Source organism: Pongo pygmaeus, chromosome 15 (genome assembly GCF_028885625.2).
Source record: "Pongo pygmaeus isolate AG05252 chromosome 15, NHGRI_mPonPyg2-v2.0_pri, whole genome shotgun sequence".
In the NCBI taxonomy this organism is placed as follows: Eukaryota; Metazoa; Chordata; class Mammalia; order Primates; family Hominidae; genus Pongo; species Pongo pygmaeus.
Genome location: NC_072388.2, coordinates 21,651,003 through 21,792,123, shown reverse-complemented (window position 1 = coordinate 21,792,123; position 141,121 = coordinate 21,651,003). Strand labels below are relative to the sequence as shown.

The window sequence follows — 141,121 nt, the reverse complement described above, 5'->3', positions numbered from 1 at the left end:
ATGAATCCGATTTGAATATTTTTTAAAAACCATAAAACTACAATAATTCCTTTTCTTCCATGTGAGAAAAAAACTACATAAAGTCAAAAGAAAAGGACAATTTACATAAAGTTCTAGGATAGACAAAACTCAGCTATAGTGATAGAAATCACATCAGTGATGTGATTTGGGGCACAAGGAAGTTTTCTAGGGTGATGCGAATGTTCTATATCTTGATTGGGCAGTACACCTCAATAGAGTTGATTTTTATAAGAAAGAAAACTGAGTGCAAACACCAGCAGGTCTGACGTTTTAAAAAAGCAAAATCTCTCCATAAGAATTGAGAGCCCTGGATCCTGACCTACCCCCAACCGCTTACTTCTCCAGTGGTGACCTTTCTCAGCCTCCCCTAAGCCTAGATATTCAAGGCTGACTTCCTACAGCATGAGGGACTATCTTCACAGAGTTGAGGTCTGTACATGATACAGTATTACTTTGCTTTGGTCTTTGTACCAGATTCAAGCATTCTCCAATCTTTGTCTCCGGGAGGAGTTAGTTGACTGGTTGAGTAGTTGGTTGGTTGGCTGGTTGGTAGATTGGTTGGTTGGTTCACAAATTGGAGAGATTAAAAAGCAAGAGATTTCTCTATGGCAAAATCTGAAAGAGAGAAAAGAGGTAAAAAACTGAGAAAAGAAGAAAAAACCCTAAGGAAAAAAACTAAGGGTTTATACACTTGCGGAAGTATTGACTAGGGTGAAATTTCATAAGACAAAAACGTGTGGAAAAACAAGAAATGGAGGAAGTGGTATATGTACATCCCCCTGAGGGGAAGAAAATAAGGTGGAAAAGAAAGTTCTTGCAATAACCTTTTACTATCTCAAGGAAATCCCCCTTAGTAGCCGTGGCCTTTGATAGCCATGGGGTAATGTAGAAAGATAGGGGCCTTATTAGAGCCCAGAAACACAGGAAATATTACCAACCTTATGGTGGCTACAGGAGAGTTATGCAAGCGCAACTCCAAGGGCTACATTTTGTGCAAGACTTGTTCATTTTTAAACACGAAGCCCAAATGCCAGTTGCAACATTTTACAACCTCCCTCCAACTCAATCCCCACTCCCATTATCATAGTATCTCACTAACTTGACCAGCCATAGAGGCATTTATCAGGAGAAAAGTTGGCTTGCCTGCATGACTTTGTCCCCAGTATCCTCCTGTCAGAGCTTCCTTATCCTCTTTATCCTCCTTCCTTATTCTTCCTTATCCTCCTGTCAGAGCTTCCTTATCCTCTAGTGAGCTCTGACTGTCAAAGGTGGCATACAATACACTTCGGTTAACATCAGTAAGTTGCCAGTGGATCTGGGTTCTACTCCACATCTTGGCACTAAAGGGCCACCCCCCCATGTCCCCTTTATAAGGTTGCCAGACTTGCGAATCAAAATACAGGATGCCAGGTTAAATTTGAATTTCATGTACACAACAAATAACCTTTTTGTATAAGTATGTCCCAAATATTGCATAGGACATACTTACATTTTAAAAAAAACTGATTTGTGTTTTATTTGCAATTCCAACTTAACTAGGTATTCTGTATTTTATCTAGCAATCATACTCCTTTGCCCTAGTAATGATTCTCCAGAGAACAGTAACAATTAATTGATCTGAAAAAAATATCAAAATTGTATAAATTTTGTACATCATCCAGAAGAAAAGTGAAGACAAAATATCCTTTATAAAACAGATTTAAATGACACCAGTAATAATGAGTACATTCTCCTTGTAACCACTTAAAAAATATAGATAAAGCAAAAGTTCTCCAACATTAAGCCACCAGATCCCTGTACTCTTCCGAAAAGTAAGCACAGTTAATAGTGTGTTCTTCTAGAGCTTTCCTATGCATTTGAATATATATATGTAAGCATAGAATATGTAGGCTTGTTCTCTGTGTGCGTGTGTATCATATTGTAAACACTGTTGCATTGTTGTACAACTTTTTGCATGGCAAGATATATCTATCTCGTTGCTTTGTAAAGCTGCCTAACATTCCACAGAATAAATATTACCCTTGTTTAACAGTTATCAATGTGTGGTTAGGGAACCCCTTGGGGAACCCTTTGTAGGGTTCCAAAAGGTCAAAATTACTTTCATAATAGAAGTAGGACATTATTTGCCTTTTACACCCTTAACTCTCTCACAAACATACAGTGGAGTTTTCCAGAGGCTACTTGGCAAGTGATGACACCACTGCTCTGACAGCTAATGAAATGTGTATGTATACATTGTTTTCCAAATTCTTCTAAAGAAGTAGATTTAGGGTATAAAAATATGCTTGTTTGGAGATAACTCAGTTTCTTCTTGTGTGCTTACTGTTCTTCCTAGCTGTCTTCAGTTATACCTGCTATAATTGCAATACTATTATCTAATAAATTTTTATTTTGAAATTCTGAAGTTTTTCTTACATCTATCTGAAAACACAAGAAACAATACACTTTGTCTTGTTTTGTAATAACATTTTTAAATGTTTTTAAAACCCTAATGAATTGTGTAATTTTAACCAAAATTGTTATTAGACCATTTCTTTACAATATATTTATTCTTATAGTCAAGGATTTATCATTGGCATAAGATGGATTGATTAGATTTGCTTTCTCAACCCACAGGTGCACTGTCTCAGAATAAAAATACTGAAAAAAAAAATGAAATTAGGCCAGGTGGAGTTGCTTACACCTGTAATCCCAGCACTTTGGGAGGCCAAGGTGGGAGGACTGCTTGAGGCCAGGTGTTCAAGACTGGCCTGGGCAACACAGCAAGACCCCACCTCTATTTATTTTTATATCAATTTAATTTAAAAATAAAATAAATAAATAAATAATAAAGTTTTTAAAGATGAAATTGGCATATCAGGGAGTTGTCTGACTAGCTGAAGGAAGGGATATACTCTGAAGAAATTGTGAAAAACTAAATAAAAACCAAAAACATAATGAAATCTATATTTCCCTCATCTATATGTATAGTAATAATTCAACTTATTATGTCTTATTCAACAGAATATTTTGAAGAGTATTTTAGCAATACTATTACTAAACTTAATTGTTTACTATTAATAGTTAGTTGCAGCATCACTTTGAGACCAATCACTCAGAGTTTAGAGAAAAATGAATTAAGCATTTTAAATGTAGATATGGTGAGCTCTTTAAAATCCAAAAATTGTTAGCTTTTCAAACTGGCCATGAAAAAGTTACTGAAGCTTCTCATAGGGTAAGTTATTGTATTGTATTAGCTGGAGAAGCCCACACAAAGGCTGAGAGATAATAAAGCCTTATACATTGACATCACTGAAAGCCTGCTGGATAAAAATCAGTGAAAGAAATCCTAGGGGCTGCCACTTTTCAACGACACAATCACTTGTCAAATTAAAGATGTAGCTGCAAACATGAAGACTGAGTTAACCTCTTGTCTAAATAATTGCACTTTTGCCTCACACATGGAGACTTGCTGTTTTCTTGTATTCATCCAGTGTCAGCACCAACTAATCATTTTCTTTTATGGGAATACTTGGCAAAAACAAAAAAACAAAAAAAAAAACACAAAGGGTGGTAAAATTTTCAGTGCTGACTTTTTTTAATTTCATGGTTTTTTCTAGAACAACAGTTTTGATATTTTCTTCGATGACACAAAAGCAATGGTGGGTAAAACTGCTGGCATTTAGCACAAATCAAAGCAGTGGCACCAAACTGTCCCAGTCGTCATTCTATTCCCTAATGCCACACACTTGCAATGAGGGGGAAAAGCCAGTTTCACTTCCAGTTATTTTCTTAAATCTTGATTCAAGAGAACATGTCTTTTCAACAATCTGTGTGAAGAAATGGGAAGTATACATTAAACGTTTCTGCTGCATACTAAAGAACAATGGTATCTCAAGAAACAGTACTCATGCAACCATGAGAGATAGCCGAACTGTGTACATTTTTTATGAAACATGATTTTTAGTGGAAAGAATGACAAACTATGATTATTCAGGTCTGAGTATTTTGCAGGCACTTTCTTAGAAATGCAAAGAGAATCTCACTTCAAGAAAATTAGTTGACAATATTTGCTGCCAGTAATAAAATTTGAACTTTCCAGCAAAAATTAGAATTGTGAAAAATTTGTATCTGCCCTCATGAACTTGACAACTGTCTGATTCTTCCAATGAGATCTTCCAATGAGTTGCAGTGGTTTGTACCTGTGAAGCACCTAGCAGCATACCTGGAACATAGCAAGCAGTGACAGGATGATAACTCTCTCTCTCCTCTTTTTTTTGAGATGGAGTTTTTCTCTGTCGCCCAGGCTGGAGTGCAGTGGCACAATCTTGGCTCACTGCAACCTCTGCTTCCCAGGTTTAAGCGATTTTCCTATCTCAGCCTCCTGAGTAGCTGGGATTACAGGTGTCTGCCACCACACCAGGCTAATTTTTTATTTTTAGTGGAGATGGGGTTTCACCATGTTGGCCAGGCTGGTCTCGAACTCCTAACCTCATGTGATCCACCCACCTCAGCCTCTCAAAGTGCAGGGATTGCAGGCATGAGCCACCGCAGCCAGCCCTTTCTCCTTTCCTTTCCCATATGTTACATGTCTGGCCCCAAATACGTCTGGCCACCCCATGCCAGAGCTGGGAGAAGGCTAGGGTAAGTTATTATATTGCGTTAGCTGGAGAAGCCCACACAAAGGCTGAGAGATAATAAAACCTTATACATTGACATCGCTGAAGGCCTGCTGGATAGAAAGTCAGTGAAAGAAATTCTGGGGACTGCCACTTTTCAACAACACGATCACTCATCAAATTATTTGTATCACCTGTATGTCCCACCCTGGCTCTCATACCCCCTGGGTGGTATAGGATGGCAAGATGAGGCAGTCTGTTGCCCTACAAAAGATGAGAGAAGGGAATCTGGCGCCATCACTCCCAAACTCCCAGGGACTCATTTTGAGGGCCTCCCATTTTCACTAAGCCTTTAATCTATTTCCTAACCTGTACCTGCCCACCTTCCTGAACCCAAATGACCCTCTCCCCTATAATGCCTTCCCACCCTTAACCTCCCAGGTCTGAGTTGCCCACTTGGCAACAGAGGGGCAGAGCAGTAGGTTCAAGATTGTCCTAGGGGCATCCAGGACTGGCTGGGCATTCCCATGCAGAGCAGAACAAATAGCCAGGCCCCCGGACAGAGCTTCCCCCAGATCCCCAACACCCTGCCCTCAGGAAAATGACCCAGAGAGCACTCCCACACAGCCACCCACTTCCCACCATCCCCTGTCAGCAGGCAAAGAGCTCCAGCTTCTTCCTCTGGGACACTATACCTAACCAAGGGTCTGTCAATTCTATCCACCCCCAAGCCCTCACCAGGTGAGTACAGCTCAGGCTCCTGGAAACTAGAGGTTAATACATGGAAAGATTGATGGTATGTCCTCCAAGGCTACATGCCAAGGACCTTCAGGAGCATTTTCCCCCATCCCCTCCTTTCCTGAGGATATATTCTGTCTGTAAATCCTAGCTATTGATTCAACAAACTGGTGCCAAGTCATAAGTTATTTTATTTTTCTAGGAATTGGTAAGGTGTTCATTTCACAATATAAAACAAACATCCCCAGGACTCTCCTCCACCCCCGGTACTCCCTCCTGCCCTCCCTGTCCCTATACTCCCTCCTGAGTTCCAGTACCAGGGGTGTTGATTAAGTCAGCCTCCCCATAAACCTCACACGTTACACAGAAACCAACTCAAAACGGAACACAGACTTAAAGGTGAAACATAAAACTATAAAACATTTAGAAGAAAAAATAGCCTGTTAGTATGGTAAATTGCATGGACTGATTTTTGAATATTGAATGAGACTTGCATAATTGGTCATATATATACTGCTTTTTATAAACTGCTGAATTCTATTTACTAATATTTTGTTAAGGGTTTTTGCATCTACATTTATGAGGGATATAGGACTGTAGCTTTCCTTTTTCTTTTTTTGTGCTGTCTTTCTTTGGTTTTAATATCAGCATAAAACAAGTTTTATAAAATGAATTGAGAAATATTCCCTCCTCTTCCATTTTCTGGAAGAGATTATGTGGAATTGGGCAGATCTCTCTAGTATATTCCAGAGGGGACAAGTGTTTCTTTCTTTCTTTGTTTAACAATGGTTAATAATTATCTTTAACCATTATCTTAAACTTATATTAGATAAGTGGAGGTGAGCCACTTATCTAATATAAGGTTCAATTCTACCCTATTTGTTTTTGTTTACATTTTGAGATGAGGTCTCACTCTGTCACCCAGGCTAGAGTGCAATGGCATGATCATAGCTCAGTGCAACCTTGAACTCCTGGGTTCAAGCAATTCTGCCTCAGCCTCCCAAGTATCTAGGACTATGGGCATGCACCACCACAACTGGCTAATTTTTTAAGTTTTTGTAGAGACAGGGTCTTGCTATGTTGCCCAAGCTAATCTCGAATTCCTGGCCTCATGCAATCTCCCACCTCAGCCTCTGAAGGTGCTGGGATTACAGGCATGAGCCACCACACCTGGCCTACCCTATTTGTTTTTATATATCTATGATTCTAGTATAGCTTTACCATGTGCCAGAAACTATTTTAGGCACTTTGTAAATTTTAAATCTTTTACTCTTCATACAACCATTTGAGATAGGTACTAGGATTGTTCTGATCTTACAGATGAGGAAACTGAGACACAGAGAGATAAAGTAACTGGCACATGGTCACATAGCTAGTAAATGCAGAGTTGAGATTTAAGCCCAGGCTTCTCTTCCCTTAACCACAGTGCTCTTCTGTGTATGGGGACATTATTATTATTTTCTTACTCTAGATAAGGAAACTGAAGCCTAGAGAGCTGAAGTGATTTGCCCAACTGAATGTAACCAAAGTAGAATTCTTGATTCCCACCCACCTGTCTCTCCACATCTCCCCATCTCCAAAAGGTGTTCTAGCCAAAAATTTGAGAGTGTCCCTTGAGTTTTCTCTTCACCTTACCTTCTGCTTCTAATCCATCAGCCAATCTTGTTGATTTTGCCTCCAAAATATGCATCAAGTTGTCTGTTTCTCTCCATCTCCACCGCGCTCTCTCATCTGACCCCTTCATTCCATTCGTACACTCTCACAAGCTCTTCTCCTTCCACCTGCAGACAGCATTAGCATTTTAAACATCAGTCTCCGCTGCTTAAAACTCTGCAATGGCTTGCCATTGTACTAAGAATCAAATCCAAATTATTTCCCCAACTTACAGAGCCCACACGGTGTCTGGCCTCAAGCTCTTCCCAGACCATCTACTGCACTTTCCCCTCCACCTGTGTGCTCCAGCCTCCAGCCGGCCAGGTCAGGCCTGCCTTCACAGCCCCTGTATCTGCTGGCCCTTGAAAGCTCTTCCCACAAACACTTCATTGCTGTTAAATGTCAACCCTCATAGAGACATCCCCTGGCCACCTGGTATGAGACAGATCCTCAGCAGCGCTCTCTTCCACCTTTCTCTTTTATTTTCTTCATGGCACTTATCACCTGCCTAATATTTTTTGTTTGTTTGTTTGGGTTATTTCCTCACCTACTAGAATGTAAACTCTGCAAGCTTATACTAATAACTAACACTTACATAGTCCTTATTTTGTGCCAGGCACTGTTCTAAGTACTTTATATGTGTAAACTCACTTAGTCTCCACCACTATCCTGAAAAGTTGCACTCTGAACATCTCTGTGTTTCAGAAGATAAAACTGAGCAACAGAGAGGCAAGGTAACTTATCTATGGTCACACAGCTTGTAAGTCGTGAAGCTGGGATGCAAGCCCAGGCAGTCTGGCTATGGAGTCTGTGCTTTTTTTTTGAGACGGATTCTCACTCTTATCACCCAAGCTGGAGTGCAGTGGCATGATCTCGGCTCACCGCAACCTCCGCCTGCCGGGTTCAAGCAATTCTCCTGCCTCAGCCTACTGAGTAGCTGGGATTACAGGCATGCACTACCAAGCCCAGCTAATTTTTGTACTTTTAGTAGAGACAGGGTTTCACCACATTGGCCAGGCTGGTCTTGAATTCCTGATCTCAGGTGATCTGCCCACCTTGGCATCCCAAAGTGCTGGGATTACAGGCGTGAGCCACCGTGCCTGGCCGAATCTGTGCTCTTAGCCCTCATCCTTTATGACCTTCATGGGAGTGGGGTGCTTATTTGTATTGTTCTCCACCAAGTTTCCAGCACCTGTAATAGTGCCCGACAGAGGGAAAGCACCAATAAATATTTGTAGAATAAGCAAATGAATGTTGTATAACTGGTTTAAAGATAAAGCTTGCCTTGGAACCAGATTGGTCGGGCTCCAAAACCACACTCTCCAGAGTATGGGATGGTAGTATTTCAATTTTCAACTCAGAAATTCACTGAAGCTTGCCCTCTACTCTAAAGATGTCTACAGTCCTGTGGGGAAGGCATATTTAAGTAACTACAAGCCAGGTAGAAAAACTGCAGTGCCACAAGGAAAGGACACACAAAGTGCCATGAGGGAGTGATAACTTTTAACTAGTAGCTCAAGGAAGGATTTGAGGTGAAAGTGGCATTTGCACTGGGTTTGGAAGACTCTGGACAGGCAGAGATGAGAAGGATCATGTAACTGAAACTACGACTTGTCTCCTAATGTCCATTTCCTCTTCTTCCACAGTAATCATATTCCAAAATGTTAGCTGTGCAGTTGACCACTGAGAATAAAGGCTATATTTCCCAGCCACCCTTGCAGCCAGGCACGGCTACGTGACCATGTTCTGCATAAAAGGTTATAGAGAAGTCAGGGATGAAACTTCCATGAGGTGTTCTCAAGTGGAAGGAGCATGCCCACCTCCTTTCTTTGTCTCCCTCCTGCTGTCTAGAACATGACTCTGATGACTGGAGACAAAGCAGCTATCTTTGGCCTCAGAAGGCACATGTTGAGGATGTGGACTACAATGTTGAGGCAGTCTGATCATGAAGGCACAGTATGAGGCCCACTACAATCTTGTTTAAGCCACTGCTACAAGTATCCTAGGTTGGGTTACCACAGCAGATCCTAAGACAAGGCTTTATGTGCAAGTAGTTTATTAAACAGATGCTTCCAGCAGGGAGCAATGGCTCCTATCTATAATCCCAGAACTTTGGGAGACCAAGACAGGAGGATTGCTCAAGGCCAGAAGTTTCAGACTAGCCTGAGTAACATAATGAGACCCCTGTCTCTACAAAAAATTTAAAAGTTAGCTGATCAGGTCATGTGTGCCTATAGTCCCAGCTACTCAGGAGGCTGAGGCAGGAAGATCCTTTGAGCATAGTAGTTTGAGGTTACAGTGAGCTATGATTATGCCACTGCACTCCAGCCTTAGTGGCAAAGTGAGACCTTGTCTCAAAAATAAAAATTAAAAAAATGCTCCCAGGAGAAACCAGTAAGAGAGTGTGGAAAGTAAGACAGGGAAGGGAGGAGGACAAGCAAGGGAATGTTTCAGCAAAGCCCCAGCCTTAGCCTGGTCCCAAAGGTCAGTTCTGGAGTGTGAACTACACCTCACAGTTTGCCCAGATTTCAGACAACGGAACTAGGCTTTTACCTAGTTCAGCTAAAGGCTTCCCCTGCTTCCCTTGATGTGCAGAAGCTGTCGGAGATGATTAAATGGGTCACAGGGGCTCTGGTGCAACCTCAGTGGGCCCCTTACACTGGGTTTTCTGTCACTCATAACTGAACCTAATCCTAAAAAGTACCAAAAACATTTCTGGCAGAGGGGAGAGTATAAATAAAGTGCACAGAACCTGAAGGAACAAGAGGCTATATGAAAGTATTGGAAAGGAAGAGGATAGGAAAGAAAGAAATAGGAAACAAATTTGGAAAACCAAACTGTAGTCACTGGAACTTGATATGGTTTGGCTGTGTCCCCACCCAAAACTCATCTTGAATTGTACCTCCCCACATCTCCCTTCTGCACTGCCCTAGCAGAGGCTCTCCATGAGAGCCCTGCCCCTGCAGCAAACTTCTGCCTGGACATCCAGGTATTTCCATACACAGCAGTGGGGGCCCGGAAATGTAGGGTTGAAGCCCCCACACAGAGTCCCCACTGGGGCACTGCCTAGTAGAGCACCATCCTCCAGACCCTAGAATGGTAGATCCACCAACAGCTTGCACCATGCACCTGCAAAAGCCACAGACACTCAACACCAGCCCATAAAAGCAGCCGGGAGGGAGGTTGTACCTTGCAAAACCACAGGAGTAGAATGAGATGGTTTGGCTATGTCCCCATACTATTCTCATGATAGTGAATAAGTCTCACGAGATCTGATGTTTTTATAAGGGGCTTCCCCTTTTGCATGGCTCTCTCTCTTGCCTGCCACCATGTAAGAAGTCCCTTTGCTCTTCCTTGGTCTTCTGCCATGATTGTGAGGCCTCCCCAGCCATATGGAACTGTGAGTCCATTAAACCTCTTTTTCTTTATAAATTACCCAGTCTTGGGTATGTTTTATCAGCAGCGTGAAAATGAACTAATACAGAACTATATAAAATTTTGAATTTCTGGCTAATGCATAGACAAAGGGAAACCAAAAGGACTTTGAATCTGATGAGTCAGAAGATTAATCTGGCAACTATGTGTGAGAGGAATTGGAATGAAACTTGTGTGGGCTAATACCCATTACGAGGTCATATCTATAATCTAGGCAAGAGGTAATGGTGGCACAACCCCAGGTGATGGTGCTGGGAAGGGAAAGTAGAGAATAGTTGCAGTCTTACAGAGAAAGATCTGGTCTTTCTAAGTGCTTTGACATGAGAGAAAAGAGACAGAGAGGATCCAAACATGAAGCCAGGGACAATGGTGGCATTGCCAACAGAAATAGGTAACAGAGGAGAAGAAACAAGCTTGATAGAAAATATGAATTCTACCTATTGACATGGTGACTTTGAGATGAAGGGAAGCCTTCTAAATGGAGTTGTCAAGAAGGCAGTTAGAAATGCAAGACTGATAACAGAAGTCAAGCATGGAGCCATGGATGTGTGAATTGTCTACAGAGATGTGATAGAAGCCATGGCTGTGGATAGGATTACTAAGGGAGGGAGGGCAGAGACAGAAGAGGAAAAGGCCAGTATAAGATACTTGCAAGTTATGCTGTTTGCCCGTTGTCTCTTGGGCCCATGCCACCCTCCCCTATGGTGTGAGGGCCGAGGGACTGCCAACAGCCTTTCCCAGACTCTCTCTTGCCAGCTGGCTTCCTATTCAATTCTGCTAAGAGGCACTGAGACGTGGCTGGAAGGACATAGGGTGAGAGAAGGGTCTTCCTCCTGTTTCCAGCTCCTGTCAATGTCCCTCCAGGAGGACTCTAGCCTAGGGCTTGGCAAACTTTTTCTGTAAAGAGCTGGATATTAAGTAGTTTAAGCTTTGCAGGCCATATGGTCTCTGTTATAACTCCTCAACTCTGCCATTGTTCGGCAAGAGCAGATATAAACAATATATAAATGAATAAGGATGACCGCATTGCAATAAAACTTTATTCATGGACACTGGAGTTTCAGTGTTTTATAATTTTCATGTGCCATGAGATATATCTTCCTTTTCGGTTTTATTTTCAGCCATTTTTAAAATATGAAGAATATTCTTTTTTTTGTTTGCTTGTTTTTTGAGATGAACTCTTGCTCTGTCACCCAGTCTGGAGTGCAGTGGCGCAATCTCGTCTCACTGCAACCTCTGCCTCCCGGGTTCAAGCAACTCTCATGCCTCAGCTTCCCAAGTAGCTGGGACTACAAGTGTGCACCACCATGCCTGGCTAATTTTTTTTTTTTTTTGTATTTTTAGTAGAAACAGGATTTTGCCACATTGGCCAGACCAGTCTCGAATTCCTGACCTCAGACCATCCACCCGCCTTGGCCTCCCAAAGTGCTGGGATTACAGGCACGAGCCACCGTGCCTGGCCAAAATGTGAAGAACATTCTTAGCTCATGGGCCATGGAGAAACAGGTGGCAGCTGTATTTGGCCTATGGGCAATAGGTTGCCCGTGCTAGCTCCTAATTCTTCAGACACTCCTGGCAGCAGGTGAATAGCACCTCCTGGAGATACCAGCACCCCAGAGGCTCAACCCCATCACAATGCATCCTCATTCTGTGGTTTGAGCATGGGCCAGGCAAGGCTGAGCCTGGAGGCTCTGGTGGCCCCACTTCTTCTCTTCTGTCCCTCCAGCCCTGAGAAGGAACTCCTGTAGTTACCATATCTGGTCACTGCAGCATCTCCATTTGCCTTTCCAACCCTCCAACACTGGAGTAGTCAATTCCCTGAATACATCCCTTCTGTGAGAAACGCCTTGCATGGAATCGTTTTCCTGCTTGGACTCTGACTGACACAGAAATCCTTCCATTTTAGGGAGGGGGAGAAGAAAAGGAAGCCAAAAGGGAGAAGTCAAAGACTGAAGAGGCAAATTAGGAGTGTCCCCACACTGAAGGGAAAAGAAGCTCAGGAAGAAGGGCCTGGGGAGCAGCAGTTGCCACTGCTGAGAGGTGAAGAGGATGCCTGCGAAGAGGGTGATGAGCTGAGGAACTTCCAGAAGTCATCCTCAGGGGATGGCAGGGGCCCAGGAGCTAGAGGCAGACACAGCCTCCTCTTGTGAGAGTTTGTGAGAGGCAGGGTCTGAGGTGGTCCCTTGTGATGCAGGAGAGAAGCATGGAGATGGCTCTGCCCATGTCAGGACTGTCAGTCCTCCCTGTTGGCAAACACATGGAACCCGGGGGTAGCTGCCTTCCCTCCTGACTCTCTCCCTCCCTACACTGCACTCTCCCGGCCCTGCCTCTGATTACAGAACACACCTGGGCACTGGCTGAAAGTCCTTGCTCCTGCAGATATTCTTGTGGGTAAGCAAGCACAGGTGAATTACCAGGGATGCCCCTCCAAGAGCTGTCTTGTGAGCACAGAGGATTGTGGGTGTTTTAAACGTCTTCATGACATTAATTAATCCAGCAAATATTTATTCACCACCACCTGTGTGCTAGGCACTACTCTAGGTAGTATTGATACAGCAGTGAGTTAAAAAAAAATGCCTTCAAGGTGCTTATATTCTTGTGGGAGAGACAGGTAATAAACAAGTAGACATAAAAATGGCAGGTGCTGAGAAGTGCTCTGAAGAAAAATACAACAAGGTGAGGGGGACAGGGAGTGCAGGATGTGAGTGATTTTTTTCTCTGGCCCATATCAGGATGGCCTCTCTGAAGAGTTGACAAATGAGCAGAGGCTTAAATAAGTGAGAGTGAAGAATGTTCCAGGCAGTGGGAAAAAAAAAGGCAGAAGCAGGAGGTAGGAGAGTGTTTGGCATAGTTCGAGGGACAGCAAGGAGGCTTAGTGTACCTGGAGTAAATAGCCTGAAAGAGGGATAGGAACTAACTCAGAGAGGGTTAGGCTTTGAGTCATGATGAGGACTTAGCTGTTACTCTGAGCAGTGCGTTTGAACACAGAAGTGACACATCTGATTTTCATGTAAAAGATTGACCCATGACAACTATGGGGAGAAGAAACTGCAAGATGACCCCTCCATTCTTAGAATGATGTTGCTCTTCTAAAAATAGAGCTAGAAAGTCATATCCCACAAGTGTAGGTTGGTGCTCAAGTGGCTGAGTACAAGAATAATAGAAGAAAAGCTGTGAGTCAGAGTTGGCCACAACCTAAACATGAATTAGGAGTGTCATGCCACGGGGAAAACTCAAAAGCCAGACAGTCCTGGGATGTGTTGGTATAGCCATGGGACATGCAAAGACTGGGACGCTGACTTTGTGCGTGTTCGGCATAAATGGGCTTCCTGCCATGCCTTCTGTTTGCAATGCTTCCCACCTGTCCCGCAGTCTAGGCTGTACACAGGCCTGTCTCCCTCCACAAGCGCTTCCTCCCAGTGTTTTTCCTTCCTTCTGTCTGTGTCTTTCGTGCTGTCATTCGGTCAGCAACTACCATGTATAAAACTTAATGAACAGTGCCACGGGAGAGTCTCTGATAAGTGCTTGGAGCTCAAATCCTTTGTTAATTGTATGTAGAGAGCTATGTCTGCTGTTGGCACAAATCTCTCTTGTTGGCCCCTTCAAGTTTATCCTCTAACTGTGAGCTTTTCTCACCTCTTACAATTGTACTCTTGGTGGATTTTCCTATTTATGAAGTTCTATTGGAATATATGCCCTGCCAGAGAAAAGTCTTCTCTACTGTCAAGAATTACTGGTTTCAGTTGGGTCAGGACTGACAACCTAGCCTCTGTGTGTAGACAAGTGAAGACAATCACGGCTAGGGTTGGCAGAATTGTGCAGGGAGTCAATGTGTCATCTTTAACACCTGTACATTCACCTCTAAGCAGGGCCCTTTTTTTTCTGGCAAGCTAAGACCCTATGTGAATCAGTGCAAGGCTTAAGCTTGAAGTACCTATAGCCAATCCCTGTCCCCTTTCCTAACAGGTAATGGCATCCAGAAAGAATGAAACCCTGAAGCAGGAGACATTGGGTGGCTGAGTCAGGGTGTGGGACTTGAGCCAGTTTCCACTCTGCAAAGATCGGGGAACAAGCACCCTCTCCATCTTCCCCAGCCTGGAGATGCCAGCCATGATGACTCAGAGGGGTCTCTGGCCTGGCATTCAGCCTCCTACTCCAGAGCCCCAGGGAGAGCACTGGGGACTGGAAGCACCAAGCCAAAGGCTCTGAGAGGCCACAGTGCTTGGGGATTGAGGCTCTGAGCCCAGAAACTTTGCCAGAGAGCCACATAGTAGCTCCATAACCACCAACTCCCTGGAGCTAGAGGAAAGGAATGAAGGGAGGCCAGGTCCAAGAACTCCTAGACCAGTCCTGGTGGTGCACATCCTCAGGTACTTTCCCACATAATTATCTTAACAACCTGTGAGGTATTATCAGAGGTGTTCGAAACAGAGCAATTCCATCTTGAATAGGGGCTGGGTAAAATAAGGCTGGGCCCTACTGGGGTGCATTCCCAGGAGGTTAAGGCATTCTTAGTGACAGAATGACATAGAAGTTCAGCACAAGATACAGGTCACAAAGACCTTGCTGATAAAATGGGATGCACTAAAGAAGCCAGCCAGGCTGGGCGCAGTGGCTCACACCTCTAATCCCAGTACTTTGGGAGGCCGAGGTGGGTGGATCACCTGAGGTCAGGAGTTTGAGATCAGCCTGGCCAACATGGTGAAACCGCATCTCTACTAAAAATACAAAAATTAGCCAGGCATGGTGGTGCACACCTGTAATCCCAGGTACTCGGGTGGCTGAGGCGGAAGAATCGCTTGAACCCAGAAGGCAGAGGTTGCAGTGGGCCAAGATTGTGCCATTGCACTCCAGCCTGGGTGACAAGAGCGAAACTCCGTCTCAAAAAAAAAAAAAAAAAGAAGCCGGCCAAAACCAACCAAAACCAAGATAGCAATGACAGTGACCTCTGGTCGTCCTCACTGCCTATACGCTAATTATAATGCATTAGCTGCCAAAAGACATCCCCACCAGCCCCATGACAGTTTACAAATGCCATGGCCACGTAGGAAGTTACCCTGTATGGTCTAAAATGGGGAGGAACCCTCAATTTTGGGAATCCCCCACCCCTTTCCCAGAAAACTCATGAATAAATGAATAATCCACCCTTAGTTTAGCATACAATCAAGAAATAACCATAAAAATGGTCAACCAGCAGCCCAAGCCACTGATCTGCCTAGGGAGTAGCCATTCTTTATTCCTTTACTTTCTTAATAAACTGTTTTGTTTTGTTTTGTTTTGTTTGAGACAGAGTTTCACTCTTGTCACCCAAGCTGGAGTGCAATGGCGTGATCTCAGCTCACTGCAACCTCCGCCCCCCATGTTCAAGCGATTCTCCTGCCTCAGCCTACTGAGTAGCTGGGGTTACAGGTGTGCACCACCACACCCGGCTAATTTTTTTTGTATTTTTAGTAGAGACGGGGTTTCACCATGTTGATCAGGTTGGTCTCTTAACTCCTGACCTCGTGATCCACCTGCCTCGGCCTCCCAAAATGCTAGGATTACAGGCGTGAGCCACCACACCCGGCGCATGACACCCTTTTTAACGGTAAGAAAAACTGAGTTTCAGCGAGGTTGCACAACATTCCCAAAGACACACAAGCTACAACCTGGCAGGGTCCTCCTGACTCCAGAGCCTGCTCAGATGTGCTGGAAAGAGCCCCCCAGGAGCCTCATTAGGGGCCTGTGAAGAACTGGTGGATAAACTCAGACCTAACACCACAGCTGTGTCTAGAGAGGCAACTGCAGTCTAGAGAAGATAGGTTACTGGCCTAAGAAACCACAAATTTCACCTTTGCTTCCTCTCCATCAGGTACCCCAGGCCTTCTAACTTTCCCACCCTAAAGCCGATCAGATCCCAAACCTATTTGACATGGTATCTTTTTTTTTCTTTTCTTTTAATAAAAACATTATGAACCTCTAAATCTACTTTAAGACATGGTATCTAATTAGCATAAATGCATTCCAAAGGGTGGGTGGGTCCAGCCCAGATGGGCTTCCAGAAGCCTCTTTCCTCTAACTGCTGGTCCTTTGGGCACCCCTCCCACCAACACCTCCCTTCCCTTCTGACCAAATTCCCCTTTCCAGAGGCTGGCTCAAGTCAGGAACAGTCCTCTGGTCCCAGCACAGTTCTGCAGAGCTCCTGCACCCCATCTACCCTCCCCTGCCAGCCTCCTCCCTGCCCACTGTGGCCATTTGGCTACAGTAGCTTGAGCTTTGAATTTCAGGACAAATCTAGAAAACCAGGGATCGAACACCTAGGCTCTGGCAACCCAGTGGGGTCTGAGGTGGGGCTAGCAGTCCCCAATGTTATGTGACAGCCCGTAGCTTTTTAGTCATCACTGTCAGGCTTTGCATAGCACTGGGAATGGGTCCCTGCCCTCTAGGGCCTAGGGATCGGGTGCGGGCAGAACAACCACAGATAAGACAATGTAAGAAACTCCTGAGATGCAGAGGAACCAAGTCCTGTGGGATTCCAAAGGGGAGAGCCACTAGTTCTGCTGGGAGAGTCACTAGTTCTGCTGGGAGAGTGATCCAGAAACTGGTGAGAATGTGGTGGGAAAGAGGGGTACTCACAGGTAAGCTCACAGAGACGAGAGCACAGAAGTCAGATCTGAACGAGGGCAAGGACCAGAGGGCCCTGGTGCGTCATCATTCAAGGCAAAAATGGTCAGAAGTCTTTCCAAAGTTGTTCAGGGTCTCCTGCAGAGGGTTTGGGGCCCATCCTACCACTGCCAACCCCTCAACCATCCTTCCTGTCCACAGCCTGAGGTCACCACTGTCACTGATGTCTGAAGGCCAGAAATAGAAATCAGTCACTTGGCCTTCTAATGTGCTTTATCTAATGCTTGCTTTATTAAAGATGAAACAGTGGCCTTTTGCAGTGGGAGACTCACTAGGCACCTGAGCTGCTGCATGTGGTGTCTGGGTCTCAGCATTCATGTAATGCCTGCATGTTCTTTCTGCTATAAAACAGGGTCACACTACCTCTTCAGTTCAGCCCCAAGACTTTGCTCTGTCAGGGGAGGGGTGCCGGGATCACCGCTAAACATTAGTGCAGTTAAAGTTACCCTACTCTTCTTTTCCTGTAGCTTATCATCAAGGAGACACAGTAGTGGTTGAAGGTGAAGGGAAGCCCACCTCCAAGAATGCGAGTATGACCTTAGACCTGCACCCCAGGGGAAAGAATGCCCACAGTCACTCTGAACATATTCAGGACAGCTCCTGTGCCAGCATAAGCAGAGTGCTGGTCAAGCAGGAGGAGACCTGTCAACACCAGTGAGCAAGAGGTCAGTACAAAAGAGGTTTGGCTGTTGATGTCAGGGACCCACAAGCAGGATCCTCAGTCATTATGTGATCTGGAGCGTGAAGCCACAAGGTCAGATTCAGTGGCACAAAAGAGCCCCAGGATCATCTCAAGACCAGGAGCCACATGGCCTTGAAGCCAAACTATCGAATTACTCCTCTAGGCTCCTTCCATCCACTGGGTAGGAGCAGGATGCCCCAAGAATCAAGGACAGAGAAGATGGTAGAATGGTGTCATTAGGAAGACATTACTGACGGGGTAACAGAGTGTCTTAGTCTGTCCAGTCTGCTATAACCAAGTATCACAGATTGGGTGGCTTACAAACAACAGAAATTTGTTTCTTACAGTTCTGGAGGCTGGAAGTCCAAGATCAAGTTGCCAGTAGACTCTGTGTCTGGTGAGAGCACACTTCCTGGTTCACAGATGGCACCTTCTCCTTATGTCCTCCCATGGTAGAAGAGGCAAGGCAGCTCTCTGGGATGCTGGGATGGCTACACTCTTATCCCTAATCACCTCCCAAGCCCCACCTCCTAATACCACCAGGAGATTGGAGATGAGGTTTTAACATATGAATCTGAGGTGGACACATTCAGACCATAGCACACAGCCATACAGAAAAAGAGCTGGGTGGCTGGGGCAAGTCTTCCCAGGAGGAGAGAAAGTTACAGGTATGATTAGAGTGAAGAGAGGGAGGCTGGCTGCATGCTTCACCCAGTTCATCTCCCACCAAGGACAAGGTTTGGGGGAATCTACATAGAAAAGTTTGTAATGAGGCAACATGTTCAGTGGTTTAAAATACATAGATTTTAGGGGGAAAAGGAACATGACTCTACACTTCGCAGCTGTATGGCCAAGGGTAGTATTCCTCAAAATGTGGCCTTCGGTCCAATAGCATCAGTCTAACCTGGGAACATGCTGGAAAGGAAAATTCTTGATCCCCACCCCAGACTATGGAATCACACTCTGGGGGTGAGGTCCCACACACTGTTTTAACAAGCTCTGCCACTAATTTCATTGTACACTAAAGTTTGAGAGCCATTTACCTAAGACATAGTTACCAACCTCTGTAACCCACAGTGTTCTCAACTGTAAAATGGGTTTACATGTAAAATAGGCTCAAATATAAATAGTGCTTACCTCATAGGTTATTTTGAGAATTAAATGAGATACTGCAAGTACAGAACTTAGCACAAGGCTTGGTTCATAGTAAGCCTTCAGTGAATGCCAGTTATTATCACCATTATCTCCCACCTAATCTGCAAACCAAAAAGAATCCACAGCCTAGTGGTGCCCTCTTCCTGAGTTATCTGGTCAGTGTCATCTGTCAAGCACCCATAGCATTGACAAAAAGACATGAGGCATATCTCCCTCCCGTGCAGTGAGAGAGGGAGAGCTGAGAACTTCTGGGAGGTCCCCTGGTTCAGGCCCCCACTCCAGAGCTACCAGGTGTGTGAAGCATGACCTGCCAGGTGTGATGCCTCCTTTATATCTCCCACACAAGGGAACAGGGCACATACCGGCTGCTCAGTCCTCACTGAAGAGTGAAATCAACCTCAACTTCTCCATGTTCCATGTAATGATGAGCCTTTACCACCACCTATTCCGGGGTTGTTGGAAAGCTATGTAGTCAAAGAACCAATTGGAAAGGTTGATGTGCTTATGCAAAGATTTCATTAGGGAAGTGTAAGGCTAAGGGTTAACCTCATGGTGTGAACACCCTTACATTTATACAACAGCAAATCCTGGTCAAGGGCTGTTCGAGTATAAACAGCAGGAACTGAGTTCATGGTAGCCTTGTCTAGAAGATGGCATCACACAAAGGCAAAGGGGAGGAAAGGGGTGGGGCCTCTGCTGGCCCCATGGGGCAAAAGATGAAGCTTCTTTACCTGAAAATGGATTTCATAGATCCTGAAATCTCCTGCATTTATTTTTGGCACACATCATTCTGAACAGTTTTTCCCATTTTTCTTCAAATATGTTGCTTTAAAAATATGTTTTTCAATTTTTCTATTTTCTATTTTCTATTTTCATCAGAGAGAGTCAACTAGATGTTAATATGTCTTTAACATCTGCTATTTAATAACGACATTCCTTATTTCCTATTTAATAAGGAAGCTCTGTGCAAAGTAAACAGCTCAGCTGTAAGAAGTAAAATTCCTGCTGGGTGCGGTGGCTAATGCCTGTAATCTCAGCACTTTGGGAGGCCAAGGCGAGCAGATCACCTGAGGTCAGGAGTTCAAGATCAGCCTGGCCAACATGGTGAAATCTCGTCTCTACTAAAAAAATACAAAAATTAGCCGGGCGTGGTGGCGGGTGCCTGTAATCCCAGCTACTTGGGAGGCTGAGGCAGGAGAATCGCTTGAACCGGGAGGCAGAGGTTTCAGTGAACTGAGATTGTGCCACTGCAATCCAGGCTGGGCAACATCAAAAAAAAAAAAAAAAAAAAAGCCGGGCGCAGTGGCTCATGCCTGTAGTCCCAGCACTTTGGGAGGCTGAGGCGAGCAGATCACCTGAGGTCAGCAGTTCGAGACCAGCCTGACCAACATGGAGAAACCCCGTCTCTACTAAAAATACAAAAATTAGCCAGGCATGGAGGCACATGCCTGTAATCCCAGCTACTCGGGAGGCTGAGGCAGGAGAATCACTTGAACCTGGGAGGCAGAGGTTGTGGTGAGCCGAGAGTGCATCATTGCATTCCAGCCTGGGCAACAAGAGCAAAACTCCATCTAGACAAAAAAAAAAAAAAAAAAAGCTGGGCATGGTGGCTCACACCTGTAATCCCAGCACTTTGGGAGGCTGAGGCAGGTGGATCACCTGAGGTCAGCAGTTCGAGACCAGCCTGACCAACATGGAGAAACCCCGTCTCTACTAAAAATACAAAATTAGTCAGGTGTGGTGGTGCATGCCTGTAATCCCAGCTACTCGGGAGGCTGAGGCAGGAGAATCACTTGAACCTGGGAGACAGAGGTTGCAGTAAGCCTAGGTTGCCATTGCACTCCAGCCTGGGCAACAAGAGTGAAGCTCCAGCTCAAAAACAAACAAACAAACAAAAAAAAGTAAAATTCCACCCTGGAGAACAAGATGGTTGAACCACCAAGTTCAGAGTAAGCATCAGAAACTAAGAATTCTAGACTTCTGATTCCAAAATGGCAATAGGGCTCATGCCTGTAATCCCAGCACTTTGGGAGGCCAAGGCAGGTGGATCACCTGAGGTTGGGAGTTTGAGGCCAGCCTGGCCAACATGGTGAAACCCCGTCTCTACTAAAAATACAAAAAATTAGCCAGGCGTAGTGGCATGAGCCTGTAATGCCAGCTACTCGGAAGGCTGAGGCATGAGAATTGCTTGAACCCAGGAGAAGGAGATTGCAGTGAGCTGAGATTACGCTACTGCACTCCAGCCTGGGCAATAGAGTGATAGTCTCAAAAAACAAACAAATGAAGCAAGCTGGCTTCACTCCCTCTCCATAGAAAACTAGTAACCAACATACGACACCAAGATTATCACTAGCAATATCCCAGAAGTCCAGAACTCAAATATAAAGATGAGACAGTTTCTGGAGCCACAAGAAAAGGGAAAAAGCTCCAAGCAGATGGTAAGAGAATCAGACTTCCAAATCCACAATGTCCCTGCCCCCAATCTGTCCAGCACCAAGCATATAGAAAATTTCCCCTGACTCACAGTTTCTACACTGAAAAAAAAAAAAAGTGAGATTGAGGTGGACAACCAGCTTTCCCACTATCTTGGGTTCCCGGGCAGGAGATCTGTTCCTGCCTCAACCCAGGGGAAGCACTGGAAGTCCCTAAAGGGAGAAATATCTCAGAGACAAAGTGGACAGGTGGTACTAGCATCCCCAGACACAGAAACTCTGCTCTGTAACTCAGCCAAAGGAGATGTCAAATAAGAGCAGCTGTTCAGCAGCACCACACTATAAGGAAGTTCATTCCACAAGTCCCTGGGCATGAACCTTTAGGCAGCCTTTCTACACTATACCACCTTTGGGACCTCCCCATTCTTGACAGGCACACTCTGATTGTTTACTAAAACTGAGGCAAACCTGGGCTTAAGGCACCATCTAGTGCCAAAAAGGAGGCAGCGACTTAGCAGGGAAAAAAGAAGTAAGAAAATCAACAGGTAAATTACAAAGAATTCCTAAGCAAACATATTGAATAAAAAACAAAACAATGAAGGATAAAATACCTTCAAGAGGGAAAAAAAAGGCAGACAGAGAAAACTGGAATAAGTAACAAATCCTTAAATGCCAAAACATAGACATACATCCATAAGAAACAACAGCAAACTGAGAATCATGACCTCAAATGGACAAAGCAAGGAACCAGCAACTGACCCTAATCAGACAGCAATGTTTGAACTCTATGGCCAAGAATTCAAAATATCAGTTTTAAGGAAACTCAATAATCACCAGGATAACACAGAAAAATTCAGAACTTTTTTCTTTTCTTCTCTAATCCATTATGACTGGTAACCATTCAGAAATGTATCACAGAAATTTTACAAGAGTTTGAAATAATAAAAATCCAATAAATCTTGAAACTGAGAAATACATTTGCTAAACTGAAAAATTCAATAGAAGCTCTCAAAAGCTGAATGAATCAAGGAGACGAAAGAATCTGTGAGCTTGAAGACAGATTATTTGAAATTACAGTCAGAGGACAAAAAGAAAAAAGAGTGAAAAGGAACAAAGATCAACTATAAGATACAGAAAATTGTCCAGGCACAGTGGCTCATGCCTGTAATCCCAGCACTTTGGGAGGCCCAGGGGGGTACATTGCTTGAGCTCAGGAGTTCAAGGCCAGCTTAGGCAACATGATGAAATCCCCATCTCTACAAAAAATTTTAAAAATTAGGTGGGCATGATGCCTGTACAGTAGTCCCACCTACTTGGGAGGCTGAGGTGGGAGGCTCACTTGAGCCCAGGAGGTCAAGGCTGCAGTGAGCCAAGTGCCACTGCACTCCAGCCTGTGTGACAAAGTGAGAGCCTGTTCCAAAAAAAAAAAAAAGATATAGAAAATTACCTCAAAAGACCAACCAAATCTAAAAATTATTGGTGTTCAAGAGGGAGTTGAGTAAGAACAAAGGGTAGAAATCTTATTCAAAAAAATAATGACAGAAAACTTTCCAAAACTTGGGAAAGAGATAAATACTGAGGTACAAAAAAGTCAGAGAACACTAAAGAGATTCAACTCAAACAGGACTACTCCAAGGCATATAAGAATCAAACTCTGAAAGAACAAGGGCAAAGAGAGGATCCTAAAAGCAGCAAGAGAAAAGAAGTAAATAACATATAAAGGAACTCCAATTCATCTGGCAACAGACTTCCAAAACAAAAACCATACAGGCCAGAAGGGAGTGGAACAACATTTTTAAAGTGCCAAAAGAAAAAAACCTCCCATCCAAGAGTACTGTATCCAGCAAAGCTACCCTTCAAATATGAAAGAGAGATAGTCTTTCCCAAAAAAAAAAGGTGAGAGAATTCACCTCTTAACTTTTTCTTATTTCTTTTAAGGGACCAGACCTGCCTTACAAGAAATGCTAAAGGGAGTTCTTCATTTGAAAGAAGAAACACTAATGTGAAGAAGAAAATTTTTTAAGGTATAAAACCCATTGGGAAAATTAAGTACACACACAAACCCAAAACACTAATACTGTAAATGTGGTGTGCTATCCACTCATAACTCTAATATGAAGCCCGAAAGACAAATCTATCAAAAACAACAATACCTACAGCAACCTGTTAAGAGACAGGCATTATAGGCCAGGAGTGGTGGCTCACGCCTGTAATCCCAACACTGTGGGAGGCAGAGGCGGGTGGATCACCTGAGGTCGGGAGTTCGAGACCATCCTGACCAACATGGAGAAACCCCGTCTCTACTAAAAGTACAAAAATTAGCTGGGCATGGTGGCGCATGCCTGTAATCCCAGCTACTCAGGAGGCTGAGGTAGGAGAATCACTTGAACCCGGGAGATGGAGGTTGCAGTGAGCCAAGATCACACGACTGCACTCCAGCCTGGGTGACAGAGCGACAATCTGTCTCAAAAAAAAAAAAAAATACTACAAGAGAAAATCACTTAACCACAAAGGAAGACAGTAAGAAAGCAAGAAGAGAGGAGTTATAAAACAAACAGAAAACAAGCAACAAAATGGTAGTAGTAAGTCCTTAATAATAAAGCTGAATGTAAATGGACTCAATTCTCCCATTAAAAGGCGTACAGTGGCTGAACGGATAAAGAAAAGGACCCAGCTATATGCTTCCACAAGAAACCCACTTCACCAATAAAGCCATAGACCGAAAGTGAAAGTGTGGAAAAGATAGTCCATGCAACTGGAAACCAAAAAAGGGCAGGAGTAGCTACAATCATATCAGATAAAAGAGACTACAAATCAAAGACTGCTTAAAAAGATAAAGAGGGTCACTATATAGTGATAAAGGGGTCAATTCAGCAAGAGAATATAACAATTATAAATATCAGGTCGAGTGCAGTAGCTCATGCCTGTAATCTCAGCACTTTGGGAGGCCGAGGTGGGCAGATCACTTGAGGTCACGAGTTTGAGACCAGCCTGGCCAACATGGTGAAACTCCATCTCTACTAAAAATACAAAATTAGTTGGATGTGGTGGCATATGCCTGTAATCCCAGCTACTCATGGGGCTGAGGCAGGAGAATCACTTGAATCTGGGAGGCGGAGGTTGCAGTGAGCCAAGGTCACACCATTGCACTCCAGCCTGGGCAACAAGAGTGAAACTCCACCTCAAAAAAAAAAAAAAAAGATAAATATCTATGCACCCACCAATGGAGCTCCCCCAGGTATATAAAGCAAACACTAATAGATCTGAAGGGACAGATAGACTTCGATACAAAAATAGCAGGGGACTTCAACATCCCATTTTCAGTAAGGGACAGATCATCCAGACAGGAAATTAACTAAGAAATATCAGAATTAAACTATACACTAGATCAAATAGGCCTAACTGACATTTAAAGAACATTTTGGCCAGGTGCAGTGGCTCACATCTGTAATACCAACACTTTGGGAAGCTGAAGCAGGAGGTTCACTTGAGCCCAGGAGTTCAAGACTAGCGTGAGCAACACAGCAAGACCCTATCTCTACAAAATATTTTTTAAAGAACATTTTACCCAACTGCTGCAGAATACACATTCTTTTGACCAGTACATGAAACATTCTCCAAGATAGACCATACCTTATGCTACAAAACAAGCCTTAACAAACTCAAAATAGTAGAAATCGTATCAAATCCTTTCTGACCACAATGGAATAAAACTAGAAATCAATAACAAGAGGAATCTCAGAAAATACACAAACACAAAGAAATTAAACATGCTCCTAAACAGTCAATCGTCAGTGAAGAAATTAAGAAAGACATTTAAAAATTCTTGAAACAAATGCAAATGGAAATACAACATACCAAAATCTATGGGACACAGCAAAAGCAGTGCTAAGAGGGAATTTTATAGCAAAAAACATCAATATCAAAAAGTAGAAAGACTTGGCCAGGGATGATGACTCCTACTTCTAATCTCAGCACTTCGAGAGGCTGAGGCAGGAGGATCACTTGAGGCCAAGAGTTTGAGACCAGCCTGGGCAACATAGCAAGACCACATCTCTACAAAAACTAAAAAAATTAGTTGGGTGTGGTGGTGCGCACCTATAGTTATTAGGAGGCTGAGACAGGAGAATTTCTTGAGTCCAGAAATCTGAGGCTGCAGTGAGCTATGGCCATGCCACTTCACTCCAGCCTGGGTGACAGAGCAAGACCCTGTCTCAAAAAAAAAAATACATACATGTATATATATATATATAAAGACTTGAAATAAATAACATAATGATACACTTCAAGGAACTAGAAAAGCAGGAACAAATCAAACCCAAAATTAATAGAAGGAAAGAAATAATAAAGATCAGAGTGAGCCGGGCGTGGTGGCTCATGCCTGTAATCCCAGCGCTTTGGGAGGCCAAGGTGGGTGGATCACGAGGTCAGGAGTTCAAGACAAGCCTGGCCAATATGGTAAAACCCCATCTCTACTAAAAATACAAAAATTAGCCAGGCGTGGTGGCATGTTTCTGTAGTTCCAGCTGCTAGGGAGGCTGAGGCAGGAGAATTGCTTGAACCCAGGAGGCGGAGGTTGCAGTGAGCTGAGATCACGCCACCACTGCACTCCAGCCTGAGTGACAGAGCAAGACTCTGTCTCAAAAAAAAAAAAAAAAAAAAGAAAAAAAGAAAGAAAATCAGAGTGGAAATAAATGAATTGAGACTAAAAAACAATATAGAAGATTGACAAAGTTAAAAGTTGATTTTTTGAAAAAATAAATAAAATCAACAAACCTTTAGCTAGACTAAGAAAAAAAGAAGTAAGAGCCAAACAAATAAAATCAGAAATAAAAAAGGATACATAACAACTGAGACCCTAGAACTACAAAGAATCAGCCAGGTGCAGTGGCTCATGCCTGTGATCACAGTACTTTGGGAGGCTGAGGTGGGAGGATTGCTACAGCTCAGGCGTTTGAGACCAGCCTGGGCAACATGGCAAGACTCTATAACTACAAAAAATGTAAAAATTAGCCATGTGTGGTGGCATGCACCTATAGTCCCAGCTACTCAGGAGGCTCAGGCAAGAGGATGGCTTGAGCCAGGGAGGTTGAGGCTGCCGTGAGCCATAATTGCACCGCTGCACTCTAGCGTGGGCTACAGAGGGAGACCCTGTCTCAAAACAAAACAACAAGAAAAAGACTTACAAAGAATCATTAGAGACTATTATGAACAACTATTAATATACACCAACAAATTGACAAATCTAGAGGAAATGGATAAATTCTGACACATAGAATCTAGAATCTACCAAGATTGAACCATGAAGTAGAAAATATTGACAAACCAATAACAAGTTGGAGATCAAAGCAATAATAAAAAGTTTCCTGTCAAAGAGAAGCCCAAGATCCAATGGCTTCACTGCTGAATTCTACTAAACGTTTAAAGAATTATTACCAATTCTACTAAAACTCTTCAGAACAATTGACAAGAAGGCAATACTTCCAAACTCATTCTATGAGATTAGTATTACCCTGATATCAAAATCAAACACGGACATAACAAAAAAGGAAAACTACAGGCCAATACCACTGGTGAACATAGATGCAAAAGTCCTCAGTGAAATACTAGCAAACTGAATTCAACAACACATTAAAAAAATCATTTCCCATGATCAAGCAGGGTTCATCTCAAGGATACAAGGATGGCTCGATGTACCCAAATTGATAAATGCGATACATCAATTAACAGAACCAAGAACAAAAACCATACGATCACTTCAATAGATGCTGAAAAAGTATTTGATAAAACTCAACATCCCTTTATGACTAAAAAAAAAAAAAAAAAAACCCTTAACAGGCCAGGCAAGATGGCTCACCCCTGTAATCCTAGCACTTTGGGAGGCCCATGCCGGCAGATCGCTTGAGCTCACGAGTTCGAGACCAGCTTGGGCAACACAGAGAAACCCCATCTAAAAAAATACAAAAAAAGTTAGCCAGGCACGGTGGTGAACACGCACCTGTAATCCCAGCTACTCAGGAGACTGAGATGGGAGGATGACTTGAACCTGGGAGGCGGAGGTTGCAGTGAGCCCACTACACTCCAGCCTGGGCAATAGAAACAGAACTTGTCTCAAAAAATAAACAAACAAACAACATACTAGATATAGAGAAAACACACTTCAAAATAATAAAGATCATATATGACAAACCCACAGTTAACATGCTACTGAGTAGGGGGAAATTGAAAACTTTTTTTTTTTTTTTTGAGACAGAGTCGCCCAGGCTGGAGTGTGCAGTGGTGCTGTGTCTGGAATTGGTGGGTTCTTGGTCTCACTGACTTCAAGAATGAAGCCGCGGACCCTCGCGGTGAGTGTTACAGCTCTTAAGGTGACGCGTCTGGAGTTTGTTCCTTCTGATGTTCGGATGTGTTCGGAGTTTCTTCCTTCTGGTGGGTTCGTGATCTCGCTGGCTCAGGAGCGAAGCTGCAGACCTTCGCGGTGAGTGTTACAGCTCTTAAGGCAGCACGTCTGGAGTTGTTCATTCTTCCTGGTGGACTCGTGGGCTCGCTGGCTTCAGGAGTGAAGCTGCAGACCTTCGTGGTTAGTGTTACAGCTCATAAAAGCAGTGTGGACCCAAAGAGTGAGCAGTAGCAAGATTTATTGCAAAGAGTGAAAGAAGAAAGCCTCCACAGTGTGGAAGGGAACCCCAGCGGGTTGCCACTGCTGGCTTGGGCACCCTGCTTTTATTCTCTTATCTGGCCCCACCCACATCCTGCTGATTGGTAGAGCCGAGTGGCCTGTTTTGACAGGGCCCTGATTGGTGCGTTTACAATCCCTGAGCTAGATACAAAGGTTCTCCACATCCCCATCAGATTAGTTAGATACGGAGTATGGACACACAGGTTCTCCAAGGCCCCACCAGAGCAGCTAGATACAGAGTGTCGATTAGTGCACTCACAAACCCTGAACTAGACACAGGGTGCTGGTTGGTGTGTTTACAAACCTTGAGCTGGATACAGAGTGCTGATTGGTGTGTTTACAATCCCTGAGCTAGACATAAAAGTTCTCCAAGGCCCCACCAGAGCAGCTACAGAGTGTCAATTGGTGTACTCACAAACCCTGAACTAGACACAGGGTGCTGATTGGTGTGTTTACAATCCCTGAGCTAGACATAAAGACTCTCCACGTCCCCACCAGACTCAGGAGCCCAGCTGACTTCACCCAGTGGATCCCACACCGGGGCCACAGGTGGAGCTGCCTGCCAGTCCTGCGCCATGCGCTGGCACTCCTCAGCCCTTGGGCGGTCGATGGGACTGGGCGCAGTAGAACGGGGTGGCGCTTCTTGGGGAGGCTCCGGTGGCACAGGAGCCCATGGAGGGGGTGGGAGGCTCAGGCATGGCAGGCTGCAGGTCCCCAGCCCTGCCCCGCAGGAAGGCAGCTAAGGCCCAATGAGAGATGGAGCACAGCGCCAGTGGGCTGGCACTGCTGGGGGACCCAGTACACCCTCCGCAGCCACTGGCCCAGGTGCTAAGCCCCTCACTGCCCGGGGCCGGCAGGGCGGGCCAGCTGCTCCCAGTGCGGGGCCCGTCAAGCCCACGCCCACCCGGAACTCCAGCTGGCCCGCAAGCTCTGTGCGGAGCCCCGGTTCCCACTCGCGCCTCTCCCTCCAAGCCTCCCTGCAAGCTGAGGGAGCCGGCTCTGGCCTTGGCCAGCCCAGAAAGGGGCTCCCACAGTGCAGCGGTGGGCTGAAGGGCTCAAGTGCCGCCAAAGTGGGAGCCCAGGCAGAGGAGGTACCCAGAGCGAGCGAGGGCTCTGAGGACTGCCAGCACGCTGTCACCTCTCAGTGCGATCTCGGCTCATTGCAACCGCTGCCTCCCAGTTCAAGCAATCCTCCCACCTCAGCCTCCCGCGTAGCTAGGATTACAGGCATGCACCACCACACCTGGCTAATTCTTTTTCTTTTATTTTTAGTAGAGACAGGGTTTCACCATGTTGGCCAGGCTGGTGTCAAAGTCCTGACCTCAAGTGATCTGCCTGCCTTGGCCTCCCAAAGTGCTGGGATTACAGGTGTGAGCTACCACACCCAGCCTCCTCTAAGATCTGTAATAAGACAAGAACGCCCACTTTCACCACTTTTATTCAACATAACACTGGAAGTACTGGCCAGAGCAATTAGGCAAGAGAAATAATTAAAGGGCATCCAAGTTGGAAAGGAAGGTATCAAATTAGCCTCGTTCACAGACAATATGATCTTACACTTAGAAAAATCTAAAGATTCCAGTAAAAAACTGTTAGAACTGCCAAATTCAGTAAAGTTGCAGGATACAATTAACATTAAAAAAATCAGTAGCATTTATATACTCCAACAGCCAACAATCTGAAGAAGAAATCTGAAAGCAATCCCATTTACAATAGCTACAAAGAATATAAAATACCTAGGAATCGGCTGGGCATGGTGGCTCATGACTGTAATCCCAGCACTTTGGGAGGCTGAAGAGGGTGGATCACAAGGTCAGGAGTTCAAGACCAGCCTGGCCAACATGGTGAAACCCCGTCTCTACTAAAAACACAAAAATTAGCCAGGTGTGGTGGCACGCACTTGTAATCCCAGCTACTCAGGAGGCTGAGGCAGGCGAATCTCTTGAACCTGGGAGGAGGAGGTTGCAGTGAGTGGAGATCATGCCACTGCACTCCAGCCTGGGCAACAGAGTGGACTCCATCGCAAGAAAAAAAAAATACCTAAGAATCAATCTAACCAAAGAAGTGAAAGATCTACACAAGCAAAACCATAAAACACTGATGAAAAGAATGGAAGAGGATGCAAAAATATGGAAAGATGTTTCATACTCATAGATTGGAAGAATTAATATTGTTAAAATGACAATTCTACCCAAAGCAATGTACAGATTAAGTGCAATCCTCATCAAAATACCAATGATATGCTTCACAGAGATAGAAAAAAAAATCCTAAAATTTATTTGGAACTACACAAGACTCTGAATGGCCAAAGCTATCCTGAACAAAAACAACAAAGCTAGAGCTATCATACTACCAGACGTCTAAATACACTACAAAGCTATAGTAATCAAATCAGCATAGTACTGGTACAAAAACACACAGAACAATGGAACAGGATAGAGAACTCAGATATAAATCCACACATTTACAGACAACTCATTTTCAACAAAATCATCAAGAACATACAATGGGAAAAGGACAAACTTCTATAAATGGTGCTGGGGACAATTGATAACTATACGCAGAAATATGAAATTAGACCCCTATCTCTCACCACATACAAAAATTGATCAAAATGGATTAAATACTTAAATCTAAGATCTGAAACGATGAAACTACTAGAAGAAAGCATTGGGGAAATGCTCCAGGACATTGGCATGGGCAAAGGTTTCTTGAGTAGGACTTCAAAAGCATAGACAACCAAAGCAAAAATAGATAGGATTACAACAAGCTAAGAAGCTTTACGTAGCAAAGGAAACAGTCAACAAAGTGAAGAGATAACCCATGGAATGGAAGAAAATATTTGCAAACTATCCACCTGACAAGAGATTAATAATGAGAATACATAAGGAGCTCAAACAACTCAATAGGAAAACAAACAAAACTAATAATCCAATTTAAAAATAAGCAAAAGATCTGAATAGATATTTCTCAAAAAGATGACATGCAAGTGGCTAATGGGTACATGAAAAAATGCTTAACATCACTAATCACCAGGGAAATGCAATTCAAAATCACAATGAGATATCATCTAACCCCAATTAAAATGGCTTTTACCAAAACAATAGAGAATAACAAATGCAGCCAGGCGCAGTGGCTCATGCCTATAATCCCAGTATTTGGGAGGCCTAGGCAGGTGGATCACATGAGGCCAGGAGTTTGAGACCAGCCATGACCAAATGGCAAAACCCCGCCTCTACCAAAAATACAAAAAGTAGCTGGGCATGGTGGTGCATGTCTGTAATCCCAGCTACTCAGGAGGCTGAGGCACAAGAATTGCTTGAACCCAGGAGGCGTAGGTTGCAGTGAGCCAAGATCCTGCCACTGCACTCTGGTCTGGGTGACAGAACAAGACTTTCTCAACAACAACAAGAAAGAATAACAAATGCTAGAGAAGATGTAGAGAGAGGAGAATCTTTGTGCACTGTTGGTAGGAATGTAAATTATTAGTACAGCCACTATGGAAACAAGATGAAGTTTCCACAAAAAACTAAAAATTTGGCCAGGTGTGGTGGCTCACGCCTGTAATCTCAGCACTTTGGGAGGCTGAGGCGGGCGGATCACCTGAGGTCAGGAGTTCGAGACCACCCTGACCAACATGGAGAAACCCTGTCTCTACTAAAAATACAAAATTAGCTGGGTGTGGTGGTGAGTGCCTGTAATCCCAGCTACTCGGGAGGCTGAGGCATGAGAATCACTTGAATGTGGGAGGCAGAGTTGCAGTGAGCCAAGGTCTTGCCATTGCACTACAGCCTGGGCAACAAGAGCAAAACTCTGTCTCAAAAAAAAAAAAATTAAAAATTAGAATTACCATATGACCCAGCAATTTCACTACTGGGTATGTATCTAAAAGAAAAGAAATCAATAAATTGAAAAGATATTGCACTCCCATGTTTTTTGCAGCACTATTCACAGTAGCCATAATATGAAATCAACCTAAGTGCCCATCAGTGAATGAATGGATAAGGAACATGTGGTATATATACACAATGGAATATTATTCAACCATAAAAAAGAATAAAATCCTCTCATTTTCAGCAACATAGATGGAACTGGAGATCATTGTGTTAAGTGAAATGAGCCAGCCACAAAAAGATAAATATCACATGTTCTAACTTTTTTGGACCTGAGGTGGGAAATTGTTTAAAATGTTCTAACTTATATGTGGAAGCTAAAAATGTGGATCTCATGAACATAGAGCGTAGATTTGTGGTAACCAGAGGCCAGGAACTGGGTGGGGGAATGAATATATGGTTTAATGGAAGAATATACGGTTTGATAGAAGAAAAAAACCTAGTGTTTAATAGATCAGTAAAGTGACTATAGTTTATAATAATCTATTATGTATTTCAAAATAGCTCCAAGTAGGCCAGGCGCAGTGGCTCACACCTGTAATCCCAGCACTTTGGGAAGCCCAGGTGGGCAGATCACCTGAGGTTGGCAGTTCGAGACCAGCCTGGCCAACATGGTCTCTACTAAAACACAGCCTCAGCCTCCCAAGTAGCTGGGATTACAGGCATGCGCCACCATGCCTTAGCCTGGCTAATTTTTTATTTTTAGCAGAGATGGGGTTTCACCATGTGGGCCAGGCTGATCTCGAACTCTTGACCTCAGGTGATCCGCCTACCTCAGCTTCCCAAAGTGCTGGGATTACAGGCATGAGCCACTGCACCTGCCGTTTTTTTTTTTTTTTTTTTTTTTGGAGAAAGAGTAACCTTAAACTATGGGGCTTAAGTGATCTTCACACCTCAGCCTCCAGAGTAGCTGGGACTACAGGGGCACACCAGGACACCTGCCTAGCTTTTTAAATTTTTTTGGTTTTGGTTTTGGTTTTTTTTTTTTTTTTTTTTTTTTGAGACAAAGTCTCACTAGAGTGCAATGGCGCATCTCAGCTCACTGCAACCTCTGCCTCCCAGAATCAAGTGATCCTCCCACCTCAGCCTACCAAGTAGCTGGGACCTCAGCTATGCACCACTACATCCAGCTAGTTTTGCGGTTTTTTTGTAAAGATGGGGTTGTCATGTTCCCAAGGCTGGTCTCAAACACCTGACTCAAGTGTTTTCTCAAATTTTTTGTAGAGATGAGATCTCACTATGTTGCCCAGGCTGGCCTCAAATTTCTGGTCTTGAGCAATCCTCCCACCTTCATCTCCCAAAGTGCTGGGATGACAGGAATGAGCCACTGTGCCCAGCCTTAGTTTATGTACAAATATAAATCATTACTATGAGATAAAATGAAGCACTACTATGGGATTTAGTAATGCTCAGGTTTTTTCCACATATCTGATGTCCTGGACAACTCTGGCCTTGACCCTCAGCCTCACCAAGCCCCCAGCTCCTCTTTTTGCTGTAGAGCAAGGCTGTGTTGCTCTGAGAGTCTCGTGAGTCCTAACCGCACATCCCACCCACACTTGCACAACAGTTAATACTTAGATCAAGTTGTAGCAAAATAAGACTTTATTTTGCTTCATTAAGACTAAAATAAGCAAAATAAGCAGTACCCCAGCAGAAAGTGACCTGGCTGGTTGCTACATTTTGGGCATCTTGCTCATGCCACTGCCCAGGGCTCAGAGATATAGGCTCCAAGACCACTAGCTTGAGATCAGCCTTCTTCCCTCATCCTCTGCTCCCTGGACCCAGTCATTAACAGCACACAAGCATGTGCACATCAGTATGAGGCAGAGTACCTCACTGTGTACCTAGATCCAGTACAGCCCCGATGGTTGCCCCAGGGGTTGACAGTATTGCCCTCTTCCCCTTTACCAGTCCATCCCACCCCAGGGAAAATGCAGGTTCTTCTCTCAGTTTCATTGGGTGAGGAGGAAGGTCCAATCCCTTAGCTTGACTCCCAAGGCCACCTGTTTCCAACAGCAAGCTTCTCTCTTTGCAGCCATCATAGGAAGCAAATGGGCTAAGGAGGGAGGAGGGGTAACAGAAGATGCTGGACTTTGAGGGCCATGAATCTCACAAAACTATTGTTCTCTCTCCAGACGGGGAAAAGGGAGATGTGTACCCCATTTGCCCAAGGCCTGTCCTTGGGTCTCTCAGTTCATGGATCTCAGGTTAAAAATCCCTGTGCCATAGTGAACCCAGTCTCACAGAGATGTGTAGAGAAACAAAGCAAAACCAAGTTATATGTCCAGGGTGGTATCTGTCAAGCAGCTTCCCTTTTCAGCAAGCCAAACCTGGGAGCAGTGAGAGGCGGGGACAGTCAGACAGGGAAGGCCAGCCATGAAGAACATTCTGGAATCATGATCTGATAAGCAGAAGGGAGCTGTGCAATCAGCCAGCAGTGGCCAGACAGAGGAAATGCAGTGTCTGGCAGCTGGCCATGTTCACCCTCTCCCACGAGCAGCATCTCTGGCCCCATCCTGACCCCTGGTGGCTGCCGGGAGATGAGGAGGAAAATCTTTTCAAGCTCCTCCCCGCTCTAAGGGCAAGGGGAAGCTCCCGGGTCCCAGCACAGATGAAAAGCTGTACCCTCCCACCTCCACCCCACAGGCCTCAGCTGAGGTCCCCAGGAGGTGCCAGCATGTTTAGGGCACCTTCAGGAGGATTTGCTCCACTGGAGTCACCAGATGCCTACGTAATATAAGCCTAGCAATCAATCAAACAAATGGATACTGTATAAAACACTTTTCACCTATCAAGTTGGCAAAAATGTGTGTGTGTCTGTGTATCTGTGTATCTCTGTGCGTGTGTGTGTGTGTGTGTGTTACAACTAAAGATCAATGCAGGTCAGGGTGCAATAAGACCAGCACTTTCATGAACAACTGGTGAAGATGTAAATTTGTACAACCTTTCTAGCAGAGATGCTGGTAAAATAAAGCCAAAATCTTTAAAAATGTTTCTATCCTGTGACTCAGAGATCCTTATGTTAAGAATCCAGCCTGAAGAAATCAATAGACTGATATAACATGATACCTGGAATTTGAAATAAATGAGGGAGGAGAAAACAAGATTGGCCAAGAGTGAGAATTACTGCAGCTGGGTGATAAGATACATGGGGGTTCTTTATTCTATTCTGTTTACTTTGGTACATGTTTGAAATGTTCCATGATAAAACTTTTTTTTATAAAACTTTTTAAAGAAAGTATCAGAGGCCGGGCGTGGTGGCTCATGCCTGTAATCCCAACACTTTGGGAGGTCAAGGCAGGAGGATTGCTTGAGCTCAGGAGTTCGAGACCAGCCTGGGCAACATGGCAAAACCCTGTCTCTACAAAAAAAAATACAAAAAATACAAAAAATTAGCCAGGCATCGTGGTGCGCACCTGTGGTCCCAGCTACTTGATCCTGGGAGGATGAGGCTGCAGTGAAATATAATGATGCCACTGCACTCCAGCCTGGGTGACAAAGCGAGACCCCTCAAAAAAAAGAAAGAAAGCATCAGAGATACAAAGATTTGTATACGAACATGTTAATTTTTTTTTTTTTTTTTTTTGAAACTGAGTTTTGCTCTCATTGCCCAGGCTGGAGTGCAATGGCAAAATCTTGGCTCACTGCAACCTCCACCTCCCGGGTTCAAGTGATTCTCCTGCCTCAGCCTCCCGAGTAGCTGGGACTATAGGCATGTGCCACCACTCCCGGCTGATTTTGTATTTTTTCAGTAGAGATGGGGTTTCTCCATGCTGGTCAAGCTGGTCTCGAATTCCCGACCTCAGGTGATCTGCCTGCCTCGGCCTCCCAAAGTGCTGGGATTACAGGTGTGAGCCACCACACCTGGTCACTTGTTAATTTTTAATAGAAAAAAATGTAAGAGTGCTATGCTAAAATAAACAAATTATTGTGCATCCAAACATTGGAATATTATATAGCCATTTAAAAATCAAGGATGTTTTAATGACATGGAAAATGTTTACAACGTGCCTGGCTCACACCTGTAATCCCAGCACTTTGGGAGGCTGAGGTGGGCAGATCATTTGAGGTCAGGAGTTTGTAACCAGCCTGGTCAACATGGCGAAACCCTGTCTCTACTAAAAATACAAAAATTAGTCTTGGCAAGATGGCTCACACCTGTAATCCCAGCACTTTTGGAGGCCGAGGCGGGTAGATCACCTGAGGTCAGGAGTTCAAGACCAGCCTGAACAACATGGTGAAACCTCTCCTCTACTAAAAATACAAAATTAGCCAGGCGTGGTGGTGCCCACCTGTAATCCCAGCTATTCGGGAGGCTGAGGCAGGAGAATCGCTTGAACCTGGGAGGTGGAGGTCACAGTGAGCCGAGATCATGCCATTGCACTCCTGCCTGGGTGACAAGAGTGAGACTCTGTCTCAAAAAAAGAAAAAAAATTATCCAGGCATGGTGGTGGGAGCCTGTAATCCCTCCTACTCAAGAGGCTGGGGCAGGAGAATTGCTTGAATGTAGGAGGGGAGAGGTGCAGTGAGTCGAGATCACGCCACTGCACTCCAGCCTAGGAGACAGAGCAAGATTTCATCTCAAAAAAAAAAAAAAAATCCTCTCAGCCCAAAATCTCCTTAAGCTGATAAGCAACTTCAGCAAAGTCTCAGGATACAAAATCAATGTGCAAAAATCACAAGCATTCCTATACACAGAAAAACAGACAAACAGAAAGCCAAATCATGAGTGAACTCCCATTCACAATTGCTACAAAGAGAATAAAATGCCTAGGAATACAACTTACAAGGGATGTGAAGGACCTCTTCAAGGAGAACTACAAACCACTGCTCAAGGAAATAAGAGAGGATACAAACAAATGGAAAAACATTCCACGCTCATGGATAGGAAAAATCAGTATCGTGAAAATGGCCATACTGCCCAAAGTAATTTATACATTCAATGCTATCCCCATCAAGCTACCATTGACTTTCTTCACAAAATTGGAAAAAACTACTTTAAACTTCATATGGAACCAAAAAAGAACCCACATAGCCGAGACAATCTTAAGCAAAAAGAACAAAGTTGGAGGCATCACGCTACCTGACTTCAAACTATACTACAAGGCTATAGTAACCAAAACAGCACGGTACTGGTACCAAAACAGATATATAGACAAATGGAACAGAACAGAGGCCTCAGAAATAACACCACACATCTACAACCATCTGATCTTTGACAAACCTGACACAAACAAGCAATGGGGAAAAGTTTCCCTATTTAATAAATGGTGTTGGAAAAACTGGCTAGCCATATGCAGAAAACTGAAACTAGACCCCTTCTTTACACCTTATGCAAACATCAACTCAAGATGGATTAAAGACTTAAACGTAAGATCTAAAGCCATAAAAATCCTAGAAGAAAACCTGGGCAATACCATTCAGGACATAGGCATGGGCAAAGACTTCATGACTAAAACACCAAAAGCAATGGCAACAAAAGCCAAAATTGACAAATGGAATCTAATTAAACTAAAGAGCACAACAAAAGAAACTATCATCAGAGTGAACAGGCAACCTACAGAATGGGAGAAAATTTTTGCAATCTATCCATCTGACAAAGGTCTAATATCCAGAATCTACAAAGAACTTAAACAAATTTACAAGAAAAAAACAACCCCATCAAAAAGTGGGCAAAGGATATGAACAGACACTTCTCAAAAGAAGACATTTATGCAGCCAACAAACATGAAAAAATGCTCATTGTCACTGGTCATTAGAGAAATGCAAATCAAAACTACAATGAGATACCGTCTCATACCAGTTAGAATGGCAATCATTAAAAAGTCAGGAAACAACAGATGCTGGAGAGGATGTGGAGAAATAGGAACGCTTTTACACTGTTGGTGGGACTGTAAATTAGTTCAAACATCGTGGAAGACAGTGTGGCGATTCCTCAGGGATCTAGAACCAGAAATACCATTTGACCTAGCAATCCCATTACTGGGTATATACCCAAAGGATTATAAATCATTCTACTATAAAGACACATGCACACATATGTTTATTGCGGCACTATTCACAATAGCAAAGACTTGGAACCAACCCGAATGTTCATTAATGATAGACTGGATTAAGAAAATGTGGCACATGTACACCATGGAATACTATGCAGCCATAAAAAAAGGATGAGTTCATGTCCTTTGCAGGGACATAGATGAAGCTGGAAACCATCATTCTCAGCAAACTATCACAAGAACAGAAAACAAAACACTGCATGTTCTCACTCATAAATGGGAGTTGAACAAGGAGAACACATGGACACAGGAAGGGGAACATCACACACTGTGGCCTGTTGGGGGGTGGGGGGGCTAGGGAAGGGATAGCATTAGGAGAAATACCTAATGTAGGTGACAGGTTGATGGGTGCAGCAAACCACCATGGCACGTGTATACCTATGTAACAAAACATTCTGCACATGTACCCCAGAACTTAAAGTATAATAAAAAAAAATGCTTACAACGAAAACTAAGTGAATAAGTAGGATACAAAATTGTATATGCACTGTTTTTAATTATGTTAAAAGTACATAGAAGACTATATAAAAATATACTAAACTGTTGTACAGTGAGACTATGGGTGGTTTTAATTTTTATTCTTGATAGGCTGTATTTTCTTATTCTACAATGAGCATGTTTTACTTTTATAAACAGGACCCCCAAAATTGCATTTGTTAAAGCATATTAACTTGGGAGTCTGATATCAAGCTCCAAGGGCTGCCATATATTAGCTGGGCAACATTAAGCAAATTAATTAACTGCTGGGTCCCAGATTTCTCACCTATAAAACTGGCATAATGCCAATGTATTTTTCAAGCCATTATTTACTGGGCACTTACTATGTGCTGGACACTATGCCAAGTGGTTTTCCCTCCGTATGTTATTATGCATATTATGCATACTTACACTTCATACATGATCATTTTGATCCTCAAAATAAGGCATAATCCTCAAAATAAGGCAAAATAAGGCATGATCATTTTGATCCTCAAAATAATCCTATTTTAGAGATAAACAAACTGCAGCTCAGAAAAGTTAGGTGATAATATGCTCAGGTTCACCCAACTAGTAGGTGGCAGATAGAGTCAGGATTCAGACATAGGTCTGACCATCTTTGGAAATCTAGCTCCACGCCTCCAGCCTGGACTGCTCACAGTGACAGTTTTGCTGTGAGGATGGAATGAGGTCATACAGATTGCGTGCCAAGCACAGTACCTGGCTCCTAGCACAGAGCCGCTCCATCGAACATTACTTCCCGTTTCTCTGACACCTGAATGTTGGTAAATTGTGGCGAAACAAACCAGTGCACTCTCTGAAAAAAACAAAGTGCCCCTGCCCTGAAGGAGGGAATTGTAGAGCCTGTAGGGACAGAACAGAAAGGGGCTGGAAGGCTAGCTCACTCAGGGAGACATAGGGGCGCTGGGACTGTGCATCCCACATGTTCTGGGGTACTTCTGTCAGAGATTTCTTCAGGACTTCATTGGACCCTACACTTAATTTGCAGCTCAGAATACAGTATAGCTTCCAACAAGGCATCACACCCTGTCACCTCTTCTGCCTAAGAAACAAGGCACGGGTGTTCCAGGACCATAGGTTGGTTTTTCTTTTCTTGTTTTCCCTTTTGCTTGGAGAAAAGGGGAATTTTAGGGGTGGAGTGGGACAAGGCACTGTGTGGAGAAGGAAAGGCTGACACCCTAGGCTGAATATCTAGGGATGAGCAACACAGCTTGGCCTGCCCCAGAACTCCCTTCTGGATTCATCTTAAATGCCTCTTTCTCTAGGGCACCAGCCTCAGGTGGATTCCATCCCTATTCTCTATTCTCACCCCACAAACTTGGTGTGGCACTAACCACACTAGAATTTCTTGTTTGTTGTCTGCCTTTACTACAAGGTGTGTCCGCAATTTGTGGCTTCTTGGTCTCACTGACTTCAAGAATGAAGCCGCGGACCCTCGCAGTGAGTGTTACAGGATTTTTTGGGTTTTTTTTGTTTTTGAGACGGAGTCTTGCTCTGTCGCCCAGGCTGGAGTGCAGTGGCACAATCTCCGCTCACTGCAAGCTCCGCCTCCCGGGTTCACGCCATTCTCCTGCCTCAGCCTCCCGAGTAGCTGGGACTACAGGCGCCTGCCACCATGCCCAGCTAATTTTTTGTATTTTTAGTAGAGACCGGTATGAGTGTTACAGTTCTTAAAGGCGGCGCGTCCAGAGTTTGTACCTCCTGATGTTCGGATGTGTTCGGAGTTTCTTCCTTCTGGTGGGTTCGTGGTCTCGCTGGCTTCAGAAATGAAGCTGTAGACCTTCGCAGTGACTGTTACAGCTCATAAAGGCAGTGTGGACCCAAACAGCCAGCAGCAGCAAGATTTATTGCAAAGAGAGAAAGAACAAAGCTTCCACCTTGTGGAAGAGGACCCAAGTGGGTTGCCACTGCAGGCTGGGGCAGCCTGCTTTTAATCTCTTTTCTGGCCCCACCCACATCCTGCTGATTGGTCCATTTTACAGAGAGTGGACTGGTCTGTTTTACAGAGAGCTGATTGGTCCGTTTTGACAGGGAGCTGACTGGTGCATTTACAATCCCTGAGCTAGACACAAAAGTTCTCCAAGTTCCCACTAGATTAGCTAGATACAGAGTACTGATTGGTGTATTTACAAACCCTGAGCTAGACACAGAGTGCTGATTGGTGCATTTGCAAATCTTGAGCTAGATACAGAGTGCCAATTGGTGTATTCACAATCCCTTAGCTAGACATAAAGGTTCTCCAAGTCCCCACCAGATCAGCTAGACACAGAGCGCAGATTGGTGCATTTACAAACCTTGATCTAGACACAGAGTGCTGATTGGTGTGTTCACAAACCTTGAGCTAGATACAGAGTGCCAATTGGTGTATTTACAATCCCTTAGCTAGACATAAAGGTTCTCCAAGTCCCCACTAGACTCAGGAGCCCAGCTGGCTTCACCCAGTGGGTCCCGCACCGGTGGCAGGTGGAGCTGCCTGCCAATCCCGCCCCCTGTGCCCCACTCCTCAGCCGGCACTCCTCAGCCCTTGGGTGGTGGATGGGACATGCCGTCAAGCAGGGGGCGGAGCTCCTTGGGGAGGCGCAGGAGCCCACGGCCGGGGGAGGGAGGAGGGGGAGGGGTGAGGTGAGTGGGAGTGGGGTGTGGGGAGTGGGGTGAGGGGGGGTGGGGGGATGAGGTGTGGGGGTGGTGTGAGGGGGGCTCAGGCATGGCAGGCTGCAGGTCCTGAGCCCTGCCCTGCGGGGAGGCAGCTAAGGCCCGAGGAGAAATCCAGCACAGCAGTGGGCCAAAACTGCTTGGGGACCAGGTGCACCCTCTGCAGCTGCTGGCCTGGGTGCTAAGCCCCTCACTGCCCAGCGCCGGCAGGTCCAGCTGGCCGCTCTGAGTGCGGGGCCCGCCAAGCCCACTCCCACCAGGTTCCCACCTGTGCCTCTCCCTCCACACGTCCCCGCAAGCTGAGAGAGCCCGCTCCAGCCTCGGCCATCCCAGGAAGGCGCTCCCACAGTGCAGCGGCGGGCTGAAGGGCTCCTCAAGCGCAGCCAGAGTGGGCGCCAAGGCCGAGGAGGCACCAAGAGCGAGCAAGGGCTTCGAGGGCTGCCAGCACGCTGTCACCTCTCAACGGTAGTAAACTCCATGAGGGCAGGCCTCACAGTGTTCACCACTGTGTCTCTAGCACCTGGCTATGTGGGTGGTACTCAGTAAACTATGTAGATACTTGATGAATAGAGAAATGAGTGAATGAATAAATGAATAAACTCTCCATCAGCAGTCATGCCCCAAGTGGACCCATAGCTGACTTGTTCTATGCTAAGCACTTAGAAGATGTGGTCCCTTTCCTGTAGGCTTAAATTTTACATTTCTCCAACCTCATGTAAATTGTGGGAAGACACGATGCAAGGGAAATCCCTATTTATTCCAAACCTCATGCTCTTTATTTTACCAAAGTAATCAAAATGGAGGCCCTGAGCCTAAGGGAGGGTCCCCAAGTTCATGGAATCTTGGCAGGAATTACAGGGCTCAAATGGTCTGAAGTCTAGTGTTCTACTGCTAGCTCTGCCAGTTCTGTTGTATGACCTCTGGTGAATGACTTCCCCTCTGGGCCTTAGTTCTCTTCTCTGTAAAATGGGGATGCAGCGGGGGAGGAGTGGTGGACAAAGCTGTGTATGAAAATAGGGGCAATTTAGTGCATTTGACTATGTACTCTGTTGTGTGTAATTGGACACAGTGTCCTCCTTCCTAAAAAGGCTTAGAGGCAGGGATAGAACTAGATGCAGAGTCTAAGTAAACTAAGGGGAGAGGGAAGACAGTGTGTGCCTACCTCTGTCTGTAAACAGCAAGGTCAGGATGTGCTGGCCCTCTGGTGAGAGGACAGGACAGAGGGGTGTTGGGCTAGAGGGGGCCTTGCCACAATAAGGGCCCTCTCAAACATGTCTATGTGTCTTTGCCTCTAGGTTTGCAAAAGAAAAGATTCTAAAGCCTTGGGATCTTCATGCCATCACCAAGCATGATGCCCTCCTCCCCATTCAAAAGCAATACACCCCCTTCTCCTTCAGAGGGACAACCCAGGGAGAAATGGGTGGTGGGGATGGAGGATGGGGAGGCCTGGAAAAGCATTGATGGGGCCAGGGTTCCTAGCAGGGTCCCATTTCAGGCATCTTCAGAAAGTGCAAGAGCGTGAGCCTCCTGGTCCCCCTCCAGTGCTTTCTTCCGGAGGATAGTGGACTCAGTGGACACCCGCATCCATGCCCCAAAGCTTTTTGGCTTCAGTCCAAGCAGCTGGCAGGTTCATCCTTCCCCCTATGGCCCCAAAAACACCACTTCCGGCCCTCCTGCCTCTATTTGGGCTCTTCCTGCCTGGATCTCTATACCCACGCCTGCCCTTCCCTCTGCAGAGCTTTCTCCCTCCCTTCACGAGCCTTATTTCGCTCTCTCAGTCTCCATATCTATTTCTTTCCCCCTTCTTCCCTCCTCCCCTGCTTCTCTCCTCCTTGCCATCCCTCCCGAGCCCCAGTATGGGTCTCCCCGCCTTCCTCCCTCTCAGGCTGCATCTCCCCCCTCCTTAGTGCTCACCCCTGCACCTCTTTCTTTGTATTCTTCTCACCCTCTCCCTGCCTCGCCAGCATCTCTCCTCCCCCGCCCGGCTTCGGCCTCCCCCTGCCTCCCCATCTTCAGCTCAGTCTCCTCCCCCTCGCTCCTCTTCCCTCCCCTCTGCCTCGCCCCACTCCAGCCCGCATGCCAGGATTTCTCTCCTCCCTGGGGGTCTCAGTGCATCTCCTTCTCCTATCTGCCTGCCTCCTCCCTCACCGAAGGGTTAGCGGACACCCATCCTTCTCTGCTTGCAGACCCCACCACCACCCGCACCACTGCCGCTGTCTCTTCTTCACCGTATCCTCCTCTACCCACCCTCTTCTCTCTTCTCTTCTCCCTGCCCCTTTAAATCTGCCTGGCCCAGCCTCCCCCGTGATGCTGGGATGGAGCAAACATTGATTTGTGCTGGGATGGAATCGGAATTTTGATTTATTTTTCCTCTCCCAACCATAAGAAGAAAAAAATAATAAAAACACCCCCTCTTGAGAGCCCCCTCCCCCTTTGCATCCAGCTCCCAGCTCTTCTTCCCTATCTCCATCCAAGGCAGATTTTTTCCCCTACACTATTCTCATCTTCCCCCACCCTTGCCACTACCTCGCCCCCCCACCCAGCCTTCTCCTCCAGCTGGGGAGAGAGGGGACTCTCCGGACTCCCCCACCTTTCCTCTCTGGGTTGGAGCAGTCTCTCCGGAAGGGGAGGGGGCTTGGCTTGTCCGGGCGAGGTGGGAGTGGAGGTATCCTGCCATGGATGCTGTGCCGGGGAGGCAGCCTGAGCCCCAGCCCACATGGTGAGTAGCCTGCCCCCTCCTTTCTGCCTGTCTGCCCGTCCCCACCCTGGACTTTCCCCTGCAGAGCCTCCCCTGGGCCCCATCCATTGCCCCCGGAAAACCGTCTGCCCACCTTGGTCCGATCTCCCCGCTACATATTCTACCCCCACCCCCATCCCTTTGCCAGAGACGCCGAAGAACCGGGGCAGAAGGGTCCTGACAGCAGCCAGGGAAACGGGTGCCCTACGATTCTGCCCAGCCCCCTCTTAGGACCCCCAAACTGCCATCCACACTCGACACTTCGGGGTTCTAGGTTGGAGAATTGGGACTCCCGCTTGGGGTTGGGGCCCCAAGTCCTGGGAGGGGCCCGCTCCACAAAGACAGAAATGGGGGAAGCCCCCATTTCCCCAAAGCTTGGGAGCTGCTGGAAGATGCTGCCGAAGGAGGGGGGTGGACTGGGGGGCGGCGCTGATACCCCAGAGCCACCGGGCCAGGGAGCGGCGGGCAAAGAGGAGGGGCCTCTCTCGCCACTTGCCCCCCTCCCTCTTTCTCCGCAGCCACTCAGGATGAGGGTCCGGCCCTACCTGCCCTCGCTGGGGCCCCCCCGCCCTGCCCCGGTCTAACTGCCCCCGCCCCCAGGCCTCGCCCGGCTCCAAAGCCCCCAGCCGGCTCTCCAGCCCCAGGATGCGCTGAGCCGCCGGGGGGCTGAGGCCGCGCCAACTACATGCATGTCCCCCGGGGGCAAGTTCGACTTTGACGACGGGGGCTGCTACGTGGGGGGCTGGGAGGCGGGGCGGGCACATGGCTACGGCGTGTGCACGGGCCCCGGCGCCCAGGGCGAGTACAGCGGCTGCTGGGCACACGGCTTCGAGTCACTGGGCGTCTTCACGGGGCCCGGCGGACACAGCTACCAGGGCCACTGGCAGCAGGGCAAGCGCGAAGGGCTGGGCGTGGAGCGCAAGAGCCGCTGGACGTACCGCGGCGAGTGGCTGGGCGGGCTGAAGGGGCGCAGCGGCGTGTGGGAAAGCGTGTCCGGCCTGCGCTACGCCGGGCTCTGGAAGGACGGTTTCCAGGACGGCTACGGCACCGAGACCTACTCCGACGGAGGTGCGGGGCCTGGCCCACTAGTGTCTGTCTGCTCGTCCGCGTGCGCCTTCCCCAGCCTTGCGCCTTCGCCCGCCATTTGCGCCCCTGCGCCCATCCATCTTTCCCCCCGACAATTCTCCATCGATGTGACCCCCAGCCCCCAATTTCTGCTCTCTCCCACCATGATTATGCTTTCCTCAATTGTCTGTCTTCTGCTCGCTTCTCCCTCACCCCTTCCCTGTCTGCCTGTCCTCACACCTCCCTCTCTACCTGTCTGTCCCCAACACCTCTGCCCTCCGTCGGGTCGGCGTGCCCCTCAGAGTCCTGTTTGCCTATCTAAACGCCGCCACCAGCCTGTCCTTCGCACGCCTGCCGGGCCCTCCCAGTTTCCCCTGTCTACCCGCACTGCCAAAATCCACGTAGGGCTCCTGCTACTTGCCGGTCTTCACTCTGCTCTCGCACACTTTCCGGCCCAGCCTGGCCTGTCCCCGGCTCCCAGTGCCCTTCCCCGACCTCCACACTAACTGCCTCCACCTCTCCCGCCTGACGCTTGGGCTTCCACGGGCGCTTGGGACTTGGGACGCAAGGAGCCCAGCGGCACGTCCTGACTCTTTCTCCCACCCCTCCGCCGCCCGCAGGCACCTACCAGGGCCAGTGGCAGGCCGGGAAGCGCCACGGCTACGGGGTGCGCCAGAGTGTGCCCTACCATCAGGCGGCGCTGCTGCGCTCACCCCGCCGCACCTCCCTGGATTCCGGCCACAGCGACCCCCCGACGCCACCCCCGCCCCTGCCCTTGCCGGGCGACGAGGGAGGCAGCCCCGCCTCGGGCTCCCGGGGCGGCTTCGTGCTGGCCGGGCCCGGGGACGCCGACGGTGCGTCCTCCCGAAAGCGCACTCCAGCGGCCGGCGGATTCTTTCGCCGCTCGCTGCTGCTCAGCGGGCTCCGAGCGGGCGGACGTCGCAGCTCCCTGGGCAGCAAGCGAGGCTCCCTGCGCAGCGAGGTGAGCAGCGAGGTGGGCAGCACCGGACCGCCCGGCTCGGAGGCCAGCGGGCCCCCGGCCGCAGCGCCGCCCGCCCTCATCGAGGGCTCGGCCACAGAGGTGTACGCGGGCGAGTGGCGCGCAGATCGGCGCAGCGGCTTCGGCGTCAGCCAGCGCTCCAACGGGCTGCGCTACGAGGGCGAGTGGCTGGGCAACCGGCGGCACGGCTACGGGCGCACCACCCGCCCCGACGGCTCCCGCGAGGAGGGCAAGTACAAGCGCAACCGGCTGGTGCACGGCGGGCGCGTCCGCAGCCTCCTGCCTCTGGCCCTTCGGCGGGGCAAAGTTAAGGAGAAGGTGGACAGGGCTGTCGAGGGCGCCCGTCGAGCCGTGAGTGCTGCCCGTCAGCGCCAGGAGATCGCCGCTGCCAGGTGGGCGTCCAGTTCAGAGGCCAAAGCTGGGCTAAGAGGAGGGGTTGCGCTGGGGACCAGGAAGGGGGGTGTGCCTAAGGGAGGACTAAGGCCCAAGGCCTAGGGCTTGCTATTGCAAGCCTAAGGCCAGGCAGTTGTACCCCTGGGCATTCTTGGTGTTTATATCCGAGGCTACAGGTGGATGTGGGTGTAACTCTGGGTAGCTGGGTATTTAAGGGAGATGGTGTAAGACTGTAAATGTGTCTCGGTGTCTTTTGTGTGGAGATGTATGTCTATGGAATCCATTGTTGTGTGTGGGAGTAGCAAGGAACCTGTTTTGTGCAGGCCCAGAAATCTCTTGGAATTCAAAACATGTCCCTAGTCTTCCTCCTCTTGCAGCTGATCCAGCCTCCAGGCCTCAGGCTGGGAGCATCAGCCCTGGGTGGAATAGGGACTGTCCCTTCCTAACCACGTCCCAGCCTGACACCATTTCAGCCTTGGGCCTTTGGGAAGTCTAATTTATACAGCTGACCTATCCGCCTGAAAAGATAGTCTCTCCCAGTTTTGCCCCCTCTGCCTTCTTTTACCCAACTGATGGGAGGTTTGAGGGGAGGAGGCTTCCCCGTAAATGAAACTTTTCTGTAAATCAAATTACATTTCCTTGCATCAGGAACCTTGTTATCTAAAGCAGTGCTGTCTAACAGGAATATTATATAAGCCAAATAGGTAGTTTTAAATCTCCTAGTAACCACATTAAAAAACAAAAAGAAGCCAGACATTGTGGCACACACCTGTAGACCCTTGAGAGGTAAGAGGATCACTTGAGCCCATCAAGACCAGCCTGGGCAACATAGCAAGATCTTGTCTCTGAAAAATAAAAAACCAAACAAACAAACGAATAGAAAATTTAAAAAAAAAGCAGGTGAGATGAATTTTAATAATATTTTTATTTAAACCAATATATCCAAATATTAGCATTTCAACTGGCAACCAGTATAAAATTATTAAGATATTTTACAAATTCCTTTTGAACTAAGTCTTTGAAACCTGCAGCTCCCTGGGCAGCAAGCAAGGCCCCCTGCGCAGCGAGGTGAGCAGCAAGGTGGGCAGCACGGGACCGCCCCTTAAATTTTACACTTAAATCACACCATTTCCATTCAGACTAGACATGTTTCAAATGCTTAATAGCCACATATGGTTTGTAACTACTGAATTAAATAGCACAGATCTGAAAGAAGGCCGGGCACGGTGGCTCACGCCTGTAATCCCAGCACTTTGGGAGGCCGAGGTGGGCGGATTACCTGAGGTCAGGAGTTCGAGACCAGCCTGGCCAACATGGCGAAACCCTGTCTACTAAAAATACAAAAATTAGCTCAGTGTGGTGGCAGGTTCCTGTAATCCCAGCTACTGGGGAGGCTGAGGCAGGAGAATCACTTGAACCCGGGAGGCAGAGATTGCAGTGAGCCGAGATCACGCCACTGCACTCTAGCCTGGGCGACAAAAGCGAAAGCCAGTGTAAAAAAAAAAAAAAAAAATCTAAAAGAAGCCAAAAATCCACTTGTAATGAGATTCATATACCCCTTATTTATACAACTCACATATTTGAATTTTTACATATTGAATTTTCTTTTAAAGGGGTGGCGGATTTCATTTAAATTTGAGACTTTTTCAGAGATCAGAGATCAGGATATGTCCAAATATGCTTAAATGAGTTTGTATAATGGGTGACACAGTGAGTGTGTGTGTGTGTGTGTGTGTGTTAGAGAGAGAAAGAATATAAACATGCCAAATGTAGAGTAGACATTTGAGTCAGAGAATGTGCATCTATAGATGTGTCTGGGAGTCTGGATGTTAGAGCCCAGGGACTTAAGCCAGGGAAGGGGGAAGGCAGAGCACCAGGGAACATTTTAGGCTAGATAGGGTGGAGACATGTGCAGGAGAAACTGATCTCAGTAACTAGAGGATCAGGCAGTGGGAGGAGGTTGGTTGGTCTCCCCAGCAACAGGCCTGGCAATCCCGATTGGCTGCCAGCTGCCATGGAAACAGCAGAGCCTCAGCAGCAGGTGCCTCTGCCAGGTAGCCTGAGCCTGGCCTGAGTCTGATGCCTGAGCACAGACTAAGTCTACTGTATGGGACTTGATCATCCATATTCTTCATACACAAAAACAGGCCTCATCAGTGCACCAGTTTCAGGCCACCAGAATAACTCAATACAACCCAAGACCATGATCCTCATGCTCACAGCTCAACAGGTGCCCTTGACAGCCCTGTCCACCTTCTCCTTGACTTTGCCCCACTGAAGAGCCAGAGGCAGGAGACTGCACATGTGCCCACTGTGCACCCTGAGTCCAGTTCAGTTTCAGGACAGGGCTAGTTATATACAGTCTGAAAGTCCTAAGATAGAAGAACCACGTTATCTGAGATCCCTCCAAACAGGCTCTAAAGATCTTTGACCCACCAGGTTTGAGGAGAAGGAGCAAGTCATAGCTCCCAAAGAACATAAAGAAGAGGCTATGGACTAAGAATATGCACAGTAGATATCACCATCCTCTTCCCCACCCCCATACCAGACTGCCTTCCTAAACCAGAGAGAACAGGCCTGTGACCAGAGGAAGTCATGGGGTGTGATCAATTCAAGCCCATGGCAAGCTCACCTGCCTGCCTTTTTCTCAGCTCTTTTGTGTCCCACCCTCAGAATTACAGAACTCATTTAAGGATGACAAGGCATCTATGATTAACAGCAGAGGGTAAAAGGGAAGAGAAAACTGAGGAAGCATCTGACATCAGAGGGAGAACTGAGAAACAACAGTGGGGAAGGACTGATCAGACTCCCAGGTCGCCTGCACCTAAGGAGCAGGGAAAGAGGGGGCTGTGGAAGGAAGACTAAGGGTTTAGCCAGAAGTGTAGTTGCAATGGTCAGAAAGGATATTGCATATTAGTAGGGAGAGGGGATGGGATCATTACCGAAAGGGGAGACCCACTCTTATTCCAGTTCCAGAGCTCAGAAAAGCATGAAGGGGGGCAGGGGTGGTAGCAGTGAAGAGGGGAAGAACAATGTGATAACAGAAGAGGCCGAAGGAACACAAGATAGGAAATTCTCATGCCAGGAAATCTGCACTGGTAGAGGTAGGATTAATAGTAAGGAGAAGTGACAGTAGAAAGAGAAAGGGAGGCAGAGACTGTTAACATAAGGGAGACGGTGGCTCTGAACAAGGGGGCGGCGCAGGGGCGAAGCTGCTTGGAGGGGAGGATGGAGGTACAGGACCCTGCGCTGGACCCCACGGAGAGGCCTGTGACTCCAGGGGGGTGAGAGGGGTTAGTAACAACAGGAGGTGCTAACTGCAAAGAAGGTGGTAGGATAGCTCATAAGCACCAAGCAGGACTGCAGGGGATGTGCTAAGAGTGAGGTCTCTACTGTCACTGGGAAGGGGGAGGATAGGAATGGAATTACACAGTTCCAGGAGGGCCTGGCCCTTGCAACTGGAAGAAGTGTTACTACAGGACGTAGCAGTAGAAGGGTGTGAGAGGAGCAGGAGGGTGTGATGATGGCAAACGCAGCCCAGGTCAGGAGGAGGATACCAAACGGGAGCTGCCCTGGCCTGCCAGGAAGGGAAGCAGCTGGCAGAGTGTGGCGAGGGGTGAAGACTCCAGAGGAGAGGAGGATGTGATGTAGAGGGGACAGGGGCTAGGGGGCTGGAGCATCTGAGCAGGGACTAATTTGAAGTGGGGGAAGGTCTGCTAAATCCCTGTCTCTGGACCCGACAGGGCAGCAGACGCCCTCCTAAAGGCAGTGGCAGCCAGCAGTGTCGCTGAGAAGGCCGTGGAGGCAGCTCGAATGGCCAAACTGATAGCCCAGGACCTGCAGCCCATGCTAGAGGCCCCAGGTGAGACATGGACAGCTCGGGGGAGGGCAGTGAGGCCCCTAGGGAGCTAGAGAGGCTCAGGTGTGGGGAAACAGATGAGAAGCCCTGCAAGGGAACTGGGGATAGGAAAAAACAAGGAATGAGGGTGCAAGGAACACAGGGTGGGGGCCAGACCTGGTAGTCTGGGGAGTGGGACTTGGGAATGTATGCAGTAGGATAATAGGGGGTTTGGGGTCTGGTGGTGAGAGGCTATGAGCCTGGGAATTCCAAAGTCCTGGGAAGTGCCCAATCAGGAATAAAGCTGCAGCCACTCCAGCCCAAGGCCAGTTAGGCCCCTCTGATTCTCAGCTATCCCTAACCCAGGCCGCAGACCCAGGCAGGACTCAGAAGGTTCCGACACAGAGCCCCTGGATGAGGACAGCCCTGGGGTATATGAGAACGGACTGACCCCCTCAGAGGGATCCCCTGAACTGCCCAGCAGTCCTGCCTCCTCCCGCCAACCCTGGCGACCCCCTGCCTGCCGGAGCCCACTGCCTCCTGGAGGGGACCAGGGTCCCTTCTCCAGCCCCAAAGCTTGGCCTGAGGAGTGGGGGGGGGCAGGCGCACAGGCAGAGGAACTAGCTGGCTATGAGGCTGAGGATGAGGCTGGGATGCAAGGGCCAGGGCCCAGAGATGGTTCCCCACTCCTCGGAGGCTGCAGCGACAGTTCAGGAAGTCTTCGAGAGGAGGAGGGGGAGGATGAAGAGCCCCTGCCCCCGCTGAGGGCCCCAGCAGGCACGGAGCCTGAGCCCATCGCCATGCTGGTCCTGAGGGGCTCGTCCTCGAGGGGTCCTGATGCTGGGTGCCTGACAGAAGAGCTCGGGGAGCCCGCTGCAACCGAGAGGCCTGCCCAGCCGGTGAGATCCTCTGTCCCTGCTGTGTGCCCTCTTCTCCCAAAGCCTTGCCTCCCATGCTTTCCAGAACTGTCTGATCACTGGGGGGCTTTTTATCTCACTCGGCTTCCTCTGCCTGGCCAGTCTTGGACCACATCCCACCTCAAAAAAAGAGAGGGCGTTCGAGCTGGAAGGAACCTTACACACCTGCAAGCCCAACTCCCTCATGTGACAGATGGGGGAACTGAGGCCCAGAGCACTTAAAGTAACTTGCCCAGGCCGGGTGCGGTGACTCACACCTGTAATCCCAGCATTTTGGGAGGCCGAGGTGGGCGGATCACGAGGTCAGGAGATCGAGACCATCCTGGCTAACACAGTGAAACCCCGTCTCTACTAAAAATACAAAAAATAATTAGACGGGCGTGGTGGTGGGCGCCTGTAGTCCCAGCTACTTGGGAGGCTGAGGCAGGAGAATGGCGTGAACCCGGAAGGCGGAGCCTGCAGTGAGCTGAGATCGCGCCACTGGACTCTAGCCTAGGTGACAGAGCAAGACTCTGTCTCAAAAAAAAAAAAAAAAAAAAAAAAAGTAACTTGTCCAGGGTTATAAACTAATAATTAATGGGAGAGCCAGAACATTTTTCCCCCGTTCTCCTTCCATATCATTTCCAGCTCTCAGTTGTCCTACTCCACCCCCACCCCCACCTCCGCACTTTCTCTCTTTGGTGCCCAGAAATAAAAAAGGAAAAGATTGTTCCCTCCCTACCCTGACTCTCCCTCCCTCTCCTGGGAAGAAGTTGAAATAGAGAAGAAGGCAGAAAACCGGGAGAGGCGGAGTTTCCCCAGAACCCTCTACTCTGATTGGGCTTTAGGCCTTCTGTTTCCTAGCAACCACATCCTCACCCCTTCATCCCTCTGCCTTACTGCAGTACTGGCTGCTGCTGCCAATGTCTGCTACTAAGGCCAGGCACCTCCTGCCTGGGACACATGATATGCTGATGGGAGGGGACCAGAGGGAGGAGGTGGAAGGGCTGTCCCTCTATTGAAGGTGTCAGAGGAAAGGTGGGGCCCTGCCTGGGAGAAGAGGGGGTTTTGCAATCCAAAACAAATGTTGGTGATCCCCCTGCTCCAGGCTGTGCAGGGAGGTGCCTGAGACCCTTCAGCTCTGCCACCTCAGTCAGGGCAGGAAGGTGGGCCCTGTCCTCAGGGACTGAGTCTGCTTCCCCCTCTGTCTCTCTAGGGAGCTGCCAACCCCCTGGTGGTGGGAGCCGTGGCCCTCCTGGACCTCAGCCTGGCGTTCCTGTTCTCCCAGCTCCTCACCTGAGGCTACTTCCTGGCCTGGTTCTGGCTTTGGTTGCGTGCCTCTTCACCCCTTTGACCTGCCTTTTTTCTCTTCTCCTCTTCCTGGCTATGTTTTCTCCTATCTTTCTTTCTCTTCTTCCTTTCTTTTCTGTGCTCCTTTGTTTTTTTCTCTCGCTTTTTCTTTCCCTGTCTTCTTTCAGATTCTCTCATTTCTTCTGGATCTGTCTCTATATTCCTCACTCCCTTTCCCATCCCAACCCCTTCTTTCTCTAGATTGTTTACATATGAAGGGCTTTTCTCTCTCAGAGTTGCTGTCTTCTCTGAGACACACAAATCTAAGTCAGACCATTGCCCCACGCCCTCCCACCTTTTCTTTAGACCTCAACTTCGCTGCGGGTGGGGGTTTGGTGTCCTAAGGAGACTCCTGGAAGCTGAATGGAGAGGAGGAAGAAAATGAAGGAGTGATTGAATGTCAGGCAAGGCACTGGCTGAGCTGCTATGGCTCCCTAGCCTGAGGGGCCTGGTGTCCCTCTGAGGCCTAGTGAAAAAGCTGCAGGAGGTGCATCCTCCACCTCTAATCTTGGAGGCTATTATCTCCCCTCCAAGCACTGAGCTGGGTTACTGCCCAATTCCATCCTTCCCTGAGGGAGAGAAGGGAAGTGAAAAGTAGAATAACTCCCTAGCATTTCCCTCTTTTTCTCCTCATCAGCCAGCCCCTCCTCCAGCCCCCTCTGGTGGCATGCCATGCCAAGAGCAACGTGTGAAGGAACAGAGAATATCCAATGCAGTCAGGTCCACCCCGCCCAGACTTTGCCACTGACTTCTCCCACCCTTCTGTCTCCCCCATAATAGTTTATTTGGTTGGTCTGGACTCACTTGTGGCCTTTCATTAAATTCCTAAGGGGCCTGAAGAAGACATTTCTACTGCAGAGGGTTAGAGGCACTTGAGCAAGGCCCCCACACCCCAACTCTGGGAGTTGTGGTGGAGGAGGCACTTCTGGGGGATAGGACCAGACAAGATAACAGGAGCTCACAAGGAAGCAGAAGCTGTGACAGTTTAGTAGTCTCAAAATGGGTTATATCCCTTCCCCCTTCACATCAGAATCTTGTGAAATGGGAAAACAACAGAAGGAGGGGATCAAAGATAGCTGATCTCACATGCTTCCCAGGCAGGGCAGAGGTGGGAGTCAAACCCGGGTGACAGGTGGGTGGAGAGCCCTGTTTGAGGTTGTGGCTGATCCCTCTCTGGTATTTGCTTTTCCCCTGGGAGCAGGAAGCCCTAGGAAGAGGGGACTGTAGGGTCCCCAGGGGATCTTTCCTCCCTCCCCTGCATGAGGCAGAGGCAAGCTGCCTGCCAACCCCCTCCCTCAAGGAATGGCCTTGCCCGGGAATGCCCACCACACACACCCTCTTCTTTTTTTCTAGTCAAACTCTTGTTTATTCCTTGGCTTGCCTCCCTCCTTCCTCCCCTCTCAACCTTTACTTCTGATTTCTATTTCATGGAATTTGGGACTGAAGTTAAACTACAACAGTGCCGCCAACACCAAGTCTTGCAGGAAAAAAATACAAAGAAATTTAACAAAAAAAATATATTAATAAAAAAGTTCAAAAAAGGGGGGGGATTGTCATCTCCTTTGGGGTGCGATGGCTTCAAATCCAAACTGAGGCTCTCCGGGTAGTAAGGATGTGCGAGGAGGCCTCTTGAAGAACTCCAGGCCTGTCATGCTGTCTCTCCGCTAAAGCCTGAGGCCCGAGGTCAGAGGATTCAGGAAGGCTCTGCAGTTGGCCCAGGAGGGCGGGGTCCCGTGGTGGAGGCGGGGAGAGGGAAGGACCGCACGGAGCACCAACCCCTGCTCGGCCCCGTACCAGGAAGCGCTGGGGGGCAGAGGAGCGGAGTTAAGGCAGAAGCCAGGTGAGGCTGGAGTCCTGGGGTAGGCAGGCTGTCGCTGCCGCTGCCACTGCCTGAGATGGAAATCGGGGGAGGAAGCTCGCGGAAGAAACAGCGGAGGGTCGTGGAAAGAAAGCAATGGCTGAGCTAGGGATGGGGTACCAGGTAGGGGGAGGAAACGGGACAGAGAAATAGGTGGGGCTCCGGCGCATGCTCAGTAGGAAGGGGCGCCGGTGGGGTGCGGACGCATGCGTAGTGGGCTTCTCGGGCGGTGGGGTGGGCGCGGAATTTGGCGACCCACTTCGGGAAAGGTAAAATGCGGGCGCAATTTTAGGGTACCTGTGGGACCCGGGCCCTTAGGCTCTTGACACAGGACGGGCCTGGGCCGAAAGCCCAGGCACGCCCGGCCAGAGAGTGTTTCTCCACTCCCGGACTCTGCCAGTCAGGATGGTGGTGCCTTCGCTGAAGCTTCAGGACCTCATCGAAGAGATTCGCGGGGCCAAGACTCAGGCCCAGGAGCGGGAGGTGATCCAAAAGGAGTGTGCCCACATCCGGGCCTCCTTCCGCGACGGGGACCCAGTGCACAGGCACCGGCAGCTGGCCAAACTGCTCTACGTCCACATGTTGGGCTACCCCGCCCACTTTGGACAGGTACTGGCCAGGAATACCTCCCTCCTGAGCTTGATGAAGGCTAGTGGGGCAGAGTCCCAGACTCTCTCACCTGTTTACGCCCTGGTTTTTTAAATTCTACAATTTCAGAGTCTTCACAGCCTGCACTGCAAACCTCTTTCCCCATTGCTACCCCTACTGGTCATCAGCTGGCCTGAACCCTTCATTCTCTGGCCAGCCCCTTTAGGGCAGGCATCTCCTCCTCTCCGCTCCCATCCTCCTCAACTCCTAGGTCCTCCTACCCACTAACGCCTGAATTTCCTAAGCTTCTCCTCTTGTTGAAGGGAGAGTGATGAGATATGATGCCCCACAGGTTAATCTGGTTTTAAAGAGGAAGATGGAACAGGGATGTGAGTGTCTATGGTTTCACCCCTGCCTCTTCCTGGTCTGCCCCCTTCACTATAGATGGAGTGCCTGAAACTGATCGCCTCCTCCAGATTCACAGACAAGAGGGTGGGCTACCTGGGGGCCATGCTTCTATTGGATGAGAGGCACGATGCCCACCTGCTCATTACCAACAGCATCAAGAAGTGAGAGGGTTCTGGCAATCACCTGGAATCAGGGAGATGGGAGAGTAGGGACCTTGGAAATCCCAGGGGACTGCCTGTTGTGGGTATTGAAAAGGACTGATTTTCTCAGAGGTTTGACTGACCATCCTCCCAAACCCTGCAGTGACCTGAGCCAGGGGATTCAGCCAGTACAAGGCCTGGCCTTGTGCACTTTGAGCACCATGGGCTCTGCTGAGATGTGCCGAGACCTGGCCCCAGAAGTGGAGAAACTGCTCCTGCAGCCCAGTCCCTACGTGCGCAAGAAGGTGAGATGGCGGGACTCTTGGCACTTGCTCCTGCACACTGCCTGCTGCGTGCCATATAGTAGTAGATGCAGGGGTCCATCCCCTCTGACCCCTGTCTGAGGCCCCTGACCTCTGCAGGCTATTCTGACTGCAGTGCACATGATCCGGAAGGTCCCTGAACTCTCCAGTGTCTTCCTCCCACCCTGTGCTCAACTGCTTCATGAGCGTCACCATGGTAAGGCTGTGGGGCTCCCCATCCTTTGCTTCAGCTCTATGGACAGAAGAATTGAAAATCGGATGGGAACCCCAGCTCACAGGAGAAGGGTAGTGCACACACACAGGCACACACGCAATAGACTCTCTTGCCCCTGGCCCCCACCATTCACTTCCCCGACCCTGACCCCAGGCATCCTGCTGGGCACCATCACGCTGATCACGGAGCTCTGCGAACGAAGCCCTGCAGCCCTCAGGCACTTCCGAAAGGTGGGCTGGTAAAGGGGCAGGCCCTGGGCCTGGAAGAGAGGGTCAGTGGGGAAGGAATGGGGCTTTAGCTGGAGAGGATTAGAACAAATGCCCAAAGTTGTGCCCTCCCTCCAGGTGGTACCCCAGCTGGTACAGATCCTCCGGACTCTGGTGACAACGGGATACTCCACAGAACACAGCATATCTGGAGTCAGCGACCCCTTCCTGCAGGTGGGGTGACCTTTCACTGCTGTATCCCTGGATCAGAGAGGGCATAGCAGTAAGACCATGACCAGTGGTTTCCTCCCAGAGAACACTGGTTCTCTCAGTGTCCTGGGCAGCAGAGTAGCAGGCACAGGATTGCTCAGGTCATCTTAGGACCTGTGAGGGGAGAGGGAATGCCTAAAAGTCAGGAAAATACAGTTTGGTAACAATTTTTTTAAGCCTGTCCTAAACTCCCCTGGCCTCACACACCTCTGTTCCCCTCCCACGACCAAGGGACCTATGGAGGTGAGGAGGTGGGGGAAGACTCTAGGGAGCGAGCCAGACCCTCACAGTGCTGTCCTCCATGTTGGAGTTTTCTCCTCAGCCCCATGACTTGTTATCCTATGAACCCCTCCAACTTTCCATTTTCAACCCAACCTCAGGTCCAGATACTTCGTCTGCTTCGGATCCTGGGCCGGAACCATGAGGACAGCAGTGAGACCATGAATGACTTGCTGGCCCAGGTGGGGCCTGGGAGGGCACTGGTTAGCTGTGTTGCTTGGAGACCCCACCAGCCCTGGGTGCCCCTCACATGACTCCTCACTGTGCAGTGGCCATATAATTGCCTCTCCATCTCCTCTAGACAGTGAACTCCATGAAGAAGGGACACAGTCTGTCTTAGTGCTATTGCCCCAGTGCCCAGGCTGGCCCTGGCACATAGTAGAGGCTCAGGGAACTTTGTTGGATGGTTGAAGGATGGACAGATGACATGTTGGAGTCCTTCAAGAATCCTGAGAATTACCTGGGCTTGTTGGCGTGTGCCTCTAGTCCCAGCCACTCAGGAGGCTGAGGCAGGAGGATCACCTGAGCCTGGGAGGTCAAGGCTACAGTGAGCTGTGGGCGACAGAGTGAGACCCTGTATCAAAAAAAGGAGACCTGAGGAGGGCCTTGAGCAGATACATCTCCTCTCTCATCCACTCAGGTGGCCACTAACACAGACACCAGCCGAAATGCTGGAAATGCGGTCCTGTTTGAGACAGTACTCACCATCATGGACATCCGCTCTGCAGCTGGCCTACGGGTATCATCCCTTATGCCTCTCCCACTATGGCCCCGCCCACCACCTCACCCACACAGGTCCTGCTTGCTGGTTTCTTCCTCCTAGCCCCATCATCTTGCGCCAATGTGTTCCCACTCCTCAATGGCTGAGCAGGTTGCTCCTTTCCTGACTGACCCCAACTTCTGCCTCTCATAGGTTCTAGCTGTCAACATTCTTGGCCGCTTCCTACTCAACAGTGACAGGAACATTAGGTAATAGTCCCAACTGTCTACCTAGGCTGTGCCACTGATCCCCTGGCCCTCTGCCCTCCTTCCTCCAAAGCCTCCTGATCCATTTCTCTCTTATCTCATCCCTATACCCAGGACAGGACGGGGAGTGGGGGCTGATGGCCATGGTATGATAGAACCTCCCCCATCCTGACCAGGTATGTAGCCCTGACATCACTGCTTCGACTGGTGCAGTCTGATCACAGTGCTGTGCAGCGGCATCGGCCCACTGTGGTGGAATGTCTACGGGAAACTGATGCCTCCCTCAGCCGGTGAGCAGTGATAGAGGGGACAGGACAGCAGGGCAGAGGTTCCCAGTGCCTTGTGGCCAAGACTTGAGCCAGCTTAGAGCAGCTGGAGTAAGGGGACTGAGGGAGACAGGTCCCTGGGGAAGCAGAGGGCCTGAGGCATGGACCAGGATGACCTGGGCTACCTACATGGAAACCTCTTTCTCCTGCCAGGAGAGCCCTGGAACTGAGCCTGGCTCTGGTAAATAGCTCCAACGTGCGAGCCATGATGCAAGAGCTGCAGGCCTTTCTGGAGTCCTGCCCTCCTGACCTACGGGCTGACTGTGCCTCAGGCATCCTGCTGGCTGCAGAGAGGTGAGGTGCCCAGGAGTCAAAGAGGGTAGAATCTGGGGAGGGTCAGTACCAGGACTGATGAGCCATATATCCCCTAGGTTTGCTCCAACCAAACGCTGGCACATAGACACCATCCTGCATGTGCTGACAACGGTGAGGCAGGGGCCAGTCAGAGAGCTGGGCAGAAGTGGTCAGGATTCACCACACTGACTTGGCCATGCCCACACCTTCCAGGCGGGCACCCACGTGCGGGATGATGCAGTGGCCAACCTGACCCAGCTGATTGGGGGGGCCCAGGAGCTACATGCCTACTCTGTGCGCCGCCTCTACAATGCCCTGGCAGAAAACATTTCCCAGGTACCATTCCCACCTACCTAGGCCCAGGGCTGCCCAACCACTCCCTTGCCCATCCTGGGCCACCTCCTCCCTACACTAGATTCCAATTTTTCTCTCAAGGTCACAGCTACTTACATAGTGCAGAAGACATCCGAGCACAGAGCCCTGTTTTTAAGAACATCTGGGCTTTTGTCCTGACTCTGGTACCTCCTGGTTATGTAACTACAGATGACTAACTTCCCTTATGCTCCATGTACCCTGACTGCCTCTTAGAAATGCCTTGAGATTAAAGCTCCTGTGTTTATGAGGTTTTATTATTACCTTGAATGCTGAATGAATTAACAAGGCCAGCCAGTATCTATAGCCCCCTTTTCCATCTTAATTAAATAGGGTGGGCAGAAAGCATCCACCCCTTCCACAAGGGAGGGACCCTCTCACATTTCCATTCTGTGTGGTTAGGCCATGTAGTTCTGATGCTTGGCCACCAGAGGGCAGTGGGAGCCAGGTAACAAACTTCCCTTTCCCCACCCCTCCAACCCCCCACCATCTTTGCACTGCCTAAAGGGATATTGCCAGGTCTGGAAGTGAGGAGGGGACCTCAGACACTGGCCCAGCAGTGTTTCTTTCTTTCTCTCTCTCTTTTTTTTTTTTTTTAATAGAGATGGGGGGTCTCGCTCTGTTGCCCAGGCTGGTCTTGAACTCCTGGTCTCAAGCGATCCTCCCGCCTCAGCCTCCCAATGTGCTGGGATTACAGGCGTGAGCCACCATGCCCGGCCAGCCCAGCAGTTTCTTATCCCATGTAGCAACCACTGGTGCAGGTGGCAGCCTGGTGCATTGGGGAGTATGGGGACCTCCTGCTGGCGGGGAACTGCGAGGAGATTGAGCCCCTTCAGGTGAGACCTCATTGGGGGTACACTGAGGAGGGACTCATCAGGGGGACAGGACTTGCACCAGGGCCACTAACTGTATCCATGTCTGAAGGTGGACGAAGAGGAAGTGCTGGCATTGCTGGAAAAGGTGCTGCAGTCCCATATGTCCCTGCCAGCCACTCGAGGATATGCCCTCACGGCCCTCATGAAGCTCAGCACTCGCCTCTGTGGGGACAACAAGTAAGAAGGGGTCCCAGCCCCTTGAGAGATGGCCTGTCACTGGGCCCACCCATTTCTGAGTTTCTTTCCAGGCATACATACCCAGCCCTCCCTACCCCCCAGCCCTTAGGTTCTTGTTTTTGAGCCAAATCTGGGTATTTCCCTGCTCCGTGGGCCTTTCCTTCCTGCCACATCCTGCAGTGGCACACTGCCATTGCCACTTACATACTACACTGGCCCAGCCGCATCCGCCAGGTGGTGTCCATCTACGGGAGCTGCTTGGACGTGGAGCTGCAGCAGCGGGCTGTGGAGTATGACACACTCTTCCGGAAATACGACCACATGAGGTGTGTCCAGCACTGTGCTGCAGCATGGGACCCAAACCCCTGCCCTCTCCCAAATGCCCTTTTCTAGGTACAAGGGCCTCATCCTCACCTGTGTTCTTCCACATCCACGGTGAGAGCTTCCCACCCACTGTTAATTGAAGCTAAGCTGGCTTCCAACCCTCCTTGTTCATCTGAAAATCAGCAACAACATGTCATTTTAGGAAATCAGAAGGGTACTTCTGAGTCACCATGTGCCCAGGGGTCCATGTTCCTAGTCCTCATCCTAGATGCCTCTTGTGAAAGGCCCAGAGACCACAGAGAGGCACACTTGCATTCCATCCTCTCAGGGCTGCCATCCTGGAAAAAATGCCTCTTGTGGAGCGAGATGGCCCTCAGGCTGATGAGGAAGCAAAGGAAAGCAAAGAAGCAGCCCAGCTTTCAGAAGCAGCTCCAGTGCCCACAGAGCCCCAGGTGAGAAGGCTAGAAACTCTGGGGTAGGAAGACAGGCTGAGCTTCATACCCAGCCCTGCCCCTTCTGTCCCTTCTGCCAGGCCTCACAGCTCCTGGATCTGCTAGATCTCCTGGATGGGACTTCTGGGGATGTCCAGCATCCTCCCCCTCTGGACCCATCCCCAGGAGGTGCCCTGGTACACCTGCTTGACCTTCCCTGTGCACCTCCATCCCCAGGTAAGCCTAAGCAAAGGAGAGATGTCTTAGAGAAGGTAGGTAGAAATGTACTGCTTCTCCTCCTAAGCCAAGGGCTGAGGCTCATGGACCCTGCTTCTTCCTGTGTGTCCCCCATCCCATCACCATCTCAGGAGGTAAAAGAATGAAGTCAATCATGGTCACCTGTCTTCCCTTTGTTCCAGACTTCTTTCCCTGGCCTACAGGGCCCTTCTTCCTCCCCAACCCTTCTTATACCACTTTCCCACTACCCACTCACTGCCCCCTTCTCAGCTCCTCACACCCTCCCACCCTTGGCATTTCATGTTCTTTTTTACATGGAATGTTCTTTCCCCAGCACATCAAATGACCAGCTCATTCTCACTCTTCAGGCTTCAGCTAAAATGTCAGATGCCTTCCCCTACCACTCCTATTTAAGTCAGTTCTCCCCAGTTATTCTGGCATGACTTACTTCCTTCATAGCATCTATTATGGTCTGTAATTATCTTGCTTTTTTTCTTTTTTTTTTTTTTTGAGACAGAGTCTTGCTCTGTCACCCAGGCTGGAGTGCAGTGGCGTGATCTCGGCTCACTGCAACCTCAGCCTCCCGGGTTCAAGCTGTTCTCGTGTCTCAGCCTCCCAAGCAGCTGGAACTACAGGCACGAGCCACCACACCCGGCTAACTTTTTGTATTTTTAGTAGACAGGGTTTCACCATGTTGGCCAGGCTGGTCTCAAACTCCGGGCCTCAGGTGATCCACCCGCCTCAGCCTCCCAAAGTGCTGGGATTACAGGCATAAGCCACCATGCCCGGCCCTTTTTTTATTGTTTCTCTCCCCCATTAGACAGTAAGCTCCAGCCTCATCTACATGTCTACTTTGTTACTAGCCTTTCGAGTAGTGCAGGGCCAGTAGGTGTTCACTCAAGTTTTGTTGAATGAATGAACAAACATGTTCTCTCAAACCTGCACACTGAACCGCCTCTGTCTCCCTACTCTAGCTCCCATCCCAGATCTCAAAGTGTTTGAGCGTGAGGGAGTACAGCTGAATCTGTCTTTCATTCGACCCCCTGAAAACCCTGCTTTGCTGTTAATCACCGTCACTGCCACCAACTTCTCAGAGGGTGATGTCACCCATTTCATCTGCCAGGCTGCTGTGCCCAAGGTTTGTAAAGATCAGAGTTCAGAGGTGGCTTGGGGACTCCAGGAGAAAAGGCCACTAAGTGGAGGAGGTGGGTGGGAGACAGTGTGAGATGGGATTGAGTCATCTGGAGATCAGCACTTGGGGAGTTACAGGAAAAGGGTGTGGAGCCACTGAGTGTAGAGGGGCTGCCTGAGCCCTACCTACTGCCACACTGTGCTCTGTTAAACTCCTGTGTTCAGAGTCTCCAGCTGCAGCTGCAGGCCCCCAGTGGGAACACAGTTCCAGCTCGGGGTGGCCTTCCTATCACCCAGCTCTTCAGAATCCTCAATCCTAACAAGGTGAGCTTCAGGAGTTCCCCCAAGACAAGACCCAGGGGTAGAAGAAGCCATGGGTGCTAACCCTGGTCCCCGCTCTCCCATTTCTAGGCCCCCCTACGACTAAAGCTGCGCCTCACCTACAACCACTTTCACCAGTCGGTGCAGGAGATCTTTGAGGTGAACAACTTGCCTGTGGAATCGTGGCAGTAACTGTCTCCACTCACAGCCTGAAATTCTCCTGTGTCCCAAACCCCAGGGGGCCCCAGCAGCTTCGAACCTACACCTGAGGGCTACCAGCAGGTGGCGCTCTGGCTTTGCACTGCAAAAACTGGGGACCAGCCCCTTTCTCCCACAAATAAAGCCCAATAAAGCCTGAGAGGGGAGGAAAGCCATATTTGGGTATATTTGAAGTGGAAAGTGTGTATGAATAACAGCAAGGGAAAAGCATTCTTACATAGGAGGTATGCATCTTCCCCTGAGCCTTGAGAACCTGTCTCAACACTGGGGCGGGGAGGGGGCAGCTGTTGGTTCTTTCTAACCCTCTCCAGGTCAGGGAACAAATTTGCCCCTAAACTTCCACAGGAGGCACTCTACCCTCTGGGGCAGAGCTGGGCACAGTGGCAAAATCAGATTAGAATTTCTAGAGTTCTAACAGGGATTCCCAACCATTTCCTCAACTTGCTTCTGTTTCCCACACCCCAAGGCAGGGAAATCCCTGCTGCCTCCCCTCATCTTCTAACTCAGCTGTAAGGCAGTTTAGGAGCCGCTGGCAGAATCAATGGCATCGACCAAGGGAGGGGGGTGGCAAGGGATTTTCCTGTGCTTAACTACTGATCACAGCTAAGTGGAAATCCTGTAAACACGAGCGGAAATCAATGGAGGCTGCTTAGCGGCCAGGGGAGAGGGGCGGCCCACAGATTGCATCTGACGGATGAGGGAGAGGAAGCAGCCAGGGAGGGCTCAAGGAACAGTAGCTTAGAGGAGGGAGAAGAAACAGGCAGAGCTGGAGACAGAGGAGTCACTGTCATAAGGGACACTGAGGGGAGAGGCACAGTGGGCCCAGGAGTGGACTCCATTAGACCCAGAGTTCCCTTCCCCTTCTAGGAAGTGACACCCCTAGCCCAGGCAGTTGTCAGGATCTTCAGTCTCTTGTGGCCTCTCTCTGGAGCTGTTCACTTCTAACAGGCGCTGATAGTCTTGAGGCCGGAAACGCTGTAGATACACGATCAGCTTGGCCGGTGCTGTCTCCTGTGCAGGTACACCTACAGGTAAAAGGACAATGAGGAGAGAAATGGACAGAGCCACAAGCACTTGGACTCTGCTCCCTGCCCACCTAGCCAGGACTCCATGGATGTTTCCAAAGCCACACTGGGGTTCTGAATGTCACCCACCCAGCTTCTGTAACACACTAGTCCACTCCCTGCCTGCCTGTGGAAGTGGGACCTAAAAGAGCAACTTCAGGCAAGAGTGGGACTAGAAGCCACACCTGAGCCTCTCCTCCAGCAAGGAGAAATGGCGAAGAGGCACCCAGGCGCCAAGAAGATGAAGGATGCCTCAGCATCAGCTCATTTCAGTTATTACCCTGTCCTGCAATCAAGATTAAAGCCCTAGACCAGGCCAAAGCTCATTAGCTTAGTAATGAAGCACATGCAGAGATGTACACATAGAAACCAAGAGCTATAGAAAGAAGAGGAGGGAAGCTATAGCCATAGGGTGGGATTGACATAGAATTCTCACCTCTACGTGGTGAGGTGAGAATGGAACTGCCTGTTGCCAGTGTCTGTTGTTAGTGCCTGGCAGCATGCTGGGCACATAGCAAGGAACTCAGTGTATGTTTGCTGAGGGGCTCAAACAGCACTGCAGGGCTGTAAGGCCCCATGGGATGCACAATTCCACACTAGTGTGGATGAACTGTCTATAAGGGAATTATGCTTGGGAACAAATCTGCCAAATCATGCCCCACTGTCTCACATAACTATAATGTTATTGTCCTTTACAAAAAGCCAAAAGGACAAATTAAAAGGATCTAGGTAATTGTAAAACGAAAGGACAAGATTGGTTGGACTCTCGGTGTAGTGGGCAGCGCATCAGTCTCATGATCTGAAGATCCTGGGTCTGAGCCTCCCAGAGGGCAGCTTTTGTAAACAGGCTTACTTTTCACTCCTTGTGGAGGAGTGGTGACTGAAGAAGAAGAAAAAAAAAAAGATTGGGGGAAGGAAAAGTCAAAGCAGGGAACTGAGAAATGAAACTGAAGGAGATCTGGCTATAGGTATGAGAACTAAATGAGGCAGGTTGGCTGGAATTAGACACATGGAAGGACTAAATCCAAATTAGCTACTGTTAAAGAGAAAATGAGATTTCACACAACTGTAAGCAAACTTATAAAATTGCTAAAACAATTCCCATTACAAAAATAATCCAGGCCAGGCACAGAGGCTCACACCTGTAATCCCAGCACTTTGGAAGGCTGAGGCAGGCAAATTGCTTGAGTCCAGGAGTTCCAGACCAGCCTGGGCAACACGGCAAAACCTCGTCTCTATTAACAAAAATTTTTTTAAATCCAGAGGCCCTCCCCCACTACATGGTCCAATGGGTGCCTCCAAAAGAGAAAAGTGGGGAGCAGGAAAAGCACAAAAGGGCCTGTCTCCCTCACCAAGCATGCTGCTGAGCCTGTGGATCTTCTCTACGGCAGTTGGTACTTCAGCCTCCTCATGCACCAGGGCCTCTACCTCACCCACAGCGTAGCCAAAGTCGGCTGTATCCAAGTCCACCCTGAGCTGTGGCTCCTCTTCATCAGCTCCCAAGAGCACCAGCTTCCAGGCACTCCGCTTAGTCACAAAACTAGCTACTTCCTGCAGCCCCAGTGGGCCCAGCATAGCAGCCACATCTCCAGCCCCCAGGCCGTCAGCCCCCAGCACCTTACAGAGCTGGGCCACAATTGCAGGTTCCGCTGTGAGTTCCTTATACTCCGTGTGGGGTCCTAAGACACCTGCTGCTCCAGGACATTTGAGCTCCCATCCACTATCCTCTCGTCGTCGCAGCCAGTGGTCAGCCTGCATGAGGCTCAGCTCAGGGGTGTCATAGTAGGTGTCTCGGAAGGTGACCCGGTGCTCCAGGGTGCCCCCCAACTCCTGCAGCCGCTCCTCTGTGCCAGGCCCTGGAAGGAACTTTCGCTCCACCTCAATCAAGCCCTGGGCCATGCTACCTGCAACTGGCTGAACAAACGTTTGCTGAGTTCTCAAGGATGCAAATCCTGGTGCTCAGCTCCTGGGGCGTCAACTCAGTACAGACCCCCTCCCTGGAAGAACTTATGAGGGGCACACTGTGTCGCAATAGTCTCTAGGGCTACTGCCCTTTTCTCTCTACCTCGGTGACATTAAGGCCCCGTCGGTGATATTTTAAGGCCCTGACAGTGACAGGTCTCCAGGAAAATCCCTTCCACTGCTGCTGATGTCCTCAATCCAAAGAGACCCCTAGAAAGCAGGCCAGGTAGCGGGTGTCCTTTCAACGCCCGCCTCTCTACACCTTGCCACCCCAGGAGGCTAGTGGCTCACGACCCGGGAGGACCTGTCCTTTCCTGCTACACTACCGGCCAGCGGAACCTCAGGTCTCGCCTCAAAGCCCGAGAGTCTCCTCGCGGGACCCAGAGAGGGGGAAGGGAGCCCACGCCATACAATCGCGAGGAATGCCGGGAGCAGTTCCTGATCCCGGACCTCGGCCCGATCCTCCGCGCGCCCGGCAGGTCCCGGCACCAGCGGCCATATTAGGCCCGTTGTGGCGGTGCCTAGAGCAGGCCAGGGCTCGAGACACCCGCTATGTAACGGGAGGCCGCGAACCCCGCGGTGGCCAGGGGAGCGAGGCCGCCCTCTTGCACTCTGCTCCTCATTGTCGGCGCCGCACGGCTCCCGGGGGTTGGTACAGGTCTCAGGCCTGAGGCTGAGCCAGGCACCCCGAGGCGCGGATGCATGATGGGAGATGTAGTTCCAAAGGGAGACTTTGCCCTCTCGCCCCGCCCGTCGCTATGGTGACAGGAAAGCTGCACTTGGTGCCTGCGGTACTCTACCTAAAGCAGAAGTGGGGCTACAAGGCGGCGGGGAGAGTCGGGTGCAAGGAGCTCAAGCCCCAGTCCCGTCTCCAACACCCCCCGCCGCACCCCCATGGGCCTGGAATACAAGCCATTGACACTGTCCAACAGATATCTGCTATAGCAGCCAGCTAAGCGCAGGCCAGTGGCAATGGTGGCGAGGGAGGTTGGTGGGGGGAGGGAAGGGGGCGGGGGCAGCGCGTAATAAAGTCCAGTTTAGCTACTCTGGAGTTTTAGAGGGGATCTAGTATCTCCTGGCATGAACGTTCAGGCTAAGAGTGGGTGAGAAACTTTCTGTCAGAGAATAAATTGATATTTTGGCCAGGAACTAAAGATATGATGGTATTTCAACAGTTGGAGACCTAGATGGAGACAGGAATAGCCTAAGCAAAGGCCCAGAAACTGGAGGGCACCTGGGTGGTATGTAAGTAGAAGACGAGTCTAGAAATGCAGTTGAGGGAAAAGCCTTAAGTGCTAGATGAGGAGTTTGTCAGAGTTTCCAGTGGCCGCTAAGCAGTTTTTGTCAGGTGTAGAACTACTTATGTTCATTTAGAATACAGAAAGGCCGGTGCGGTTGCTCACACCTGCAATCCCAGCACTTTGGGAAGCTGAGGCAGGTCAATCACCTGAGGTCAGGAGTTCGAGACCAGCCTGGCCAACGTGGAGAAACCCCCCGTCTCTACTAAAAATGCAAAAATGAGCCAGGCATGGTGGCGCGTGCCTGTGTTCCCAGCTACTCCAGAGGCTGAGTCATGAGAATTGCTTGAACCTGGGAGGCAGAGGTTGCAGTGAGGTGAGATGGCGCCACTGCACTCCAGCCTGAGCGACAGAACGAGACTCCATCTGTCCCCAAAAAAATAAAATTCAGGAAAACATGGGGTTGGCCCTTTGAATGCTTTGGGAGACAAAATATTAATAGAGATGATTCTTTCTTACTCCCTCTGAGGACTATGGTTATCTGGAGACTCTAACTATATGTCTGACCTTCCATGTGAGGAAGCTCCCTGAGGAACCGTGGCTCTTAACTCCTGGACTCCTTCCTATGATGGGTGAGAAGTGCCATGTTCTCAACACCTGCCCTCTCACCAGTATGTTTCTGGAAACACATGACCAGTGAGAGGTATTATAGGGAGAAGGACACTGGTTTAAAGACATGGCATTTTGGCCAGGTGCGTTGACTCACACTTGTAATCCTAGCACTTTGGGAGGTCAAGGCAGGAGGATCACTTGAGGCCAGGAGTTTGAGACCAGCCTGGGCAACATAGGAAGACCCTGTTTCTACAAAAAAAAAAAAAAAAAAATTTGTTAATTAGCCGGGTGTGGAACTGCATGCCTGTGGTCCCAGCTGCTCAGGAGGTTGAGGCAGGGGGATAGCTTGAGCCCAGGAGGTCAAGGGCAGTGAGCTACGATCCTGTTACTGCCTGCACTCCAGCCTTGGCAACAGAGCAAGACCCTGTGTATAAATAAATAAACAAATGGCATCCTGAACTTGCGGTAGCTTGGGTCAGCCTCTGGCCCCACTCCATGTTAAGCACTGTTGGTTAGTGAGGGAAGCAACCCCAGCTCCTACAGCCTGCTTTTCATCCATCTTTTGCTTTCCAGTTTTGTTAACCTGGGATGAAGACCTGATTTTTCCTTGTGTTATAAGGTCCAATCCAGTGGGGCAAAAGCAGCAGCTTATTTGAACAGAAAGACCAGTTTCCGGAGCCAGACCTGAGGTCAACTCCCAGCTTCACTTTCTAGATGTTTGGTCTTCGGCAAGCTACTCCACTTTCCTAAGCATCTGCTTTTTTGTTTGTTTGTTTTTTTGTTTTTTTTTTTGTTTGAGACAGAGTCTCACTCTATCTCACTCTGGCAACCTCTGCCTCCCGGGTTCAAGTGATTCTCCTGCCTCAGCCTCCTGAGTAGTTGGGACTACAGGCACGTGCCACCCCACCTGCCTAATTTTTGTTTGTTTGTTTGAGACGGAGTCTCGCTTTGTCACCCAGGCTGGAGTACGGTGGCGCCATCTCAGTTCACTGCAAGCTCCGCCTCCAGGGTTCACACCATTCTCCTGCCTCAGCCTCCCGAGTAGATGGGACTACAGGCACCCGCCACCATGCCCAGCTCATTTTTTTGTATGTTTTTAGTAGAGAGGGGGTTTCACCGTGTTAGCCAGGTTGGTCTCGATCCCCTGATCTCGTGATCCACCCGCCTCTGCCTCCCAAAGTGCTGGGATTACAGGTGTGAGCCACCGCGCCCGGCCTGTTTTTGGTTTTGAGACAGAGTTTCACTCTTGTTGCCCAGGCTGGAGTGCAGTGGTGTGATCTTGGCTCACCACAACCTCTGCCTCCCGGGTTCAAGCGATTCTTCTGCCTCAGCCTCCCGAGTAGCTGAGATTACAGGTGCAAGCCACCACACCCAGCTAATTTTGTATTTTTAGTAGAGACAGGGTTTCTCCATGTTGGTCAGGCTGGTCTCGAACTCCTGACCTCAGGTGATCCACCTACCTCAGCCTCCCAAAGTGCTGGGATTACATGAGTGAGCCACCATGCCCGGCCAGCCTCTGCTTTTTCATTGAGAAAATGTGGCCTGCCTCACAGTTACCTGTGAGGATTCAGTCATAAACTGTCACATAGTATAAACTCAAAATGTTCATTTATCTCTCCTTTTTGTCATGTGAACTTCAGGGTTTTGTTGTGTTGTTTAAGAGAAGTAGGCTATAGCAGTTAGTATGGGCCTTGGAGCCAGACCATGGAGGTTTTTGAGTCTTGGCGCTGTCACTTACTTATTGGCCATTGGACCTTGGGCCTGTTAATTTACTTGTTGGTGCCTTAGTTTCCTCAATTGTAAAATGGGACTATAATAGCATCTACCTCATGCTTGAGGTATTGAGAGGAGTAAACAATATATGTAAAAGTGCTTGGAACTGTCCCTGTGCATTCAAGAAATCTTAGAAATTATTGTTATTAGAATACAGGAGCGGCCGGGTGAGGTGGATCATGCCTAATCCCAGGACTTTGGGAGGCTGAGGCCGGTGGATCACCTGAGGTCAGGAGTTTGAGACCAGCCTGGCTAAGATGGTGAAACCCCCGTCTCTACTAAAAATACAAAATTAGCAGGGCTTGGTGGTGGGCACCTATAATCCCAGCTACTTGGGAGGCTGAGGCAGGAGAATCACTTGAACCTGGGAGGCAAAGGTTGCAATGAGCCGGGATCATGCCACTGCACTGCAGCCTGGGCGACAGAGTGACTCTGTCTCAAGAAAAAAAAAACAAACAAACCAAAAAACAGGCTGGGCGCGGTGGTGGCTCACACCTGTAATCCCAGCACTTTGGGAGGCCGAGGCAGGCGGATCACAAGGTCAGGAGTTCGAGACCAGCCTGACCAACATGGTGAAATCCCGTCTCTACTAAAAATACAAAAATTAGCTGGGTGTGTTGATGCATGCCTGTAATCCCAGCTACTTAGGAGGCTGAGGTAGGAGAATCGCTTGAACCCGGTGGTGGAGGTTGCAGTGAGCAGAGATCGTGCCACTGCACTCCAACCTGGGCGACTGAGCGAGACTCCGTCTCCAAAAAGAAAAAAAAAATTCAGGAGCACTTAATAAGCTGATAAACTGAAGATGAGGAGGAGCCCGAACCGCCCCCTACCCAGCTCAGGGGACTATGTAACCGTGTGGAGAGGCAGAAGCTCTCAGAGACTAAAGAGTAATTGCTGCGGTAGAGAAGGTTCTAGTACCCAATGGGGGGCGGGGGGTGGAATAATAAGGCAGGAAGAAGGGAATGAAAAAAGGCGGCCTTGGGCGGCTCAGGGCTTGTTCTGAAGCTGATTTAAAACAAAACACATGTATAGTTTCTGCAGGCCACAGGATGAAGAGAGGAGACGGAAAAGAGTTTAAAGGGGCCTGCCCTCTTTGCAGGCACCGGCTTGAACCTGGAGGCTACCTGGTGGGCTGGCCGGCCTGTCTCTAGCCCTGGGTCCCGCGAGGCAGGCGGGCGGGCGCGAACAGACTACAACTCCCGGCATGCGCCGCGGCGGGCGGGCCGCTGCACCTGCTCAGTAGGGCAGCCCCGGGCGCCTGGGTATTGATTATTCCATTGTGTGGGACGCCTCGACTCCAGCCAGTGAATGAGGCGGAGGAGTGAGGGCGAGGAGGAGGAGGAGGAGGAGGGTGAGGAGGAGGAGGAGGAGGAGGAGGCAGGGAGCGAGCGAGTGCCCAGGGTGAATCAATGGAAACCCCCTCACGAAGCCGGGGAAACACTTCAGCCGCAGCCAAATAGCATTGATTATTTTCCTTCACTTCCCTCACCGCCGTGAATTTATTTATTTTTTTTTTCCATCTCCGTCCCTGACGCCCCGGAGCGAGCGCTGGAGGGAGGGAGGAGGAGGGGAAAAAAGAGGAATCAACACATCGGAGAAGTCCCTTCCAAGAGCCGCCCCCTCCCCTCCCCGCCTCGCGCTGCTCGGTGGCCGCGGTTCGACTCCCGTCCCTGCTTCCAGCTGAGGTGTAAGTGCATCGATTTCCGATGCTGCTGGGTTGGTTTTTTTCTCCTCTCCCCTCTCTCTCTTATTCCTTTCCTTGCTCTTTGGAAGCTCGAGACGGGAGAGGAGGCGCTTGGAGACTGCCGCTGGAGGGGACGGAGAGGGACGGGAAGGGGCTGGGGGAGGGGAAAAGGACGGACGGACAGACCGACCGAGAGCCCTGGGAGATAGCAGACAGGGGTGTGGGAGGAAGAGGGCGTGCGCGAGGATGGAGGAAGAGAGCGATGCGGGGGTGGAGGGAGAAACGGGAACGGGAAAGGTAGAGGCCCGCCGGACAGACGGAGGGTATGGAAAGCCTAGACGGACCGCGCCGAGCTGGGCAGGGAGCGGGGGTCCGGGAGGGAAGGGGAGGCCCGGTGAGTGTGAGGGCTCAGAGCTGTCAGCCTGGAGGGGTCTGGGTCTCGGCGGCCCCCCGCCGACTGCGGGATGGGAGAACCGCGGCCGGCGGGCTGATGGATGGGCTAGCGCGCTGGGGCGTGGAGTGGGAGGGGACGTGGATACTCTTAATCTTCGTTCGTTTTTGGCTGAAGTTGGGCTTTCCATTCCTTTTTCTGAAAGTGTTGAGTAGGTGATGGGAGGCCATAAGCCCATTCAAGGTGAAGCGTGTCTGTCCTGCACGCCCACCCTACCACCCCCATCCGCTCGTCTGCCCCTCTGAGCAGCCCTATCATTTTCAAGCACAGGACCACGCTTCTCGCTGTGCCTGTAGCCCGGCTGATCTCTGTCCATGTGTCCCTGACTTTTGGTTTTGCTGTTCATCTTGTCTCTTCCATCCCATCCATCTCTGGATCTGTATGTCACTGTCTCCACTGCGACCCTTCCCATCCGAGTGATCCTCTCCTTGTGTGTCTCTGTCACTATGTGGCACGCCTTGGCTGTCTGTTCTGTTGGTCTGGGATTCCATGCCCTCTCCTTCAGAGTCTGTCTGGATATCTCTGGCCTTTTCAGGCTACTTTGGAATTTGCTTATCAGTCATGATTGTGGTGCTCACAGTCAGGGCCTGGAGGAGTGGGATGATGGAGCAAATGTGTCTTCGCCAAAGCCTCTAGTGCCTTCAGCATGGTCAGGACAGCCTCCTCTTCCACCTTCACCAGAGAAGCTTTGGAACTTCCTAGCATTGTTGACTGTCCCCTTTGCCATGTGCCTGTCTCCCTTATCAGAACCTCACCTTCTGGTCTCATGCGTGTCATCTGCCTTTCCAGGAGCTTCCCATCACAAAACCTCTTCCCTGCTGACTTAATTTTCCTCCCTTCCCCCACTTTATCATTGTATATTTTTTATTTCCCCATTTTGCTTCACCCCTTTTTTCCATGTTTCCCATCAGCTCTCTTATGAGTTTCTACCTTTGTTCCCATAATCTGCCCTCTTCCTACCTTTTCTTCTTGATCACCCTAAGTTTCTTTTATCCCTTTTCCTCTTATCCAACATTTTAACCCCAGCAGCAGAAAGTACCAGCAAGCAAGGGGCTGGGAGAGGTGTGGGGTATGGTTTGTGAAGGCACATAAACAGGCCAAGAAATAAATTTAATGAGCTTCCAGGGGCATATAACCCCTCCATCAATCAGTGCCATTATGTCAGTTAACTGTCAACTTTGATTTTGTAAGGGGACATTCCCTAGGACTCTAAGCTCCACCCTGCCTGGTTGCCCCCCATCCTTCAGTTCATTCCAGATATCAGTTGCTTTTTCTTCACTTTTTAGTTCATCTTCTTCCTAGGCCCCTGCTACTATCATATTTAGATCCAGCACCATTTTTTTTTAATGAGGCAGTGTTTATTAGTGTGATAAAGGCTATCGTATGTAAGGAGCCAAGTTCATTCAGCCTGAAGAACAGTAAGGGTGGATAAAGGATCTGGAGAGTTTACCTTGGTTTTTAGCCCATCATTGTTTTTCCAAACCTCAGGAGCTTGGAAAGGTAAAAGGAGCAGGTAGACATGGGCAGAAGATGGACGATTTCAGAGGTGAACAGAATTAAAGAAAGAAAGGGGTGCTCGGTGCAATAAACACACGGGGTAGAGAAATGTATGACGTGAGGGATGTGCAAAGGAAGGGAGGAAAATCTATGCGGACTCAGGGGCAGGGGAGGAACCGAGGGGTGATTAATAAGAAATTGGAAGAATGAAACAAAACATGTTGATAGCAATACAGAAGGTAAAAGGAAGAGAAATGATAGAATAATCCTAAAGTGGAGGTCAACAGAAAAAGCACTATGAAATTAATACAGTAGTAAAGAGGGGGAAGGGAGGAATTGCTGAACAAGATGAGATGGGAAGAGAGTATGGTACAAAGAAGGTAAATGGATGGCAAACGAAGGAGTGCTGAGGCAGATCAGAGCTGCACAGAGCTTGGTAGGAGGAAAAGAGGAGAGGATGAGGTATCAAAGGAAACAAATGCCTCTGGTGTGAGGAGGACACAGCGTGACTGATGCAAAGAGAGCGAAAGCACTGCGGGGGGGGCCGGGGGGTTGGAAAAAAAGCATAGCAGAAATAGCAGGAATACCACTGGGCGAAGCCCCAGAAGAGAGAAATGCCCAAGAGAGGGAGAGAAAGCAGAAATATCCGGGGAAGAGAGAGAGAGAGAGAACCTCACGAGCATTCATTTCATTGGCCTAATCACTCACTACCCCCACCAAAGGCCTTTGTATTTCATTCCCAAGCCAGAACACTAGCAAAGAGATGAAAAAGTAGAATTCCCATAAACTTCAGCTGAGAGGAACTTGAATCTTCCCAACCCCTGAGAACCAAAGACCTCAAGCCTCTGATGTCATAAATTGCTGGTATTGCCTTGGCAACCTGACAGGGTTCCTCCCTCCATGATGTCAGAGGCAGCTGGTGTTACCTTGAGACCCATACAGAAATCACTTGCTGCTTTGCCGGGGTGCTGTATCACCTATGGGCCAGGGCCTGGGTCGAATTCGTAGTATTTCTGACTCTGGTAGCTTGACCTTGCCTCCCTGGAGCTCTTCTCAGCTCAGAACAACAGTTGTCACAAATAACTCTTGTTTGTGAGCACCTGAGGTTTGCTAGAGCCTGACAGTAACAAGAGGAAGGAACCTAAGACAGGGCATTGAGGTCGGGATGGTTGGATCAAAAGGCAGGCAGAGACAGAAGAGGAGGACTAGAAATGGCAGTTACAGAATGTGAAAGGAGAAGGGCTTTGTGAGTGGGGAGGAGAGTTTGTTGAAAGTGTAATGGCTTTGGGTTTAGGAATGGAGACTAAAGCTAGAATGCAGAGAGAAGGGATCAGGGCTGTGTGAGAGTGTAAACTCATTCAGGGATTGAGAAAAGGGAAGGGTTGTGAAATGCCAGAGGGCACAGTGGAATTTGGCTGTACAGAAAGGGGGAAAATGGGACAGAGTCGCCTAGTCTGACAGACTTAGCTGTCTGGTGAGAGACTCAGGGTTAGTCACATGGCCATCTGAGGAGTGGCTACATCTGTCTAGTTTCCAATTGTTTTCCAGCACCTAGCACAGTGTCTGTCACACAGAAAAGGCTTAATAAATATCTATTGATCAAATGTTGAATTAGTAGGGAGAGGCTGGGGGAAAGAATTGCCCACCTAATTTTCACCCACTCCCCCTACCTAGGTCTACATTAACGGGCAAACTGGGAAATCAGAAACCGAAGGGAATGGCTGGAGGGTAGTTAACCAGTGACAGTGAGATCTGAGGCAGACAGGAGAGACTGGGTTAGGGTCACACTTGGAGGCAGCCAGGGGAACTCTCAGGGCTGATGTGCAGAATCTTTGTAGTGATAATTGGAGGAAAACATGAATGAACAGCCCTAGGAGCCCAAGAGGAAGATGTGGAGGAGGGAAGAAAAAGGAGGCGGTTTCCAGAAAAGGTTGAGAGTTGTTTCCACAGAGAGAGTTGGCAAATGTGAATTAAAAGTAGCATCCCCACCCCATTCCCAATCATGAAACTACAGTTGAATGGTCATAACCGTATATATACAATGGCCGCAAATAAGGAGTTCATAAATCAATACCAGACCCATTCTAAACACCTATCCCAACCCAGGTAATTATTAATACAATGAAGGCAGCATTGGCCATGTGGGCCAAAAGGCCAAAGGAGGGAGAAGTTACTGCTGCCCAGATCTTGATGTAAAGAACCCTGTGAGGGATGGCCTTGACATCTGACTCTTCATTGTTGAAAGACTCCAGAGGCGTCTAGAAGAGGGGGAGGCAAGAGATGTAAAACTCACCACAACTCTCAGAGCAAAATCTGCAGAAAAAGGAGGTCTAAATACACAGAAGCTATAGAAAACAAAGATGCACCCAATCAGGAATCATGAGGTGAAGGGCCAAAAAGCCCCTGAATGGGTTGAGAAATCTACGAAAGAAGACAGGGGAGACAGCTGGGAGTGCTGGAGGACAGTCTGGCTATAATAAGCAAGGCCAAGGCAGCTAGAGAAGGGGCTGGTGGGCGGGGGGCCTGAAGGAAGGACAGTGGTGGCTGTTGCACTGTCAGCCACCGCCTCAGAGTTGGGCAGCTCATATTTTGCAGCAAGCGACAGGCTGTCGACACAGCGGTCCTTTACCTCACCATTAGAAACTCATTTCATTGATTTTTCCATCTTTCTTCTCGAGCTCCTCACACTAAGCTCGGTCATCCCACCACCCACTTTCCCAGAGCCCCTTGCCTCTCTGGGGAAAGTCCTAGGGAACTGCCTGCCCATCCCTCCTCCCCAGGCTGGCAAGGCAGGGGTGAAAATTTAGAAGTAACTTCCAGCCCCGTAGGGTAATCCCATGGGCTCTCAGTGGCTTCCTCATGTAGGAACTAGTCCAGAGACCAGGGTCCCCATGTGTTAAGGGGTGACAGGGCTGAGGTCCACCCACAGTCCTGTCACCAAGCTGTACCACTGGCATGGGGGCTGCATACACCTGGAGGAAGATATCTTTTTCTAATTTCTACTGAGATGCTCAGCACCCCTCAGCATTTTTACCCCAAAGTCTAATGAGAGAACAGGAGCCCTCTTTGTGTATTTGGCAGGAACACAGGATTACATCAAAGCTAAAGTTCAGGCCTTGGAATTCCCAGCAGGACCGTCAACTGGAATGTCGCATGCACAGGGGCCTGTGCAATCAGAAAGACATAAATGTTCCAGGGTGTGCAAGACCTCTCTGCAGAGGTTTATGCATGCAGAGTCTGGTCCTGTGGAGCACACTGATGTGCAAAGTCAGTGGGGCAGAATGGGTGTAGGCAGGAATTTAACTTCATGTATGCACATTTCCCTAGTGCCTCCTCCAGTCATAGCTAACTACCCTGGACCTCTCCCTTTGGGGCTGGGCTTGGGCTAGAGGTCAAGAGTCAATTACCAGTCATTTGGCTTCTCAGTGAAGGAGGGTAGAGGGTGGGCCAGGAGTGTTAGATTGTGTTTCCCCAAGGACCTGATGGGGTAAATGCCACTTCCATCCTCAGATTTTTCATTCCTTGTTTTGTGATGCCCTTTCCTTCCCCTAGTCTCAAGCCTCTGTCTTCTTTATTCCTGGGCCATGGGCATGGGTGTAAATTTTGCTGCTTCTCTTGCCTCCATCACAGTTGTCTGCATTTCCCCCCAGCCATCTCTGTGTTCTGTAGCAGTGGTCTGCTTGGGCCACAGACGCCTTTCTTCTCGTCTCCAGCTTCTTCAGGCTATGTGGTTTCCACAAACCTACAGATAAATCCTGCTGCTTTAGGGAAAGAAGTGCACTTGAAATTAGAGAGAGAGAAGGCCAGGGATGGATGAGAAAGAGGTTCGGGAAAGATTAGGCAGGGAGAAGCTGGGAGAGTATGACAGAGATAGGAGTCAAAAGTGAAAAACCCATGACTTGGAGATGGGAGAGAGCACAGAGAGATGGCCACACTTTAAATGAGAAAGGAAGGAGTGCGGTAGGCTGTGAGGACTAAGAAATTGGAGAGCAAACAGGAAGCCTGACCCCTCCGTAGGGAAATGAAGACAGCTGAGGAGGGCGGACGAGTGGTTGTGTAAGAAGTAGGGCTGAAAAGCCAGGCCATGGTCTCAGCCTGCGTGTCAGTCCTGAGTTCAAGCCGTGCTGGCTTTGACCCTTATGGGAGGAACTGAAGTGGCAAATTAACGACGATAATGAAGTCACTGCTCCTTGTTTGTCTTTGCTGGTTTCCCCTTGAGATTTGTCCTTTGGCCAGACAGGGCAATATAGGGGAGGGGAGGGACTGGAGCCGTGAAGGGCGGGGGAGAGGGAAGGAAAAGAGGATGGAGAAATGGCAATGTGGAGGACAAATCGACTAGAGGAGAAAAAAGGGAGGGTGATGAGTGAAGAGAAGAGCCCAGGAATCGAAGAGAGAAGTGGGGAAGGGAGACATGAAAAGAGAATGAAAGAGGAGAGGGGTGCAGGAAAACGGCCAGGGAAAAGAACAATGGGGGACAAGAAAGGGAAACCTGGTAGGAGGAGCAGAAAAAAAAGGTGGGAGAAGGAGAAATGGAATGGAGAAATGGCGAGCGGGAGGGAAAGAACGTGGCCACGGCTGCAAAAGCTGCAGCTGGCAGGGCCAGTGGGCGGGGCCTCATCTCCATCTCTAATGGCTGTGAAATGAGGTTAGCTCCATTAGAGGCAGCGAGAGTGTAACGAGATCACACTCATTAGGGCTGGGCCATCCCAGTAATTACCACCACCCTAAACACGCCCGCGCTAGCCGGGCCAACCACATACGGGCTCACAGCAACACACTGAACAGGACAACCTACTACTGAAAGGGAAGCACAGGGCCCACACACGTGTACATGGAGGGCCTGGGAAAATCCAGCCAGGGAGAACAAGCACCTTCACCAACCCCAAAGAAGTACTGGGACAGGGCTACAGCCAGGTTACCAGCTGCCCCACATACAATCAAAAAACAACATACACATACTCCAACACAGGAAATAAGGCATATGGATGAATAATTATTCCATTTCCATTTATTGATACACCCAAAGTGCCAATCTCAATGATGATCCTCTCAATGGACTCAACTCCATGAGGTACTATTCCCCATTCCCTTTTTTTTTCTTTCTTTTTTCTGTTTTTGATGTGTTTGTTTTTAGACAGGGTCTCACTCTGTCACCCAGGCTGGAGTGCAGTGGTGCAATCTCAGCTCACTATAACCACTGCTTCCCGGGTTCAAGCGATTCTTCTGCCTCAGCCTCCTGAGTAGCTGGGATTACAGGTGCATGCCACCACGCCCGGCTCATTTTTTTTGTATTTTTAGTAGAGACAGGGTTTCACTGTGTTGGCCAGGCTGGTCTCAAACTCCTGACCTCAAATGATCCACCCACCTCGGCCTCCCAAAGTGCTGGAATTATAGGCACGTGCCCGGCCTGCCCCATTCTCTATATGAAGAGATTGAATTGAGACTTTAAGCAACTTACCTGAGGTCATTTACATATTAAGAAACAGAACTAGAATTTGAGTCCAGGTCTGTCTGACTCTAAAGGCTGTTGTTGTTTTTTGTTTTTTGAGACAGGGTCTCCCTCTGTTGGAAGGAGACTGCTTGTCTGATGAAGTTCATATGCTAATATGGATACACGTGTAGACCTTCAACTTTAAGAGATGTTGTCACAAATGGGTACGCATATCATTCAAAGAACACTACCCGCCATTATCTATCCCTCCCCTCCTGTTCCCACTCCCTCCCTCCCGCTCCTTCCCTTCGTTCACACAGGGCATGGCCAGTGCCCCTGCATGGACTGCAGTGTGAATGACGCACCCTGAAGTTGCACAAAGCAGCGCTCCTCTTCTGGCCTATCTTATACTAAGAAACAAACCAAATGGAAGACAGCCATCTAGCCCCTTCAAGCGGAACATGATAGCACATATGCTTAAGGTGACATACAGAGTATTACAATCAGACTCAAAAGACCTCATTCAAAATGCATACCAGCCAGAGTTCAGAAGCTTACAAATTAACCCAAGAGCAGAGGCACTGACGTCAGGCTACCTGAGTTCCAATCTCAACTCTACTTCTTTTTAAGCAGGAGATCTTAAAAATTACTTAACCCATCTAAGTCCGTCTCCATGTTTGTAAAATAGGAATGAACAGCTGCATCTATTGCATCAGATTGTAGTGGAGGATTAGGTGATGTGATACTTGCCGAGGGCCTAGCACGGTGCCTGGCCCATGGCAGACATTTAAAGATGTTAGCTATTGACTATTATTACAATTAGTTTTTGTTGTTGTAATACTATTTAAATGCAGTCATTACATCACACAGGTTCACAGAATAAAATAACCAGAAAGACTTATTTACATACACGGTCACTCAGAATGTTTTCCTTCCAGCCGGGCGCAGTGGCTCACACCTGTAATCCCAGGCCAAGGTGGGCGGGTCAGGTAGTCAGGAGATAGAGACCATCCTGGACAACATGGTGAAACTATGTCTCTACTAAAATACAAAAAATTAGCTGGGCGTGGTGGTATGCTCCTGTAATCCCAGCTACTCTGGAGGCTGAGGCAGGGGAATTGCTTGAACCCGGGAGGCGGAGATTGCCGTGAGCCGAGATCACACCACTGCACTTCAGCCTGGCAACAGAGACACCATCTCCAAAAAAAAAAAAAGAATGTTTTCCTACCAAGTTCTGGGAGACCAAATTCTTCAGCGGTTCCCCATGCAAGGATCAGATAGGATCCTGATTCTGAATTTAAGGGGACAATTCCCTGTCCCTTCACTACTGAGTGCTCATACAGAAGAAGGGTTCCGAGCTGGTTTGTGGTTGTCTAAGCCTGTGGTATGTAGAACGTGAGAACCACATCAAGCAGGATGTGAGTCTCTCCAGTGTACTATAAAATCACATAGATCTGTGCAGCAGAGCAGCTCCACAGTGCTGTCCTAACACATCCAATACTTTCCCAGTCATCAAGGGAGATGCCTCCTCTCCTGGACACCCACCCCCATCAGTAGCAGACACTCTGCAGCACACCTCAACAAATCCATGCAAATGTGAACGTGTGTGGTTTCAGTCTACCGCTTCCCTTCTCCTCCTGTCTGCTCCCTACCATCCCCATCTTCTTCCTGAGCCTACCCTTTTCTCCTCACACCTCACCCAATTTACTCATGCCCACCTTAAGCATCTTGCAAAGTGCAAGAGACAGCCTCCTTGCCACCTCCTTCTCACTGGGGACAGGCCACCATCCCAATCTGGAGCCAGAGCTGGGAGGCCTGGAAAAGATTCAATATATGCAAATCAAGACCTAGCTTCATCTTCCTCTTCACTTCCTTACCTCTCCCTCTCTCCTTCCCTTCTTCCTCCCTCCTCTTCTCTCCCTTAGCGATCTTTCTTTGCCCTTTACAACACTCCTTTTCCTGCTTGTCTCATTCCCTGCCATACTCGTTCTTTCTCTCTCTTTTGGACAAAACTTATTTGCACAAAGTAAGCTCTCCTTAAATATTTATAGAAGGGGAAGGGTCTAGGAGAGATAGGTAGAATTAAAAGGGAAGAATCAAAGTACTGTTTATTTTCTTTTTAAATATAGAAGGTAAGATTTAGAGATAGAATGATAGTTTTAAATGCAGGGATGACTTGGAAAGGATCTTTGGAAAAAAGAAAAAAAGAAGACATGCAGGGAAAGGCCAGAATAGTTTTGATCCACTTATTAGCTGCTTCTGTCCAAGTGTGAGCCTGGGCAAAATTTCTACTCTTTGCTCTGGAATAATGGGTATCTCTAGACCCAGCAGTCAAGAGGGCTAAGTAAGAAGTGAACTCTATGGCTGAGTAGACTAGATTTAAATCCTGGCCAGGTGCGGTGGCTCATGCCTGTAATCCCAGCACTTTGGGAGGGCGAGGCGGGCGGATCACCTGAGGTTGGGAGTTTGAGACTAGCCTGACCAAAATGGAGAAACTCTGTCTCTACTAAAAATACAAAATTAGCTGGGCGTGGTGGTGCCTGCCTATAGTCTCAGCTACTTGGGAGGCTGAGGCAGGAGAATCGCTTGAACCCGGGGGTGGAGTTTGCAGTGAGCCAAGATCGCGCCATTGCCCTCCAGCCTGGGCAACAAGAGCGAAACTCCGTCTCAAAAAAAAAAAAAAAAAAAAATTCCTGTCCACCTAAGATTCTGCCCTCAGGTGAAAAGGGCAGAGATTAGAGGATGAATCTTGGTCAAGAAAGGGGTGAACAGAGGCTGGGCGCAGTGGCTTACACCTGTAATCCCAGCACTTGGGGACGCCAAGGCAGGTGGATCACCTGAGGTCAGGAGTTCGAGACCAGCCTGGCCAACACGGTGAAACTCCGTCTCTACTGAAATACAAAAATTAGCCAGGCCTGGTGGTGTGCACCTGTAATCCCAGCTACTCGGGAGGCTAAGGTAGGGAGAATCACTTGAACCTGGGAGGTGGAGGTTGCAGTGAGCTGAGATCACACCATTGCACACCACCCTGGGTGACAGAGTGAGACTCTGTCTCAACAAAAAAAAAAAAGAGAAAAAAGAAAAAGGGGTGAACAGAAGGAAAGCTGTCAGCCTCTGTGCAAACACCATGCTCCACTCTATGATGGGAGACAGCCAAGAGAGAAGGAAAAGAACTACCCTCATTGAACACCCAGCAAATGCACTTTACACATTACCTATCTGGTCTTCACAACTGAGTAAGGAAAATATCATTATTCCCATTTTCCCAGATAAGGAGACTAAGGATCAATAAGTAATTTCCCAAAGTTGCACAGCTAGTGAGTGATGGAGCAAGGATTGAACCTGGCTCTCTGTGCATGGATCCAAAGCCCATGTTCTTCCATTGCCCTAAAAAATAGAGCTCATCTAGTTATAGTTTATTTGCTGTTTATACCAAACAATCCCCCATACTAGGGGTACACACATCTCATCCTTCCTGTTTCTCTTCCCCTTCTCTCCATGGTCGCCTCCTCTTGTAATCAACAGGTTGAGACAAAAAGGGGAGGAAGGTGAGGACAGTGAGTATGGAAGGGTACAATGCCTTAGGCAACAATTTAAGAGAGAGGAATTTTAAAAAAAAGGTCCTAAAATTGACTCTAAGGGAAAGTGGGTAGATTAAACAATAGAAAAGTGAAAGGCAAAACTGTTAGGAAGGTTGGGCTTGGTGGCTCATGCCTGTAATCCCAGCAGTTTGGGAGGCCAAGGCGGGCAGATTGCTTTAGCCCAGGAATCTGAGACCAGCCTGGGCAACATGGCGAAACCTTGTCTCCACAAAAAATACAAAAATTAGCTGGGCATGGTGGCGCATGCCTGTAGTCCCAGCTACTGGGAGGGAGGCTGAGGTGGGAGGATCACCTAAGTCCAGGAGGCAGAGTCTGCAGTGAGACAAGATGGTGACACTGCACTCCAGCCTGGGAGACCGAGCGAGACTCTGTCTCAGAAAATGAAAAACAACTGTTTGGAAGGCCCTGATGTGAAAATCATTATATGCAAACTTGATGGTGCCCTGATAGACTTCACTTCGAAAGCCTTTGCCATGGAGTTGGGTTTGGAGAAAAGGGAGGAGTTTTGTTTTTTGGAGGGGAGTTAGGGAGGAAAAAGCCAGTCAGGTCCCATTAGTCGTGCCAACTCCTTGGTGATATTCCCTCTGTAACCACTAGGGAGCAGTAGTGTTTCTTTTCCGCTCTTGGTCAGCCAGAGCTGGGAGGGGGCTGTACCAAAGGGAGTCCTGGTCTTGCTGGGGGATGGGAGGAAGCACCTCTGGTCAGCTTTGCCTCCAGTTCTGCCGGCCAGCCTGAATCCACGACCTGGCTCCTCTTCAGTGAGGGGCAGATTCTCTCCTTTCTCAGACTTCAATTTTTTGGTCCTTCCTTTGCCCATGCCCTTTGTCTCTTGTAATTCTCCCGTCCTTAAGTCTCACTATTTCCCCCATCTTGCTCGGTCAGGGCCTGCCTTTTCAGCTTTCCACCTGTGTTTCTGCAACTTTACATCTGAGCCTCTTATCTCTGTCTCATCACATTTCTCTCTTGGCAGCTTTCTGGGTCCTAATGTGTATCTCCCACCTCCCATGGAAGAATATTTGCAGCTCAGTAATTACGACTGTATATATTTTTTTGTTTGTGGGGCATTAACTCCCAGGCTGAGCCTTGAAAGTAGCACTTCCATCCTTCCTTTCTCATCCTGAGAAGTAAACAGAGACCTGGGTCTGGACAGAGGAAGAGGGCAATACCAAAAGGAAAAAGTGTCTTCTATTTCTCCACACCTTTCTCTCCATCTTCTCCTTCCTCCCCTCCTCAGCCTTGTGAGGAAACAGTGCATTAGGGGAGCAGGGTAGAGTGAAGGGGCAGCAGGGAACTCTGGAGACTAAGGGCCATTTTGGAGCTGCAAGATTCATCTCAGGGGATGACTACACCCTCAGAACTCTCCACCCTTCCTTGGCTCCAGGCCTCCCTCCTCCCATCCCCCTCAGTGGCAGCAGCCTTGTAATTTAAAGCTCTCTCTGTCGCCTCTAATGTGATCCTCTCGTTTTATTGACTCTCTCTGCCGTCTGTGGCGCCCCTTCACATCAATCTCCTCTCTAATCACACCACCGCCACTGCCTGCTCTGTCTCCCCTAACCCCTCTCCTTCACAGAGGCTCCCAGCCCTTGCCTCTACCCAGGTCTTTCCTGACTGTCCCCAACCTCCACCCTACACCAGATCCACCCTCTTCCTCCTTCCTCCTCTTGCCTCCTTCAGAGGCAGCAATGTCAGGGCCTTTCAGGGGTCGCCTTGTCTCTTTACCCACATCTGAGATGTGTCCGCAGGGATAGGGGATGCCCTTAAGGAAAGCCGGGAACTAAAGGGAAGAATGGCGATGGGTCTGAGGATGAGCAAGAATCTTGGTCTTGGGGGTGGCAGGAGGGGGACGACTCTTAGGCCTGTCCGTTTCTGCACTGTCTCCAGTTCAAGGTAGGAAGGGCAAAGAAAGGGACCTAGCGATTCAGAGAGGGAAGGAAGGAAAGATGGAGGAGTGAAAATGCAATGAGGGGGAAAAAAGCAAAAAAAAAATCACTGCAGCTAAAGGTTTGTAATAAATAGTGGGTGATGGGAGAAGCTCCGAGAAGAAAGGGGAAGGGGGAGTAGGGGCTGGGGGAAGATGTACTGAGGCAGAGATATATTTGCAATTGAAATTCTTTCCTAAAGAGGAGGAGGGTTACGTTGGGAGGTGGGGAAGAGATTTGCAATTTTAAATAGCTGCCAACCTACCCTCGGCCGATCAGAGTCTCACCTACAAGCTAGCCAAAAGCTAAGCTCCTTTGGTTTCTAGCTAGGAATCAGCTATGTCTTTTTCCAGTTCTAGGAAATAGATGTTTTTGAGAGAGCATCTGGGAGTTACTGCAGGATTTGGGGCTTAGGTCTGCCTAGCCCTACTCTGAGCTGTGATCGAGCATGGTGACTCAGGAGCCAGGAAGCAACTGGTAGGCTTAGGGAGGGTGAGCTCTAGCACTTGGGCCAGCTGGGAGAGAGCACCCACCTGTGTACAACCCTTGGTGGCAGGGCCCAGGACGGGGCCTCTTGCCCAGAGTCAGTTATTCCCACCAGGTGGGGTAGTGGAAGGGCGGTGTGGCCCACCCTGTGGGTGACGATGGAATAACAGACCCTCACAAACCAGCACCCTTACCCCTCTCCCCCACCATGGATTCTGTAGGAGGAATACCTTTCTCCCTCAACTTGAGGGCTTCTGCTTTCTGGTTATCGAGAAATCGGCTCCCCTCAGTCCAATTCCTTCACTTCCCTTTCGGTTCTCCAACTCCCCTGACCTCCCCATCCCTTCCACCCCTTTCCCAGGTGCTGATTTGCATTTTCATTAGCATGCTAATCCCATTCCACTCAGCATTCCTTAATGGCTCTGACTTCATGCCTGGCTAGACCCCCAGGAGGAGGAGGGAAGCTAGAATGGGGCCTTCAGGTTGGGTGGGGCCAGACTGAGGACCCATTCCAAAGCAAAAAATCTGAAGGTGAGGGTTAGAGGTAGCCCAGGAAAAGAGAGGCCACGGCCCTCGCCCCTTACGCGAAGCACTCTGGCCTGAAGCACCTTTAATCACTAGAGATCTGCTAATACGAGAGCTAGAGAGGATGTAGATGGGCCAACTGGGACCTTGGGGGAAGTGTAGGATGGAGAGGCATGGGAATTGGTGAGTTTGAGGGGGAGGTTCCTGATTTAGAAAAAAAAAGGATGGGAGCCTTGGCACTTCTGTCAGCTGGAGGCAGCCCAGGAATCCTCATTTCTTTCTTTCTGTTTTTTTGGTGAGACGGAGTTTCATTCTTGTTGCCCAGGCTGAAGTACAATGGCACGGTCCCGGCTCACTGCAACCTCTGCCTCCCAGTTTCAAGCCGTTCTCCTGCCTCAGCCTCCTGAGTAGCTGGGATTACAGGCATGCGCCACCACACCCAACTAATTTCTTTGTATTTTTAGTAGAGACAGGGTTTCACCATGTTGGCCAGGCTGGTCTCAAACTCCTGACCTCAGGTGATTTGCCTGCCTCGGCCTCCCAAGTGCTGGGATTACAGATGTGAGCCACCATGCCCAGCCTGGAATCCTCATTTCTAGTCCTTTGGAGTCTCATTTTGCCTGTATTGTGTCCAAGGGACAGTCTAGCTGGGTGGAGGAGTCTAGGCCACAACTTTGGGGTTTACTCAGTGCCTCATCAGTCCTTTTCTAGTTTCACCATCTTGGAGCTGTGTGACCCTCAGTAGCTCACTTAACCTCTCTGTTTCTTGGGTGCCCCATCTGTAAAATAAGGTTGCTGTGAGATTAAATGAGATGATTAACATAAAGCATTTAACACAGTGCCAAGACCATGGTATATGTACCTACATAACTATTAGTAACATTATTACTATTACTTACTATTTGTTACCTCTTTCGGGAGGAAGAGGAGGCAACAGACTAGCTGTTATCTTTCAACTGACCAGAGAAGCTCCCATCTGTTCCACATGCTGTGACCAGAGATGGATCTGGAAGGCACTGGAGAGAAGCATAGTGCCTGCATGCCAGTGGAAATCAATTATGCCCTATCTCTGGCAAGACTTAGGGAATTTACCTCATCAGGGTATGGAAAATCTGAGGGTCTTTCCTAGAATTCTGCCATTCAAAAGACACTGACTGTGGCAGGCATTGTTTTCTGTGCTAAAGATAGAGCAAGAAAGCCCCCATTCTGGCTGCTGGAGGGAGAGAAAATACACTGTAGCAGGCAGTAGTGGAAGTGGGAGGCCAGTGTGGCGTCTGTTGTGTTAGTCCAGGAAAGAGATGATAATGGCCTGCCTTTTGTGCTGCCTGGATTTCAGCAGGCCCCAGGATGGTGTTAGTGAAGGAGATAAATGGAGGGATTGACATGTTTTAGAGATTGCCGTTGAAGTGGATATGTCCAGTAGGTGAGGGCAAGATAAAACTTTGGGTTTTTAGCCTAAGCCACTGGATAAATGTTGGTACCAACTTTTGAGATAGGAAAGATGGGGAGGAGCAAGTTCAGGGGACAAATAAAGAGTTCTAGGCTGGGCACGGTAGCTCACGCCTATAATCCCAGCACTTTGGGAGGCCGAGGTGGGCGGATCACTTGAGGTCGGGAGTTAGAGACCAGCCTGACCAACATGGAGAAACCCCGTCTCTACTAAAAATACAAAATTAGTCGGGTGTGGTGGCACGTGCCTGTAATCCCAGCTACTCAGGAGGCTGAGGCAGGAGAATCACTTGAACCCAGGAGGTGGAGGTTGCGGTGAGCCGAGATCACGCCATTGCACTCCATCCTGGGCAACAAGAGCAAAACTCCATCTCAAAAAAACTTAATTAATTAATAAAATAAAATAAATAAAATGAAGAGTTCTGATGTTGGACATATTAAATTTTGAAGCATGTTAGACACTAAGTGAAATTTCAGGTTAGCAAAGTGGTGTCTGAGTCTGGTGTTCAGGGAAGAGGATGGGGCAGGAGTATCCAGAGATCCAGCTGCCCAGCTGGGGTCCCTGCGGCCTCACAGCACTGCTCTCTCCTTGTCTCCCTACAGGGTACTGGCTGTCACGCTGACATGAGCCCCCAGCACTCCTCCATCTACCATGGCCACCCTTAACTCAGCCGCTACCACTGGTACCACCCCCTCCCCTGGGCACAATGCCCCGTCCCTGCCTTCGGACACCTCCTCCTCCAGCACCCCCTCTGATCCTGTCACCAAAGATCCCCCTGCTGCCTCCTCCACCTCTGAGAACATGAGGTCCTCAGAGCCAGGGGGACAGCCCCTGGAGTCGGGCTGTGGCCTCATCCCACCAAAGGAGATTGGGGAGCCCCAGGAAGGGGCTGACTGTGGTCACTTCCCACCAAATGACCCAGGGGTGGAAAAGGACAAGGAGCAGGAGGAGGAAGAGGAAGGGCTCCCTCCCATGGACCTAAGCAACCACTTATTCTTCACAGCTGGAGGTGAGGCCTACCTAGTGGCCAAGCTGTCCCTGCCAGGTGGCAGTGAACTCCTGTTACCAAAGGGCTTCCCCTGGGGTGAGGCGGGCATCAAGGAAGAGCCCAGTCTGCCCTTCCTTGCCTACCCACCCCCCTCACACCTCACTGCCCTTCACATCCAACATGGCTTTGACCCAATCCAAGGCTTTAGCTCTTCTGACCAAATTCTGTCCCATGATACCTCAGCACCATCTCCGGCTGCCTGTGAGGAAAGGCATGGAGCTTTCTGGAGCTACCAGCTGGCTCCAAATCCACCCGGAGATCCCAAAGATGGCCCCATGGGGAACAGCGGGGGCAACCACGTGGCAGTCTTCTGGCTCTGCCTTCTGTGCCGCCTGGGTTTCAGCAAGCCCCAGGCCTTTATGGGTCACACACAGTCTCATGGGGTGAAGCTAACCCCTGCCCAATATCAGGGCCTGTCAGGTAGCCCAGCTGTGCTCCAGGAGGGAGATGAAGGGTGCAAGGCCCTCATAAGTTTTCTGGAACCAAAACTCCCTGCTCGCCCCTCTTCTGACATACCCCTTGACAATAGCAGCACAGTGAACATGGAGGTGAATGTGGCCCAGATGGAGGATGGCCCCCCTGAGGCAGAAGTCCAGGCCCTTGTCCTCCTGGATGAAGAAGTTATGGCCCTCAGCCCACCCTCTCCACCCACAGCCACCTGGGACCCCAGCCAAACCCAAGCCAAAGAATCGCCAGTAGCAGCAGGCGAGGCAGGGCCGGATTGGTTCACTGAGGGGCAAGAAGAGGATGGAGAGCTCTGCCCCCCACTCAACCAAAGCTCACCCACCTCCAAGGAGGGGGGCACTCTCCCTGCCCCAGTGGGCTCCCCCGAAGACCCCAGTGATCCACCCCAGCCCTATCGCCTAGCTGATGACTACACCCCAGCCCCTGCAGCCTTCCAGGGCCTCAGCCTGTCCAGCCACATGTCCCTGCTCCACTCACGCAACTCCTGCAAGACACTCAAGTGTCCCAAGTGCAACTGGCACTACAAGTACCAGCAGACCCTGGATGTGCACATGCGAGAGAAGCACCCTGAGAGCAACAGTCACTGCAGCTACTGCAGTTCTGGGGGCGCCCACCCCCGCCTTGCTCGTGGAGAGAGCTACAACTGTGGCTACAAACCCTACCGCTGCGACGTCTGCAACTACTCTACAACCACCAAAGGCAACCTCAGCATCCATATGCAGTCTGACAAGCACCTGGCCAACTTGCAGGGTTTCCAGGCGGGCCCTGGTGGGCAGGGAAGTCCACCAGAGGCATCACTCCCACCCTCCACGGGGGACAAAGAGCCTAAGACCAAATCATCCTGGCAGTGCAAGGTGTGCAGCTACGAGACAAACATCTCCCGCAACCTGCGCATCCATATGACCTCTGAGAAGCACATGCAGAATGTCCTAATGCTGCACCAGGGGCTGCCGCTGGGCCTGCCACCTGCACTGATGGGGCCAGGCCCTCCTCCCCCACCAGGGGCTACCCCCACTAGCCCCCCTGAACTCTTCCAGTACTTTGGGCCCCAGGCCCTAGGGCAGCCTCAGACTCCCTTGCCTGGCCCTGGGCTGAGGCCAGACAAGCCCCTGGAAGCCCAGCTACTTCTCAATGGTTTCCACCACCTAGGAGCACCTGCCCGCAAGTTCCCCACATCTGGTAAGCTTCTGTGCTTCTTCCCTCTTCTCTCCTCCCCAGGGCCAAACTCTATTCCTTGCTTTCTCCCAAGGACCAACTCCTCACTTAGGTAACCATAAGTCCGTCTGAGCACTATCCTACTCATTAACCCACCTCCCCACACAGTGAACCAACCGTGCCCCATTTCTTTCTTGGGCCACTAATCTGTCTCTGTCCTCTAGCCCCTGGAAGCCTATCCCCTGACGCCCACCTGCCTCCAAGTCAGCTCCTGGGTTCCTCATCCGACAGCCTGCCCACCTCACCACCCCCAGACGACAGCCCGTCCCTGAAGGTGTTCCGCTGCCTAGTATGCCAGGCCTTCAGCACAGACAACCTGGAGCTGCTGCTCTACCACTGCAGCATAGGCCGGAGCCTCCCGGAAGCTGAATGGAAGGAGGTGGCTGGTGACACCCACCGCTGCAAGCTTTGCTGCTATGGCACCCAGCTCAAGGCCAACTTCCAACTCCACCTCAAGACTGACAAACATGCTCAGAAGTACCAGCTGGCAGCCCACCTGCGGGAGGGGGGTGGAGCCATGGGCACCCCTTCCCCAGTGTCCCTGGGAGATGGGGCTCCTTATGGGTCTGTCTCCCCACTACACCTGCGCTGCAACATCTGTGACTTTGAGTCCAACAGCAAGGAGAAGATGCAGCTGCATGCCAGGGGTGCAGCCCACGAAGAAAACAGCCAAATCTATAAGGTGAGGCTGGGTCAGGAAGGGCCATCGGAAGAGGAGAAGGGAATGGGGATGGAGGGAGGAGATGCAGAGTAAGAAAGTGATAGAAAAACCCTGGGTGACAAATGGAGAAAAAGGAAAGTATGCACCAGGTAACAACATATGTACCAGGGTAACAAAGTGACAGACATGGAGAAAGAGACCAAAGGATAGTAAACTCTGACAAGTGAAACAGACTTTATTCAGCTCTTCTGGTGTTTGGCCCTGAAGGGAGGGGTGGTGTCAGCTCAGTTTGTCATGTCACCAGAGGTTCAAGAGGATGGAACCAGACTCCATTTGCATGCTGGGAGTCCACGAGTGGTAGGAGAAAGAGAAAGGGTTGGGGAGAGCAAGCAATAATACTTAGGTGGCCATAGGAGGGAAAGGGGGGGGTTTCAGGAGGAGGAAGCGAGGGGTGGGGAGGGGGCTGCTGCTAGTCAGTCTCCCTTAGGGGAGGCAAAGAAGTCCCCTGAGGCTAGCTGCGGTGGCTCACTCCTGTAGTCCCGGCACTTTGGGAGGCTGATGCGGGAGGATCACTTGAAGTCAGGAGTTCGAGACCAGCCTGGCCAACATGGTGAAACCCCATCTCTACTAAAAATACAAAAATTAGCCGGGTGTGGTGCACATGCCTGTAATCCCAGCTACTTGGGAGGCTGAGGCATGAGAATCACTGAACCCAGGAGGTAGAGGCTGCAGTGAGTAGAGATTGTGCCACTGCACTCCAGCCTGGGCAACAGGGCAAGACTCTCTTGAGAAAAAAAAAAAAAAAAGTCCCCTGAGATCTGGCATGTCCCTTCTGGGCCTGAGCCAGCCTCTTCCCATGGTTCTAGTTTCTGCTGGACATGGAGGGAGCAGAGGCAGGGGCAGAGCTGGGGCTATACCACTGCCTGTTGTGTGCATGGGAGACACCCTCCCGCTTGGCTGTGCTGCAACACCTGCGCACACCTGCCCACCGTGATGTCCAGGCCCAGAGGCATCTGCAGCTGCTACAGAATGGCCCAACCGCTGAGGAAGGACTCGCAGCTCTTCAGAGCATCCTGAGCTTCAGCCACGGGCAGCTCCGGACTCCCGGTGAGGAAGAGGGGACTGGAGAATAAGAGCTGGGCAGGGAGGGCAGCAGGATGTGGGGAGCATGGGGGCTGCGGAGTTAGAGATACAAGGAAGGAGAAGCGGGCCTGTGGGCCACCTATACTAAATGGGAAGAAGCTGTGAAGGGATAAGACAGAATGAGCGTGTCAGGCACCGTGGAGGCTACCTTGAGTGGAGGGGCAAAGAAGGGCAGGGGCTTTGCTGGGTGGATGACATAGAACAGGAAGAGGGTGAAGAGGAACCACCCAGTGATTCTGAGTAGTGACTAATGTCCTAGTAATGCTGGAGGGTGGCAGGCTGGAGCTGGGCAGGAAGGAGAGAGAACCTGTGTTTTGCTGGGCCAGGGCTTCTTGGAAGGAGATAGGAGCTGTGGGCATGATCCAAAGGCAGCAGGGGTGGGAAGAGGCCCCTGACAAGCTTCCCAGCCTCTTCCTGTCTCCTAGGAGGTCTTCAGCCCTAAGGCTGGGCTTAGAGTCACCCTTAGGCAGCTAAGGTTGTACCAGCAGAGGCCGGGAACAGCCAGCCAGGCACCATTGATCCAGAGGGTGCAGGAGAAGAGCCTGCAAGGGGCTGCCAGAGGTGGGCATGGGCGTCGGGCTTTGAAGAGCCAGTGGTGGGCAAGGGCGAGGGCATGGGCAGCAGGAGCCAGGAACACGCAGCATTGACTGGTGCTAATTGAATTGCCAATATGCTGGCTGGAGTTAAGTGCCGGAGGGGCCCAGATCAATAGGTAATGATCCTGGCGCAGGGCTGAATGGAGTTAAGGAACTTTAACACTTTAATTAGGCTGCCACCGAAAATAAATTCCTACACATCTGTCAATTCTTACTTGAGTGGTAATCTCCTCTTCCAGCTAGACCTGCCACTTCCTGCTCACCACAGCAGCTGCTTCCATTCAGCCGAGGCTTCCTTCTTCAGTGCCCCTCCCACTACATTTTTGGGGCTTCCCACTTCCTGGGTCATTTAAGACAGGGAGCTGAGTTTGGTCTTGTTTCTGCTGTCTACTGCTGGACTTCTATAAAAGGATAGGAGCTGGACTCTCATAAAATGATCTCTTAGGCCCTACCAGTTCTAATACTGTAATTTTCCCTCTATCTTCTGTGTGGGTGTTTCTTTTTGTTGGCTTTTCATACTCTCCTGCCTGCTGATTGATCCATCCATTTTCTCCTTCATTGACTGGCTGCTTGTCCTGCTTCCTCTGTCCTATGTCCTCCCTTCCCTGATGCCACACCTCTTTAAGCTGACTCTCCCCCCATCCTACACAGGGAAGGCTCCTGGCACCCCCTTAGCTGAGCCACCCACCCCTGAGAAAGATGCCCAGAACAAGACAGAACAATTGGGTGAGTTTTCCCTCCCTTCCCCCCAGTCCTCCTACATTCTGAGATGCTCATGGGACCTTGCAGTAATCCAGGAGCCCAGCAATGTCTGTGCTCAAGGAGCAAAACTGATTAAAGAAAGGGCTCATCAGGGGGAAGGGAGGCTGAGCCACGAGAGGCCAGGCACTTCCGCCCTCTTTGAGAACTCAGACCTGACCATCCTACTGACCCGGAGTCAGCACTTGCCAGGCCTCACCTATCTACTGAGTTTCCTGCCCTTTCCCTAGTGCCCAACTCCCTACCCTGGAAGCTCTCTGCTACAAATCATCTTGAGGGCTGTCAGGGTTCCTTAATCTCCTCTTCTTTCATCCTCAGCTTCAGAAGAGACAGAAAACAAGACTGGCCCTTCCAGAGACAGTGCCAACCAGACCACGGTCAGAATTGGGGTAACTGGGAAGAGTTGAAGTGGGGGCCTGGCTTTACTGAGATCTGCTCATATTCTAAAGGCAGACGTAATTTTGTCATGCTTTGACTTATTTCACTCAGAATAGCACAGTTAAGAAATTCCACCCAGATCCAGTTCCACATGTTAAGCACTTTGAGGGGCACAGCTGGCCCTGCAGGGTCAAGCACAGAGGGAGATGATAGGAGGGAGACAGCAGGAACTTGAGGGAAAGATGAATAAAGGAATTGTGCTGAGAGCAGGAAAGAGTGGGGGTACATGCTGGAAGGAGGGGAGAAGAAAGGCAAAAGCAAACAACCAGCTATTGCCCAGCTCTTTATCCCTCAGTTAAGAGCAGAAAGACAAGACACTGGTGTTCCTACCCTACAAAACACCCTAAGCCTGGATGGAACTGTCCTGGCATCCCCTTACTAAGGGTAGAGGCACCAACCAAATGATTCACACTGACAGCATGTGCCACAAATCTCTAAATCCCCAGGACTCAGACCTAGGCAGCACCCAGGAATGGCAGCTCTGTGTTCTGAGGGGATTCCCAGCCTCTGGTTTGAGATGCCATCCTGTGCCTCACAGCTCTTCAAACTGGACTACAATATGTAACATTTACTGTTATTGCAATACACAGTGTTACTGCATTACTGCAAGCTGAAATAATGCCTTATGTCCTCAGTGTCTTTTCTTCCTAACTCCTGCTCCCACCAACAGACCTCTTCCAGATGTCTGCTCCAGGGGCTAGGTGCATTAAGATGAGCATCTGGATCCCCTTCCTTTATGGTCATCCCCTCCCTGACACACAGGCCTGTGCCACTGGTGCCAGCCTGGATGCAGGCTGGGCAGGTCTGGCAGTCAGGTGATGGTGGGACCTCTGGCAGCCTCACCCCTCTGGAAGTGTGGCTGAGAATGTGCTGAGAGGGCTGGGCCAGAATTTTCCTGGGCCACTGGGGGAGCTGTGGTGTTTATTCACATTAGGAAAAAGAAAGATGGAAAATAAGGTGGGAGCTGCTGAGCCTGAGGGAGGATGAGCTGGCTTCTGAGCAGACAGGTAGGGCCCCTCTTCAGGTGACGGTTCACAGAGGCAGAGTGGGCAGGGACAAGGGAGCCTCTGGGTCCAGAAAATGCCCAGAGGAAATGGAACCATTTCACAGAGAAGACACAGGCAGGATAGGATAGGTAAGAGAAGAAAACTAAATCCAAGGTGGGGGTAGTAGGTACAGAGCCATCTGTTAGCTGGAGAGTTGAGGCAGGCAGCAAAGACTGGGAAAGACACACCAAGAAAAGGCAGAGAGGCCAGGATGGTGGAAGAGGGCCAGACAAAGAAGGAGTGCAAGCTAGCGGCCTAAGCTAGGCCTTTGTCCCAATCCAAGGGAAAGTGGGGAGGAGCCAGCTCTCAGGACTGTGGCTGAAGGCTGGGTCTGCTGTAATGCCTTCCTATCTGGCTAGTTCCTCTTAAATTAGGAGTGAGAGGCCAAGCGTGGTGGCTCACGCCTGTAATCCCAGCACTTTGGGAAGCCAAGACGAGTAGATCACCTGGGGTCAGGAGTTCAAGACCAGCCTGGCCAATGTGGCAAAACCCTGTCTCTACTAAAAAATACAAAAATTAGCTGGGTGTGGTTGCACACGCCTGTAATCCCAGCTGCTTGGGAGGCTGAGGGCAGGAGAATCGCTTGAACCTGGAAGGCGGAGGTTGCAGTGAGCCGAGATCATGCCAGCCACTGCACTCCAGCCTGGGTGACAGAGCCAGACTCCATCTAAAAAAAAAAAAAAAAAAAAAGAGTGGGGGCCAGTGCTGCAGCCAAAGGACTATGTGATGGTGGGTCCCATCCTTCCCTGACACTTCCTCCACTACCCATACGTACCCTCCAGGTATACTGCTGTCCATACTGCAGCTTCCTGAGCCCAGAGTCCAGCCAGGTGAGGGCTCATACACTCTCCCAGCATGCAGTGCAGCCCAAGTACAGATGCCCACTGTGCCAGGAACAGCTGGTGGGCCGGCCTGCCCTGCACTTCCACCTTAGCCACCTTCACAACGTGGTGCCCGAGTGCGTTGAGAAGCTGCTGCTTGTAGTGAGTACAGGCTGGGTGAGGATGGTACAACGAGACCTTATTAGGGCTGTGCAGGAGGGGAGGAAGAAGCAGGGGTATTCAGGCAGGTGCATGTGTTGGGGGCAGGGGGCATTCAGGCAAGTGCGTGTGTTGGCTGGGTGAGGACGGTCCGACAAGGCCTTGTTAGGGCCATCCAGGAGGGGAGGAAGAGGCAGGAGTATTCAGGCACGTGCATGTGTTGGCGACAAAAGCAGCATTTCATGGATTTGAAGTTGGATTCTAGAGAGGGAGACTCAGAACCGAGCTTGTCTAGCTGCCGCTACTTAGAGATGAGGCAGAGGCTTCTGTTTCACCTCCACTAAGTCCTGGGAAGAGTTGTTGAACGGCAGGTACCAGCCTGCCAGACCAGGTAGCCTCAAAGAACGATGACTTCTGGCTTGGGGAAAGAGGAAGCCAGATAGGAGAGGCAGCAGCCCAGGCTCTCTCATTTGTAGCAAAAGCAGCAATTAGGTGGGAGGTTTGTTCAGACAGGAGGCTGGATCTGTGGAAAGGGATCTCGGCGAGTACAGGTGTAGGGCAGATGAGTCAGGAGTGGTGTAGAGGCAGTGAGGGGTGGTGGTGAAGCCACTAGGCTTTTTCCCATTGCAGGCTACAACTGTAGAAATGACATTTACAACCAAAGTGCTGTCTGGACCCACATTAAGCCCTCTGGACAATGGCCAAGAACCCCCCACTCATGGTCCAGAGCCTACACCGAGCAGAGACCAGGCAGCAGGTAAGGAATGGAACAGCAAACCTCCCAAAGTACCAGGAAAGGGGACTCCATGGGCCAACAAGGTCTGAAGATGACTGAGGCCAAGGTCAACTGCCCTGGTATTGAGTGGGTGGGGTCTGGCTTAAACGAAGTACCCTCCTCATTGTACCTTCTTCTCTCTCTCCTAGAAGGCCCTAACCTGACCCCAGAAGCCAGTCCAGATCCTCTTCCTGGGCCTCCCCTGGCCTCAGTTGAGGCCCCAGACAAACCCTCGGGAAGCCCTGGCCAACCCCCTTCTCCAGCCCCATCTCCAGTCCCTGAACCTGATGCCCAAGCTGAAGACGGAGCTCCTCCACCCACCATGGCAGAGGAGGAAGAGGGGACCACTGGGGAGCTCCGCTCTGCAGAGCCAGCTCCAGCTGACTCTCGCCACCCTCTGACCTATCGGAAAACCACCAACTTTGCCCTGGACAAGTTTCTCGACCCTGCCCGGCCCTTTAAGTGCACTGTGTGTAAGGAGTCCTTCACCCAGAAGAATATTCTGTTGGTTCATTATAATTCTGTCTCCCACCTTCATAAGATGAAGAAGGCTGCCATTGACCCCTCTGCCCCTGCACGGGGAGAGGCCGGTGCCCCACCCAACACCACTGCTGCCACAGACAAGCCCTTTAAGTGCACAGTCTGCAGAGTCTCCTACAACCAGAGCTCCACCCTGGAGATCCACATGCGGTCAGTTCTGCATCAGACTCGCTCTCGGGGAACCAAGACTGATTCCAAGATTGAAGGGCCAGAACGCAGCCAAGAAGAGCCTAAGGAAGGCGATACAGAGGGGGAGGTGGGCACTGAGAAGAAGGGCCCTGACACCAGTGGCTTCATATCTGGATTGCCTTTCCTGTCCCCTCCCCCACCTCCCTTGGACCTGCACCGATTCCCAGCCCCTCTCTTCACCCCACCAGTCCTGCCCCCCTTCCCTCTGGTGCCCGAATCACTGCTTAAGCTCCAGCAGCAGCAGCTGCTCCTGCCCTTCTACCTCCACGATCTCAAGGTGGGGCCCAAGCTGACGCTAGCTGGGCCTGCACCTGTGCTGTCCCTGCCAGCTGCCACCCCTCCTCCTCCACCCCAACCTCCCAAGGCTGAGCTGGCTGAGCGGGAGTGGGAGCGGCCCCCAATGGCCAAAGAGGGTAATGAGGCAGGGCCTTCCTCACCCCCCGACCCATTGCCCAACGAGGCTGCCCGCACTGCAGCCAAAGCCCTTCTAGAAAACTTTGGCTTTGAGCTGGTGATCCAGTACAATGAAGGGAAGCAAGCTGTGCCCCCTCCCCCTACCCCACCCCCACCTGAGGCCCTTGGGGGTGGGGACAAGCTGGCCTGTGGGGCCTGTGGGAAACTCTTCTCCAATATGCTTATCCTCAAGACACACGAGGAACATGTCCACCGCCGCTTTCTGCCCTTTGAAGCCCTGAGCCGTTATGCTGCTCAGTTTCGAAAGAGCTATGACAGCCTATACCCGCCCCTTGCAGAGCCCCCCAAACCTCCTGATGGGTCTCTGGATTCACCTGCTCCCCATCTGGGCCCACCCTTCCTGGTCCCAGAGCCTGAGGCAGGGGGGACCCGTGCCCCTGAAGAGCGAAGTCGAGCAGGGGGACACTGGCCCATAGAGGAGGAAGAAAGCTCCAGAGGGAATCTTCCTCCCCTGGTGCCTGCCGGCCGCCGGTTCTCCAGAACCAAGTTCACAGAGTTCCAGACCCAAGCCCTGCAGTCTTTCTTTGAGACTAGTGCCTACCCCAAAGACGGAGAGGTGGAGCGACTCGCAAGTCTGTTGGGTCTGGCTAGCCGTGTGGTGGTGGTGTGGTTCCAGAATGCCCGCCAGAAAGCACGCAAAAATGCCTGTGAGGGTGGGTCCATACCAACTGGAGGAGGCACTGGGGGAGCCTCTGGCTGCAGGCATTGCCACGCCACTTTCTCCTGTGTTTTTGAGTTGGTGCGCCACCTCAAGAAGTGCTATGATGACCAGACCCCTGAAGAGGAGGAGGAAGAGGCAGAGAGAGAGGAAGAGGAGGAAGAGGTGGAAGAAGAAGTAGAGGAGGAACAGGGCCTTGAACCTCCGGCAGGGCCTGAGGGCCCATTACCAGAGCCTCTAGATGGGGAGGAGCTGAGCCAAGCAGAGGCAACAAAGGCAGGAGGCAAAGAGCCTGAAGAGAAGCCTACTCCATCACCTTCCCCAGCCCATACCTGTGACCAGTGTGTCATTTCTTTCTCCAGCCAGGACCTCCTGACCAGTCACCGCCGACTACATTTCCTGCCATCTCTGCAGCCCAGTGCTCCCCCCCAACTCCTAGATCTGCCCTTGCTGGTGTTTGGGGAGAGAAACCCCCTGGTGGCAGCCACCTCGCCAATGCCAGGTCCACCTCTCAAACGGAAGCATGAGGACGGCAGCTTGTCTCCCACAGGCAGTGAAGCAGGGGGAGGAGGGGAGGGCGAGCCCCCCAGGGACAAGCGCCTGCGCACCACCATCTTGCCTGAGCAGCTAGAGATCCTGTACCGTTGGTACATGCAGGATTCCAACCCAACACGCAAGATGCTCGACTGCATCTCCGAGGAGGTGGGGCTTAAAAAGCGAGTGGTACAGGTCTGGTTCCAGAATACCAGGGCCCGGGAGAGGAAAGGCCAGTTTCGAAGCACCCCTGGGGGGGTGCCTAGTCCAGCAGTGAAACCGCCTGCCACAGCCACCCCTGCATCGTTGCCCAAGTTCAACCTCTTATTAGGCAAGGTAGATGATGGCACTGGGAGGGAAGCCCCAAAGAGGGAAGCACCTGCTTTTCCCTACCCCACTGCCACCCTTGCTTCTGGGCCCCAGCCTTTCCTACCACCTGGGAAAGAGGCCACCACCCCAACACCAGAGCCACCTCTACCTCTCCTACCTCCCCCTCCACACAGTGAGGAAGAGGGCCCAGAGGAACCACCTAAAGCTTCTCCAGAGAGTGAGGCTTGCAGTCTGTCTGCAGGAGATCTGAGTGATTCATCTGCTTCCAGCCTAGCTGAACCAGAATCTCCTGGGGCTGGAGGGACCAGTGGGGGACCTGGAGGTGGGACTGGGGTTCCAGATGGAATGGGGCAGCGGCGCTACAGAACCCAGATGAGCAGCCTGCAGCTGAAGATCATGAAAGCCTGCTATGAAGCTTACCGCACCCCCACCATGCAGGAGTGTGAGGTGCTGGGAGAGGAGATTGGGCTGCCCAAGAGAGTCATCCAGGTCTGGTTCCAGAATGCTCGTGCCAAGGAAAAGAAGGCCAAACTACAGGGGACAGCCACTGGGAGCACTGGGGGCAGCAGTGAGGGCCCCTTAGCAGCCCCGCGTACTGACTGCCCCTATTGTGATGTCAAGTATGATTTCTATGTCTCCTGCCGAGGCCATCTCTTTTCCCGTCAGCACCTGGCCAAGCTCAAGGAGGCGGTCCGAGCCCAGCTGAAGAGTGAAAGCAAGTGCTACGACTTGGCCCCGGCACCTGAGGCTCCCCCAGCTCTCAAGGCCCCACCTGCCACCACACCTGCCTCCATGCCCCTCGGGGCTGCCCCGACCTTGCCTCGCCTGGCGCCAGTCCTCTTGTCTGGCCCAGCTCTGGCTCAGCCCCCGCTGGGCAACTTAGCTCCTTTCAATTCAGGTGAGTAGGGAGGCTGGGAGGAGCTGGACTTCAGAGAACATCCCCCTCTAATGACATGCCCTTCCTTTTCCTTCCTGATTCTTCCCATGTCCGATCTCCTGTGGCCTTCCTTTGCGTCAGACTCTTGGGGGAAAGAAGGGAGGGAAGGGGCATGGAAATCCAGTGCTGGGAACGGGTGTGTGTGGCTGGAGGTGGCCTATGGCAGGAAGAATGACAGGACAGGAGATGGCTAATCCTTCATCCTTCCTTTCATCTTCCTAGGCCCAGCAGCCTCCTCAGGCCTCCTCGGCCTCGCCACTTCGGTCCTGCCTACCACCACAGTGGTCCAGACTGCTGGCCCAGGCCGCCCCTTACCTCAGAGACCCGCGCCCGACCAAACCAACACCTCCACAGCAGGCACCACTGACCCTGTCCCAGGCCCTCCTACTGAGTCCTTGGGGGACAAGGTCTCCGGTGAGCGAAAGCCAGTTGCAGCCCCCACCAGCTCCTCCAATGATGCCCTCAAGAACCTCAAAGCATTGAAGACCACTGTCCCAGCCCTGTTGGGGGGCCAGTTCCTGCCCTTTCCATTGCCCCCTGCCGGGGTAACAGCACCGCCAGCTGTCTTTGGCCCCCAGCTACAGGGGGCCTACTTCCAACAGCTCTATGGCATGAAGAAGGGGCTATTTCCCATGAACCCCATGATACCTCAGACCCTCATTGGGCTGCTCCCCAATGCCCTCCTCCAGCTGCCACCCCAGCCCCCTGAGCCCACAGCCACAGCACCTCCAAAGCCTCCTGAACTGCCTGCTCCAGGGGAGGGGGAAGCTGGTGAGGTTGATGAGCTGCTGACAGGCAGCACTGGCATCTCCACCGTGGATGTAACCCATCGCTACCTGTGCCGCCAGTGCAAGATGGCATTTGACGGGGAGGCCCCAGCTACTGCCCACCAGAGATCCTTCTGCTTCTTTGGGCGGGGTTCTGGGGGCTCCATGCCACCCCCATTGCGGGTGCCCATCTGCACCTATCACTGCCTGGCATGTGAGGTGCTGCTGAGTGGGCGTGAAGCCCTGGCCTCCCACCTGCGCTCCTCGGCCCACAGGCGCAAGGCAGCCCCACCTCAAGGGGGCCCACCCATTTCCATCACCAACGCCGCCACTGCTGCCTCGGCTGCTGTGGCTTTTGCCAAAGAGGAAGCAAGATTACCTCACACGGACTCCAACCCAAAAACTACTACTACCTCTACACTTCTAGCTTTATAAACAGATAAACCAAGATGGGGAGAGGGGAGGGCCTCAGGGCTCCCTCTTTTACCCCAAGGGGTGTTTGGTGGGAGCTCAAATCCCTCACCCCACCCCCTGGCCCCGCCCACCTCAGAGGAACTGTTCAGTTCCCACCCTCAGTGGGCACCACACACCCCACTTCCAGCAGAGTCCTGCCTCCTCCCAATCCCCACAGACACACACATTGATCCTCATCCTCAGCTCCTTGCAGATGTAGCCCTTGCCCATCTTCACAGACACATACACCCATCTTGGCACCCTGATTATTCATACATGTCTGCCTACCACACACAAAAGATATCCTTGGTTCTATCTTCCTTTTCCTCACTGAATTCCCAGCTCCCCATCCCCATAAATGCATACACATACATGCACACACACACGTTATCCCATGATGTTCCACTGAGAAAACACCAAAAAATTTTGAAAAAGAAGATAAAAAGAAGAAACAAAAAAGAAAGCCCAAGGCAAAGAAGGGGGAAGGAAAACAAACTTTGCCACTCCCTCTTCTCCTTCCTAACCCTTTGTCTAGAGCACCACACTGCTCACAAACTCTTTCCAAATGCTCAGTTGGCTCCCAAAGTTGGAGCCTGGCATGGGCAGGGAGCCCACAAAACTCTAACCAAACTGGAGGCTGGCATGGGAGAAGTGCTTCTGGTTCACTCTCCCTACCCTCTCCCTCCTAACCCTCTCCTTGCCTGACAGGGGAGCCCCTGTGGCCTGGACTCTAGGGGATGCCGCCACCAGAAACCCCTGTGCCAATCCCTACCTTGCACCCTGGGAACTGCAGTAACTTATTCTCAAAGGCTTTAAACACAGAGATCCTCTCAGCGGCCGTGGGCCTGCCCCTTGTCCTAGCCCTGCCACATGAGGGTCCAGCCTCCAGGGACAGGCACTGCCCACCAACGGCAAATCCAAAGTTCTTTTAAAAAAAAAAACTGAAACACAACCAAAAAAACGAGAGCGAGAGAGAGTGCGTGCACACGCGCACAAAAGAGAGAAATGGACACCAGAGGAATGAACTAAAGAAAAACATAAACTTGGAAAATACAGAAAAAAAAAAAAAGAGAGAAAACTCTCCCATCAAACAAGTGGTTTTTTCCTATTTGTGTCACTCCCTGCTCCCTGTCCCACCCCCACACCTCCGGTTTAAGGGTTTCTTTAAACCACCTCATCTTCGGAAGACCAAACAGCTTAAGCTCCTTGCTATGGGTCTGGTGGTCCTCGAAGGACTGAAGTCAGTGCAACCTTCCCCAGGCTATGCCCAGTCTCAGAGGTGGGAGCTGGCAATATAGGGAGAAGAGCCTGAACTCTGGGGAGAGACATGTCCCAGTTCCCTGAATTGGGTATTTATTAGGACAGGTAATAGCCCGTCATTTCCAGCTATGAGTTACAAAAGTCAGTGTCACCAAAAGTATCTTGGCAGTCCCAGGAAGAAAGGGGTGAGTGGGGTATTTAATTTCTGAATCTGAGATCTGCTTCTCTTTCATCTCCTACCTTTTCCTTGCATTTACTTTTTTCACAAACTCCTAATCCTGTTGCCCTCCCTAGAGGCCCACCTTTGCTGGGTCCCTTGTTCCCTTCCCCCAGTCTCCTTTTCTTCCCCCTTGTCTTCTGCCCTTGCTCCTGCTCCCTCCAGTCCAGCCCAGCCCAGCTCCTCCATTAAGCAGCAGCTGCTGGAGGCATTCCCAAGGGAGTCGGGATCCGTCCATGAGACTCATGGGGGTCCAGAGCTGATACGAATTGAGGGGATGGGGTGGGCAAGGAGATGACTGAAGCACAGGTCAATCTTTGATAGGGTATTATCACCAAGGGAACCAATAGAACCTAGAAGAATGTTCCCTACGCCTAGGCAAATGGTTTCTGTAGCCATCAGGTGATAATTTTGGCAACCCTAAAGCCCAGCTAAAGTAGTGTGGGGTAGAGAAGTCCATGTTTTCTTTTAGCAAAGAAAAGTGTGCAAAATTCCTTGTCCTCCAGATAGTTTTTCCTACTACTCTTGTCCCTAAGACCACTTCTCTTTCAAGGTGTTCTCCTTCCATCCTCTCTCCCCTTCAGGCTGTTGCTCTATCATTATCCATTTCATATTCTCATACAAATTCACCCAGCCCTGGGATTTAGGTTTTCTGCTCTATCAGTCACATCACTCTGTGAACACGTTAATACTGAAGCAGTGTCTTACATGCAGACAGGATGGGAGGGCTCAGTCAGTAGCCCCCATATATTCCGTGAGTCTCACTTCCTGTCCCATTCACTTCTAAAATACTCCAACTCTAACAAATTAGGGGTGGGGTAGAGTTAGTTTTCTAACTAACAGCAAATTAGGTGGAGTTAGTTTTGTAATTCCACCCCAATTTCTGATACCAAAAATGCCAGTCACAAATCTAGGCAACAAGAGAGAAACTGGCCACCGGGGTCTTGTGCTCACTGCCACCTTTCTTTCCCCGCCTCTCTTGTACCCCTCCTTCCCTGTCCTTTTCTCTCTCCTGTTGAAATTCTGTGTATAAAACTATTTTCTTAGCAGCATGTATCTGAGGAAAGAAGATTCTTCACTTGTGCTTTCTGGGAATGTGACTTGTGTATAAAAGTTGGAAACCAAAAACAATTTAGAACAAAAACAAGAAAAAGGAAACGTTTTAAAGAAAGCATCGACAAACACCTGGCATGGAATGGTTAGAAGTGTTGTGTGCTGTATCTTAAGGATTTCAGCCAACTTCAGTTTGAACTATGAGTGTTTTCACCAAGAGTTGATGTAACCAGAAATCCCCCCTCCTCTTGTCATGCAACATATTCTTTTACACCCAACACCCTGGCCTGGCAATACCATGTGCGGTCCCAACAGTAGATATGAGCTGACTCTAAGCAACTGTACTTACCTGGAACCCTGGAATTTGGGGGGCAAAAGAGCCTGGCTGACTCTGCTGACTTAGGTCAATTAACATGCTTCCTGAGGGGGCACCATTCCATATTCCCAGTGGCTAGAAGCATTCCTCCCCAGTCCCTTTCTCAGACCAGAAGTCCTTAGCAGCAGCAGTCCTGCTCCAGAGAGCAATGCACAGTGGGCATTCTGGTGGACAGAAGGCTGAGTCAGCACAATCCTTTGCAGAATCCTAGAGGCTAATGCCAAGTCACCAGAATTAAATCATGGTACTTCTCCTGTGGAGTCACAGCCGTAACTCAAGCATTTGGCACAATAACACCTGTTTTACAGTACCTCCCCCACCCCTAACCCTAGGGCTTCTGACATACACTCGTCCTTAAAGAGGCACCCAAATTGAGCTCTGCCCTACTTAATGACCAGGGTCAGACCGAGAGGCGGGGGTGAAAGTGATCTTGGCTATTTTTGCTCTAAACCAGAGTCTGTGTGAGGAGGATGGTGTAAGGTGTCCAATCCTCAACCAGGAACAAAAAGATTGCTAGAAGAATATGAGAAAATCTGAAGCCTTAATGGCCAAACAGGACAGAGTTTGCAATAGGAACCACACAAAGAAATCTGTTTCTAGCCCACCCTTCTAGCCCTGGAGTATACTTACAGAAGTATGCTTAAGAACCAAGCAAGCCTTTTATTCCAGGCATAATAGCACCCATCTGCTTAATTCTTTGTATTTGTTTCTTAACCACTTTCAGGGCTTATAGACCAGATCACTGATTCTCCAAATCTCCACCACCGTGATCTGTTTTAAGACAGTCATTCATCCCTGGAAAGATACGTCAATCTGAAATACAGAGCTCCATGTATATAACTATACCAGTGAAACAAACAAACACACCCTCAGAAACAGCAGCAGACCCCAGCAGAGGGGGCTGCAGGGAAACACACCAGTGCCGGCAAGGATGGGGCCCCATGGGCATATGTATAAGTACAAGGGACATACCCCAAGACCCATGACCTATACTCCCATAAGCAGAAACACCCTCCAACACACGCTAATTTTTCTCACACAAAAGTAGGTAGAAAAAGCTTATAAACAGAGAAAGTGAGAGGAAAAAGTAAGCAATAAGAGGAAGAGTGACCAAATGTTGAATATTAACATATGGGGAGAGGATCTGCTAAGGAGTGTGTAACAACTCACCTGCCAAATCAACTAGCCCTGAAAATGGATGGGCATTGGGCCCATACCAAGCTGTTGCTGGCAGTCAAGAGGGGACAGGGGGATGGCAGCAGCGGGGGCACGCACATGGTTGAGGGGTCCACTCCCCTCCTCGCAGTCACAAAAAACAAACAAACACACACACACACCCCCAATGGGGAGAGGACCGTAAATTATTCTGGACATCAGGGAAGAGATATGTAGGAAGCAAATTAGGAGGAAACTTTTGGGAAAACTCATATCACCATGAAACACAGGGTAAACTTCTGTGAATGGCCAGGTATTGGGGGACCATTTCTCTCAGAAACAACCAATCAGAAACTTATAAGCCATGAAAGCGTCATTTCTAGAAGACTGAGTTGGGAAGAAATGCCTTTATACTGAGAAAGCTCTTGCTACAACAAGTCTGTAGACCCAGCCTCAGGGTCTACAGGATTATAGCTCAGATACATTATAAAAAGATCAGATGAAGGCAAATTTGAGAGAGGACATTTGCAGAAGATCTAGACCATGGCCCATCAAGTTTGGGGAAAGATGGGAAGTAATCATGAAGGTAATTCCTCTTGAGAGAAACTATGTTATGGGAACAACATAAAATTGCATGATTCAATTGCGTGACCACCCAGTGATGCTCCTTGATATACAGGACCCAGACAGCCCTCACACAAAGCACAGACAAGGGGTAAATGTCATTATTCTCTGTCAGTAGTCTGAGTATGGTATTTCTTGCAATTCCACAGCCATGGAAAGAAGTCTGGCCAGAAGCTAATGGGGAAGCAGGTTGAGTATAGGTAGACCAGAACAAGCTGAACCTGTCCAAGAAGAGGGGGAAAGGTGATGCAGCACCCAGGGTTGACTCATAATCTCACCCAACTGCACACATATTCTTACACAAACAATGGCTAAGACACCACAACCAGCAATCAGCAGGGGCTCAGCACTGCCCCATATCTACAAGTCCTCCCTGATACCAAACCCTGCACTAAGTCTTCTCAATTGGATGTGAAGAATGACCCATGCTGTGCTCATTTCTAGATGTCCCCACCAAGTGCTCAAACAACAGCATCCTCTGCCATTTGCTGAGTATCAGCAGTAGGCTGAGTTGTACTCTGCGGACCCCTACTTCCATTACCCGGGACCCAGGCCTGCCTCCAGGACCCATCTTGTACCTAGCCACAAAATCTACACAATTTTGACTTGATCACAGAGAATAATCTCTTGACAATGTTCCTAACCTAGTGATTCTCAATGATGAGGTTTCAGAAACCCACGAGCAGCCAGCCATCAGAATCTGGGGGTGAAGGAAGAGTGAATTTTCAAAGTGTTCCCTAAAGGATTCTTCTGTGGTAACTACTGCCAATGAGGATCATCGCTCTAACAAGTTACATTCGCTGGATTCAACCTCACAATCTCTCCTTTTCCTCCTACTGCTCCCACCCAAAACGCATACACACACCCCACAACAAACATATCCCAAACATGTCAGCATAAAGACATGAGTAAGTCTGGGGAAGACAGATGCAAAAGGCAAGGGAAACCCTGATTGGATCGACCATCCTAAAGGTGACTGCCATCTCTCAGAACAGTGTTTTTCAACGTTTCAAGTGTCCACTTGCAACATGAGTGCTTATGTAAAATGCATATTCCTGGACCACACCTAAGACCAACTGAATCAGAAACTCCTGAAATGATTCTATGCCCTCTGAAGTTTGAGAACCACTGACCTAGAGAGCTTAGCACCATATCTGTGACCTGCCCCCATCTCTTCAGCACCCTGGGACCAACCCTGCTACCCCAGGGGCTACCACACCAGGGCTTATCATAACCTCAGATTTGTCGACTTCATTACTCTGACATCACCCCGACCCCCACCCACAACGTACTGGAAATTGACTATGGTCTTCTGCTTACGTTGGCTGTTCTTGAACAGGAGAAAAGATATAAACATTGTCCACTCACCACTTTGGCTGAGTGCCTCCCTGCTTTCTCCTCTGCTGTGGAAAGCACCTTGCTTCTTCTGAAATGGCCATACACTTCCAGAGATGCTGAAATCAGAACTTCCCCAGCCCTGAGCAGCTCAGCCCAGCATGGACTTTACTCCTACCTCTGGGCAGGTCCTATCTCCCAGAGCCACCCAGCCTCCCCTCCACATCACCCACAGCCAAATCTTTCAGATCTTCTAAAGATCTGCCCAGTCACTGGGAAAGCCAAACCTACTAGAAATTCTTTCAGATGGCGGCCCAAGGTCTAGTTTTGTGAGGGCTAGTCTGTATCACCACAGATGATGGGGATTCTCCTCCTAGGGGCCTTCCCCTCTACCAGGGATCATTGCTTATCCTCAATCTCCCTTCTTGGGGTAGATTTCAAAGATATGGAAATCTATCCAACTCTAACTGGGTGCCTTGCATAGTCTTTCTGGAAGGACAAGTCCCTTTGTCTTCCTAACACCTGTCTACCTCTCTAGGCCTAGAGCACCTTTCCATCTTTCTAGGACTATTGTTGAATATTGACCTTTTAACAAGGGAGAAAGAACCAGTTCATCTCAACCACAGCTCAGCAAATCACAAGGCACAAGGCAGAATGAAATATGCATAGGTACAAACCACCCCATCACCCAAGAGCAAGGTCTGAGGGTCACTCCTTCCTACTTCCCTTCCAATCTCTTCTTGTGCCATCCTGGTAACAACATAGCTGGTGTCCCTCTCTCCACCTCCTTTTGCCCTCCTAGGGTTTTTTGTTGTTGTTGTTCTTGTTGTCCAAGGATATGTATGGTCCACTAGCCTGGAGCCTTGGATGTGTCTACAGCCTGTGCTTATAGCCTGTCCCTCTGTGCTTGTTTCCTTTCGCATGGTGCTCAAACACTCAGTATGGTACCATCTAAATCCCTTTCATGGGGGCAATAAGGGTAGGAAGAAGGTGGATATCTAGTTGGGAGGAAGGCAGAGCTGGGATTGACCAGGGAGGGCTGACTCAGCGCAGTTGTTAAGGGCATCCTCTCATGCCAGTTCCCTGCACAGAGCTCCACCCAATGCCTGGCACCACTATGTGCACAGCCCCCCATCTCTGACTGCTGCCAAGTGGCATCATGAGCATGTTTGGTGGCTTTGGGTTTGCCGCAGTGCCAGGATCTAAGACACTGTTCACGTGCCAGTGCAGCATTGCCAAACGTGGTGGCATCCAGTTGGTTGGGTGCCAAGCAGTAGGACCCAGGTGGTGATGAGAGATGAAAGCGGGGTGAGGCGAAGGGAGGGGGAGGAGAGGAAGGTACCGAAGAAGAAAATCAGACACCTCACTTGTTCAAGTGGAGAGTCCAAATGGGATCTGCAGAAAGGTACCCTTCCCATTCTAGAGCCCAGCTCAGCAAGCCAGCCCTTCCCTCCTTCCACCCCAGCAAAAGTGGCATATACAGACCAGACAAGGGGATCTGGCCATCTTCAGCAGGGAACTGGCTGGGGGCCAGGCAGGACTGCCAGCGCTTTCCATCCTTCTTCCTTGGGGTCTTGGCAATGGTGTGCTTCCTCCTTTGTGTCTTCATGCCACTCTCCGTCTGTCGCTCCACTCCCCATGCCTAAGAGGGAAGGGGAAGGAGGACCTGGCAGAAAAAAATCTGGTCTCCCAAACACCCCACCTCCCAAAATGTTTCACCTCCTTCCTTCTCACTCCTGGCACAATAGCCCTCTCAACCAGATTGGCAAGAGGCACTGTCACCCTCCCCTGTTCCACACAATGCCAGAGCCTGTGCCAGGTGCCATGGGCAGTGCCAGCACCCACCCACCCCACATCTGGTCCTCTTGCTGTCTCCTTCAATACTCTGACAAAGGGCCAGATTGCCAGCCCCAACAAGTTCTCCCCGGGTACGGTGGCACACTCCCTCCTCCCTCGCTCGTAGACTGTTTCTTGGCACTTCCCTGGCTACTCTCTCCACCACTTTACTTCCTCAAGCTGGAAGAGCACTAATCACCTCATACTCCAACCATTTTCCAGAGCTGAGCTTCTAGAGGGACAGCAACATTAGAAACACATTCTGCCCCTCCTCCCTGCTTCCTGGATCCCCCAGTCTCCATTGCCCCAGTTCTGGGCGCCAGCCTGGCAGATGTGATGCCAACAGCTCCCATGTACAAAGCCTTCCTCCCAGAGCACAGGACTCCTGCCGCTGCGCCCTCCACTCGCCTCCTCCCATCTCCGTGGGCACAAGGGTGGCAGCTGCAATGCCAATGCCTGTAAGCAGGCAGCATGAAGCAACTCATGCACCTTCTTCTCCCCTCCCAGACCCCAAGCCTCTCCCCTCCTTCTTCCACTCCATCCCTCTGTCCTTCTGGTTGGACACTAGATTGGCAACCGCAATGCCAACCCCCACCCATGCCCAGGAGGCTCACATACAGCACACGCTTATGCGTACATGTACATGCGCGCACACACACATACACACACACACACGGCCCCATGAGTGCCAGGCAGCGGTGGCAGACACACAGCAATGCACAGTGACTGGTACCCGAGGAGGCAGCCGGATTCAGCACCTGATCCAGCACCCGTTTGGGATTGGGTGGGTAGGCGGGCGGGCGGAGGGGTGATGATGGAGGCAGACGATGGCCCTAGGTTGGCAGCCGATGGAGCTGGGAGAATGGAGGGAACAGATGCTCTTTGCCCAGCCTCCCTCCCTCTCTCTCCCCGAGATCAGTGCCAAGCTGGGGGGATGGGGAGAGGGGAGGATGGGGGAAGGGTGGCATTTGGAGAGCTGGCAGGCGGAGGGAGCTGGGTCCGCCCAGGCTGGGCAGTGCCGGCACTGGCTGCCGCCTCTCCACTCTGCCATCTGTCTCGCTTCTCTCCCCACCCACTTTCTCTCTTTTTCTCTCTCTCTCCTTCATCCACAGCAATACGAAAAGAGGAAAACAGGGTCCTCATTCCGCCCACCCCCAACCTCTGCCAGGCCCCCCTCTTTTCCTCCCCACAACTCACCACACCATACCACCACCAAGCCATCTGTGCTCTCCTCCTGGCTCAGTCACCTTCTTTCACTCGCCTTCGCCCTCACACCAGAACGGGTGCAATTTAAAAAAAATATATATATGCATATATACATATATATGCATATATATACACACACACACACACACACATATATATATTTTAAAGCAACTTAAAAGAAAAACTCTTTTCTTTGGGAATGTCCTATCCTTCTGAGTCTGGGTCTTCAGTACCAATATTTATGGCAGACAGAGGGAGGGGACCCCGTCCTCAGCTGGTGCCCATGAATCCCATGCCAGGGAGGAGGGGTGGCTGGGGTGGGGTGGGGGTGGGGTGAGGTGGGGTATCGGGAGAGCTCGCTTCTCTCTGTGCCTGTGGTTGTTTCTTTTTTTTCCTCCTCTTCTACTTCCGGAGCAGATTCAAATAGATCTAGAGCCTTCCCCACCCCCAGCCCCACAGCCCCAGTTCCCAGGGGCCCTGTGCCCTTCCCTGCCTGCTTTTGATTCCTCGATCACCCTTTCCTTTTTGTGTGTGTGTGTATACGTGTGCGTGCGCGCAAGTGTGTTTGCATCCATGGCGGTGGGCACTGTGCCAGCCACCGTACAGCCATCTGCGATGCCTTCTGCAGCCTCTGCTATTTCTCCCTGTCACCTCCAGCCCCCAACCCCCTGCACCCCAGCTCCCCAGCCCCCAGTCCCCAATCATTAATTAGCTACTGAATTAATTAAATCGTGGATGCTAATTAACATTCCTACAGGGCAGGCTGCCAGGTTGGGGGTGCAGAGGGGATGTGAAAAGAAGTAGAGATTGCGATAGGGGAGGAGGAAGGAGAGCCAGTCTTCTTAGAAGAACAGTGGGGAGGGAAAGAGAACCCAAAAGAAGGATGAAGGAGGAAGAGAGCTGAGTGGTGATGGACAGGTTGGGGCAGGGGGAGGAGGAGAATAGGCATGGAAAATGGGGTGTAAAACTGCAATCCAAGTGAGCACCACCGAGCCTTCTTACCCAAATTAAGACTCAGCCAGTTCCTTGTCTTCAAGCTCATTTCCCCACCCCAGCCTAGAGAAGCATATTCCTCAGGCGGCTGACTCCAACAGTTGCTTCTCCTATAGAAAACCAACCCCAAACCAGGGAGTCAACAGCTACTATTTGTCAATTCAGCCACACTGACCCTCAGACCAGGTCACCAAGAGAACACTCTGGGCTCAGAGGGGCCCCTGTTGATTTACCCTTGTCTACCTCTCTGTCAAGGGGAAGGAGCATTCTAGGAACATCTGCTGCAGGGAGACATGGAAGATCAATATAGGGAAATGTGAGGGTATCAAATCAATGGGAATTATTAATAGCAGAGAATTGCTGGCACTGCCTGTAAGACTGCCTTAGGAAGACCACGACATAACACTGCCTGCCTTTGGAGTTCCAGAGTAGGAAAAGTGTGTACTCTTACCTACCTCAAAAGTCAGGAATTTAGGAATAAGTGAGTAAGGGCTATCTAACTTTGAGCTGTTATTTTTTAAAAAGGAGAGAGATGCCAGTATAGTGAAACTTCTTCCTGGGTGTGCTCTGTGAAACATTAATCTGATGAAATGCTCCTCAAGAAAAAAAGGACCCCCAATCAAATTAGTTTGAGAAATACTGCATATTCCCTCTTTTAAGAGATTCACAATGTATGCTGGTATGTTAAAGGCTCTGAGGAGCTGGTTAAAAAACCCAAATGGTTGATCATGTTTAACCCACTAATTCTCAAACTTATTTGGCCATAGAGGCCTTACTTTTTAAGTTTTATTTTTATTTATTTATTTATTCATTTTGAGGTAGGCTCTTGCTCTGTCACTCAGGCTGGAGTGCAGTGGCACGATCACAGCTCACTGCAGCCTCCAACTCTTGGGCTCAAGCAATCTGCCCACCTCAGCCCTCCAAGTAGCTGAGACTACAGTTATGTACCACCATGCCCAGCTAACTTTTAATTTTAAATTTTAAATTTTATTCCCACAGAAGCAGTGTTCTGCTTTGTGGAAAGCCCTATCAAGTAACTAGGGCTGGTTCTGACCTGGAAGCCAGCAGATGGATAAGCCATCCCCACCCAGGTCAGCAGGATCCTAACAGTCCATGAACAAAGGGACAGCAGTGAGGCTGTCTTTCTAATGTAGGAGTAATACAGGAAAGTACCAAACCAGCTCATGGGGTGCGGAAATCATATCACAGACCTATACCCTTTGCCTTCACCCCATCTTTGGAACCCTGCAGCATCTGTCTTCCCCTGGAAAGTCTATTCTGTATCCCTGTAGAGGTAGGGGATGGGAGAAGGAGTTTGTGTTTTTCAAAATCTCCCCTAAGTGTTCCTGATATCTTGGATTCAGAACTTCAGTTCTAAGCCATCTCTGCTCTCTCTTCTAAAACATCCTTCACTACAGACCATTGGCATCAACCCAAAGCTTCTATTCCCATTACCTCCTCAATCCCATTCTGGTCCAGAAACTACAAATGTCTCCTGGGACATCTCCTGCTGCATCCCTAGCAACCTTCCCTTTTCCTGTCCTCACTCAGGCATCTGGAGTCCCTGAGGTCACTTAACCTCTCTATCAGAGTCCTCAAGAGGATAGGCTGTCTGAAACCTCCGGGGACACATGGCTCACCTTAATTTTAAATTTTATTCCCACAGAAGCAGGTTCCACTTTGGGGAAAGCTTGTCAAGTGACCAGGAGTGGTTCTTTAGCTCCTTGAGCTTCAGAACATCTACCCTCATGATGATTGGCCTCCCCCTGCCATAATGAGCCCACCTTCCCTTGCATGGCCCTTTGTGGAGCTGAAGAACAATGGTAATAGGTGGAGACCAGCTCATTTTAATAAGAATATTACCAATTTTTTTTCACTTTCTGGGTCCTATTGTTGGTCCCATCCTACTTCATACCCACGCTCCCAGTGTACAACCCCCCAACAACTTAACAAGAGTGATGACTCTTCACAAGAAAACTCACCATACCATTTCAAAGACAGAATAGCTTTAAAATACAATTTTGATTTGCCAAAGAGATCTACATTCATATTTCCAGGTGATAAGGTCCCTCCAAACTCTGAAAGCCTATGAATGTGCCATCTGACCCCATCTCCTCCTTCTCTCTCTAAAGCCTCCTGTAGAAGTCCCAGGCTCCTGACAGCCCTATGGCACAGGAATGACAGAGCCATTTTAGAATGTGACTTACTGTCCCACCTGCCGACTACTCCTCTAGCTGAGGAACCATAGGATAAAGGGGGACAAAGTGAAGTCACTCACCTAACCAGAGTATAGAGGCAAAACCTAAACGTTCTCAGAGGACACATTTTTTAAATAAAGCATTTTAGGGCTGCTTTTATCATTGGGTGACATCTTTGCTAAATTATCCCCTCAGTGGTCAATGAGAGAGGCCAATACTCAGTTTGCCAGGGTTGTAGATTCCATCCTGGTTCACTTTCCCTTCTAGAGCCTGTTTTATCTTTCCAACACCCAGATACTGAGCAGTTGTCAGTAGCAGAGGCACTCCAGAGCTGCGATATAAATGATGATTATTATATTATCAAATAAAATTGCCAAGCCTGGCTGGCTCCCTACAACAGTGATGGTAGAGGTGAGCTACAAGATTCAGTATTGATAAACTGTATATTGTCTTCTGGAACCATCATTCGGCCTGACAGCCACTCTCCAAGCCTCCCACCATTAGCAGCAAAGAATCGGGAGAGACTACTTAGTGGTGGCCCTTGGGGGATGGGGAGGCTATGCAGGAGAAAAAACAGAGAAGGCCAGGAAACCTTGAGGAAGATGAAAAGTCCTCAGCATCCACCACTTCTACATCCCCTCTGCAACCCGAACAAGCCTACTTCAACCTTTCAACCTAGATATGCTCCGCACCTAGGGCCGCTGCACTAGCTGTCCTCTGTGCCTGGTATGCATGTCCCTGGATAACTGGGTGGCAAGCTCCCTGTCCTCCACCTGCTTGTTGCTCACTGAGGCCTAGCCTGACAACTCTATTTTTTTTTTTTTTTTTTTTTTTTTTTGAGACAGAGTTTCGCTCTTGTTGCCCAGGCTGGAGTGCAATGGCACGATCTCAGCTCACCACAACCTCCACCTCCCCGGTTCAAGTGAATCTCCTGCCTCAGCGCCCCCAGCAGCTGGGATTACAGGCATGAGCCACCATGCCTGGCTAATTTTGTATTTTTAGTAGAGACAGGGTTTCTCCATGTTGGTCAGGCTGGTCTCGAACTGCCAACCTCAGGTGATCCACCCACCTCGGCCTCCCAAAGTGCTGGAATTACAGGCGTGAGCCACCGCACCCGGCCCTGACCACCCTACTGTAGCTTACCCCCAACCCAACCCCTTTACCCTCCTCTAAGTTTTCCTTTTTCCAAGCATTTATTACCTTCTAACATACTATATAATTTAGCTATTATGTTTATTGTTTATTTCTATTTCTCACCTCTGGTATGTAACCTCCACAAGGGTAGGGATCTTTGCTTTATTCACTGATATATCCCAAGCACCAATAACAGTGCCTGAAATAAAGGAGGTGCTCAATAAATATTTGCTGAATGAACAAATCTAAGTATAGAATGGTATATGTTTTGGTCAGATCCATCTGATTAATTCCATCATTAAGGCTGAGCACAGGGAGAAATGGGTCATTTCAGTGTTCTCTACCTATTGGCAAGATGGCTGGTAAACACTCTATATCCTCCTCTGTCTCCACCACGGCCTCAAGAACATGCCAATCAGGAGAACCTGGATGTTTCAGTGGGATGTTTTCTGGAACTCCAAGCACCTTCCCAACTTGCACTCAGTGGGGTTGCTTAGTCCTCCTCCACAGACTTCAGTCCCCTATTCCAGGCTATCCCAGATTAAACACAAACTTCTAGAGCCATGGTTCTCCAACTTGAGTAAGCATAACCTGATAAGCTTGCTGACAACGCTTATTCCCAGACCACGTTTCACAGACTCTTGATTCACTAGGGCGGAGGAAGGACCCAGAAATATGCATTCTAATAACTCTCCCCACCCACAAGGTATTTGTAGTAACAAGTATTGTTTGAGAATAGGGAAGAGTGGGTCACTCAGATCTAATATAGCTAGGCCAGATCCCAAGACCGGGGTTGAAAAGGAGCCCTGGGTCTCCTCTGCTTCTACTAGGTTAAGGTCATGTCACCTGGAGATCTCCAAAGGCCAACGGTATTTCCTTCAACAATAACAATAACAAGCAGTGTTTACTCAGCACTTCCCTTATATCAGGTGCTATATTAACTCATCTAATACAGCTCTGTGAAATAGGGTCTATTATTACACCTATTAACTGAGGCGAGGAGAGGTTAACTAGTGAGAGGAATGGCTGAGATTCTAACCAGGCAGACTGGGCTCCAGAGCCCACTCTTTTAAAAAAAATTTTACTTATTTAATTGACAAATAAAAATTGTATATATTTATTGTGTATAACATGATGTTTTAAAATATGTATACATTGTGGAATGGCTCAGTTGAGCTAATTAACATATGTATTACTTCATATACTTACCATTTTTTGTGGTAAAAATGTGGTAAAAAACATTATATCTTTTTTTTGAGATGGAGTCTTGCTCTGTTGCCCAGGCTGGAATGCAATGGCACCATCTCGGCTCACTGCAACCTCCACCTCCCGGGTTCAAGCGATTCTCCTGCCTCAGCCTCCAAGTAGCTGGGATTACAGGCACACACCACCACACTCGGCTAATTTTTTTGTATTTTTAGTAGAGACAGGGTTTCACCACTTTGGCCAGGCCCGTCTTGAACTCCTGACCTCAGGTAATCCGCCTGCCTCGGCCTCCCAAAGTGCTGGAATTACAGGCGTGAGCCACCGCATCCAGCCTTGATTTTCAATACAATACATTGTTACAAACTATAGTCATCATTTTGTACAATAGATCTCTTGAACTTATTCCAAAAACTAAATTCTTGATTTTACCCCTAAACCTACTCCCTTCACAGTCTTTCTTAAGTAAATGCAGAGCCCACTGTTCTAACTACATCGCAAACTCACTGACTCTGGGCCTATAGATGGCCAGTTAGTTGCTCCAAGTGACAGATCCAAGACTAGGTCTAAGTCTCCTAAATTCCAGGACAGTGCTGGGACGTCAGTCTCCCACCATAGAATCAACAGCAGAAATGAATTTTATAAAGTCAGTAGTGTCCACATATCTCCTCAGGGAAATTTTAAGCTCTCTAGGAAAGTTGGTTCCCTAGTATCCTATTTTAGAAGCTCTGAACCTGGAATACTTCTAGTCCATGCGATCTCACATTTATATATTTCACTATCATTCAACATAAAACTAATGAGTACCTACTTAATGCCAGGAACTGTGCTAGGCCTGCAAAAGAGCAATGGTGAGCACAAGAAACTACAAGTAGATTACTGCTGTACAGCAAAAAGTATAAGGCAAAGGGCCAGACACTGTGGCTCACGCCTATTAATCTCAGCACTTCAGGAGACCAAGGCGGGAGGATTGCTTGAGGCCATGAGTTTAAGACCAGCCTGCACAACATAGTAAGACCCTGTCTTTATAAAATAAAAAATAAGCCAGGCATGATGACATGCACCTGTAGTCCTGGCTACTCAGGAGCCTGAGGCAGAAGGACTGCTTGGGCCCAGGATTTCTGAGGCTGCAGTGAGCTATGATTGCACCACTGCACTCCTGCCTGAGCAACAGAGTGAGATCCTGTCTCTTAAAAAAAATATATATATATAAGACAAAGATGTGCAGAAGACAGGTCAGAAAGGGCTTTCTGTGTATGCTACATTTAGAAATTTAAATGTCATTCTGAAGGCTATTAAGAGCAATTGAAGGATTTTAAGCAGGGGAGTAATGGTAAGATTTTTTTCTTTTTTCTTTTTTTTTTTGAGACGGAGTCTTGCTCTGTCACCGCAGGTTGGAGTGCAGTGGTGCGATCTCAGCTCACTGCAACCTCCGCCTCCTGGGTTCAAGCGATTCTCCTGCCTCAGCCTCTCGAGTAGCTGGGACTACAGGTGCACACCACCATGCCCAGCTAATTTTTGTATTTTTTAGTAGAGACAGTGTTTCACCATATTGGTAAGGCTGGTCTTGAACTCCTGACCTTAGGTGATCCACCTGCCTCAGCCTCCCAAAGTGCTGGGATTACAGTAATGGTAAGATTTATGCTTCAGATAGATTACTTTGGTGGCTAATTGAAGAACAGATTTGAATAGGAATAATACCAGAGGCAGGCATAAGAGGAGGTTGTGGCTGGTTCAGGTTAGAGGTAATTAGAAACTAAACAAAAACATGGGTAATAGGTAATAGAAAGTAATATTAGCTTTTCTTAACTGATGGTATATAGGGACAAGTGAAGGAAAAAATCCAGAGTGATGCTCAGACTATGTGCTTAGGTGATCAGGAAGATACTGGAACCACCAACTGGAAAGTGACTCAAAGAAGTAAATGTTGGGAGCTAAGCCATGATGACACAAAGGCATAAGAATGATACAATTGACTTTGGGGGCTTGGGGGAAAGGGTGGGAGGGGTGTGAGTGCTAAAAGACTACACACACAATGGGTACAGTGTACGCTGCTCAGGTGATAGGTGCATCAAAATATCAGAAATCACCATTAAAGAACTTATTCATGTAACCAAATACCACCTGTTCCCTAAAAACCTATTGAAATTTTAAAAAATTTAATCAAAAATTTCTGCTCTGCCAAAAAAAAAAGTGTGTGTTTGTGTACACATACAGACACACACACACATATATATATATCAAGAGAATGAGAACACAAGGAACAGACTGGGAGAGAATATTTGCAAATGACATATCTGATAAAAGTCTATTATCCAAAACATAACAAACAACACGTAAAACTCAATGATAAGAAAACAAACAACTCAATTTAAAAATAGGCCAAAGATATGAACAGATATCTTACCAAATAAGATACACAGATGGCAGGCTGGGCGCAGTGGCTCATGCCTGTAATCCCAGCACTTTGGGAGGCTGAGGCGGGTGGATCACCTGAGGTCAAGAGTTCAAGACCAGCCTGACCAGTATGGTGAAACCCTGTCTCTATTAAAAATACAAAAAATTAGCTGAGCGTGTGGCAGGTGCCTGTAATCCCAGCTACTCAGGAGGCTGAGGCAGGAGAATCGCTTGAACCCGGGATGCGGAGGTTGCAGTGAGCCAAGATCGTGCCATTGCACTCCAGCCTGGGCAACAAGAGCAAAACTCCATCTCAAAAAAAAAAAAAAAAAAAAAAGATACACAGATGGCAAGTAAGTATATAAAAAAAAGTTCAACATATATGTCATTAGAGAATTGGAAATAAAAATAACAATGACATACTACTACATATCATTAGAATGGCTAATAACAAAATACAGTATCAACTGCTGTTGAGGATGCAGAGTAACAGGAACACTCATTCAATGCTGATGGGAATGAAAAGTGATACAGCCAGTTTGGAAAACAGTTCAGCAGTTTCTTTAAAAAATGAACATACTTTTTTTTTTTTTTAAGATGGAGTCTCACTCTGGCACCCAGGCTCGAGTGCAGTGGCGCGATCTTGGCTCACTGCAACCTCTGTCTCCCAGGTTCAAGTAATTCTCCTGCCTCAGCCTCCCAAGTAGCTGGGACTACAGGCACCTGCCACCATGCCCAGCCAATTTTGTACTTTTCATAGAGACGGGGTTTCACTGTGTTAGCCAGGATGGCCTCGAACTCCTTACCTTGTGATCCGCCCATCTTGGCCTCTCAAAGTGCTGAGATTACAGGCATGAGCCACCGTGCCCCACCAAACATACTTTTAACATACAATTCAGCAACTGTGCTCCTTGATATTTACCCAAAAAAGTTAAAAACTTACAAGCATACAAAAAACTGAAAATGGATATTTATAGAAGATTTAATCACAATTGCCAAAACTTGGAAGCAACCAAGATATACTTCAGTAAGTGACTAGATAAACAAACTGTGGTACATGGAATACTATTTAGTGCTAAAAATAAATGAGGTATCAAGCCATAAAAAGACATGGAGGAAACTCAAATGCATATCATTAAGTGAAAAATGCCATTCTGAAAAGGCTATGCATACTGTATGATTCCAAACAAATGACATTCTGGAAAAGGCAAAATTATGGAGATAGTAAAAAGATCAGTGGTTGCTAGGGGTCAGTGGGATGGGAGGGATGAAGAGACAGAGCACAGAGGACTTTTAATTCAGTGGAAGTATTCTGTATGATACTATAATGGTGAACACATGTTGGTATACATTTGACAAAATTCATAGACTGTACAAAACGAAGAGCAAATCCTACTGTAAACCATGGACTTTAGGTGATGATGGGTTAATATAGGTTTGTGAGTTGCAACAAAAGTACACTGTGAGGCTGGGCACGGTGGCTTACACCTGTAATCCCAGCACTTCAGGAGGCTGAGGTGGGAGGATTGTTTGAGCTCAGGAGTTCGAGACCAGCCTGGGCAATCTAGTGAAACCCCATCTCTAAAAACAACAACAACAACAACAACAAAACCCCCAAATGTACCACTGAGGCGTGGGGATGTTGATAATGGGGCAGGTTGTACATGTGTGGACACAGGGGTTACAAAGGACATAGGAACGCTGTAATTTTCAGTCAATTTTTCTGTGAACCAAAAATTTCTCTAAAAAAAAAAGTTTATTTAAGAAAAAAAAAAGTAAATGTGTCAGAGAAATGATGTAGTGGTTTTAGAAATGTTAAGCTAAGGCTGGGCACGATGGCTCACACTTGTAATCCCAACATTTTGGGAGGCTGAGGTTAGAGGATTGCTTGAGGCCAGGAGTTCGAGACTAGCAATGGGCAACAGAGTGAGACGCTGTCTCTACAAAAAATGAAAGAAAAGAAAGAAAGAAAGCGAGCCCGAACAATCCGACAAGAGAAAGGAATAAAGGGCATCCAAATCGGTAAAGAGGAAGTCAAACTGTCACTGTTCACTGATGATATGATTGTATACTTAGAAAACCCTAAAGACTCATCCAAAAAGCTCCTAGATCTGATAAATGAATTCAGTAAAGTTTCAGGATACAAAATCAATGTACACAAATCAGTAGTACTGCTATACACCAAGAGCGACCAAGCTAAGAATCAAATCAAGAACTCAGCCCCTTTTACAATGGCTGCAAAAAATAAAATACTTAGGAATATACCTAATCAAGGAGGTGAAAGACCTCTCCAAGGAAAACTACAAAATGCTGCTGAAAGAAATCATAGGTGACACAAACAAGTGGAAACACATCCCATGCTCATGGATGAGTAGAATCAATATTGTGAAAATGACCATACTTCCAAAAGCAATCTAAAAATTCAATGCAATTCCCATTAAAATACCATCATCAGCTGGGCACAGTGGTTCATACCCGTAATCTCAGCACTTCGGGAGGCCAAGGTGGATGGATCACTTAATGCCAGGAGCTCCAGGTCAGCCTGGCCAATATGGTGAAACCCCATCTCTACTAAAAAGAAAATACAAAAATTAGCCGGGTGTGGTGGCACATGCCTGTAATCCCTGCTACGCGAGAGGTTAAGGCATGAGAATTGCTTGAGCCTGGGAGGCAGAGGTTGCAGTGAGCCAAGATCACGCCATTGCACTCTAGCCTGGGCAACAGAGTGAAACTCCATCTCAAAAAGAAAAACAAAAAAGGCCAGGCACGGTGTCTCACGCCTGTAATCCCAGCACTTTGGGAGGCCAAGGCAGGCAGATCACCTGAGGTCAGGAGTACAAGACCAGCCTGACCAACATGGTGAAACTCTGTCTCTACTAAAAATACAAAATTAGCCAGGCGTGGTGGTGGGCGCCTGTAATCCCAGCTACTTGGGAGGCTGAGGCAGGAGAATCACTTGAACCCAGGAGGCGGAGGTTGCAGTGAGCTGAGATTGTGCCATTGCACTCCAGCCTGGGTGACAGAGCAAGACTCAGTCTCAACAAAAAAAAAAAAAAAAAAGAAAGAAAAACAAACAAACAAAAATACCATAATCACTCTTCACAGAACTAGAAAAAACAACCTTAAAACTCATATGGAACCAAAAAAGAGCATCCACAGCCAAAGCAAGACTAAGCAAAGAGAACAAATCTGGAGGCATCACATTCCTGACCTCAAACTGTACAAGGCTATAGTCACCAAAACAACATGGTACTGGTACAAAAGTGGGCACATAGACCAATGGAACAGAATAGAGAACCCAGAAATAAAGCCAAATACTTACAGCCAACTGATCTTCAACAAAGCAAACAAAAACATAAAGTGGGGCCGGGCGCGGTGGCTCGCGCCTGTAATCCCAGCACTTTGGGAGGCCGAGGCGGGTGGATCACAAGGTCAGGAGTTCAAGACCAGCCTGGCCAAGATGGTGAAACCCCGTCTCTACTAAAAATACAAAAAAATTAGCCGGATGTGGTGGTGGGAGCCTGTAATCCCAGCCACTCGGGAGGCTGAGGCAGAGAACTGCTTGAATCCAGGAGGCGGAGGTTGCAGTGAGCCGAGATCGCGCCACTGCACTCCAGCCTGGGTGACAGAGCGAGACTCGTCAAAATAAATAAATAAATAAATAAAGTGGGGAAAAGACACCCCTTTTCAACAAATGCTGCAGGGATACTTGGCAAGGCACATGTAAAAGAATGAAACCAGATCCTCATCTTTCACCTTTATAAAATTCAACTCAAGATGGATCAAAGACCTAAATCTAAGACCTAAAACCATACAAATGTTAGAAGATAACATCAGAAACAATTCCAGACATTGGCTTAGGCAAAGAGTTCATGACCAAGAACCCAAAAGCAAATGCAACAAAAACAAAGATAAATAGATGGGACTTAATTAAACTAAAAAGGTTCTGCACAGCAAAAGAAATAATCAGCAGAGGAAACAGACAACCCACAGAATGGGAGAAAATTTTTGCAAACTATGCATCGACAAAGAACTAATATCCAGAATATACAAGGAACTCAAAACAAATCAACAAGAAAAAAACAAATAATCCCATTAAAAAGTGGGCTAAGGACATGAACAGATAATTCCCAAAAGAAGATATACAAATTACCAAACATATGAAAAAATGCTCAACATCACTAATTATCAGGGAAATGCAAATCAAAACCACAATGTGATACCACCTTATTCCTGCAGCAATGGCCATAATTAAAAAAATCAAAAAATCAAAAATCAAAAAAATAGATGTTGGTGTGGATGCAGTAAAAAGGAACACTTTTACACTGCTGGTGGGAATGTGAACTAGTACAACCACTATGGGAAACAGTGTGGAGATTCCTTAAAGAATTAAAAGTAGATCTACCATTTGATCCAGCAATCCCACTATTGGGTATCTACCCAAAGGAAAAGAAGTAATTATATGAAAAAGACACTTGCACATGCATGTTTATAGCAGCACAATTCACAACTGCAAAAATACAGAACCAGGCCAAATGCCCATCAATCAATCAATTAGTGGACAAAGAAAATGTGGTGTGTATATACCATGGAATACTACTCAGCCATAAAAAGGAACCAAATAATGGCATTTGCAGCAACTTGGATGGAGTTGGAGACCATTATTCTAAGTGAACTTAGGAATGGAAAACTAAACATCGTATATTGTCACTTATAAGTGGGAGCTAAACTATAAGGAATCAAAGATATAAGAATGATACAATCAGCCTTGGGGACTTGAGGGGAAGGGTTGTGGGGGTTGAGTGATAAAAGGCTACACATTGGTTGCAGTGTACACTGCTCGGTGATGGGTGCACCAAAATCTCAGAAATCACCACTAAAGAACTTAATCATGTAACCAAACACCACCTGTTCCCCAAAAACTATTGAAATACAAAAAAATATTAAACTAAAGTTTGTTTAGATCATCCAGGTGAAAGTACCCATCAAATAATGAATACAGGAGTTAGAAGCTGAAGATACAGACTTAGGAATTATTAGGAAATTGATGTAGTTGAAACCATGGGAGTGAATGACATGACCCAGTGAGAAAATGCTGCGTGAGAAGCAGAGAAGAGGACAGACTCTTAAGATGTCTAAGGGGTGAGAGAAGGCTCTGAAGCCAAAGAGACCAAGAAGGAACAGGGAGATGCAAAGACCAATGGGAGTGTACATCACAGAAACCAAGGAAGAAGAGTTTCAAGAAGAAAAGTTCAACAGGTCAAATGGTGAGGTCCACTGGGTTTGGGCAAAGCCAAAGATCTTGTGGCCATGCTAATCTGTCTAATTCAGGCTATTGCCATGGAACACTGCTTAGGAATGTTTTGTTTGATGATTCCCATTTTAACACCACTGAATAAGAAAAACTATTTTATTTATTTATTTATTTTTTTTTTTTTTTTTTTTTTTTTTTTTTGAGACGGAGTCTTGCTCTATCGCCCAGGCTGGAGTGTAGTGGCATGATCTCCACTCACTGCAAGCTCCGCCTCCTGGGTTCACGCCATTCTCCCGTCTCAGCCTCCCGAGTAGCTGGGACTACAGGCGCCCACCACCATGCTCAGCTAATTTTTTGCATTTTTAGTAGAGATGGGGTTTCACCATGTTAGCCAGGATGGTCTCAATCTCCTGACCTCGTGATCCACCCGCCTCAGCCTCCCAAAGTGCTGGGATTACAGGCATGAGCCACAGCACCCAGCCAAGAAAAACTATTTATATTCTCATGCTGAAGCTTAGCAAAGAAGCATGCCAGTACAGCAACAGCAGTATTCCAAGGGGGCAGCTAGGCAGCATCCGGAGGACCAAGATCCGCATCTGAGAAAGGAGCTCTTGTAATAAATCTGGAACCCTGAAAAATTTTTCCACTCTCTAAGGAAAAATCTCCAAAAGCCTCAGTTTCCTCATCTGTAAGATGGTTGCAAAATGCCCCAGTGATTGTAAAGATTAAATGAGCTAGTTTTCCTAAGGAAAACCCCTTATCCTGTGGTTGGCATTTAGGAGTCACCCAATAAATGCTAACACATATTCATATCCTTCTTTCCTTTATAAGTTTTAAAAACTTTTACTTATTTTTATTTTTTTTGAGACAGAGTCTCGCTCTGTCACCCAGGCTGGAGTGCAGTGGTGCAATCTCAGCTCACTGCAACCTCTGCCTCCTGTGTTCACGCCATTCTCCTACCTCAGCCTCCCGAGTAGCTGGGACTACAGGCACGCACCACCATGCCCGGCTAATTTTTGTATTTTTAGTAGAGATGGGGTTTCACTATGTTGGCCAGGCTGGTCTTGAACTCCTATCCTCAGGTGATCCACCCACCTAGGCCTCCCAAACTGTTGGGGATTACAGGCGTGAGCCACCGCACCTGGCCTAGCATTAAAAACTTTAAACCTGTCAGGGTGCGGTGGCTCATGCCTGTAATCTCAGCCCTTTGGGAGGCCACAGCAGGTGGATCACCTGAGGTCAGGAGTTCAAGACCAGTCTGACCAACATGGAGAAACCCCCATCTCTACTAAAAATACAAAATTAGCCAGGCGTGGTGGCACATGCCTGTAATCCCAGCTACTAGGGAGGGTGAGGCAGGAGAATTGCTTGAACCTGGGAGGCGGAGGTTGCAGTGAGCCGAGATCGCGCCATTGCACTCCAACCTGGGCAACAAGAGTGAAACTCCATCTCAAAAAAAAAAAAAAAATTTAAACCTAAGATCTCACGTGATCAAACTAGAGAGATCGCAACCTAGGAAGAAATAGTGAAACCCAACTTCAGAGAATTTAAGTGCCTTACCAAAGGCCACATAGATAATTAGCTGCAGAGCCAAGATTGGAATGCAGAGCTAAGTCTTTTGTTTGTTTGTTTGTTTTTAGACGGAGTTTCGCTCTCGTTGCCCAGGCTGGAGTGCAATGGCGTGATCTCGGCTCACCGCAACCACCGCCTCCCAGGTTCAAGCAATTCTCCTGCCTCAGCCTCCCCAGTAGCTGAGATTACAGGCATGCACCACTACGCCTGGCTAATTTTGTATTTTTAGTAGAGACGGGGTTTCTCCATGTTGAGGCTGGTCTCGAACTCCTGACCTCAGGTGATCCACGTGCCTCAGCCTCCCAAAGTGCTGGGATTACAGGCGTGAGCCACCGCGCCCAGCCCTGTTTGTTTGTTTTGAGACAGGGTCTCACTCTGTCACCCAGGCTGGTGTAAGTGGCACAGTCATGACTTACTGCAGCCTCGACCTCCCAAGCTCAGGGGATCCTCCCACCTCAGCTTCCTGAGTAGCTAGGACTATAGGTGTGCGCTACCACACCCAGCTAATTTTTGTATTTTTTTTAGAGACAGGGTTTTGCCATGTTGCCTAGGCTGGTCTCAAACTCCTAGGCTCAGGCAATCCACCCACCTCAGCCTCCCAAAGTGCTGGGATTACAGGTGTGAGTTACTGCACCCAGGCCAGAGCTGCTAAGTCTTAGTCCAGAGTTTTGTCATCTATAGCACATAAATGTCCCAAATCTTTTTGTAATAAAACCTTTTTCACTAATCATTAAATTTTGCATAAATCTGAGTCTCCCTCTCCCTCTCTCCCTCTCCCTCTCCCTCTCCCTCTCCCTCTCCCTCTCCCTCTCCCTCTCCCTCTCCCTCTCCCTCTCCCTCTCCCTCTCCCTCTCCCTCTCCCTCTCCCTCTCCCTCTCCCTCTCCCTCTCCCTCTCCCTCTCCCTCTCCCTCTCCCTCTCCCTCTCCCTCTCCCTCTCCCTCTCCCTCTCCCTCTCCCTCTCCCTCTCCCTCTCCCTCTCCCTCTCCCTCTCCCCTCTTTTTTCGGTCTCCCTCTCCTTCTTTTTTCGGTCTCCCTCTGTTGCCGAAGCTGGACTGTACTGCCGGGATCTCGGCTTGCTGCAACCTCCCTGCCTCGGGCTCCTGTGACTCTCCTGCCTTGGCCTGCCGAGTGCCTGGGATTGCAGGCGCGCGCCGCCACGCCTGAATGGTTTTTGTATTTTTGGTGGAGACGGGGTTTCGCCGTGTTGACCGGGCTGGTCTCCAGCTCCTGGCCTCGAGTGATCTGCCTGCCGCGGCCTCCCGAGGTGCTGGGATTGCAGACGGAGTCTCGCTAACTCAATGCTCAATGGTGCTCAGGCTGGAGTGCAGTGGTGTGATCTCGGCTCTCTGCAACCTCCACCTACCAGCCTCCTGCCTTGGCCTCTTAAAGTGCTAAGATTACAGCCTCTGCCCCACCGCCACCCCGTCTAGGAAGTGAGGAGCGTCTCTGCCTGGCCGCCCATCGTCTGGGATATGAGGAGCCCCTCTGCCCGGCCGCCCTATCTGGGAGGTGAGGAGCGCCTCTGCCCGGCTGCCACCCCGTCTGGGAGGAAGTGAGGAGCGCCTCTGCCCGGCTGCCCCGTCTGGGAGATGAGGAGCACCTCTGCCCGGCCGCCCCGTCTGGGAGGAAGTGAGGAGCGCCTCTGCCCTGTTGCCCTATCTGGGAAGTGAGGAGCGCCTCTGCCTGGCCGCCACCCCGTCTGGGAAGTGAGGAGCGCCTCTGCCCGGCTGCCACCCCATATGGGAAGTGAGGAGCGCCTCTGCCCGGCCGCCCACTCTGGGAAGTGAGGAGCGCCTCTGCCCGGCCGCCCACTCTGGGAAGTGAGGAGCGCCTCTGCCCGGCCGCCCACTCTGGGAAGTGAGGAGCGCCTCTGCCCGGCCGCCCCGTCTGGGAGGTGAGGAGCGCCTCTGCCTGGCAGCCACCCCGTCTGGGAGGAAGTGAGGAGCGCCTCTGCCTGGCCGCCACCCCGTCTGGGAGGAAGTGAGGAGCACCTCTGCCCAGCTGCCCCATCTGGGAAGTGAGGAGCGCCTCTGCCCGGCTGCCACCCCCTATGGGAAGTGAGGAGCGCCTCTGCCCGGCCGCCCACTCTGGGAAGTGAGGAGCGCCTCTGCCCGGCCGCCCACTCTGGGAAGTGAGGAGCGCCTCTGCCCGGCCGCCCACTCTGGGAGGTGAGGAGTGCCTCTGCCCGGCCGCCCCGTCTGGGAGGTGAGGAGCGCCTCTGCCCGGCCACTCCGTCTGGGAAGGGAGGAGCGCCTCTGCCCGGCCACCCCGTCTGGGAGGTGAGGAGCGCCTCTGCCCGGCTGCCACCCCGTCTGGAAGGAAGTGAGGAGCACCTCTGCCCGGCTGCCCCATCTGGGAAGTGAGGAGCGCCTCTGCCCGGCCGCCACCCCATATGGGAAGTGAGGAGCGCCTCTGCCTGACCACTCCGTCTGGGAGGTGAGGAGCGCCTCTGCCCGGCCGCCCCGTCTGGGAGGTGAGGAGTGCCTCTGCCCGGCCGTCACCCCGTCTGGGAGGAAGTGAGGAGCACCTCTGCCCGGCTGCCCCGTCTGGGAGATGAGGAGCACCTCTGCCCGGCCGCCCCGTCTGGGAGATGAGGAGCACCTCTGCCCGGCCGCCCCGTCTGGGAGGTGAGGAGTGCCTCTGCCCGGCTGCCACCCCGTCTGGGAGGAAGTGAGGAGCACCTCTGCCCGGCCGCCCCCTCTGGGAAGTGAGGAGCGCCTCTGCCTGGCCGCCACCCCGTCTGGGAGGAAGTGAGGAGCGCCTCTGCCTGGCTGCCCCATCTGGGAAGGGAGGAGCACCTCTGCCCGGCCGCCACACCGTCTGGGAAGTGAGGAGCGCCTCTGCCTGGCTGCCCCATCTGGGAAGGGAGGAGCACCTCTGCCCGGCCGCCACACCGTCTGGGAAGTGAGGAGCGCCTCTGCCTGGCTGCCCCATCTGGGAAGGGAGGAGCACCTCTGCCCAGCCGCCACACCGTCTGGGAAGTGAGGAGCGCCTCTGCCTGGTCGCCCCGTCTAGGAGGTGAGGAGCGCCTCTGCCCGGCCGCCCTGTCTGGGAGGTGAGGAGCGCCTCTGCCTGGCCGCCACCCCATCTGGGAGGAAGTGAGGAGCGTCTCTGCCCGGCCGCCCCGTCTGGGAAGTGAGGAGCGCCTCTGCCCGGCCGCCCCCTCTGGGAAGTGAGGAGCGCCTCTGCTCGGCCGCCCCCTCTGGGAAGTGAGGAGCGCCTCTGCTCGGACGCCCCGTCGGGGAAGGGAGGAGCGCCTCTGCCCGGCCGCCCCGTCTGGGAGGTGAGGAGCGCCTCTGCCCGGCTGCCACCCAGTCTGGGAGGAACTGAGGAGCGCCTCTGCCCGGGCGGCCCCGTCTGGGAAGCGAGGAGCGCCTCTGCCCGGGCGGCCCCGTCGGGGAAGTGAGGAGCGCCTCTGCCCGGGCGGCCCCGTCGGGGAAGTGAGGAGCGCCTCTGCCCGGGCGGCCCTGTCTGGGAAGTGAGGAGCGCCTCTGCCCGGCTGCCCTGTCTGGGAGGTGTACCCAACAGCTCCGAAGAGACAGCGACCATCGGGAGCCGGCCATGAGGACGATGGCGGTTTTGTTGAAGAGAAGGGGAGGAAGTGTGGGGAAAGGAAGGAGAGATCAGATTGTTGCTGTGTCTGTGTAGAAAGGGGTGGGCATAGGAGACTCCATTTTGTTCTGACTAGGAGAAATTCTTCTGCCTTGGGATGCTGTTGATCTATGTATGGCCTTTCCCCCAGCCCCCTGCTCTCTGAAACATGTGCTGTGTCAACTCAGGGTTAAATGGATTAAGGGTGGTGCAAGATGTGCTTTGTTAAACAGATGCTTGAAGGCAGCATGCTCTTTAAGAGTCATCACCACTCCCTAATCTCAAGTACTCAGGGGCACAAACACTGCAGAAGGCCGCAGGGTCCTCTGCCTAGGAAAACCAGAGACCTTTGTTCATGTGTTTATCTCCTGACCTTCTCTCCACTATTATCCTATGACCCTGCCATATCCCCCTCTCCGAGAAACACCCAAGAATGATCAATAAATACTTCAGAAATTAAAAAAAAAATAAAATAAAATAAAAATAAAAAATTAAAAAAAAAAAAAAAAAAGAGTCATCACCACTCCCTAATCTCAAGTACCCAGGGGCACAAACACTGCAGAAGGCCGCAGGGTCCTCTGCCTAGGAAAACCAGAGACCTTTGTTCATGTGTTTATCTGCTGACCTTCTCTCCACGATTATCCTATTACCCTGCCATATCCCCCTCTCCGAGAAACACCCAAGAATCATCAATAAATACTTCATAAATTAAAAAAAAAAAAAAAAATCTGAGTCTTGTTTTGTTTTTTTTTTTTTTGGAGATGGAGTCTCACTCTGTCACCAGGCTGGAGTGCAGTGGTATGATCTGAGCTCACTGCAACCTCCATCTCCTGGGTTCAAGCCATTCTCCTGCTTCAGCCTTCTCAGCAGCTGGGACTACAGGCATGCGCCACCATGCCCGGCTAATTTTTTGTATTTTTAGTAGAGACGGGGTTTCACTATGTTGGCCAGACTGATCTCGAACTCCTGACCTCAAGTGATCCACCCACCTCGGCCTCCCAAAGTGGTGGGATTACAGGCGTGAGCCACCATAAATCTGAATTTTTAATATAGTAACCTCATTAGTAACTGGACCAATCTACAAGGAATTCACTCTAGGGAACCTGAGCCCTCTGAACCCTCTTGGCCTTCCCCAACAGGACAGTGCCTGTGACAAGCTCAGGAACAAAGGAACACAATAGTCCTATTTCCCAGATTTCTTCTTCCGAATATTATTTACTACCAGTTTTGTCCTTGACCTTGAAGCTGAACCCAGCTAAACAGACTACCAAGATCCTTCCACTTGGCAGGATCCCTTTTTAGCCAGAAGGCAAGACCCAAGATGCATAATGTCCAAGGCTCACTCTAGCCACGACATTCCTCTGCTCTTGAAATGCCAGCAGAAATTGTACCATAAGGCAATGTTCAGTAGATAAGCCATCTCTAAGTATATGTAGTATGTTAGATGTTGAAAATGCCACAGAGAAAAATAAAGCAGGGAAGGGGGACAGGGGTTTGTATAGAGGGAAAGAGATAGGGCCATTTTAAATAGAGTGGTCATAGAGAAGGGGACACTTGAGTAAAGATCATTCTCTGAAACAAAGACAAAATATAACCTTTGTAGGTCTCAGTTACTTCATCTGTAAGGCAGGGATACTTCAGGACCTACCTGGACGCAGGAGACTTAATGCCTCCAAGGAAAGTGTTTCTGTGGTTAAGAGCACATTCTACTTTAAGCTTTGCTTTGGAAATGTCCTGTTCTATGTATCAACACAGAGTGGATATTACTTTCTCTTTAAAGATGAGGCAACTGAAAGGCTGACTCCCTCAAACTTACCCTGTTGGTAAGTAGCAGAGGTGAGAGTAGAACCCAGGTCTTCTGACTCATAATCCAGGGCACTTTTCTCTATAACACATGGCCTGGACTGAAGCTACAGGAAGCTCACATCTCATAAGGTGACAAGGGTTTCCCAATGGCATGCATCAGACTAATGATGGCATTCTGCATTTACTTCAATATCTCCCTCCGAGGATCTTAAAGCACTGTATATAATTTTAAGAGCTAAGGCAGTTTTATTTTGTCAAGTGATGCAAAACTATTTCACCAAGGCCCTCAGAAATGGCTTACTTTTCATTGTCAAACCTTAGTCAATCAACTAATATTTATCAAGAGCTTTGCTAAGTATCTAGCTCCAAGTAAGGAGCTATACAGTACCTACTTTTTAAGAAAAGAGAGAGATGTAATTATGAGTATCCCAATTCCTGCAATTAAGTTGTTTTAATAGTAGTTACTGAATCACTTAATTCTTCCTCCTTTTTAATCCCTTTAAGCTTTTCCTTGAAACTTCATCATGGGCTCTTGGGATCAGGAAAGAAGTTTTATATGTCCAATTCTTATACCCTCTTTGCATATGGGAGGTACTCAATCAACTTAGAGATTATGATCCAGCTCTAGGTAAGAGAACTGGGACTTGAACCTAGGTCTTATTATTCCCAGTTAGGGTTCCTGCCACTTTACCATACCAGACTGCATGTGAAGAGTATCCCTAACCCCAGGTGTGACCCAATGATGTTATGAAGGTTTCTGCTCCAATAAACTCTCCTCAAAAGAGGGGAATGCATCTACCACCATACCAGGTTTCCATACAACCCTGAGTCTGCAGACAGCTAAAGTACAGCCCCAGCCCCAATACCACAGTCCTGGACCAAGGCCCCCAGATCTCTCTGCCACGTCTTATGGATCCACTCTGTTGATCTTACATAGTACTTTAAACAGACAGTCCACTCCAGAGCATACCCTATATTGTAATGACCATTCAAACACGCCCATCTCTCTTCCAAATTATGAACTCCTCTGTGAGAGGGCTCTTGTCCTAGCCCAGCACCTAGCACAGTGCCGAATACAAAAAGCAGCACTCAGAAAGAGTTATTGCGTGCCTAGCAAATGCTACCTGTTGCAGATATCATGCTGCCCAAATTACCTATGCCTAGAGTCATTTCCTTAGAATCATCTGTAGACAGATGTGCTACTCTTACCTAAGTTAAGGCATGACATCACTTGGGAAGGATACCATGAGCAATCAAACTCATTAGCAGCACTTAGCTAACATCACTATTCACTGTCTCCTAACAGAAAATAAGGCCCTTTGGGAATGGAAGTAGGAAAAGATAAAATAGGGCAAGAAAAGCAGGTAACGGTCCAGAGCTCGAGGTACCACAGTGAAGACAGCAGCCGTGGTAGTTAGCATAAGACATGACAGTCCCCTGAAGTTAGCTCTAAAAGGAGAGTGGGTAAGTGTTGCCAATTTAATCCATCCAGGACAATCTCTGTACAGAATTTAGCAATATGGGAGCCAGTGATTCTCAAAGACACTTGCATACTTTTGCTGAGGCAAGATTCTCAGCCTTGGACCTTCCAGTTTTACATCCTCCTCCCTTCTTCCCTCTGCAAAATGCAGAAAAAATATCCCAAAGGCCAACCAGCTATTTTCCTCTCTCAGCAGCTCCTGGTTAGGAGGAAACAAGAGTTGACCAATAGGATACCAGCCCAAATCAGCCTCATCCATTTGGAAGTCCCAGCCAACCAGAGCCTGTGAGCACAGTAGGAAAGAAGGGGGAGGGGAGTGGAAGAGCTCAAAGTACATTCCTCACTGCTTAATGTCAGAAATGGATCCAAGATGACTGGTTTACTGCCAGCAAGGCCTTCTGATAAGCCAGTCAATTAAATCTCCCCTACTGAGTATTTCTTCCTATCTTGTACCTCTGTGGGGTTCCCATCCCAATTATCTCTCCATACACAAAGAAAAAGAAGGATGAGGGTGCGCACATGTGGGGTGGGGGTGGTGGCAGCAGCATGTTTTTGCTTTTTTTCTTTTTAAACTAAAGAATAAATGAAAGAAGCCTGTATTGTAGTGTAGTAGAAACGAAACTGGATGAAAAGTCAAGATATCTAGATTCTGGGCCTGCCTCTGCTACTCACAAGGTCTGTGACCTCAAGCTGGCTACTTCACTTCTCTGAACCAGTTTCCTCATCCAAATGAAGGTGCTGGCCCATCTGATAACCAAATGAGTACCTTCTACATACTAGGCACTTTGGGAAATGCTTTATACTTATTTCTATTTCTCATAAAAATCCTATGAAGTGGCCAGGCGCGGTACCTCACGCCTGTAATCCCAGCACTTTGGGAGGCCAAGGCAGGCAGGTCACCTGAGGTCAAGGAGATCAAGACCAGTCTGGCCACCACAGCGAAACCCTGTCTCGACTAAAAGTACAAAAATTAGCTGGACGTGGTGGTGTGCACCTATAATCCCAGCTACTCGGGGGGCTAAGGCAGGAGAATTGCTTGAACCCGGGAGGCAGAGGTTGCAGTGAGCCAAGATTATGCCACTGCACTCCAGCCTGGGTGATAGTGAGACTCCATCTCAAAAAAACAAACAAAACAATCCTATGAAGTAGTTATCTTTATTTTGCAAATGAAGAAACTGCGGCTCAGAGAGGGTAGGCAACTTGCCAAAAGCTATGCAGCTAGGATGTGGTTGAGTTTCAAGGTCAGTTTTTTCAGATTCCAAACCCCATTAAGCCATATGCCATTGTAAATGACCTCCAAATTCCCTCTCAGCTCTGATGCTCTGGAGTTTCTTAAATGATCCCTCAATGTCAGTCTTTCTTCACTGATCTGTTCATAGCCATCAAGATCTAGAAGCTAAATAGCCCAACTTGAACTTTTTATGGCCACAGTGGCAAACATTTCTAATTATTCAAGGATCCTAGATCCCTGGGGCTGGAAGAGGCCTCTTCCTCCCTCCCTCCACACATTTATTCCTCCACTACTCACACAGGAGGAAAGTCAAAAAAGGCCTTCAAGAATAGAAGCCTTCCTGAATGCATCTATCCCCTTTATTTTTTCTGTACTAACTACTAAGGCAACTGAAGTTGTTAAAGTAGCAAACAATACTCATTACTTCTCATTTATTTTTATTGTTTATTTGTTCCTGTGTGTAATCCAAAAGTCAGTAGGGCTTGAAGGTGACTGTACCCCTTTTCATTAGGGCAGGCCCATTTTCACTGTGCAGTAGCCAGTGCTGCCCTATAATCAAGAGGCCCCTTGCTGAACTGATGAGCACACACAAGCACTCTGATCCCACCCTTTAGTGGCTTCTGTTCAAAGGCAGCCTGACTCACACATTCCAAACAGATCACAAATAGGGCAAAACAATATTTACCAAACAAATAAAGTGTTAAAACAGAAAATAAGCAATGTGTTAAAGTGTTATATAACTCCTCACCCCCACCGGTGCTGATAGGTAGTTAAGAGAAATCATTTTGACTCTAAGCAGAGTTATATCTAAACCATTCCAGGCATAATAGTGATTAAAAAAGGGAAATGCAGACAGGCACAAGGATGTTCAGAAAAGACATAAGATGTAGACACTTGACTCAAAAAGAAAAAAAAAGACTATGTATCTCAGAGAACAGGTGCAGACAGAGGTCAGAAATAATAGGGGAAAAGTTACCCTAGAGTTTAATCAAAAGAGATCTGTCAATATTTGGCTTTTTCTGCAAGAGACCATCCAGTAGAAGCAATTAACATAAAGCAAATTCAGGTGAGGAGCTACCGTTTGTCCCATGCTAGCAAGGGAAATGGTACTCTCATAGACTTCCACTACCAGTGTATGAGAGTACCATTTCCCTTGCTAGCATGGTTTAGCGTTTTTGGAGGGAACTTCCATCTCCAATAACATTTAAAACTTCTCTCCAGCAATTCCACTTCTATGCATTTATGACAAAATAATTCAACATTCTTTCTAATAGTACTGCTTATAATAATTCCCACCATTAGGGAAATAGTTACGTGAACTGGAGACATTAGTTCCTTAGAATAACATTACCTTTTTTTTTTTTTTTTTGAGACAGAATTTTGTTCTTGTTGCCCAGGCTGGAGTGCAATGGCGCAATCTCGGCTCACCGCAACCTCTGCCTCCCAGGTTCAAGCAATTCTCCTGCCTCAGCCTCCCGAGTAGCTAGGATTACAGGCATGCACTACCATGCCTGGCTAATTTTGTATTTTTAGTAGAGACAGGGTTTCTCCATGTTGGTCAAGCTGGTCTCAAAACTTCTGACCTCAGGTGATCTGTCCGCCTCAGCCTCCCAAAGTGCTATAATTACAGGAATAAGCCACCGCACCCGGCCAATATTATATCTTCAGGTAGAAATATTTTCAAGGTATATTATTAAGAGTAAAAAAGCAAGTATGGTATAATCCTCTGTACAGTGTGCTCCCAGTTAACTAAAACTAAAATAACAACTTCAAAACACTCACAAAACCATGTAATACTCTTCTATGTAAATAAAAGCACAGAAGGGGATCCAGAAAGATATACACTAATTTGATAACAGTGGTTACAAGAATTTGGGGGTGAGGATGAAAGGGGTATTCTCTTATCTATATTATTAATCTCACGGTTGGGGGAAGGGAATGAGGGAGGATGAATATATTAGCCTACAGTAAGAGGCATGAGTTCAGATCTTCCTCTGCCACTTATTAGTCCCACAATTACTGGCAAGCTTCTTAATCTCCCCAAAGCCTTTAGAATTACCTAGCTGGCTCATGGGGTGCTATGAAGTTTAAGTGAGAATGTATACAGGACTTTCCACAGAGCTCACCACAAATAAGCACTCAACAGATGGTAGCCATTATTTGTATCATTATTAATAATAAATTCAGTATAAAAAAACTGGATCCCTGACATCATTTCAAAGAGAATCTTTATGACACTTGATGATGGCTTATTATTTATATTAACCATCACTCTTTTTAAAATTATGAATTCTGTGAGTTTCAGTCATTAAATTTTGGAGCTGGAAAGGATCCTGCAGGTTCATCTAACCTAGTGGTTCCCAAATTTGGCTACACAGTAGAATGAGCTAGAAAGCTTTGGGAGTGGGGGGATATTCCAATGCTTCATTTCAGACTGAATTAGAACTTCTGGGAGGGAGGATCAAAATAATCTCTATTTTGTTTTGTACAGATCTTCAATATCTTCACATGTACTCATACATGAATAGAACACCTTTATGGAGGGGAAACAAGGGGCAAAAGTGGAAGAAAATTTCATTGCATTCCCTTTTATAGTGTTTAAATTTTTTACCTATTCAAAAAATAAGTCCTTAAAAAATTTAAATAATAATACACTTTCCCAGGTGAATCTAACACAATCTACAGACTAGAATGAGGGTCTTTATGCTTTGTGGCAGAAATTCCTCTTCAGAAAACTAGAGACTTATGTATAAAGATGTGAATGTCATCGTAAAAGGAAGAAAACCTAACTAAACAACAAAAACCTGGAAACATTCTAAATGTCTAACAAATAAGAAATGGTTTTACAAATTTTGGTATATCCATGATGGACTATTACATGTTCATTAAGCATGTTTTTGTTTTTGTTTTTAGACAGGATCTTACTCTATAGCCCAGGCTGGAGTGCAGTAGTGCAATCACGGCTCACTGCAGCCTTGACCTCCTAGGCTTAAGCGATCCTCCCACCTCAGCCTCCCAAGTACCTGGGACTAGAGGCACAAGCCACCATGCCTGGCTAATTTTCCGTATTTTTTTTTTTTTGTAGAAGTGGGGTCTCCCTATGTTGCCAGGCTGGTATTGAACTCCTGGGCTCAAGCAATCCTCCCGCCTCAACCTTCCAAAGTGCTGGGATTATAGGCGTGAGCCACCGTGCTAACCCAAGTATGTTTTTAATATGATTTTTTAATAGTATAGGAAAAGATGACACAATGTTAAGGAACAAAACAATATAAATGTGTATAAATTGCCTAATCATAATTTTGGAGTAGGAAGATGGGGGGAAATATCTACGAAAAAGTGAAAGGAACTATAGTACATACAAACACAGGCCTGTGCCATTTTCTCTTCACTCTCCACTGCCTTTCTTCAGGCCTGCCCCTATTTAGGAACTGCCCCTATTTAGCCACCCAGGCTGGCTTCAACTCCCATTTAGGAACCTAAGCAATTTATCCTATTCAGTTACCTTTCTTGTTCATCACATAATTATATCTTACTCACCATCATACTTTTTGCAACTTTTAAAAAATAAGAGCTCCCTTCAGAGGACAAATACTTGCCACAACTAGGAATGTCACAGACTCTAAAGCAATGATTCCACCTTGATAAACGGTTATATATTAATTAGCAAATTTACTGAACAGCTGCTAACATGTAAGACTTTAGGCTAGTACATTTGGACCTCACTCTAAAGCCCTGTGTTTCTTCCATCAAAAAGGCCCCCATCTCTGGGGTCAGATAAGACACATATATGTAAGAATGAATAAGTAACAATATATAAAAAAGGAGCACAGGCAACAAGTGCTACAGGAGTTCATATTTGTATGTTCATATGTATATGCAGAACGAGTTACTGCACTTTGTTTTTTTTTTTTTTTTTTTTTTTTTGAGACGGAGTCTCACTCTGTTGCCCAGGCTGGAGTGCAGTGGCGCAATCTCGGCTCACTGCAAGCTCCGCCTCCCGGGTTCATGCCATTCTCCTGCCTCAGCCTCCTGAGTAGCTGGGACTACAGGCGCCCGCCACCACGCCCGGCTAATTTTTTGTATTTTTAGTAGAGACGGGGTTTCACCGCGTTAGCCAGGATGGTCTCGATCTCCTGACCTCATGATCTGCCCGCCTCGGCCTCCCAAAGTGCTGGGATTACAGGCGTGAGCCACCGTGCCCGGCATTTTGTTGAGTTTTTTAAGGCAGGGCTCACTCTGTCACCCAGGCTGGAGTGCAGTGGCATGAACCACAGCTCACTGCAGCCTCGACCCTCCTGAGCTCAAGCAATCCTCCAACCTCAGCCTCACAAGTAGCTAAGATCACAGGTGCATGCCACTATACCTGGCTAATTTTTTTTTTTTTTTTTTTTTTTAAACAGAGATAGGGTCTCCCTATGTTGCCCAGGCTGGTCTGAAACTCCTAAGCTCAAGCAATCCTAACACCCAGCCTCCCAAAAGTGTTGAAATTACAGGTGTGAGCCACCATGCCCAGCCAAGTTACCACACTTCACTGTGTACATCCTTTCTCCACCCCACTAAACTGGAATATATACACCCCTCAGATATAGCAGTTCTACCTCATTCCTTATTTTTGTATCTAACCTTAATGCTTAATGTGTCTGACAGAGATAGTAGGTGTTTAATATGCAAACATTTTTGAGTTAATTGATTATTATAGCAGGAATAATGGTGGTGGGCAATGCCATCTAATTAAATGAATGGTGGTGAGAGGGATATAAGATAGTACTTGCCCCTGATGCATTTCAGACTGAAAAAGGTTGGGTTAAGGGCCATCAGAAGGATCTGCTAACTTGCTGGATACCTTCCAGACATCATTTATTGATGGGGGAGCAGGGGAGGCAAGGGAGAGTTTAGATCTGTACTAAGCACAGTTTTCTTTACCTTTCAGAGGAAAAAAGCAATGACAAGCAAGCTTTCCCTACTTTTTTTCAGGCTAGGCCACACCTCACAGTGGAGTCCTCTGTGCCGGCCATACTCTTGTCAATCCACACCCTCCCATCCCCCCTTCTTCTGGCCCCATACCTAACTCGTCATTCTCCTGTCTGTCAACCCCTCAGCCAAGAAGAGAATTCATGCTAGCCATCAGACAGCCAACTGAAGTCCTAGCTAGGAATCAGTGCCCCAAACCTCCCAGGGAAGCAATGACCTAATTTAAAGAGAAGGTTCGTCCCTAAAAAGTTGATAGGACCATAGAGAGCAAGGTCAAAGTTCACCCTGGATGCAATGAGAAAAGAGAACTGAAGATGAATCCTGAATTTCCCCATCCTGGATTTTCTTGGTTCTCCAGGACACAGTACACACTATAGGATCAGTATTTATCTAGAAAAAAGTCTTCAAAATGCATCACCTCCCCTGGCTTTGGGCAAACTTTAACCATTCTGAGCAGATAAGAATTTACCTTCTAGAGTTCCTTTAGTAAAGTGTCCCACTGCCTTGAAATAAGGAAATTCTCCTTCATTTCTAACCTAAAGTACTCCTGTTAAAATTGAAATTTATTTCTTTAGAAGACATTCAAGGCAGCAAATTAGCATCCTGTGTCATTATTTCTCAGGTTATTCATGCACACTAATGCTTGAGACTCACGGCTCTACTTCCTAACCTTTAGAGGCTTCAAGTTTCATTTCTCCAGTGCTAATAATTCTAATTTTTTCTTTTTTAATAGGTTCCATGATTTCCCTTCTCCATCTCTTTATACCTATCTCAGGTTTCTTTCCACCCTTAGATTGTTCTTTCCACCTCAACCTTTATTCCTCTTCCTCCTACCTTCCCATCCCTAAATATCCTCTCTTAAATGGACAAAAGCTTTGTTTTACCACCCCCCATTTTTCTGACCTGGCATTCTTCCCTGTAGGAATGTTAATTAGCATGTGGGATTTAATTAATTCAGCACCTAATTAAAAATGAGAGAGGAAGAGGGGGAGAGGAGGAGGGCGGGACAGACAGCGCCCACTACAGTGCAGAAGGCACCGCAGACGGTTCTGGGTTGGCTGGCATCATGCCACCACCCTCCAAACCCCCTTCTGCCCCCCCCCCCCCCCGCCAACAGCATGCACAGTGAGCGGGGAGGGACAAAAGTGAGGGGCATAGGCTGGCAGAGTCTCTAGACAGGCTCATTCAGTCCTGCCGCTGCTTTGTGCTGGGGAGAGAGAGAGAGAGAAAACAAGAGAAAGGGAGGGAGAGACATGGACATACCCACACTCAGGAGCCAAAGAATGGGGCATCTGAACCGAATAATTCCTCTCCTCTTCAACACTGGAAGAAGCCAAGAGAGCTTGTTCATCCCAAGAGAGAGTCAGCATCTTGGGGTTCCCTGGCTCTTAAGGATCACTGAGGACAAGATGGGAAAACATAGCACTGATCTTCTGGAGAAAAGGGATAGCTTACTTTGGCAACCAGGGACCTACTCTGCTGCCATTCTTCCCACAGCATGCTGTTTGCTCAGCAAGAGCAGGCAATGAGGAAGATAGCTATTCAAAACGAAAGATGTGGGGAGTGGGCACGGATGGGCAACAGGGAGCAAATGGACAAGAAGGAGATTTAAAGGAAGGGTATCCATGAGAGAAAGGGAGAAGCGAGGGAAAGCAAAGAAGAAATAAATGATGGAGGAGAAGGAAGAGGAGGAAGTTAGGGGCACAGCGATGCTTTGTTTGCCAAGACGGATAAAGAGGGATGGAATGTCTATGCAGAGGACTCCACATACTGCTCCCGCACAGCCTAGGCCAGGCAGAGGGCAATGGCAGCACTGCAGGCAGAATGCAGGAGCAGATCTTTCTGAGGGGCAACCAAGCTGCTGGAGACAGGGAACCCATCCCACAAGATCTTCCTAAAAACTGGATATTTCTACCAAACCAGGAATTTATCAAAAGCAATGGAGAAAATCTTCCAAATGAACAGAAAAGGAGGCTAGAATGACAGGAAACTGCAAAATCTGATTCCAGGAGCTCCAGCGGGGAGATGGGTGAGGAATGGGATTTGCAGCAGTACTTAAGTGGCTCTCTAGGAGTGTCCCCTGATACTCTCAGGGGAAATGTGTCCAGTAGGGGATTGATGTGAGGATATGAGGGCTGAGAAAGACAGAAAAGGTTTGTTTCAGAAAGCACCCCTTTGGTGGGAGGCATCTAGGAAGCTTTGCGGCTTGAAGCCTCGGTGGGACTACATAAGGTGGGTAAGAAGGAAGTCTGCCATCAGTGACAGATTACATGAGACTTGACTGAAGGAAACTAAGAAGGAGGGTGTGAAGCCAGATGAAGGTTTTCTGGTGTTAACAGCCACAGAGCTGAATGCAGTACAGAGAAGGGTCATTGTAACTAAGAGACAGGGTTTTCCTGGCTAGGAATTCTGATTTGATCTCTTTACCACCTAGGGCTTCCTGTAAGAGTCAGCAGTGAGTAAATCAAAATTGGGAGAGAGGAAGTAGAAACTCAGGGGCTTTCTGTTCTTTAGAGCCCACCCGTGGGGCTAAACCCAAGGCTGGGAAATGAAACAAAGCAGTTCTCAGGGTAAGGTACCATTGGCTCAGTCAAAGTGGTACATACAAATGCTTTCTAAGCCTATTTTCTATTCTAAGCTTTAACTAACAATAAAAATTATAAGAAAATGTATTAATATAGCCACAATGGTAGTTTTACACTAGAGAGAAATGCTGTAAGATTTAGAGTTATCAGCACTAGTGGAAGGGGGTGGTCCATAGAGCCTTTTGTTATTTAAGTGATCCTGGGACTGAAGTTTGCTGCAGAAGATCAGCACAGAGCGAGTGGAGCGTCCTGAGTTCCAGCATCCACCACCAAGTGCCATCCAGCCCCAAGGTATTTAGCAGAAGGGGTATACTAGCCAGCAGTAAGGTCAAATTAAATCTGGAATGGGAATTCATTCCCTGCCTTGGTACTCTGGAGGCCCCTGTAGTAGACTAGCCTGTGTAAGGCCTGAGGAAATGCTAATCCCATCCCAGCAAGCTAGATTCCTCAACCAGCCAGCCAAGCCCACACGCCCTGGCTGTCTTGCTGCTGATGCTGTCTCAGCATCAGGCCAACCAAGGCCAGCTTTTGACACAAAACCTGGCCACATTGCTGCCTTCAAGGCTGCCAGTGGCTCTGGGGATGAATTGGAGACATTGGTTTCTAAGGGGTAGTAAAGGAAAAGTCAGACCTGGATGTGAGAGAAAACGGATTCTAATACCAGCTCTGCTAATGACTTATTTGAATAGGCTTAGATAAATCATTTCCCCCTATAGGGCCTGTAAGCAAAAGAAAACAAAAATCAAACAATTTTGGCTACAGCAATGTAAGTACCTAGAAAAAAAAATAGTTAAAACTCAATTTACTGCTCTCCCAAAGGATGCTAAAGCAGCTAAGTCTCTACCATTCACTGCAACAAATATTTATTGGATCTTGCTTTTTAAAAGAGGGGCCTAAACAGAGATCACTGTCTACATTACATGAAACCATGACTCTAACTACAGTCCCCTGAATAGAGCAAGAAAGATCTCTAAGAAAGGAAACAGGAAAATCAGCTGAGGAAATGAAGAGGCCACCAGCCTCTGCCTCCACCAACACATGTATGCACCTTAGGAAGGCAGGAGAGGTAGGCAAGAAGACAGGGCTCCACAGGCACTTCCATGGCTCAGACAGTAAGGTGAGGGGTTGGTGTTCTAGTCCCTGCTTTTCACTGTGGCTCTGGCAAACTCTGCCTCTCCCCATAGTCCAGGAGTCAGTCTTGACTCACACATGCTGAGGAAATGGAAGCCAGCCATTCTAGGACTGCCACTTAAGCTAAGGAAGATCTCCTCCCACCAGGGAATCAAGGAAAGAGGTCCATATTGTGGCCTATTCCTAGGATATACAGAAGTCAGACTCAGCACTACCATCCAGGGAGTAACTGGATGCTACTAATTCATAAAGAATAATCCAATAAGAGAAAAATTAGCCATCCTAGAAATTGGATAACTTTACAATAAAAAACACTGCTGAATTAGCTGGTTGTGGGGTACTGGTCTCACAATGAAAGGTCTCCAAAATAAAATTAAGAAGCGAGATGAGGCAAGAGCTAACAGTTTAAAGAGTTTG

General features: G+C 48.9%; 4 protein-coding genes across 19 annotated transcripts; 3 read left to right on the top strand and 1 right to left on the bottom strand.

Annotated features, from left to right (window-relative positions):
* Nucleotides 1-42,957: 42,957 nt before the first annotated feature.
* JPH4 (junctophilin 4) lies at nucleotides 42,958-52,432 on the top strand. 2 transcript variants are annotated; one of them, XM_054448918.2, is made up of 7 exons: nucleotides 42,958-43,874; nucleotides 44,041-44,166; nucleotides 44,411-44,960; nucleotides 45,578-46,349; nucleotides 50,094-50,212; nucleotides 50,555-51,087; nucleotides 52,301-52,432. In XM_054448918.2, the coding sequence occupies exons 3-7, from the start codon at nucleotides 44,582-44,584 to the stop codon at nucleotides 52,382-52,384; spliced, it is 1,887 nt and encodes a 628-aa protein (XP_054304893.1). In that variant the 5' UTR covers nucleotides 42,958-43,874; nucleotides 44,041-44,166; nucleotides 44,411-44,581; the 3' UTR covers nucleotides 52,385-52,432. The 2 variants fall into 2 exon arrangements, with proteins under 2 accessions (XP_054304893.1, XP_054304892.1); XM_054448917.2 differs by lacking the exon at nucleotides 44,041-44,166.
* Nucleotides 52,433-54,191: 1,759 nt separating this feature from the next.
* On the top strand, nucleotides 54,192-62,548 carry AP1G2 (adaptor related protein complex 1 subunit gamma 2). 14 transcript variants are annotated; one of them, XM_063651451.1, is made up of 22 exons: nucleotides 54,192-54,274; nucleotides 54,693-54,901; nucleotides 55,325-55,449; nucleotides 55,592-55,733; nucleotides 55,851-55,947; nucleotides 56,119-56,195; nucleotides 56,310-56,405; nucleotides 56,822-56,902; nucleotides 57,361-57,459; nucleotides 57,634-57,689; nucleotides 57,863-57,976; nucleotides 58,166-58,306; nucleotides 58,384-58,438; nucleotides 58,520-58,642; nucleotides 59,425-59,514; nucleotides 59,603-59,730; nucleotides 59,952-60,056; nucleotides 60,383-60,506; nucleotides 60,587-60,722; nucleotides 61,697-61,860; nucleotides 62,079-62,177; nucleotides 62,265-62,548. In XM_063651451.1, the coding sequence occupies exons 2-22, from the start codon at nucleotides 54,698-54,700 to the stop codon at nucleotides 62,364-62,366; spliced, it is 2,358 nt and encodes a 785-aa protein (XP_063507521.1). In that variant the 5' UTR covers nucleotides 54,192-54,274; nucleotides 54,693-54,697; the 3' UTR covers nucleotides 62,367-62,548. The 14 variants fall into 14 exon arrangements, with proteins under 14 accessions (XP_063507521.1, XP_063507518.1, XP_054304889.1 ...); XM_054448914.2 differs by having other exon boundaries at nucleotides 54,224-54,274; nucleotides 54,697-54,901; XM_063651452.1 differs by having other exon boundaries at nucleotides 54,227-54,415.
* On the bottom strand, nucleotides 62,535-67,085 carry THTPA (thiamine triphosphatase). The gene is made up of 2 exons (XM_054448919.2): nucleotides 64,810-67,085; nucleotides 62,535-63,418 (listed from the first exon to the last, which is right to left on the bottom strand). The coding sequence occupies exons 1-2, from the start codon at nucleotides 65,354-65,356 to the stop codon at nucleotides 63,273-63,275; spliced, it is 693 nt and encodes a 230-aa protein (XP_054304894.2). The 5' UTR covers nucleotides 65,357-67,085; the 3' UTR covers nucleotides 62,535-63,272.
* A 3,228-nt stretch (nucleotides 67,086-70,313) lies between these two features.
* Nucleotides 70,314-102,141, top strand: ZFHX2 (zinc finger homeobox 2). Of its 2 annotated transcripts, XM_054448908.2 has the most exons (10): nucleotides 70,314-70,729; nucleotides 86,690-88,779; nucleotides 88,980-89,497; nucleotides 90,343-90,583; nucleotides 91,867-91,941; nucleotides 92,293-92,351; nucleotides 94,241-94,441; nucleotides 95,069-95,195; nucleotides 95,363-98,836; nucleotides 99,098-102,141. In XM_054448908.2, exons 2-10 carry the CDS (start codon nucleotides 86,739-86,741, stop codon nucleotides 100,075-100,077), a joined length of 7,716 nt encoding a protein of 2,571 aa, XP_054304883.2. In that variant the 5' UTR covers nucleotides 70,314-70,729; nucleotides 86,690-86,738; the 3' UTR covers nucleotides 100,078-102,141. The 2 variants fall into 2 exon arrangements, with proteins under 2 accessions (XP_054304883.2, XP_054304884.2); XM_054448909.2 differs by lacking the exon at nucleotides 94,241-94,441 and having other exon boundaries at nucleotides 70,376-70,729.
* The last annotated feature ends 38,980 nt before the right edge of the window (nucleotides 102,142-141,121 follow it).

What these genes read in the sequence shown, in the direction of transcription:
- JPH4 (XM_054448917.2), top strand. Translation starts at nt 44,582, where the DNA reads ATGTCCCCCGGGGGCAAGTTCGACTTTGACGACGGGGGCTGCTACGTG. An exon ending in CAGGAGATCGCCGCTGCCAG is followed by an intron (nt 46,350 to 50,093) that starts GTGGGCGTCCAG and finishes TGGACCCGACAG; the next exon opens with GGCAGCAGACGCCCTCCTAA. An exon ending in GCCCATGCTAGAGGCCCCAG is followed by an intron (nt 50,213 to 50,554) that starts GTGAGACATGGA and finishes TCCCTAACCCAG; the next exon opens with GCCGCAGACCCAGGCAGGAC.
- AP1G2 (XM_063651448.1), top strand. Translation starts at nt 54,698, where the DNA reads ATGGTGGTGCCTTCGCTGAAGCTTCAGGACCTCATCGAAGAGATTCGC. An exon ending in ATCCTGCTGGCTGCAGAGAG is followed by an intron (nt 58,307 to 58,383) that starts GTGAGGTGCCCA and finishes TATATCCCCTAG; the next exon opens with GTTTGCTCCAACCAAACGCT. An exon ending in TGGCAGAAAACATTTCCCAG is followed by an intron (nt 58,643 to 59,424) that starts GTACCATTCCCA and finishes TATCCCATGTAG; the next exon opens with CAACCACTGGTGCAGGTGGC.
- THTPA (XM_054448919.2), bottom strand. Translation starts at nt 65,356, where the DNA reads ATGGCCCAGGGCTTGATTGAGGTGGAGCGAAAGTTCCTTCCAGGGCCT. An exon ending in CAGGCTCAGCAGCATGCTTG is followed by an intron (nt 63,419 to 64,809) that starts GTGAGGGAGACA and finishes TTTTACCTGTAG; the next exon opens with GTGTACCTGCACAGGAGACA.
- ZFHX2 (XM_054448908.2), top strand. Translation starts at nt 86,739, where the DNA reads ATGGCCACCCTTAACTCAGCCGCTACCACTGGTACCACCCCCTCCCCT. An exon ending in AAAACAGCCAAATCTATAAG is followed by an intron (nt 89,498 to 90,342) that starts GTGAGGCTGGGT and finishes CCATGGTTCTAG; the next exon opens with TTTCTGCTGGACATGGAGGG. An exon ending in ACAGTGCCAACCAGACCACG is followed by an intron (nt 92,352 to 94,240) that starts GTCAGAATTGGG and finishes CGTACCCTCCAG; the next exon opens with GTATACTGCTGTCCATACTG.